General features: G+C 36.8%; 19 protein-coding genes and 1 non-coding gene across 23 annotated transcripts in view; 8 read left to right on the top strand and 12 right to left on the bottom strand.

The window, feature by feature from the left end:
• Positions 1 to 3,070: 3,070 nt before the first annotated feature.
• Positions 3,071 to 7,290, top strand: LOC137711618 (leucoanthocyanidin reductase-like). The gene is made up of 5 exons (XM_068450874.1): positions 3,071 to 3,419; positions 3,668 to 3,808; positions 5,516 to 5,753; positions 6,370 to 6,573; positions 6,830 to 7,290. The coding sequence occupies exons 1-5, from the start codon at positions 3,204 to 3,206 to the stop codon at positions 7,108 to 7,110; spliced, it is 1,080 nt and encodes a 359-aa protein (XP_068306975.1). The 5' UTR covers positions 3,071 to 3,203; the 3' UTR covers positions 7,111 to 7,290.
• A 2,704-nt stretch (positions 7,291 to 9,994) lies between these two features.
• Positions 9,995 to 16,040, bottom strand: LOC137710876 (uncharacterized). Its single transcript, XM_068450030.1, has 14 exons — positions 15,356 to 16,040; positions 14,482 to 14,572; positions 14,291 to 14,375; positions 13,267 to 13,351; positions 12,967 to 13,036; positions 12,399 to 12,468; positions 12,093 to 12,138; positions 11,715 to 11,964; positions 11,427 to 11,632; positions 11,205 to 11,279; positions 10,980 to 11,049; positions 10,740 to 10,820; positions 10,545 to 10,624; positions 9,995 to 10,465 (listed from the first exon to the last, which is right to left on the bottom strand). Exons 1-14 carry the CDS (start codon positions 15,475 to 15,477, stop codon positions 10,387 to 10,389), a joined length of 1,410 nt encoding a protein of 469 aa, XP_068306131.1. The 5' UTR covers positions 15,478 to 16,040; the 3' UTR covers positions 9,995 to 10,386.
• A 702-nt stretch (positions 16,041 to 16,742) lies between these two features.
• LOC137710812 (DNA mismatch repair protein MSH2-like) lies at positions 16,743 to 22,087 on the bottom strand. The gene is made up of 13 exons (XM_068449947.1): positions 21,908 to 22,087; positions 21,706 to 21,755; positions 21,459 to 21,491; positions 20,248 to 21,321; positions 19,538 to 20,092; positions 19,356 to 19,466; positions 19,148 to 19,237; positions 18,970 to 19,041; positions 18,677 to 18,787; positions 18,404 to 18,530; positions 18,053 to 18,255; positions 17,705 to 17,857; positions 16,743 to 17,369 (listed from the first exon to the last, which is right to left on the bottom strand). The coding sequence occupies exons 1-13, from the start codon at positions 21,954 to 21,956 to the stop codon at positions 17,169 to 17,171; spliced, it is 2,829 nt and encodes a 942-aa protein (XP_068306048.1). The 5' UTR covers positions 21,957 to 22,087; the 3' UTR covers positions 16,743 to 17,168.
• Positions 22,088 to 28,788: 6,701 nt separating this feature from the next.
• On the top strand, positions 28,789 to 31,375 carry LOC137711661 (transcription factor TCP12-like). The gene is made up of 2 exons (XM_068450916.1): positions 28,789 to 30,260; positions 30,983 to 31,375. The coding sequence occupies exons 1-2, from the start codon at positions 28,971 to 28,973 to the stop codon at positions 31,079 to 31,081; spliced, it is 1,389 nt and encodes a 462-aa protein (XP_068307017.1). The 5' UTR covers positions 28,789 to 28,970; the 3' UTR covers positions 31,082 to 31,375.
• A 15,210-nt stretch (positions 31,376 to 46,585) lies between these two features.
• On the bottom strand, positions 46,586 to 59,052 carry LOC137709872 (transcription initiation factor TFIID subunit 2). Of its 2 annotated transcripts, none has more exons than XM_068448849.1 (25): positions 58,854 to 59,052; positions 58,409 to 58,751; positions 57,612 to 57,757; positions 57,455 to 57,521; positions 55,567 to 55,766; positions 55,313 to 55,466; positions 54,536 to 54,620; positions 54,320 to 54,411; positions 53,796 to 53,927; positions 53,641 to 53,694; positions 52,865 to 52,933; positions 52,658 to 52,755; positions 52,210 to 52,557; positions 52,027 to 52,114; positions 51,792 to 51,917; positions 51,651 to 51,707; positions 50,807 to 50,886; positions 50,670 to 50,712; positions 50,142 to 50,228; positions 49,606 to 49,695; positions 49,238 to 49,296; positions 49,061 to 49,151; positions 48,803 to 48,968; positions 48,526 to 48,709; positions 46,586 to 48,367 (listed from the first exon to the last, which is right to left on the bottom strand). In XM_068448849.1, exons 1-25 carry the CDS (start codon positions 58,967 to 58,969, stop codon positions 46,984 to 46,986), a joined length of 4,359 nt encoding a protein of 1,452 aa, XP_068304950.1. In that variant the 5' UTR covers positions 58,970 to 59,052; the 3' UTR covers positions 46,586 to 46,983. The 2 variants fall into 2 exon arrangements, with proteins under 2 accessions (XP_068304950.1, XP_068304951.1); XM_068448850.1 differs by having other exon boundaries at positions 46,587 to 48,367; positions 53,796 to 53,921.
• Positions 57,027 to 57,098, bottom strand: TRNAF-GAA (transfer RNA phenylalanine (anticodon GAA)). Its single transcript has one exon. It is a non-coding gene; the product is annotated as a tRNA-Phe (tRNA).
• Positions 59,053 to 60,140: 1,088 nt separating the features above from the next.
• Positions 60,141 to 65,683, top strand: LOC137710569 (uncharacterized). The gene is made up of 10 exons (XM_068449635.1): positions 60,141 to 60,312; positions 60,438 to 60,560; positions 61,320 to 61,440; positions 62,995 to 63,120; positions 63,351 to 63,460; positions 63,550 to 63,736; positions 63,854 to 64,057; positions 64,200 to 64,436; positions 64,532 to 64,721; positions 64,996 to 65,683. Exons 1-10 carry the CDS (start codon positions 60,290 to 60,292, stop codon positions 65,085 to 65,087), a joined length of 1,413 nt encoding a protein of 470 aa, XP_068305736.1. The 5' UTR covers positions 60,141 to 60,289; the 3' UTR covers positions 65,088 to 65,683.
• A 9,986-nt stretch (positions 65,684 to 75,669) lies between these two features.
• LOC137709757 (uncharacterized) lies at positions 75,670 to 76,593 on the top strand. The gene has a single exon (XM_068448735.1). It carries the CDS (start codon positions 75,753 to 75,755, stop codon positions 76,248 to 76,250), a length of 498 nt encoding a protein of 165 aa, XP_068304836.1. The 5' UTR covers positions 75,670 to 75,752; the 3' UTR covers positions 76,251 to 76,593.
• A 2,577-nt stretch (positions 76,594 to 79,170) lies between these two features.
• Positions 79,171 to 79,683, bottom strand: LOC137709924 (oleosin G-like). The gene has a single exon (XM_068448906.1). The coding sequence runs from the start codon at positions 79,681 to 79,683 to the stop codon at positions 79,171 to 79,173; it is 513 nt and encodes a 170-aa protein (XP_068305007.1).
• Positions 79,684 to 81,274: 1,591 nt separating this feature from the next.
• Positions 81,275 to 84,268, bottom strand: LOC137709699 (protein CHUP1, chloroplastic-like). The gene is made up of 3 exons (XM_068448681.1): positions 83,981 to 84,268; positions 82,967 to 83,616; positions 81,275 to 82,373 (listed from the first exon to the last, which is right to left on the bottom strand). The coding sequence occupies exons 1-3, from the start codon at positions 84,090 to 84,092 to the stop codon at positions 81,459 to 81,461; spliced, it is 1,677 nt and encodes a 558-aa protein (XP_068304782.1). The 5' UTR covers positions 84,093 to 84,268; the 3' UTR covers positions 81,275 to 81,458.
• Positions 84,269 to 85,450: 1,182 nt separating this feature from the next.
• Positions 85,451 to 89,677, top strand: LOC137710607 (uncharacterized). Its single transcript, XM_068449676.1, has 7 exons — positions 85,451 to 86,018; positions 86,167 to 86,301; positions 86,712 to 87,070; positions 87,743 to 88,487; positions 88,600 to 88,696; positions 88,774 to 88,828; positions 88,988 to 89,677. Exons 1-7 carry the CDS (start codon positions 85,544 to 85,546, stop codon positions 89,045 to 89,047), a joined length of 1,926 nt encoding a protein of 641 aa, XP_068305777.1. The 5' UTR covers positions 85,451 to 85,543; the 3' UTR covers positions 89,048 to 89,677.
• A 440-nt stretch (positions 89,678 to 90,117) lies between these two features.
• On the bottom strand, positions 90,118 to 93,494 carry LOC137710606 (zinc finger BED domain-containing protein DAYSLEEPER-like). 2 transcript variants are annotated; one of them, XM_068449674.1, is made up of 5 exons: positions 93,064 to 93,494; positions 92,883 to 92,962; positions 92,401 to 92,622; positions 91,349 to 92,208; positions 90,118 to 91,239 (listed from the first exon to the last, which is right to left on the bottom strand). In XM_068449674.1, exons 2-5 carry the CDS (start codon positions 92,920 to 92,922, stop codon positions 90,322 to 90,324), a joined length of 2,040 nt encoding a protein of 679 aa, XP_068305775.1. In that variant the 5' UTR covers positions 92,923 to 92,962; positions 93,064 to 93,494; the 3' UTR covers positions 90,118 to 90,321. The 2 variants fall into 2 exon arrangements, with proteins under 2 accessions (XP_068305775.1, XP_068305776.1); XM_068449675.1 differs by having other exon boundaries at positions 92,883 to 93,494.
• Positions 93,495 to 94,600: 1,106 nt separating this feature from the next.
• On the bottom strand, positions 94,601 to 98,187 carry LOC137710605 (uncharacterized). Its single transcript, XM_068449673.1, has 4 exons — positions 97,889 to 98,187; positions 97,586 to 97,707; positions 95,430 to 95,633; positions 94,601 to 95,034 (listed from the first exon to the last, which is right to left on the bottom strand). The coding sequence occupies exons 1-4, from the start codon at positions 98,108 to 98,110 to the stop codon at positions 94,932 to 94,934; spliced, it is 651 nt and encodes a 216-aa protein (XP_068305774.1). The 5' UTR covers positions 98,111 to 98,187; the 3' UTR covers positions 94,601 to 94,931.
• A 5,049-nt stretch (positions 98,188 to 103,236) lies between these two features.
• On the top strand, positions 103,237 to 104,981 carry LOC137711475 (single-stranded DNA-binding protein, mitochondrial-like). The gene is made up of 4 exons (XM_068450722.1): positions 103,237 to 103,559; positions 103,658 to 103,884; positions 104,570 to 104,670; positions 104,768 to 104,981. The coding sequence occupies exons 1-4, from the start codon at positions 103,278 to 103,280 to the stop codon at positions 104,845 to 104,847; spliced, it is 690 nt and encodes a 229-aa protein (XP_068306823.1). The 5' UTR covers positions 103,237 to 103,277; the 3' UTR covers positions 104,848 to 104,981.
• A 642-nt stretch (positions 104,982 to 105,623) lies between these two features.
• On the bottom strand, positions 105,624 to 109,174 carry LOC137711314 (uncharacterized). The gene is made up of 7 exons (XM_068450543.1): positions 109,013 to 109,174; positions 108,482 to 108,704; positions 108,138 to 108,261; positions 107,675 to 108,012; positions 106,566 to 107,487; positions 106,141 to 106,319; positions 105,624 to 105,963 (listed from the first exon to the last, which is right to left on the bottom strand). The coding sequence occupies exons 1-7, from the start codon at positions 109,096 to 109,098 to the stop codon at positions 105,865 to 105,867; spliced, it is 1,971 nt and encodes a 656-aa protein (XP_068306644.1). The 5' UTR covers positions 109,099 to 109,174; the 3' UTR covers positions 105,624 to 105,864.
• Positions 109,175 to 110,461: 1,287 nt separating this feature from the next.
• Positions 110,462 to 111,248, top strand: LOC137709886 (early nodulin-like protein 5). Its single transcript, XM_068448866.1, has 2 exons — positions 110,462 to 110,642; positions 110,908 to 111,248. The coding sequence occupies exons 1-2, from the start codon at positions 110,462 to 110,464 to the stop codon at positions 111,246 to 111,248; spliced, it is 522 nt and encodes a 173-aa protein (XP_068304967.1).
• Positions 111,249 to 112,031: 783 nt separating this feature from the next.
• On the bottom strand, positions 112,032 to 116,167 carry LOC137710817 (DEAD-box ATP-dependent RNA helicase 51-like). The gene is made up of 12 exons (XM_068449953.1): positions 115,639 to 116,167; positions 115,193 to 115,378; positions 114,834 to 115,019; positions 114,402 to 114,485; positions 114,102 to 114,143; positions 113,837 to 113,914; positions 113,379 to 113,678; positions 113,090 to 113,128; positions 112,882 to 112,986; positions 112,681 to 112,749; positions 112,474 to 112,599; positions 112,032 to 112,340 (listed from the first exon to the last, which is right to left on the bottom strand). The coding sequence occupies exons 1-12, from the start codon at positions 116,035 to 116,037 to the stop codon at positions 112,164 to 112,166; spliced, it is 1,791 nt and encodes a 596-aa protein (XP_068306054.1). The 5' UTR covers positions 116,038 to 116,167; the 3' UTR covers positions 112,032 to 112,163.
• A 4,361-nt stretch (positions 116,168 to 120,528) lies between these two features.
• Positions 120,529 to 121,816, bottom strand: LOC137711424 (protein MIZU-KUSSEI 1-like). The gene has a single exon (XM_068450662.1). The coding sequence runs from the start codon at positions 121,720 to 121,722 to the stop codon at positions 120,859 to 120,861; it is 864 nt and encodes a 287-aa protein (XP_068306763.1). The 5' UTR covers positions 121,723 to 121,816; the 3' UTR covers positions 120,529 to 120,858.
• Positions 121,817 to 123,042: 1,226 nt separating this feature from the next.
• On the bottom strand, positions 123,043 to 126,610 carry LOC137710484 (protein Dr1 homolog). 2 transcript variants are annotated; one of them, XM_068449518.1, is made up of 6 exons: positions 126,421 to 126,610; positions 126,238 to 126,299; positions 124,689 to 124,778; positions 124,139 to 124,233; positions 123,671 to 123,739; positions 123,043 to 123,475 (listed from the first exon to the last, which is right to left on the bottom strand). In XM_068449518.1, exons 2-6 carry the CDS (start codon positions 126,290 to 126,292, stop codon positions 123,314 to 123,316), a joined length of 471 nt encoding a protein of 156 aa, XP_068305619.1. In that variant the 5' UTR covers positions 126,293 to 126,299; positions 126,421 to 126,610; the 3' UTR covers positions 123,043 to 123,313. The 2 variants fall into 2 exon arrangements, with proteins under 2 accessions (XP_068305619.1, XP_068305617.1); XM_068449516.1 differs by having other exon boundaries at positions 126,238 to 126,332; positions 126,421 to 126,556.
• Positions 126,611 to 129,175: 2,565 nt separating this feature from the next.
• The window catches only part of LOC137710609 (G patch domain-containing protein TGH-like), a 7,004-nt gene continuing 5,017 nt past the window's right edge, over positions 129,176 to 131,162 (top strand). The window contains exons 1-5 of the mRNA XM_068449678.1: positions 129,176 to 129,464; positions 129,959 to 130,049; positions 130,152 to 130,246; positions 130,717 to 130,820; positions 131,091 to 131,152. Of these exons, the coding sequence (XP_068305779.1) occupies positions 129,330 to 129,464; positions 129,959 to 130,049; positions 130,152 to 130,246; positions 130,717 to 130,820; positions 131,091 to 131,152 (487 nt within the window). The 5' untranslated portion in view covers positions 129,176 to 129,329. The remainder of the gene's footprint in view (positions 129,465 to 129,958; positions 130,050 to 130,151; positions 130,247 to 130,716; positions 130,821 to 131,090; positions 131,153 to 131,162) is intronic.

Raw genomic sequence — 131,162 nt, 5'->3', positions numbered from 1 at the left:
ACATTAATTGCACCTAATAATTTTTATTCAACCATACCTAACATTGCCTAACTTTCCTTGCCTAACTTTGACATTGATTTTCAACAAAAAACACATCAAAATCAAGGTATTGAGATGGCCAACAAACAAAATCCATCCAGCGACGCTGCGTTTTTTCGGTTACTCCACCGTGAGAACAGTCAAAGAATGAACTCATATGTGCGTTGATCTTCTTTGTTTTTTCTGCTTCTGCTAGCTTTATATGTGTCTCCATCTCCAAATGGTTATTCTATGTTTCTTATTTTTATAGGTAGAAAATCATTGAATACATGGAAAATTAAAAACGTTTTGGTCCTTGGAATGGTTTAAAATGTTTATTGTTGTTGGTTCTAATGCTATTGAATATTTGACGGGTAGTTTTATAGAAATAAATATTTGTTGTTGTTGGTTGTATTTAGTTTGTTCAACTTCTTAACGTAAATAATATCATTTGTTTCAAAAAAAAAGAAAAAAATCACTTGTATAAAAAATCCACGGTCATTTTAAAAACTTTAAAACACAACCTATAAAGTTAGTGATGCATAACACAGCGTAATCGGTGACATCATAGCTGGCACTAATCTCGTAATAGTAATCTTGGTCCATATCCTGCATCAGCTAGTTAGTCCCAAGTCCCATCCTATATAATATATATATATATATATATATATATATATATATATATGTATCCGGCATTGCGTGAAGAGCGAGTTGAAGAAAAAGGAGGTAGATGAGCATGTGTTTCCATCTGCAACTCTTTTCTCAAACGATTATTAGTATGATATAAGCTTCGCACTTTTTCAATTGCTTTGGGCTAATATTACTTTGTCTTGGTGACTTATGCATGGAGGTAATGAGGGAGAAGGATTTTCTCCCTTCAAATTTCTCTCTTTTTATTAATTTTTTTATATTTGAACGGTCAAAACTCATGATTAAACTACGTCAATATTTAGTGTTGTTTTTTATAAAGAGAGAAAAAGAGGAAAGTGAGAGAGAAAGGAATTAGAAGGGAGATGATTTGAAGGAGGGAGAATCCTACGGTAGTGAGATATGACGATTCACTATTACATGAAATTATTATGAATCTCAAAATTCTGAATCCCAACAAATCATAAGAAAATTCATCAATTTATTCATGTATGAATTTACTCAAGATCAGTTTGTTTTCGTAAGAATGTCTTATGTGACGATAATCTATGATTAAAGTCATACTAAATCTGTAAAATTAAGTATTGATGACGTGTCCTCCACACATGCAGTCTTGTTCTCTTAGATTTCATGAACCACCGTTTGATTAAAATCAAACCATGCATAGGTAAGCCGGAAATATTTGACTAGTGGCAGGGACTCAAGACAACCCCCCAACATTCTCCTCATTCTTCTCAGAAGTCGGAACCAAATCATCAAATTTAAACCACTGGTAAACAATTAATCATTACACAGTTACCAATGTTATAAATTCAGTCTCATCCAGATTAGGATTCCTTAATTGGTAAATTCCCAGAAAGTGTCGTTCTCCATCGATCAGAAAACGAAACTATAGTTTATAAACTAATAATATAACTTTACAAGTTGATCATCGATTATTGTTTCATATAATATATACAACAACAACTTACTTCAAAGTTGGAGGACCAGGGATTGTTTTGATTTAAAAGATAACCCTAACCGTCTAGATAGCAAAAACCAAAGAATTTTTTTGTCATCGGCTCCTTTAACTATGGGCTCGGCGGCAATCTTCTTGAAAAATATTTTTGGTCTCTTTCCTCTCCCTTTCTGTTTATTTTGTTTGATGGAGTCGCCGTGATAGTCGTCGTGTTTGGTCCACACACACAATAAATACTAAGGTTTGATCCAATTATCACTCTCGATATAGTGTTAAAGTTGTAAGTCATGGTAGATGTCGGATTATGTCGGAATTAGTTTAGCCAGAACGACAATACGAATTTAGCCCGTGCTGTTATATGGCTTTCAGATGTCTAGAAGATGTGGAGTGGTGACATGCTCTTATCCTTTTATTTTGTTTCTGTCTAATCATTTATAGTAATTATCTTGAAGTTTGGTTTTGATTTCTCTCTTTAGGAGAGTTTGCTAGTTTGATTGCTCTCTATAAAATAGTTGCTCGCTTTTTAATTATCGTTTTGATTTGTTACCGCTTTTGGATCTATGTGTGAAGCGTGGAGCTGTTTGATTTGCTGGATCGACTTCACTTGAGGTTCTGGGATCGTGGCAGTGATTATGTGATTTAATTGACCCATGGGCATTGTACTTCATGTCCCAATATATGATTTGAAATTTTATTCTCACATTATCTCTGTGTAACATGAGGTTTAACTTTTATTGATCTGTGTAATCTTGTGATTCCCAATAAGCTAGGAAGAGTGTTTGATGTCTACTCATTGCTTTATTATAATATTTTTAGATCTAATTTGCAAAGATCCTTTGGGGCCGATGATTCATGATATGTAATATATAAATGTTTGTAATATTTTTTTCTTCTTCAAATGAAATATCGTCCTTTTCTTTGAAAAAAAATAAAAAACTTTCCAAGAATCGTACTCTAGTGAGGCATATAGCTAGATTCACTCAAGGACAGTAATATTTGTTTCCTAAAATATATATATATATATTCAAATACTTTTCTGGTTTCTATATATGGTTAAATGAAACAAAAGAGGAAGATTTTTTGGACTAAGTTGTGGAAATACTCATGTAAATAATTTCACTGATTGACGTCCACATATGATACATCTAGCTACCAGTCGAAGGAAGTAATGATGTACCAAATTAGCATGCTCACTTTTCACATATCCACCTACCAATCATAGCTAAGATGAGTAAAATATCACGTTTCACACCGCACACATACCTATACACTTACATGTGTAAGTCAGAGAGATAGAGAGAGAGAGAGAGAGAGAGAGAGAGAGAGAGAGAGAGAGAGAGAGAAACCCACATGTATCTACCAAACCCCAAAATCAATAATCCATATCTGCAACTATATATCTGCATCTGCATGCATGGAAGAAAGCAAGAAGTCCAATTTGGTAACTCCCTCTTGTCTCTCTGTGTGTTTCCTGTGTGAATCCTTACCCCACTAACAAAGGAATTGTAGTCACAGTTGAAACTAGCTTAAATACTTCAACGTCTAAAGTTAAGGGAGGCAGGCAAATAAACAAACAAGCATGTGTGGAACAACTACTCCGAATGTTTCGGAGATTGCGAAACATAGGACCCTGATCATTGGATCAACAGGATTCATTGGCCGGTTCGTTGCTGAAGCCAGCCTTTACTCAGGTCACCCAACCTATCTCCTTGTCCGCCCTGGCTCAGTCGTGGGCTCTTCCAAGAGCACCACCACTATCGGGTACTTACAAGAGAGAGGAGCTATAGTCATAACGGTACCTTTCTCTCTCTCTCTATATGTACAAATCCTTATATATGTGAAAGTTTACGCTATTATTGATATCGACTGTATTAACAACATATGAACATGTCCACAAATGCGGTTAACCACAACCTAAAAGAACTCTATATAACATATTTAATAATATTGCATGTACTACTTATATGTGCATGCATGTGAATAATAATGGTGTTGAGCTGATTATTGTGATAAATTAATTGGTTATATACACACACACAAAAGGGCTCCATTGATGATCAAGATTCAATGGAGAAAGTGTTGAAGGAGCACAAGATTGAAGTTGTCGTATCAGTTGTGGGTGGTGCAAGAATTTTGGATCAGCTTATTTTACTGCAAGCCATCAAAGCTGTGGGCACTGTTAAGGTATTCTATATAGTTTAATGGTATATCAGTAATAGCATAATAGCTGTGGGCACTGTTAGTATTATATATAGTTTAATGGTATATCAGTAACAGAATAATATGAGTGATAACTTATTTTGTTTTTCCTACGTTGAAACGTCTGTATATACTTGTTTGGTGGTCAATAAAAGCTACATTGTTGTGCAGTTAATTTTTCTTTACCATCTTAGACTATTTTCAAAGAAGGTGTTAAATACGCTAATTAGGACTTAAAAAATAGGTGTTCTTCAAACAATATGTCATATATGACATGACAGCTGAGTCATTTAACTCCTTGCTTTCAAGCTGTGTTTTTTGGCGCAAACAAAGATCTTTAATTTGATTTTTTAATGCTTGAGTTCCATTGACAACCAATAAGATGAAAACTAAAATCAATTTTAATTATTTTGTAATGGTTAACGTAACTATGAGCCTAATATATTAATAAAATAAATATTTGACATATTTATGGGGAAAAAAAGATTTAACATCTATATTCAATTGGCCACATCACAATCAAATAAAATTTTGACATATAATATTTGATATCTATGTTGAAGATGCTATTAAACTTTACTATTATGAATTGAAAAAAAAAATCCTATTATGAAATGACATAATAGAGCCCATACAAAAATACTAATTAAATAAGGGCTTTTTAGTCAAAATGGTCTACGAGATTGTTCATCATCCATTATTTTGGTCATTCCATTAAAAAACTCCGTTAAGTAGTCCTTGAGCCTTTTAATAGAAGGACCAAATTAAGGACTGGTTTGGTATTGCTGTGCTTTGAAAACAAAAGATGTTTCTGCTGTGCTGTGAGAATAAGCAGCTGTGAAATAAAGCAACAGAGTGTTTGGTAAACTTTTTTGTAAAAGTGCTTTTGAAAAAAAAAAAAAAACAATATTATAGTGTTTGGTAAACTTTTATGTAAAACAAATGTGAAAAAAGCCGGTTTTTCAAAGCTGGGTTTTGCAGCTTCTTGTTTTGGGCTTTTTTTTCACCCAAAACTATGAAAAAAAGCTGAAGCTGAATGTTTACCAAACACAAAAATAGCTCCCAGCTTTTTTTTTTATACAAGCTTTTTTCAGAATCACCTCAGTACCAAACCAGGCTTAAATGATGGATGGTGGACAATCTCATAGACCAAAGTTATGTGTTATGCAAATTTCAGGAACCAAAATTATGTGTTATGCAAATCTCAGGGACCAAAGTTATGTGTTAAACCCTCAACTTAACAGAGTTTTTTAACGGAATGACCAAAATAATGGATGGTGGACAATCTCAGGGACCACTTCTATTGATTTTAAATCTCAGGGACCAAAGTTATGTCTTATGCAAATCTCCGGGACCATTTTGACTAAAAAGCCTTAAACAAGTGAAAACGGTCATGTCAAATAGCAAATAGACATGAGCAAGATGGAAAAGGATCCCCGCGGGATCCTTTTCCTAGAGATCTAGGGGATCTCGTGATCGTGACCGTTCATCGTATATCGTACGGTCAGTTTTCATTAGGTCCATACATACAATCATATTAAAACTTTTTTTAGATTAAAGTACTTTCTTGCAAATTAATAACGATTTAACTAGAAAATTTTGGTATATATCACGAACACATATACCTACGTTCTACATAGCAATATGGTATTGTTAAGTACATGAACATGATGAAACTAAAATTGTGGACAGAGATTTTTGCCATCTGAGTTTGGGCATGACATAGACAGAGCTGATCCAGTAGAGCCAGGACTAACTATGTACAATGAGAAGAGAAAAGTTAGAAGGGCCACTGAGGCTGCTGGAATTCCCTACACTTACATATGCTGCAACTCCATTGCTGGTTGGCCTTACCATGACAACATTCACCCCGCCGATGTCCTCCCGCCGTTGGATCGATTCCACATCTATGGTGATGGCACTGTCAAGGGTAATTATGCTATCTAAAGACTGCTTTGATTATATATTGTATAGTACATATGCATGCACCAATACTAAATGTAGAAGTCCCAGATTTCTTTAAAACTAATGGTTGGTAAGCATACTTATATAAGAAGAGAGAACAGATCAAATAAATGAATATTTACTTTCATCAATTTTTAATAATAACTATCGTCGATCAAATTTGAGCCATTACTTTTTTTAACAAAATGAAAACTAAGTGCATTAGTTAGATTCTAAATGCTACACATTGAATATTAAAATTCAGAGACCAAAATGACTAAAAGAGTCAATTTAAAGACCTTTTGTGATAAAAAAAAATCTTAAAAGAAATTACGAAGAAGAGATGTAGCCGGCCGCCCTAATTTTGTTTTGTTTTCATATTTTTTGGGTCATAGCCGCCCTTGATTGGAACATGTGAACAACTACAACAGAAAGGAAAATTCCAAAAGAGATATAGAGGGAATATGCAAATAATACACGAGACAAGACAGTATTCTTTTTCCCATTTTCTGAGGAAGGTTAATTAAAAAAATATTAACACGTAATTAGGACTTTAATTTGTCAAATTCAAAGCTTAATTAGTTGGCTAACTGTCGCTGCAGCTTACTTTGTGACTGGTTCTGACATCGGAAAATTCACCATGAAAACAATCGGTGACGTCCGAACAGTCAACAAATCTGTTCATTTTCGACCACAAAGCAACCTGTTGAACATCAACCAGCTTGCATCTTTGTGGGAGAAGAGCATTGGACGCACACTCCCTAGACTCACTGTTACAGAAGACGACCTTCTTTCTGCTGCCAAAGGTGCATATCTTTAATCCAAGCCCTACTTACTTTCCGATCGCCCAGTAACGTGTTGGCTTTGCGTAACATACAAAGTCCAGCAGATCTTGAGTTTAACCAGCAAGCCTATAGTAACTTGTTGGCTCTGTGTTACATTAATTCAAAATATAACATGTCTTAAATTCGACCGTCGGTGAAATGGAGGATATTAATAATAAGTTCCAGGAAGCCATTTTAATTAATTTAATTTAATGGCTAATAAATTGCAACTTTGCAGAAATGATCATCCCACAAAGCATTGTGGCATCCTTCACTCATGACATTTTCATCAAGGGCTGCCAAGTAAACTACGACATAGAAAACCCTAACGACATTGAAGTCTGTTCTCTCTATCCCGAGACACCATTTCAGACCGTGGAGGAGTGCTTCAAAGATTTTGCCACAAAGGTTGTCGTCGTTAATGTTCCCAAAGTAGCTGAAAAATCAAAGAGCAAAGATTTCATCGTCGTGCCGAATACGAAACCAGAAGCGTTAGTTGTTGCACCAGCATCAGCTTGATCAAAGCAAGGTTAATCTTATTTCTTCTTATCAATCTGCTCAAGTAAAGAAGAATAATGAATGTACCGTACGTATCCGGTCGATCTTTTCCCTTTTTCTGTTATTGTAGGAAATAAGTTTGTCTCGAGGAAATTATGCACTATTTTGTCGATCTTTAACTTGAAAAGAGATTTTTCAAAAACAATCCGGTATACCAAGTGTAATAATACAATTGGTTAGAAAATTGAAAAAAAAAAAAAATTCTAATCAATTGTATTAACACTTCAGAGTATCATGGTGTGTCCTGGCACATTGAAAAATGTCTCCAACTTGATAGTCAAATGATGCAGCTAGTTAACAGTCAAGATTGTGGGCAATAAGGTACCGTTTGGTACGTGGGACGGGACGGAATAGAATGGGATAAGGCGTTCCGTCCCACGTTTGGTGCATCTAAAACGGGTGGAACGAGCTGTTCCACGGGACGAGTTTTGGGTGAATTTTCGTTCCACCTCACCCCCCCTGAAACGACTCGTTCCACATCCGTGGAACACAAAATTATAACCTCTCCGTCTCCTTCTTCCTCCTTGTTTCCATCCGAGGGCATCTTTGCTCCCGCTCCGTTCCGTTCCGTCCTGTCCCGTCCCGTCCCGTCCCATTCCGTTCCGTCCCGTCCCGTCTGCATACCAAACGATACACTACATATCCATATAGAGTTTCAAATGAAACTTGTCTTCAAGCAATCGCTTGTAACTTGTTTGCTTTGTGATATAATTAAAGATGAGGGAATTATGGATTTGACTGACACCCAATTAGATCATTATAAATTTCTTGCCTTGAGTTTGTTTTCTTAACTTGGTATGTTAGGGTGAGTGTTAGGTACTAACTGTGATAAATAATGCACATTTTGAAAACTTTAGAAACTTCAGGTAACGATTTTTATTTCAGGGACCAAAACCCAGTGAAAACGAGCAAAAAAGCCCGCGCGATGTTGCGGGTTTACAACTCTAGTTCAACATAATTACAACAATGTTTACAATTCTGTGACTACTTTTATACAACCATACTTACAATCATATTTACACATATATACTAATCAGCATTTAAAACTATGTGAAACGGGGAGGGAGTTTTACCTCAATACAAAACACGAGAACCTAAAATTAAACATATCTCCATGTCATTCATTCTGCATTTTGACCCCTCCTCTTATAACGCAAAGAAGGAATTCTCCATCATCACCACCATTGGAGCTTTCTTCCTACTTTCGTTTACCCATAAATTGGGAGCCTGTGTACAACCAAAAGTGTGGATTTCTACGTCCCAGCTATATACAATTTACTTGAGTTTCTCAAAACCTAATGCAAACAACTAATTTGGCTAAAATTTGTCCCTCATGTATTTTCCTCATCCGAAAAACTAATATAAGGTTCTAACCATACAACCAAAACCTCTAAGCATCTACAATCAGCGCACCGGACAACATAACACCACTTTCAACAGCTAACAAACTCATCATCACGTAGCAACAACATCCCTGTTAGAGCAACTCCAGCAGGAATTAGAGCCTGATGGACCAACAACTTTGATGACCCAATAGCCCCAACTACGTTCTCCAGCCCATGTGGACGATTGGGTAGGGAGCTCCGAGTGAAAGGCTCGGCTCGAATTGGTGGCCCGAGAGCCCGAGGTTGTGTGATGCTTGGCTAACGTTAGCCACATTTTAAAATTAATATAAAATTAAAAAAATTAATAAAAATGTAAAAAAAAATAATAATAAAATTAATAATTTTTTTTTAAATGTAAAAAATCCTATCTGAAATTACAAATAAAATTATTTTTTATTTTTTATAAAATAAAAAATATTAATATTTTATTACCTATTGCCATGTCTATTCAAATTAAGGATGGAGATGTAAAAGGTAAGTACTGTTCATTAAAGGCAGTTACTGTTCATTAGAGGGATTGAATAGGAAGTTGCCCTAGGGGCCTTCCTCATGCTGGAGTTGCTCTTAAGCAGCGGCTGGGCTTAAAGAAACGGAAAATGAAATCGGATAAGTAAAACGTAAGATAAAGATGGCAACGAAATTGAATTATGGGTTCCTACCGTGCCCTTTGCAAAGGGTCCTTAGTTGAGCAACATATTCAGATATTTTCCTGATGGCCTCCACCTACAAAGGTAAAAGCAGAACATAAAATATAAGGACCGAGAAGCAGCTTTCATTTGCCAATTTCTCAAGCGATAATACAAGCTCCATTGCTGGACAAAAAAATAAGGACCGAGAAGACATCAAATCCAATGCAGAGAGCAGATAAAATTGCACCCAAAGGGCAAAAGCCTTCTCTAACAAATAGATACATATAAGGAGTCGTTTGGGATATAGATATGGGTGTACCTGGAAGAATAGAGACGCACTGAGTCGGAGAGAGCAACGAGAGATAGTGGAATTTTGGAGGAATACTGGACAACGACGAACTGCGCCGCCAGAGCTGTTGGTGGCAGTGATTCCGCTGCGAGAGACGGTTCGAAAAAAGGTATTCAATACGTCTTATGAACTGTAATAATTCAATCACGAGCTTCAAATCATTGGCATTTCAATTACAAGGATTCATAATTTCAATTTTAAGATAGTATTAACGGTTTACAAAATTAGAGGCAGCTGATGGCATAGCATACCGGCTTCAAGTATGCTAAAATTAAACAGTAAATTGGGGTATTTCCATTCTTTCACTGTGATTAGAAACAGTGAAGCTCCTTAACTTAGTTTTAGTATATATAGAATTTATCCTCGTAATACTCACTTATGATTGACGGTATATTTTTGTATTGAATGAAATCATGAGAAAAGATAGAATGCTGCAACTTCGTTTCTTTCAATTCAACTGTCGGAAACTAAAAAAAATGTGTATAAAGTAAAAATTTTAAACGAAATACTTTTTTCTCAAATCTCCTATGAAATGACCTCCATCTTTTGTATTAATTTCCCGGAATATTAACGTCATCCATGCTACCATATCGCATACGAAAACTTACTTGTTATGATAGTAATTTCACCTCTATATTTACAGTTGCACAAGGTAGAAAAACTGAGAGAAAAAAGCTACTCAGTTTTAGTAAAAGAGACTGCACATCCTGCATCTCCTATAATCCTTTGCTTTGCTTAACTAGCACCAGAAAAACTCCATGGAAGTTGCAGTATAATCTGTGTTCAGAACATGTGCTGAATCAAGGTTATCGTCCCGCTCTATGTACCCCAGTTCCATATTGTAAACAAAATTCGATGCAGGGAGGATTTAAACCTAAACATCATAGACAGGTAAGCGCTTCTCGATTGATTCACGGCATATCGGGCACTTTTTACACTTGTCAGAGCAGGAACTGCACGATATTGAAAAACAATGAGCACGAATACATCTATATCAAATTGACAAAAAAGCATAGCAAAATACGATTGTACCTGCAAAGGACACGATGTCGACATGGTAGCAGGACCACACTGATCTCTCCCTCGAAGCAAACGCGACATAACACTTTTTCCTGAGCAGTAGAGTATCATAGAAAATTTCAATCACAATCGAAGATCTCCAGATTCTGAAAATGAAATAACACATGCGCATGCGCTACAACTAGTTACGGATGGAGATTAGATTACATTTTGAAGTCTTTCGTACTCCTGCTGGCTGTACTTGGTGATTTCTGTCTGTTCACCAAGAGCTGCTTGAAGTCTCCATACCTGATAATTTTAGATGATCACAAACAATATTAACAACATAAAGGAGGGAGAGGAAAAAAATTGGCCAATACACATACAAATTGTAATTTAATTATTTTTTGGACTGATACAAATCATAATGCTAGCCAAAAGCAACAAAAACGAAGGCGCTATGATCACCTCCTCAGTGAGATCCTTCTTGGGCATTTTCTTCACTATCTCAGGTGGATAACCAGAAAAAGTGTTATATCTGCATTTTAGGAATCAAATATACAAATGTCAGAAACGCTACATCTAGAAGTTTTATGAATTTGTTAATTACCCGAAGATAGTTCAAACTGCAAACTGTAACACATTTGAATAAATTATTTCCCAGAGAACATAGAAGACAAGAACAATACTAACCCTGAAGCCCCCTCATGAAACAGTCTGGCATCTTCTTCTCGACTTCTTTCATCAATCGACCACCAGCCCAGTAGCCTGCAGTAAACAATTTTTATCATTCCATAGGATATTCACTGCTCTTACTGCTTATATAAATCCAATGGGTTGAAATCTTCTTATTAAAGATCCTTTCAGAACAGGGAAGAGTTGATTAACAAAAAACAAAAAACAAAAACTTCCTACCTAGAACCACGGTGCAAAAACCCGAAGCAGTCATGAGCTCTTGAAGAAACTCTAAAATATAATCCGGTGCCAGCCCCAGTACGCAACAAAAGTACAATTTTCTCCACCAACCTACATGCAGACAATAGTACACCGGCGCCTTGGAGTAAAAAAAGAGGAGAGAAGAGAACTAGAAGTGGGATATGTCTAGCATTTGCTGGAGTTCCCTGAAATTTGAAGTTACAGAAGGTTAGTTAATAAGATTCTCCAAAATGTAGCCATGAACCACAACCCAGAAACGTGACATACCTCAAGGCGCATACAAAGGAGAACTTGAAAACCAATCACTGGAATTTTCATAAGATGCCCACCAATATCTTGCAGACCACACATTCTATCTTGATTTTGATCCTCTTCTGCTGAAACTACTAAACCGCTATTCCAGTCAAGATATCTAATAGTTGTAGAAGATGAAGTAGCTTCTCTTGAATGAGCACTTCTATGAATCACTGGATTAGACCACTTTGTACAGACAAGAAAGGCAAAGCATTCTGCAATACTGTGAAATATATGCACTTCTTAGTCAACCAAAATAGGAGCAGATCTTTAATTTATATATAAAAGCAAGCACCAGAAAATGTACATGCGGAATAGGATATATAGGCACAAGAGGCACAGAAACTGTACCCAAAATTTATAAATAAGTCCCACCAACCAAGAGCACCTACATCACCTGCACATTTCATATGAGATAGATCTCAATTAGCGAACATTAAAACACTCCTTTGGACTCTCTCTCCCCTCCCCACCACATACATATATGCATGTATACAGTGAGAATTCTATATGTAAGTATACATATATAAGATGATAATTCTATGGATCAATTAGACTATCTAGAGAAAGGATATTACAGATGAGTAATGAGAGAAGACACCAATTTGAAGGCATTTTTCATTGTTACATTTGACAGCAAGGAGTTACAGAAATTACCGCATAACTTAAGCAGGGTGAACACTGTAGCAGCAACAAAGAAAACCATGGAGATTGCTACCCAGAAATGCTACAGGAAATACATTTGGAAAACATTAGTGGCACTTTCCAAAATTGACTTTCTAAAAATAGGTAAAACAGACGTTTAAGTTGAACAGAAAGTAAGACAGGAGGGAATTTCAAAAGGCACTTCATACGCTCACATCAAATATTAAATTAATACTTACTAAATAGTAAAAACCACCCTCAAGTGAAACTATTTTCCCACTATATCTGAAAGTTAAAGATAACATAAATAGACATGCCATGATGATGTCATTACAGAAATAGTAAGTTTGGACAAGAAAAATGGACCAGGCAGAAAAGGATAAAACAAAAATGCAAGAAATATCATAGGAAAACTATTCATTTCCACTTGAGAACTATGGCAAGAAACTTTTGGAAATCTTGTAGGAAAAGCTAACCATTGCTATCATCTCTACAACACTATCTACTACGCACATTAATGATGGTATGAAAAAGTTTGTTAATCCTTGGACAGTTCATCAACTAATGAAATAAAACTTACAGGAAGTGTCTCCCATATTGCCTCATCACTCATGCTTTCATCATCCCCTGGCATTAGAGCCCTGCACATCCTGTTAAAGAAATGAATATCGATTAAAATCGGCAGAATACACCCACTACACTAGAGCATTTCTAGGGGGGAAAAGGAAAGTGACAGGGGAGGGTATGATTAACAGAATACATATTTCCGTATTCTTAATTATATAATATGTTTTTGATATGTTCTCCCAATAAAAATAAGCAGTGATCTGTTATACTAAAAGATGAGATACAACGGAATAATGTATGTCAAAAGAGATACCTGAAATTGTCAATTAGAATAATTATTTCGAATGCCAGTAAGGGTAGAAAGACAACCTTCAAGTTGACAGCTGCAAAACCATGAACTGCACAAGAGATAACTAATCAGGGTCTTGCACTAGGACCTACCATGCATGAACACAGACACAAGGATACGACATGACACGACACGGGCATACGTCAAATTTCTGAAAATGAAGACACGATAATACGGCAACTTATATAATAAAACATATATTTAAATAACAATAAAACATATATTTAAATAACAATAAAAATAAAAAAAATCATCCAAATCTAAATTTATATAATACGAACTCTCAAAAGGAAAGGATGGTAGTGGTGTAGATCTGGTGGGCTATGTGGTTTTGTTAGTTTTGAGCTTTAGTCCCATTTAAACCCTAAAAAAATAATAAAAGAAATAATGTGGTGTCGATTTTCTCTACAGAAACAAACGAAATGGCATGTCGACCTCCCACCATATCACATCATCTTCTTCGCAAGGCCACCTTCCACCAGATCACGTCATCTCAGTGCTAGGCCTTCTTCCACCAGATCGCATCACCTTCTTCGCATGGTCTCCTTCCACCAGATTGCGTCATCTTCTTTGTGAGGCCTTCTTCCACCAGATTGTGTCAAAGGCCATGGCAGGGATAACCATATCCAAACTGTCGGATACCCGTATTCATCTGTCAAACGCTGTATCCGTCAATCCAGATACGTATCCAATGCGTATCCGACCGTATCGGAGGCATATTGTATCCATTCGCGTATCCAATACGTGATACGCGACAGAACTGCCATATCTGTGCATCGTAGACTAGGACTCATTCCATTATGGAGTTGACAGTTTGATGCATTAAAAGAAAAATAAATAAAGTTCATTCTGTTCAACATCTTCTGCATAGATTTCCCACACATGAAAGTAGGCATCAGTCCCAACATACATTTCCCACACATGAACGTAGGCATCAGTCCCAAAAACTATTTTTTCAAGGATAAAAAGAAAGAAGTTGGGTGCATACCGGAAACACTTTCAAGATATATACAAAGGAGCAACTCAAATGCAACTAGCAACGGTGTGGCGGCAATAGTATGACATGGTGCCCACTGTACAACAGAGAAGATCTTAGTGGTGCATATTCACAATTTTTTATGATAAATTTTAGTGTAGTGAAAATAATCTACTGAATTGTAACGAAATACAAAGACATACAAGACGACTGTGTGGAACTGAAGGAGCAGGTAGTGAGAATCTTCCTCGGGCAACAACTGCATGAAATATCCAAAGTGGAAAGAAAATTATCCTGCAACCAAAACACAACACATTCAGAAACGAATCAAAGTGATTGATACTAAGAAGACACATGCCCTCGGGTGGTGGTTCTAAACTTCTAATTAAATGAAAGTCACCTATTCTCCATCTCACTTTCACAACGAAATCTCTTCCAGGAGGTGCCAATACCGCTATCAGTTGGAAGACTGATTCCTAATGTACGTAGCACACAAAATGGGCAACGGGTGTTCTTACCATTGGCACGAAACAGTTCAATACAAGCTCTTATCTATTTTCTTCAGAGTTCTAACCAAATAATTCGTATGTTAATTAAAACGCAGAACGAATAGAACACGGACAATAACCCTTCATCTGTAACAACAAAAATTTCGAATCCCGTTCGTATTAAAGAACCCTCCTTGATCCTAAACCTGTGCTACCTATGCCACCAGTGAACTAATTTCCCAATCTCTAAGAAAACCAATTCCTTTCTCCACTGTAAATATCATCAAGTTAGTCTTTTTATCTCACTTTTTTCACACCAGCTGCCATCTCTCCACCAAATTACACACTTTCTAATTTCATTTTCTCACCAATTACAACAAAAATTCAAATTTGTTTCCTTTTCTTCTCAATAAAATTTACACCGTTCACATGCAAACCAATTTTCCATCAAGCCAAACAAACCCCATCACCTGCCTCATCAATCAAACAAAAATTTTCCCAAACTTTCCCACCCTAAAAATTAGACAATTCCATTCAAATTAAACAAAAATACAGCTGAAAACAGAGAAGAGAGAGAGAGTAAACGGACCACCAAGAGTAGGAAGCGGCGAAGCCGTCCAGCTTGAGAACGAGCAGTAGCGTGAAGGAGAAGAGGAGGCTGTGGGCCGCCAGGGCCTGCACGGACTTCAACACTCTCCACCAGTTCATCATCACCGTAAAATGACGTCGTTCGCTGCGAGCCGAGACTTCAGATTGTGAGAAATTTCAGAGAGACGTTGCTGTTCCAGTAGGCGCCATTGAAATGACAGGGCCAAGAAATATTCTCTCTCCTTCCTCTCTTTCGTGTCTCCTTTCTTTCATGAATAAAAAACAAATCGCATTTACTCTCTCTCCTCTGAAAATAAATAAATAAATAAAGTTACGGATATTGTTTGCTTCCCCTCCACGGCAAAGTGACGGTACTGCGGCGGAAACGGCCGGCGCCGCCTGCTCCGACCAAGCTCTTTCCGATTCCGGCACCCGGATTGTGCGGTCCATTTTACCCCTGAAAGTTTGGTAGGTATGCTAAAAGTTAAAGGTACAATATCCATATTATCTTATCCAATCCAGCCCATGAAGGAAAAAACAAATCTTAAAATTGGATCGCTTTCCTTCTATGATTTAGATTCACCACTGTTCGTATATCATCAATCTCGCGTTCGGATTTGGTAATTAATTTCTTTCTTTTAATGTTTTTAAAAGAGGATCTTGGTTTAATCTTCTTCGAATCTACGTATTATTTTTACCAATTTTGGTTTTAACTCCAGCATCGTACATCACTTAATAATGAGTCTTGGCAAGAGAGATACGGGTGAGTGTAAAAGAGAAAACGCGAGTGAAAATCACTACTGCGAATATTGTAGCCGATTATTTGGCTAATCGAGGTATTAACGATGGATTAAGATTCTCTTTCTTTCTTTTTTTATCCTCTTTTATTCTCTCCTCTCACATATTGTATTTTATCTCTCTTTTTATAAAAAAAAATTAATATAAAATATTAACGTGACTTATTCGTTGTTAAAAAAAAATAAAATAATAAAATAAAATAAAGAAGATAATCCTTCTCCACTAACGATACCCTCCGTTTTGGTGGTTAAATGTGGTGGTTCAAGGATGGTCCAAATGGAGAATGATATGACACCAAGCACGTACAATTATATTGGAGTGACAGCCCCAAGCACGTACAACTTCAATTGTCCAATTGTTTCAGCCCACGTGGTCAGGATACCTTATCTCCTCCCTCAACTTCCCGTGTTTAAAAAATGAATTTGTTGTCGTGCAGCTGTGAGATTATTAGCAATGGATAAGCATCAGATTCAAATGATAAGAATCAAACATAAAATTTTTAATTCATAAATTAAGAGAAATACCACTAGATCGTAGTACTAAATGGTTAAAAAAAAAAAAAAAAAAAAAAACCATGCATGATATTTATCTTAAACGTACCAATATACTCTGAATTGAACACCAAGGACCATGAAATTCAGACTAACCAAATTGAATCATGCAGTTCCTATTAATTCATTTCATCGTCTCACCTCACACAAAATAAAGATCCGGATTCCGAGAAGTGAAATCCAGAGAGGATTTCAAATTCCAGAACACGAATTACTACCCCACTCCTACTTTTAACTTTTTCAAGAACAGTTCCAAACAAAAGTATGAACTGACAAACACAGCCCGTCAAATGATCCAACTGTCGGGCTCTTGGATCTCCTCGCCAGAGGGCCCAGCCCATAATAACCAAAACAAGGCCGAAATATGTTTGGCGCCGTTGCATTTGCATACATCCCAAAACATACACACAAAACAAGCTTTACATGCATCTCACAACATAAATTACCGTCCCTCCATCTGAAGGACTAGAAAAACTGCTGGAGCCATTGGGAATTAGCTGCATCCTTCTGCAACTCATCCTTCATCTTGCTAACTTTTTGCAGAGCCTGCTGTAAATCCATTGTCTCCAATGGCAGATTAGAAAACTCCTCCAGAAACTTGTGCGCCCGAGCAGCTCCTTTAGACATATCACCAGAGTCGTGCTCTCTCTTGCGCTTCAAACCAACCTGTAAACCAAGATTTTTCAATCAGACACCTTTTATTGATAAAATCCAAAGATTACAAAATCCAGATCAATTCTCTTTGCTAAATACATCTTGACTTGTTTATTGTGATAATCAAGTGCGGAAAGAACGATGCTTAAAGTTTCTATACCAGTGTTGCGGTCCTGTGCCTGTGAGCAATGTATCGATCTAATAGTGCAATGCAATTCCTACTAGTACTCTATGCATCCGAGTTCAAAGAAGTCAATGTGCAACATATTTGTATCATCAAACACCAGTGTAAGGCAGCACAAGAAGTTATAGCGTTGTTGTTAATTATTCAAAGATATGGTCATCACCTCTTCTGTAGCATCATTTGGCGTGACTGTAGTAGCAGAGAAATCCTCCAGTTCAGCAGCTTTTTCTCGAGCAAGGGAAACAACACTTTCAGGAAAGTTCGCAAACTCTGCAACTTGAATACCGAAACTTTGATCACAAGCCCCTGGCTCAACCTGGAAAGTATGATCAAAACAAGAAAATGAGTGAGTTCAGTTTTGCACAACCAAGATCGCATGCACTAGCATAAACACGAAGAGAAGATAGAAGAAACATTATAGAGCTTAATCGCAAACATAAGTACATGACATCTCCCTCCAAATCAACTACATGAGATTCTGGAAAAGACAATAACTAGAAAATACATCTACCTTGTACAGCATAGTCAACTTGCGGCTTGATGAGTCAATATGTGCACTAACATGATAGTTTGCAACGCCAACAATTTGCTTCATATTAGTGTCCTCAACGACATTTTCATGTGCTAATGCAGTTAATTCATGAAAGTGGGTTGCGAATAAGGTAGGTGCTTTAATCACTTCAACAAGGTGGTCACAAATGGCCCAAGCTAAACCTGAGCACCAAAGCAAATATTGATAAGACAAAGCTGTGAACATTTCTATCGCGTGTAACTAAATGTATCATGCATTAACAAAACTGTAATATAAAACAATGGCAGTATCAAATACATTGGAAAAAAAGAAGGTTCAAGAGAAACTAACCGAATCCATCATAAGTTGAAGTCCCCCGGCCTAACTCGTCAATAATTATTAGTGACTTGTCTGTTGCTCCTTTCAGTATAGATGCAGTCTCAAGCATTTCTTGCATAAAGGTAGAAACTCCACGTAGCTAGAAAGAAGAAGAAACACAATTAAATTTCCAAAATGGAAAGAAAAATCTCCACCGGAAGATAAGAAGACTACAGAGAACTAAAAGATCATTTAAATATCATAAAAAGAAGTTCAAACTTCAAGAGAATATGCCAGGAAACTCACTTGGCAGTCACCAGCTCCCACCCGAGCAAAAATGCAATCACGAACAGAAATGCTAGCTGAGTCACAAGGAACGAAACAACCAACTTGTGCCATCAGAATATTCACACCAACCTACCAGTGTAAAGAAAATTCAGTCACTTGTTAATAGTGATTAAAGCATTTGGAATTGAGCATGGATGTGGGGTGTCCAATTCGGTGACACGAGCCACATATCAAGTGCAAGAATGTAATAGTTGCATGGAAAGTTATGGAAGCAGCAGAAGAAGCATTTGACGAAGTCATTAAAATCACACCTGTCGGATAAATGTTGATTTACCACCCATATTGGGACCTGTGATGATTTGGAACCAACTCTTTCCTCTCACCTAATCAGCAGAAATAGTAACAAGCACATAAGAACCCATCCAACTTATAAATTCACCAATATCTTGTTCTTTTTAATTTGTTTTTCCTGGGTTCACAAATACTCACAAGTTTACAATCGTTGGGTATAAAATTCACCCAGTCCTGAGCCTCCACACAGGGATGTCTACTGCCTTCTAATATAATATCCCCTTCATCCTATTATAGCCAATAGCACAATAATTATTATCAAAATATACAATGTAATAACAAGGACTAAAAAAACATTATTGTTATTCCGTAAGAAATAGAAAGAAAACAAAAGGTCTCTGATTACCGGTGGCGTGATGACTGGCCTAGTGTAAGAAGTAGGACAACTAGAAGCCAAATCAGCAAAACTAAGTAAGACATCCAATTCAGAGAGCAACCCAGCTACAGACCAGAACACCTGGTGATGAAAAATCCTTTAATCCAGAACAAGAAATAGGATCAAGCACAAAACACAGCAAAGTATACTACCTCAGAGAAAGTTGTTGTAGTTTGAACAACTCGGTTAACAAGCTCTTTCTGACAACTCTTATACTCTTCAACTATTCTTTGATACTGATCCCCTAACTTTTTAAGCTTTGTGTTGGTAAATTTCACTCCATCCTTTCGGGTTTCCAGGACAATGAATTGTGTTGTGAGCTTCTTCCGTATTTTTGGCTCTTCCTTCTTTGTGATTCTGAAAACATGCCCAAATTGTGTACCTTTATCTAATTTTAAAGCCTTATCTAAGGCGAGATCGAGATCATTGGCAGTTTGTTTGTGCAAATTCTGTATTTGGTGCTCCAACGACTCTTGCTCTTCCTTCAGTGCAGACAGTGCTGGGTCATAACTAGATGATATCATGTACTCTCCATTCTCAAGTTGATCAAGGTCAACAGCAGCTTCCACCAGAGCAATGAACTTATTTAAGTGGCGATCATCAGTCCATAACTCAAGGGGTTCCCAATACCTTTCCTTGGTCAGTGAAGAGAACTGTCCATCATAGCGTTCTAGGGCACTCTTAATGTAGGGAAGTCTTATACATGACTGCACTTGAAAAGGAAAAATGAGTCAGCTTAAATGCATAGGTACACCTATAAGATAAGTACATTATACTAACATTTTGTTTTACAAATATTCATATATGATCATACCAACAGAACCTCAACACGGTAGATAACCTTATAAGACATAGATTGTACCTGATAAAGTTTCACAATATGCTGCAAACCAGCTCTTTTCTTCTCAAGATTGTGCATCAGCCGCTCGATGTCTGAAATTCTTTTCAGATGCTGCCTCAAATCTTGGCGAAGTGCAGGATCCTCCACAAATGCTTGTACCAAATCTAGCCTCGAGTTGATTTCATTTACATCCAATAAAGGCTGTTTTAGCCACATGTGCAGTAATCTTTTACCCATTCCAGCAGTACAAGTCCTATTCATAAGACCAAACAAACTGAAATTTTTGTTTGCATCGGTTTTGCTTTCCAGGACATTAAGTGCCCTCATAGCAGCAGAATCTAACCTCATATAGCTATCAAGATTATATCTTTGAATGCTATAATTTCCATAATTGCTCTCATCAGCAAGTAATTCTGCATAAGAGAGCAATGCCCCTAATGCACCAGGTGCAAACTCAAACCCTGACACAAAATCTCGAACTGGTTCAATGGAGCCTTTGACAAGCCGACTAAGATCCTGAACCAAATCCCTCATCTTAAATTCAGTCTTCTTCCTCTCAGTTAACATCACACCACATCTACCCAGTGCATCATGCAATGTTCTACTTTCGCTAGTTTTGCCACTCTCTAGAGGCAGAAGGCATTCCTTGCAACCAAGTGCAACTAAAGCCGATTCCACATTTGTAAAGTGACTATCATCAATAAATTCAGCTAATCCAAGTACTCGTTTAGTTAGATCAACATATCCTAACCCAACTGTGCAACCATTTTCCCGAAAGTTAGGTAATAGCGCAACAACCACTGGGGTATCCTGCATCTCATTGTTGGCAAACAAAACATCTTCAAAACTGCCAAGGTTTCCAGGCGTTCCACTTTTCACCAGCCTCCAACTTGAGCCACTACCCTCGTAAATCTCAAGAGTGTGGTCTGTTCTTTCCAGTAGTATATCACGTGTAATTGTCTCAAACATATTTTTACTAACACTCACACTGGATAGGCCATTAGATCCGCTACCCAACTGCCGTAAAGCAGTGGTGGTACGGTAGTAGGTCTTTGCGATGAGAGTGGCATTTTCACCATGAGCAGTATAGTAGTCCTGAGATAACAAGTCACATGAACTGGTCAAAATGCAGTTACAATAAGAATAACGAGAATCCAATAGAGATAATAGAGGAGGAAAAGGGGATAATAAAATAAGGGAATGCACAAAAGAAAGCTAGAATACAAACTGACCCGACGATCAAACAATCGAATAGCTCTTGAATCCTGCAAAAATATAAACAGAACAAAACCCAAATAGTCAACCGGAAAGTAAATGCAATGAAACGAAATCAAATCTAAATTTTTAAGTCTATTTCAACCTCAAGCCAAACTCATTCAAATAAATAAATAAACAAATACAAAAATAGAAACAAAACATGATTTTTATCACTTTTAATTTCAAGAAATTAAACAGACAGCTAGGGTTTTGAATACTCACATTGGGGAGGGTTTTGAAGAATGAGAGAAACCCTTGAGATTGCTTTGCATCTAAACAAATTGCAAAAACTATATAAATACAGAAACATATACATACAAATGAATTGTAACGAATATATGTGTGTGTGTGTATATATATACAAAAAAAAATAACTGAAATAATTAGTGAAAAATGCAAAGCTAGGGTTTCTGCGAAGCTTTACCTAGCTTGAGCTCGGGAAGCTTGCTGTGGTCCTCAAAATTGGCATCCATGGCCGATTCGCTGTTAGGGCTTTCAACTCTCCGACCAGAAAAGGAAGCTCCTCGCGCCTCAAAGTTTCTGAAAGTGTGGGTTTTGCAAAAGAAAACGAAATGAACTTTAATGGAGTTTGGGGATTGGCGGGAAAGAGCCGAGGGGCCGCGGGCTTTTGGAGAGCCGCGCGTGTGTGCCACGCTCGTTGTGGTTCTTAGTACGGAGCTGAAATCTGGCGCGTGGGGTTTTCGAACGTTAGTTGGACCTGGGCCGGCCCAAGAAGGCCGACATTTCTCGATCCAATGCTTTTGAAAGCAATATGGCAATTTGGAATTTTATGGACATATTTGGAAATGCTAATGAGATTCTTTTAAAAGTGATTTTTTATGAATTTTCTGTCATCTCGTAGTTTAACATTATTTATGTGCAAATATTATAAAACATTGTACTAAAAAAAAAAAAAGGCAGAGAGTTCGTGAAGAGTTTCATTTTTCAGACTCTTCTTAGCATTTCTTTTACTTATAATAATTGATTGTAAAGAATATATCATTCGTGTTCATGTATTTACTAATAACTAAATGAATGAAAAAGCGGGTAACTCTTGTTAGTTTGAGTATGAAATATCTTAAAAGCGAAAGTACGCGACAAATAAACAAATTGTTTATCTCATATCCATTATTTCTTATTTAACTGAGTAAAGATGTCCAAAATGATTTGAGGTAATGCTAGGGAGATCATTTATTTCAATTATATTTTATAAAAGGTGATGATAGGGAAACCAAACGATATAGACACTGATGATGGATTATTACATAAGTGTTTATTAACATGTTTATTTCCTTTTGGTGCAAATTTAGTTTAAAAATTTGGTCTTCCTAGCCTTATTCTTTTGTAAACCATCTGACGTTATTGTTTATGACTGTATTATTACTTAAGTGTTGATTAACGTACTTATTTCCTATTTTGTGACACATTACATAATTTGTAAATTTAGTTTAAAAATTTAATTTACCTAACATTACTCAATGATTTGGCTAACGATATTGTGTTGTACCCGCCTTATAAGAACTTGTCCTATCCCCTAGGAATGTATTAGACCCACAAAGAAACAAAGGAAAAGAGAATCTTAATAAAAACACAGAGAAAAATGTCTTCGGTCTGTGATAGAAAACATGATATATGATCAAAAATTGTACTGAGCAGACAAGAACCTTTTCATAATTTTCTTATCCGGATGTTTTTCTGTTTTTTCTTTCCCAATCCTTTGCTAAAACGTGTCCAGATAGAAGTTTGCTTAGACCATTATTTCTTCCCACCATCTATTTTTAAATTTTTTGCGGGCATTAATTTCAATATTTATATATACTGATGAACAAAGGCATAATACATAATATTTCTGAAGTTTTCTGAAAACCCTAAATTTTTCCAACCCTAAACTGTGTGCATCTCCTTGGCACTATCTTCATAAGTTATTCCGTTGGTTTGAACATCTAATCACACAAGGGCCGGCCTACTGTAATATAAGATAATATTGGCATGAAATTATATGGAAATTTATATATGGGATTTTTGAACTTTAATTCTTCAAAAAGATTAAAATTTAATAAAAATTTGGTGTTAGATTGAATATTGATTTTAGTGTGTACTTAATTCAAATTCCTATTATATTTTTGTTTTTATATTTAATAAATAACTTATTTAATGTTATTACATTAAATTTTAAATTTATTATTATTTTAATTCATTAATTTTATTTAACTTTCTCTAAGTTCATTAATTTTTAATTAGTGTTCCTAAATGTCCGTATCATAATATATTTTACTATATTAGTGTACCGAAATGTCCGTAACTAAATCTATTGTAGTGAATTAGTGACACATAAGTGTACCTAACTATATGATACTAAACTAGTGTACTGAAATGTTGGTACCTAAATATATTATACTAAACTAGTGTATCAAAATGTCTGTACCTAAACATATTATACTTAGTGTATCAAAATGTTTGTACCTAAATATATTGTAATGAATTAGTGGCAGATAAGAAAATATGCAAAAACATAAGTGTACCAAAAAATCTCTACAAAAATATTTTCTTATATAAGATGCTTACCATAATGAAAATTAAAATTTATAATATTTTCATAAAATTAAAATCGATAAAATTTAAAAAAAAAAAAAAAAAAAAAAGGAGACATTGAATACATATGTTGGCATTGAATAGAGTCTATGGACTAAAATCAATTTTTAATCTTATATAAAACATTTTTCTAAAATTTCATTTTATTTAGGAATTAAAATCTAATTTTCTATTTATATATCTAATAAAACCCTAAAAAGAAGCTGATATATATGTGTGTGTGTGAGACATGCAAAAACCCTAGCTAGCTACTTGATAAACAACAACACAAAGTGCTTACGGAAGAAGAAAATCAAGGGCTTTGCGCACAGGAAGCATGAAGGTACAGCATCGGCCATAGAATATTAGGTAGCACGCATGCCTATACAAAGTCGTCATGTCACCAATCAGAAACTTGGGGTCAGATACATAACTCCATGCTTGGCTCATGGATTTAAATATATAGTATATTGTTAATGTGGTACAATCCACCGGTCCACCTTAGCTAGCTAGAAAGTAGTTTTAGTTTGAATCGTAATGATAAAATTTCCTTTCTTTTAGTTATTCCTTTTCTATGTTGAAAAAGTTGGATTTACGTCTAAATCATCACTTGTCAAAACTACTCTAAGTTAGAAAGAGATGTTGCATGTATATGAATCACTCAAATATGATTCGGAAGTATTTAATCGGAAATACAAAATGTAGGGATTAATGTATTATAATTGGTTAGCACTAGAGTGCTTCTGCATGATTTATGTACACATTTATTGATGCTATAAAAGGCTAGAAAGATATCATCACTAGCAAGCATAATAAGGATAAAAAGAAGCGTGTGGACTTTCTTTCCCCATGACAACTTAATCAAATTAATCAAATTAGACATATATATATATATATGAGTACCTTCGAAATGCTTTAGCTGTAACAACTTAATCAAATTAGACATGTAAAATTACTTTAGGGACAAGAAAACTCCAGGAAATCGACCTAACAGGGACTTAAATGAGGTGGAGTTTTTAAATTTTAATCAATGTATAATTACCACAAATAGTCACTGCACAATAAATTGTCCCGCACAATGCCCCAAATTCCTTTGCTATCTGTGGTAAATGGTACATCCCCTACAAAAACTCACATTATGGATCACATCCAGATAATATTCCAAATGAATCTCATGACAAAGCAGGCTCATGTGATGAAAGCTAAGGTTGTAAGTTTTGAACCACAGATTTGAACATGGTGGTACAGACAGGGCAGAGACCATCGTCCGCAAGGAAATGAAAGCACTTAGACAAGCAACCAATATAACCATGGACTTTTTAGGGTTTTATTGTACACATTCACATTATATATCACCCACTCTAAGAAGTGGTACACTCGTCACCCCCTTTTCTTTCATAGTTATCTCCTCCTTGAAAGCAACCTTAGAACAACCATGGCACTGGTATACATCATCATGTGGTCCTTGTTATTATGCCAGCCTAAAGAGGTCAGGCTTTAGCTAAAGCTACTCTAGAGAGAGAGAGAGAGAGAGAGAGAGGGACAGATAGAGGTGGTTTATATAAGTGGGGAGAAGGACGGCATGTAAAAATGGAAATAAAATTTGAGAAAGAAAGGGAATTAGTAGGTACATAAATATATACATAATGCAAAGAGGGCTTTCAATTGTCGATAGGATTATTGCCATATTCATATAAGATGGATGGGATTGGTTGTGTGGCTATTTCTCATTGGCTAGGGCTCTTAGAAGGTCTTGGTACAGGGCAGTGGCAAGTACAAGCATAAGCAACTTTTTCTTGACAGTGAGGGAGGGAGGGAGGGAGGGAGAGAGAGAGAGAGAGAGAGAGAGATAGAGAGAGAGAGCTAGCTTTTCAGCTTTCATTTCGTAAAAAAGCTTAACCGATAAGAACGCATGGGATGGGAGGGAACCCAGGAACATTCGTACATGGACATACTCAGTGAGAGAGAGAGAGAGAAAGAGAGGGATAGATGAGGCTTCTCTTCCTTTTGGTGACAGCGACATGAACGGAGATGCCCTAGTCAAAGGAGTACTTGCCCTATGAGAGTGCAGGCCTCACAGTTGGTAATGCCCCTTTGAGTTAAATAATTGTCCTCCCTTTCTAGGGTTAGACAGACGTGGAGGTTCATACTTCATGCATTAGTATCATTGATTCATTATGTATAGAAAAACACAAAAGAAGAAAAGAGAAAAGCTAACTATACTTGGAGCAACACACATAGATTTGTTCTTTTATTTTGCTTAGCTTTTGATGGTGTTTGGCCTTTCATGTGAGTTGTATATAATTACAAAGTAATACAAGGACTATTCTAACTATTGAAAATTAATGGTGCATGCCATGTCACTTAAATGATGATTGAGACATATAGAGGAGTAACTTAACTTTTTCTAAGAATAAGGTTGCTTAATTTTTCATGTGAGACAGCACATAACATTTTCTCATAACCTCTTACGTGTTGCAACATCCAAATCAAACATGTAAGCAACATATATTGGGTTGCATAGATCACGTGTGACCTTTGTATTTCATATGAGCTAACTGATTGTGATAATTATCAAGGAATTAGTTGAAGATTTACTATAAAATTAATTAGCAATAAAAAAAGTAACTCTACTTCTGAGATGTGTGAGGACTTGAAGGTTAAAAGATTCTCATATTGGTGAAAGGAGAAACATTGCAAGAAGTTATAAGAGGTTGTGTTGCTCCACATACTGCCAATTAATTTTATGATGAAACCTCATAAGAGGTTGTGTTGCTCTCCATATTGCCAATTAATTTTATGATGGAACCTCAGCTTTCTTCATAATATCAAAGTAGGTTGGGTCACGTGCGAAACCCAACTAGCACACATGATCCACGTCACCCAATTCATGTTGTCCACTTGTTTGGCTTGAAAACCCACAACATGTGAGGGGACATGTGAGGATATGAAGATAAAAGAATACCACATCTTTAAAAAGAAAAACCTTATAAAGATTTATTAGAGATTGAATTACTCCTCATACTACCAATGAGTTTTATAATGAACCTTAACTTTTCGATACAGACATGTAGATCACTAAACTTTTTGAGTGGGAAATCACTCCATATCCTCACAATATTCATATAAATTATAATTGAAATAAATAAGTTAATTATAGTTGAATCTTACCAAAACAAACCACAAAATCCACTCTCCATCTTTATGTGTGTGTGTGACGCTATCTAGCGACTGTGGTGTATATGTCTCTGTCTTTATTTTTTTATTTTCTTTGATAGAGAATCTAGGTTATTGAATTAAGGGGTACTTTGATCCTGTTGTTGTTGAATTTAGACCCTTTTTTTACTTTTCAATTTTAATTTCATTTCTTAATTTATGACTATTTACTTAAAATTTTAATTTGTTTATTTAAATATGAAAATTAGACCACTTTGAAAATAGTTAAAAGAAAATTCATTTATCATCATATATGATACATGCACCATAGGTTGATAAAATACATTTAACATATGATAGAGGCATCAATGAAAATAACTAAAATTAATCTACCTATGATCCATGAAAATAATTCAAAGAAATTTCATCTTCCAAAGGTTTATAAATTCATACTAGTATACATGTTGATATAATATAATACCTATAACATAAATTAGTTAACACAGTTAACTTGGGATGGAGCTAAAATAAAAAATTAAGATACGAATTAGCAGAAGGAAAAAGAAGAAACAATAATTAATTCTTATATTTAATCCTTAAATGAAGTAAAAGATAAACCTATAAATAAAAGATGGCATTTATCATAATTTAATAAAAATATAATAAAAAACCTAAGTCAACAAAGTGGACTTAATCCAGTAATACCTAAGAACTTGGATTTATATCAAGTTTTCTTTTGAATGAATCTATACCAGGCAACGTGCAAACCACGTGAAGAGGTGGGGCAAACAGAAAGATTTTTATGTGTGCTCGGAATTCAAGATGAAAAATCATATATTATTATACAATAGAATGAACATTTAAAAAATACTTTCATATGATTATATAATAATATATGATGTTTTAATACGTGTTTCTGACACATTGAAAAATCTTTTGTGAAAGTAGTACCAGGTGTTTTCCTATCCACTCAGTTGCTTCCACACATTATATTCTAAAGTGTAGAACCAACTTTTTGATGAAAAGACTAAGAAAAAGATAGCTCCTTGTCTCTGCAATAAATTGCCCCCTACTCTCCTTTGCTTCTTTACCTTGCTACTTCCTTAATAGCTTCTCTCTCTCTCTCTCTCTCGCTCGCTCGCTCTGTGATTATATTCAACCCCTATGGACATATGGTGTTCTTGCTGTGCTGTCTTTCTCAACATCTCTATCTCCTAACCATGACGATCGATGGTAAATGTACGATCTCTCTCTCTGTCTATGTCTTTTTCTAGCTAGCCATAACCTTTTCTCTCTCGGGCAAACACAAAAGGAAACCAAATAAATACAGTACATATAGTTAAAGGTGTACATATTCATATTACTAATACGTACAATATACATACACATATGAATTATAAGCATATATAGCTATCTGAGTAGCACTGCAGGCAGCAGCTGTCTTTCTCAAGCGCTCAGCTGGCCGTAAATACAGTAACACACGACTGTCTTTCTCAAAGCTGTCCTCCTATAATTTCTCTTACTACTTTTGCAGGAAAGGTGAAAAACAAGTGCACTGAAATCTCATTCAATGGCAATGGCTTCATCATCAAGTCGTTCTCAAAGCGCAAGCCAGGCCCAACGCCTAATTTCAGTCCAAACAATCAGTAAGCCGATATCCCCAAGAGTACAAATTGTACACTATAGATGGTAGCTAGCTAGGGTTAATTTGGAAATTGAAAGCAACCAAACAAGCTAAGAGTCTAAGAGGGAGATATAACATGTTTCCCTCACACAACAACAATCTTAACGAATTAGTACCCGTGTCTTATCCTCATGTCGATCAATCAATTTTCCATAGCTGGCCATTTCACCATGACAATTCTACATTAACTCCCAATTCCCTTACTATTCTCAACCCCAATCCCAACTCCAGGCAACAAGGAGGAGGAGAAGAAAACCTTCATCAACAACATCAACACCTTCCTTTTTCTTTGCTCTACTTCCCCTCTCCGTTTGAAGACGACGACGTTTTACTCTTTGATCAGCAACACCATCACCAAGAACCTGACCATATTGAGCTTTCACTTCACGAGTCTCAAGAACCACCTTATTTTATGAAGGAAGCTGCTGCTGCTGCCGCTGATGACAACACCGTAGTAGGCAATGATCATCAGAAGACCACTACTACTAGTGTTAATAGAAAAATGGTGGACTGGGATTCCAACAAAAAGGGCCATCGCATGAACATGGATGATCAGCCGCAGATCCCGAGAAGGAGGACTTGCAAGAGAGATCGCCACAGCAAGATCAACACTGCCCGAGGCCCCAGGGACCGTAGGATGAGATTGTCCCTCGAAGTTGCCCTTAAGTTCTTTGGCTTGCAAGACGCGTTGGGGTTTGACAAGCCCAGCAAAACCGTGGAGTGGTTGCTCATTCAGTCGGAACCTGCAATCAAGAAACTATCAAGAGATCATCATCGACAATTCAACTACAAACACATGGTGAGATGTGCAAAAACCACATCTCCAGCTACTTCGGAGTCGTGCGAAGTGCTATCCGGCGTCGATGAGGCTCCAACAAACGTTAACATTAGTAGTAATGTTAAAGTAAGAAGCCGCGGGATCAAACCCTCAGCCAAAGAGAGAAAGATTGTCCACAGGCAATCAAGGAAGAGCGCATTTCACCCTCTTGCAAAGGCTTCCAGGGAAAACGCAAGGGCAAGGGCGAGGGAAAGAACAAGAGAAAAGATGCAGAGGTCAAAGAAGCCTAGTAATGATCAGACAAATTCAAGCCGTTTGAGTTCTTGGAACCCATTTGAAACTGAGGAAGAATCACCAACTCACAACAACAATATGACCAGTACTACTAATGATCAGCCCAATTCAAGGGCGGTGCTGCGAGATTACCCTGATGAGGTTGAAGAACCATTGAGCAGCTCCCAAGCCGGAGATATTCAAGACATGGTTGTTGATCATGGTACTACTCATGATGCTATGGTGGTACTGGGAAAGTGGAGTTCTCCTCCAGTTTTCACTCGTCTCCAGCAAAACACTGGAATTTCCCAAGAGGTAACTTCCACCACCAAGTTTCAACTTCTCTAATGTATATATTTTCACAACAAATTATAAAATGTCTGAAAATTATGAGAGAAAAAAGCCGTACTCAATCGCCATATTGTGGATGCTATAACAAATGTGCATCAAGTATTGTCGATTGAGGTACGATCACTAATCTAAAAATCGATCATAGACGGTTGGTTACTGTTCCGATTAATACCTAAACGTTTGAAACTTAAGAAAGACGTCCGCCTAGACCAGCTGAGGCGTCCCCCTAGACCGTCTAGGCGCCCACTTAGCCCATCCAGACCCGTCTACCTAGATCATCTAGGCGCCCACCTAGACCAGCTAAGGCATCCTCCTAGGTAGCTAACTAGATTGCAACTCACTTAAACAGAAAATAAATAACTTTCAATTTTTATTAATTTATTCTAATAAATTGTAAGAGACTTATTGATTACTTACATGACCACACTATATTTGTTCCTTATATTTTCATTATATTCCAATACTTCTTTATACGGATGTTATTCTATTTTATAGTTTATGATGAAATTATATATATTAAGTATAAACAGACTTATTTGCACGAAATATAATGGATTTATTTAAATCCGCCTAAGCGCTAGGCCCTAATTCGTTGCCCGATTAGCGCTTAGTGTCTTTTAGAACCTACGATAATAAGTATTTGCTATGGCTTCTTCTGACAACACCACATAACTCTTAATTTGCAGCACCAACAGTTTGCAGACTTTCAATTCTTTGGCAAACCATGGGAGGTCGACAACAATACTCATAATCCATCTATTCTAAGTGGAAATTTTCTCTCTTGAATCATTAAATCTCAATTACAAGTGCCTGAAAAACATTCTGATCAGTAATTCGTGTACATGTTTATTCTGTTTGGAATAATGTAATATAGCAAATTAAGTGTCTTAATTTTCAATCGTTGTGTACTTTCCCTCTAAACTAGTATATGTAAATTAATGATTTATATCTACATCCTTTGCACTAAGGAAATTTTTCGGTTTGAACTCTAAAATAGCTTTCCTTGCTTATGATTTTATGCTGATGTAACATATTTGTATCCAGCACAATTTTTTTTTGTTTGGGGTACAAGCCTTAGTATTCAGGGCATATATTTAAAAAATAATTAAATAAAAGTCCATAACAACATATGATTTTCCACTTGATGAATGTCTTTTTTTTTTTTTTTTTCCTCCAAGCCCTAAATTTTTTTTAGTAAGGTTTAAGGTCACTTCTCATGCATATAATATGCAATATCCATATGTAGTTGAACTAAGTGCATACCAGTCAATAAATTCTGGCTATTAATCAGCTTATCTTTTTAGAAGTGATTGAATAGACCCTTGAGTGATCCACTAATTCCCAAATTCAAGTCATATGCATGCATGCTTCCAAAAGTCCATTGAGGCCTGATGAGGAGAGAAATATCAACAGACAAATGATCCTTCACTTCATCACTTTTATGTAATGTCTAAAATATCTACGAAATTGTCAAATATCTGAAAAATCAATGATCGATGTAGAAGATGAGTTGAATTGAAAACTTCACCTTATATCAGCGAGATAGAGAAAAATCAATAAATATGAATGATATTTATTGATTCATTACAGAAAATTTGTCGGAAACCAATGCAGATTTCGAACTTTTGAAAAATTTTCCCTAATTTCGATTAAATTTAAATGAGTTGATATACCGATCCAATTGTAAATTTTTATAATTTATGTCGAAGACAACCGATATAAATATCGATATATCCATCAATATTTACATAAATATGGATATCAATCTTTCCATATAGTTCGATATTATAAAGAGTGCTTTCATCATGTCATAAATTCTGAATGGAAGACGATGCAGGTATCATGTACATATGGAATTTTGTGTAGGGGAAAACGCAAAAGGAATAATAACATTAAATTCTAGTAACCTATAATCATGATAGAAGTTGATTTGTTTAAACATGTGTAATGAAAATAGATGAATTAATAGCTATGAGATCATATATTTAATTTCATAACAGTTATAGTGCAGATTCTTATAGCACCTAGCAGGCAAAGACCACAGAATAACCCATATTACATTTTTCAGAATTTAAATAAGCTATCAAGACTGAAAAAAGCAATAAGCTATTACATAATTCCATACTATAATATTGGTGTCGAGTAAAATGTGTAATGTATGCATTTTTCTCGTTTGTAAAGCTACTGTTAAATGTCATCTTTCTTTTTTCTGTGTAAGTGAGCATGCATGAAAGAATTACGCGTCTCATCTAACCATTGACATCAAATAACCTTCCAATTTAATTAGCGAGTCAGGTACATATATACATTGGTGAATTGTTCCATACATCGATCGACCATTAAGAGTAAAAATACTGTTTATTAGTTGAGTTGTGTAAACTCAAACTTGAAAACCACACTTCGGGTCTTAGCCTCGCTCTTATGTAAATTGCACTCTCTCCTTTAATTCTTTAAGCTGACTGCAGGTGATAGTTGGGGGAAGATAAATAAGAAAATAGGAAAGTAAATAGAAATCCTTGAAAGTCAATTTAATCGGATGGAAGGTTAATAATGTTTATTTGGCTTTAGGAATATTATCTGGCATGTATATATGTATGTAAATATATATATTTACACAATCACAATCACATATAGGAATTTGAGGGTTTGCAACTTTATTTGGATAAACAGTTCAAATTTTTTAGTGAATTATTATCCCTTGGATTTGAGGTAACTACATTTACGTATCTCTTGCTGAAGGGTAAAGTTCATAATGTTTAACTTAGATATGTTTTCAAAGTTTTAATTAGTAAATTCCTTATCATATACACACACATGTATATATATTATTACAAGCGAATCTATACATTAATCTACACTAAAGAGGAGTAAGATGGTTTAAACCTGGGAGCAGTGGGTTGAAGAGAAATTACCCTAATCAGTAGGACAATTCACCATTTCTCTTAACTATCAGAGCAATATCTACCGGAAGCTATCATATATGGTTTATAAAACAAATTACTCTTTTGGTGGTAGGAAACATGTATCAGTACGTACTTGCTTCCACAGGATTACGTTTTTTTTTCCTCCATAATTTATTGTATAATAGCACTGAAAACAACAAGAAAACTCTCTTTCCAAATAGTATGGATATTATGTGGAAGATTGCGGCTTCAAATTTATGTAAAATGACATGATGCAACACATCATACTATCCAATACTTCCGAGTCTTTTTCGATCAGAATGTGCGGTGTGGAAGGTGGTGATTGTGATATGATGTTGGACTTGCTGTTTGCTAATTACCTTTATATTTACATTTAAGTTTATCCGTGAAGTTTAGCATCATATTTGATCAATGACTCTAATTAAATTTTGGATATAAGGCACGACATTTTTTTTTATTTTTTAGAGAACCTCAACGGTATGATTGGTAAATCGAAGATTTTTGATGTACTTCTTTCTCTTCACAATAACAAGTGCAATACAAATTTATCCATATTAATCTAATTTAAATATACACACACACACACACGCACACATCGAAAAAGTTTCCTCTTCTCCTCTCCTAAGTTCCCAATTTCATTTTTAACTTTTACAGGTTATGGTGGGATGGTTGTGTAACTTCACTAAGTTTAATTTAAAACGAATTACAAAAAATTGGAAACGGTGAGCAAAACAGAACTAATGGTTCAATGACAAAATTCTGAAAAGAGCGAATAAGAAAAATTCAATAACCGTACGTTCCATTTGGATTTTACGATTTGTCCTATCTTGAAAATTCTATTAAAAAATTGAAAGTGCCAAAATAGTGGATGGCAGATTTGTCATGGAAATATTTCAGATGTCGTCTTGCAAGTCAAAAGTAAACACAGAAAAAAAGGGTAACATGCTAATGCATAAGCGGTCTATAGGCGATAGAGCGATAAGGTAAACCCGGCTAAGACCGGCTAAAGTACGCGAGCTAGAATGGATTGGATGTGTGGTTTAGCCACAATTTTAGGAAAACTAGTGAAACTAAATTGTAAATTTTAAATTTTAATCAAAGGATAAAAATATGTTGTATATGAATAGTATTATTAGTGATTTTTTAGAGTAAAAATATCATTTTTGTTAAAAGAATAAACAGTACCAAAAGTGTTTTGTTAAAACTTCCTTTTGTTTTTCCCATTTCCATCTTTTAGTTAATGTTTTCTTACTTTTCCTGACTAAATGTTTAAGAGTGTATACACGACTCGCGAGTTTCATCGAGTTTGTGCATTCTTAAGTTCACAAAAAATTGAATTATTTCTTCAATTGGCCTATTTAACGAAACCCTATTACTCCATACCGGCCGATATATTGCACAATGCCGGATTTTGGTTTTCTTTTTTTCGTCTTAAGTTCAGATGATTCCATTCCATGCATGACAATGGCTATCAATTCATACTTCTCCTAAAGAAAAAGGAAACATAAGGCTAACAAGAAATGGAATCATAATACAGCTGCAGTAACAATGGTACAAAGAAGAAACTGCAAGAACCTAGAAAGCAGGATTTTCAGGTAAGTTTATTATAATTTTTTTAAAAGTTCAGTTCCCCATTAGCAAAAGATTGAGCCTTGTAATGTTTTAGTCGGACTAAAGGGAAAGATGGCAGATGGAAAACTGCTAAGTTCCGGATTTAACTGGCGATTGCACCTTTTGCCTAACCCAGAAATCTTCCACGCTATTTAGATTATTTTTAAATTTTGTTTGGAACAGACCGATGCTTTTTTTTTTTTTTAACAAATTAAAAAAAATATGAAGAATGGTAAAAAGCACCCTAAGACCGTTGGATCATCTTCAATCTTTGAATTAAAATCTAAAAATTTTAACCTAAAAAGTTTAGATTTTCAACTCTTCGAGGTTAAGATTTTAGTATGAGATTAATATAGTAACTAATAAAAAATTATGTAAATTATTCTAATTTAATTTTATGAACATTTAGATTTTGATAAATATTAGAAAATTACTAAACCGATCTCATAAAACTTGTGAAATACTAAAAAAAAATGAAACTCATAAAAAATCATTTTTAATTATTTAGTCGTTGAATTTAAACTTAGATTTGTTCATATTATATCTTAATCGTTAGATTCAATAAATTTAAAAATTTAAAAATATAAATAAATAAATATATAATGAGTCAGCCAACTGAGTTCAGGAAATACTGTGCTGAATTTGTCCCAAAAACGATCTTTGAGTTAAAATTCATATTTGACATAAAGAGTGCAGTGAGTTGAGTAAGTTTAGAATTTAAAATTTGAATTTCCTCCAATAGTTGAAGTAAATTTTACTAGATTCCACAGGTTAATTTCAAGTGAAAAAATAGATACTACACGTACATATACATATACATATATACATATTATATAGATATATAGAGTATTTATTTCACATAAAAGAAAAAGGTTAATATGATATAAGAAAATAAGAACACTTACAAATCTGATTAATTATATCAAACCCTGTAAACTTCGATCTGATCTGATATCGACAACTATAAAGGATTATCAAAACAAAACATTATTGGTAAGGGATAACAAAGCCACACACATCCTAGATCTTGTAATTTACACGGTTAACGCCCGACACCCCAACAGAGATATTCTTGAAGAAATTAGACAAAAGCCAAAACAGAAAAAGATGTGTGGAGGAACCCAGGAATACCGGATACCAGAAGTTGTTCATAGCATTGATCCGGCCGCAAAATCTATTCCCTCAACATCTCCTTATTTTATGTTATTTTTCAAAGTGGAAAAAGGCAAATCAACAAACCCTAAAAGGAAGTATGTCATGTTTCTATTTTTGAGCATGTAAACTCTCACCTTCTGTGCTCTCCCTTGAAGTTGATGCAGAGCCACACAAAAACAAAATAAACAAAAAAATGCAAAAGAAAAACTAAGATCTACAAAATTAGGATGAGATTCCCAAAAACCAGGGGGGAAAAGCATAATATTAATCAAGAATTTCCTCTTCCAACATCGATCTGAGAGAGAGAGAGAGAGAGAGATGGAGGGAGGGGGAGGAGAAAAGAAAATTAAACTTCGTCCAACCTAAACGCTGAGAAACCCTAACAGAAGCGCCTGAGACGCATGAGAAACCCTAGTTGGGAGAAAGAAAAAGCAAAATTAAACCTGAAAGCCCCAACTGGGGAAAGGCAGAAGGAGCTTGTCTTTGAGTGGTTGGACCAACTGTAGAAGTGGGAGACACCCAATCAGGTCCATTTTCGGACTGATGAGAACTGACGCTTCATTTGGGATTTGCGGTCTAACCCATTATTCTCGCTAGTGCAACAAATAATGGCACTACCACTGCTGGCCTTTTTTTTTTTTTTTTTTTTTTCTGCTATGAGGAATGCTAGTAATTTTACTGCTGGACCTTTGTGCTCACCTTTCAAATTTTCATCTTTAAATGTTGTGGGTAATCAGAATTTTCTATATTTTTGGCGCACCTTTAAAAACCAACTTGATAGAGTCAACCAAATCCAAAATCTTTAGTCATCTATCAATTATTCAATAAAACAGACGAACAATGTTATTAAATTAAACACTAGATTTTTTACAACGTTATTAATCAAACAAGGTTAAATGATTTCTAATTGAATGGATTTTTACGACATTATTATTTAAATGATGTACCAGAAAAATTGATGGTTCATAATCAACCAGAAAAAAATATGAAAGAAAAAGATAATGTACAAATACTGTTATCCACAAATACTATGATTACAGATATTTGAATTAAACTAAAACAAACTTAAGTTGGAATCGTTGTGGACACTTGTTTAACAGGAACTATTTTAGAGAGTTGCCTACCATGAAAACGAAAAAGTTGACAAGGAACACCAAAGCTAGTGAAGTACGATAAAACATTATTAGATAAGCTTTCACATTTGGCCATGTATCCATGTACAAGATCATGTTGGAAGGGACTAATGAACAATAGTGCAGCTAATCTCAGGCGCAAGCCCAAGCTATCTTAATCTCATATGTCATCAAAAGCAAAATTTTGGGTCAACAAATGCCATCAAATTCAGTTTGAACTAAATCAAGCAAATATTGGATATTTCAGCACTTGATTATTTCTGTTAAGTACATATATGCACTATTATATGTCAAACAATCAAACTTTATGGTTGTGAAATTAAATTTATGACAAGGAAAAATTGCTCAAAGATGGCTAATTAAGCAGAAATTTAAAGGTGCTAAGGACTACTCACATTGAGCTGTGCATGCATACAGGTGGCAAACACATTTAAGTCCTCAATAACATTTTCTTCTACTCTTCATAAATCCTTAATTTGAAAAGATATAAGAAATGCGGATCATCAACAGCAAAAGTCAACTGCGAGATTAACAACTGTAGGTGATGGAGATTAAGTGAAACAACATTTTTAATAAGCCAGCAAACCTCCCACCAGAAACAATCAAACCCTAGCTTAACCAAAACCAAAAAAGATAAAAGAACTCTTGAAATAAATAAAGAAGCAAACTAACCTAAAAATAAACTTAAAAAACAGACTAGCTCATACGTACATGCGTATATATATATATATATATATATATATATTACTACTTGTGCAAGATGGTAATGGCCGTTCAAATTACTTCTGGAATCGGAAACTTACATAACAATTTTCTGTAATTTTTTTAGTGGTATATCATCAGCACATTACTATGCTAAAATAATTAACTAGAAGTGTGCAGACTGTTAGGAATATTGCATATATTCCTAACACAGACTTATGTAGTTAAATGTTACATATACATATGAAACATATATTCAAAATAAAAGGTTGAAAAATATATTAATAGGAACTACCAATTTAATCATTAAATTTCAGTTTATGCTAATTCGATCTGTACATTTAGTATTTCCCAAAGTCGAAACGAGTCTAATTAAATCAAACATTTTAAATTCACAATACTGAAATATATATATATATATATATATATATATGTCCCCTGTTTCAAGATTTTAAGGAGTTATCTAATACTTCGATTTATACAAGGGAGCAAAGTAAGACACGAGACCACGATAAATTAGAAACGGAAGTATGCTTCATGTGTTAATTAAGCACTAAGAATGAACTAGAGACCATATAATCGATCCTAACCATGCTGAATTTCAACATAAGGTCCAGTTTTCTTACCAGCAGACAAAACTAATGAACTGCTACTAACACTAAAGATAATGAATAAGATACGAACGGAAGGAATTAAGGTGACCTACCTTGAAGTAAGCATAAGGATTAAGGGTTACCTGACGATGAAGCGATTTCTCGCACCGATAAAAAAATCCCCCCACTCTCTACAATTAACCCTAATGGCACAAGCTTATGCAATAGACCAAAGCGCACTCAACTTAATCTCACCTATTAAGGGACTGACTTTGGCTTATCAAACCACATTCTTACCTTACCTACATCTTCTTTGACTAAATAAAAGCATAAAAAAACAGTGACCAGCCCAATAATATTGCATGGTGTCCAAACAATTGATTTCTTACATAGCATCATGTCCTCTTATGTTGGCTACAATATTTAAAGAAACAAGAATAAAAGCTTAACTAACTCGAGGGAGTACCACAGTTTTCTTTCAGAAGACAAATTTCAGTCTAAACAAAGAGAAATCGGATTGGATATGTTTTGGGGCTGAGAAAACAGACACTGGAGATTTATGATACTTAGTTGAAGATGAGGGCTTGAGAGAAGCCATTCAATAAAGTGCATATTCAATTAACTCTGACTTGAACATGTAAAAATGTGCAGAAGTCACAAAGATAGCAGAGTAAGTTATGAAAAGAACACATTGGATTAGCTTCGAATCCAAGAGCGATAATTCGATCTGTTTAAAGAATCAAATCGAGAATCGTCTTGTGAACAGATTCTAAGAATGCATATGGACCAAAGTCAGTGGAATCTGACCATGAAAAGTTACAAAAATACCAAAGATCTACAGACTATCTTAGCTAGCTTTAGAACCCTTAACCCTTTAGGAAGAAAATTTTGAATTGAATGCTCTATTCAATATTTTGCAGTTATAAGAGAAATTGCTCTTTGAATTCTACAGTATTCATCTATCACTGTGACAACTTACAGAAAATCTGTTAACAGTTACAACTAATCGATCTAATTGACTGACACTCTCAACGGAGGCTATATATGGATTCTTCATGTAGATCTCTTCCAAAAGTTTAGCCTACAGGCTCTATCTCTGCGCATGAATCAATTGTATTTCTCCTCTTATATAAATTCAAATTTCATTTTTCATTTTTTGTATACCAGTACATCCTTAATATTTATTATATCACAATAATATATTAAAAAGGAAAATATATATAGTTATAGCAATCTATTCTATTAAGAGAAAAATGCTTGTCAACTTTTTGCCCTCTTTTTTCCATTTTGCCCTCTTTTTTATAAAGAATGTTGACAAAAAGGAGGGTAAAATAGTAATTTTGTATCTTTTGACAAAATAACAATCATATCCCTATTTTAACCACGTTTTTTTTTTTTTTTTTTTTTTTTTGAGAAAATGACAATCATATATTATTTTTCTAATTTTATCCTCACTTTTGATACACAATATTTACATAAGGAGGATAAAATAAGAAAAAATTTGACAATGAGGCTTCTCTTAATAACACTTTTGATACATAAAGAGAACAAAATAGGGACAAAAAGGAGAAATTGTTGTTAAGGAGGCTTCCATTTATATAATAGTATAGAAAAAAATATACACTTATTAAGAAAAATTGTTAATACACACAAAATGTGTGCTTTCTACTAATAATCAATTAAAACAAGAAAAAGTAAATAAAAAAGATTAATTGACACAGATAGTATAGTAATCATTTGAAGCAGGTAAAGATAGAGAATGATTCATTCTCCTTCTAATCTCTCTTTCCTTTTCTTTTCTTCTGCTTGAATGGTTACAACTAAACTACGTTAATATTTTATATTAATTTTTTTATACAGATAATAAGATAAAAATTAAAAATATGAGAGAAGGAAAGGAAAGAAAATAAGAATAGTATAAGAGCAACTTTCCAGTTTCCACACATAGGACAAGATCGATATCAAGATTTGAAGGGAAACCGAAGCCTACAAATCTGGAAAAGGAAGATTCAGCAATAAATGCTACAAAAGCATGTGCCAGAATTAGTAGTCGTTGGATTTCCAAACCAAAACTACAGGCTATTTCCTATTTGTACAGAGATAGCTAGCTACGATTGTCAATACTATGCTATTTAGAGCAACAGTGTTACAAACCTACATATTCGTGTCAAAGTTTCAGCCAGTACCCACTGCTATTTAACATTTTAATTATTTATTTAGTTTAACATAGGTGCATTTAAAAAAAAAAAATGATATCCATGTTATTAGTAGTGAAATCATTCAATAAAACGAAACATATTTCGGCGCACTTACATGGAACCATTCTTTAGACTAATACATGGAACCATTCTTTAGACTAACTCCAATGGTGGGCTAAAAGCCAAATTACCCTTCAAAATTTCCTCCCAAACCCACTCTAACCCAAGGGGAAAATTTGGGCTAAATGCTAAATGTTAAACCAAGGCCAAATTCCCTCCAAAATTTAGCCCAGAAATCGGAGTGGACTCCACCCAATATTTATCGGAATTTAAATTTTTTTAGATTAAAATGTTCATAAAATTAATTTACGATAGTCTACATATTTATTTTTTTTTTTAAATTTAATTTAACAAAAAAAATAGCCTAAGTTCATTCTTTAATAATCCGGGCTAAAATTTTAGGCTATAACGGTTAGAGCAGAAAAGCTGTTTCTGGGCTAAAAGCTAAATTTTTCGGGCTAAAATATTTGACTTTTAGCCCAACCATTGGAGATGGTCTTAGTGGGCTATATGTGAAGAAAACTCAACGATGGTAACCCTTTTTTATTTGGGGTTCAACTATTTTGTTTGGGAACTTCAAAGTTTTTTGAGTGCCCCATCGAGCCCAAGTGATTGGACCGCTTTGATTATGTCAAAGTTTCAAAGATGGTCCATTGGCTCGCTACTAATTAACATTGATATTGTTATTTTTATGTATTTGGCCATAAATCAGAAGAGGCCTGCTGAACATGGTCAATCTTTTATTTATTTCATTAAGTATAGTTAGTCTTACCAAAAGAAAAATTGATGTAGTCCATAAATTAAGTTGTCTGAGATGTATAAGATTAAAAGAAGGAAGCGACGTCCAATGAAAAAAAGTGATTGGAGAATTAGAAATTCCATTGTTAGAAGATTATTTGTCATTATCATATCTCGAGAGTTAGTGTTCATGGACTTTTAGAGTAAGTGGACAAGCAAAAAACAAAGAAGAATCAATTTTGACAAATCTCTGGATTTTTAGTCTCGAGACTTGTTTTCCATAAATTAGGAATCTATTGTAGGTATTAGTCTCGAGACCGTTTTGGCAAAAAATATTTATTCCGTGTTTTTGGTATTTTAGGAAATTTTCGGGATTTAATTAATTAACTATTTTATTTTCTTTCGGAGCTAGGGTTTGCTTAGATTATATAAACAACTTTTAGGGTTGTATTCCGACATTCATTCATATTATTATTTATTAAACTTTAGGATTTTCTCTATTTTATGTAGGATTTTGAATTGTTGATAGACTTCAGCTTATGCTCTAGGATTTGACGATTATCAATCCTACTTTTCTTGTTTCTTGCTGCGTCAAAAACTTGGTTTGAGATTTACTCTAATTAGTTGACTGTAGGGTAATTCTATGGTACCTTAAACAAAATTGAGGTTGTAATAGTTTATAACACTATTAATGTTGATTATTAAATCAGGAACTAAGGTCTTGTTACGACATAGACGTAATTTATTATTAGTAAAAGTCATGGAATTACCCATTATTGTTATACATTTTTGTGCTCTCTACCTTCATATTTAGTCAGTTAATTGTATTATAATGTGACTTACATTCAACGTTTGAACTATAAGAAAGATATGTTTACTTTATAATCGTCAAAGTGTCCAAAATGTTACTATGTAATGATAAAATTGTTTCAATGTAGCTCACTAGACATTTATTGGATTTGTTTCAATTTGAACTAAAATAACTTTACCATTGTTCTTACAATTAGGTTATAGCTAATAACACTAACTTACATTGTTCTTACTGTAATCATGTTGATTTTATGTTGTAGCGTCACATTAAATGTTATGAATGAACGTGAGATTAAATTTGTAGACAAAATTTACAAACTAAATGATACATCACCAATTAATAGGAATGAGCATGTTTATCAACGGTTAAGTAATAATCCAATTATTAATTTTCATATCATTTAGTTTACAAAATATTATCTATAAATTTAGTTTTCCTTAACATTACCCTTTACAAAAATATTGTTCCACCAATGCATTTCCGTCATATTGGAGGGATTTGGATCATCTCCTGAGCTAATGGAAAGGATCCTCCTTATCAATTATCATTGGCCGTTGAATTTTTATCCAACGGTTACAATCATTATAACTTTAAAGAGACCCTTTTATTTGTAACCGTTGAATAAAAATCCAACGATTCACGGTGATTGGTCATGATGATCCTCTATTAGCGAGAGGATCCAAATCCATATTGGAGCAGTGCAATTTTACTTTTGGAGTACAAAATTTGGACTGTTGCATCATGACAAATATCATTTAGTTATAATTAAAGTCGCTGATCAGAAGAAGGCTGAACACAAAGCCACACTTTTAAACGGACTGTCTGTTCTTTCATTTTCAGTACCCTCTTGTATCTTATTATTTATATGGTTACGGTTAAGTCACGTTAAAATATTATATTATTATTTATTTCTATCTTATTATCTTTTAAAAAAGATAATATAAAATATTGACGTGCTTTAACCGTAACCATACAAAACAAGACGGCACGAGAGGGCAGACAATCCTTGTCCCTGTTAAATAACGTGAAGAACAGTATATGGACTAGCTATATATCGCTACTGCGTATATCAACAATCGTCAAGTACATATAAACTGAGCATGCATGCAGGACTTTTTCCACCGTCTGATTTGATCATACGGCTGGGATTGAGTGACTTGGGGACTTGTTGCAGACTATTATACTGCCCAAATAATGAAAACCACAAAGTTAGGCAGTTTTGTGCTAAAACATGGCCGCCAGTCCGGTGTTTTCGAATAATTAACCGAATTTGGATCAGTAACACAACCACCCGAACCGCCGTGTTGTTGTTCCACCCAGATACCAATTCATTTCCTCCGCCGCCGTCTAATATGCTGTCACAGGAAGCGATGTGGGTCGTTGCTTGAGCTCCTCTTTCTACCTACGGATGATATTTTCACCGAAGAAAAATTGTTTCTCTGGTTTTCCAGCCGCAAAATCCAATCGATTTACAAGAAAATCATAGCCTGACACGGAAAATTTCCATCAGATCTTTTTGCTCCTTTTTCCATAGAGCCATCATTTTTTCGTGTAACTTTTTCCAACCCAGAGGCACTGTGACTAACAATTTCTTACGTCCCTCTTGTCTTAAGTCGCACTGCAATTCTCATAAAGTCACATTCTTGGGGCGTGGCAGTTCCTACGTACCTAGCCGCCTTCACGTTTCTCCAGGCCTTTGCATTGATGTAAATATTTTTCTATTTAGTTTCTCATCTTCTTTTATTTTTCATCCACAACCTTGCAAATTACAGTTATGATGAAAATTGACATATTTGGATCTATAAAATCACATATGCATGTGGTGTGTGGTTGGAAGAATTCTTAGGTGCAAACGTTCAGCATACATAGTCGTCTGACTGGTCATATAAAACATTTTATTTTTGTATTTTGGTCTCAGTCTAAGTGTTTAGTGCGAATGCAATCTACTATTAGAGAAGGGTTTACACTCTTGAATGTTGTCATGGTATTCTGAACTAATAATATGATGTCGTGAAATTTACATAAACATGTGTAATAATTTGGATGATTTATTGATGGGGTAAACCCTCAATTTATCACTATATGCCCTAGAATTGTAAGGAAAAGACTTGTGGATATCTAAGAAAGCTTAGCAATCATATACTAGCATATGAACACACACTTTGTGTGTGTGAACAATTTTATTTTATTTATTTATTTTATTAAGGAGTGTGATTAGTTTTTAAAATTTTAAGAAAAGTATGAAATAATGATGATGTGACAATTTCTCTTAATAAATGCATATTTTTTCTTAATAATACATAATTAATGTTTTGTCTTCCTTATGTAAATATTATGTATTAAAAGTGAGGATAAAATATGAATATGATTGTCATTTTTTTTTAAAATAAGGGTAAAATAGGGATATGATTGTTATTTTCTCAATACAAAATTACTATTTTTTCCTCATGTCAATATTATGTATCAAAAATGAAGTAAAAATAACAAAAAAGAGAGCAAAAAGTTAACAAGAAAGATTCTCTTAATAAAATAGAATAGATAAGCAAATTCAAGTCATATGAAACATGGAATTCTATTTGGCTGAGTTATCTAATTTATTACTTATTCTATTATTTCACTTTCTCATACGATATTGTATTATTAATCTAAGATATTACAGTAGTATTTTTAGAAATCTCTCTCCACATATATTACAGATATCCGAACACGAGAATCTCTTGTTTCCGACAGTTAAGAAACTTCGAGGAGCCACCAAGCATGGCCATAGCCATTCTGCGAGGCGAAGGCAACCCCACGGTTTTCGCCTGGCATGTGGGACCCCTCCGGCTGTGGCCTATGGGTGTGAGTGACCGAGAGAGTCTCGGTAACTTTAGCTCTTCATTTCTTTCTGCCCTTCTGCCTCCCTAATAAGATCTGCGAGAGATCCACCAACACCAAATAATAAATATAGCTTTCACCGAGTTGTGCCATTCATATATTTAGCTGCACACCCCTACTTCCCCGCTGAATGGAGGCAGATTGTCTACCCTTTTCTTTGGATGCTTTTTCCATTTCTTTTTATTTTTTACAATTACGGTTAAGTCATTATAATATTTTATATTAATTTTTTTATAGAAATAATAAGACAAAAAATAATAGGAATATAAAATATTGACGTGGCTTAACCGTGACCACACAAATAGAAGAGGATGAGAAGAGAACCCAGACTGCCTCCAAAACTAAACCCTTAGGCAATAGGAACGCACCCCACGAGAGGGTCTTGGGCGCGTATGGACTGGAAAATGGTATGAGAAGGAGGTGGGAACAAAACATGGGGTAGTGGTGAGCTTCAAATCAGAAGTGGTGGACCATAGGTGTTTCTATGAATGTGTCGCGTAGGAAACTGGTGGTCCGGTTTCCCTACACTAGAATTTCTCCAACCCCACCTCCAAAGGAAAAACAAAAAGAATACCTTCGAAATCGAAAACTAGGGTAACCATGCGAGGCGCGAGAGCATTATCATTGTACTTATGAGTCACGACATCTTTGCGATTGGTTCTACAATGACTAAAAGTGCTCTATAACAATCTTACAACGTTCATGACTACGTTTGATGAGAAAACTTAATAAACATTTTTAAGTTGTAAAAGCAGTTTCTAGAAAAATAATCTCAAACGAGCTCTTAAAGCAAATAACTTGCCCACACCCCACAAAAAAGCATTGTTGTACACACTGAAAGAGCATATTCCATGAGCCCAATAAGCCTTCCCCAAAGCGTTGTTGTACAGGTAGTATTTTAATCTAGATGCTTGGTTTTTGAATTTTTTAAACCAAACGTCCAGGGCTATTGAGCCCAGGCATTAAAGCGAGGTGAAGGAGCACCTTTCCCACTAGGCCATTACGTTCAATGGTTCGAACTTCGTAAGCCAATTCCATGCCTTTGAAAAATTTATACAAAATAACTGAAAAGAAAGAAAACCATTTTGATTGTCTTCCCCAATTGACATTGTGGTGTTATTCAATCGGAATTTTAATTCTTTTAAGTTCTTGACTAAAAAAATTAAAATATTAATTGTACACTATTGTTTCCATTCAAAACCCGAGCAATTATTTGGGCATAGGTGAGATTTTCACTGCTAAGCTGGGGTCTTTACTTAAACTTACAATTGACATGGAGATTATGGATTTGATAACTTACTCAACAGTCACAGCTCAATTGGTGTTGCAAGGTACTAGCAATAATCATCCCTTAGGTCCCCTTATTTTAGCTTGTCGAGAATTTCTTTCAGGACAAACAATTTAGCAGTAGCAACCTATAGTCATGATTTAGATTTAGGTAATTTTTTTTTTATACTTCTTGTTCAGCCAGTTTTATTCACAAAGATCGATTAAAAATGTCCTAGTTTAGATTAATTATCGAGTAGATTTATTTGGACTTTTGCTTTTAGCCCCGTTTTTCAAACAAAAGAAACCCGAGCAAACTGATTTGGGGGGAATGCAAATTGCAAACCAAGATAGAAAATAAATAGTTACAATCACATTATTACAAAAAAATAAAAAATAAATAACTTCACAAAAATTAAATTAAAGGCAGTAAAAAATAAAACAAAATTGTAAAGAATACAAGCAGAAGGGCATTTATAAGTAATTCTACAGTGAGCTAGAGTCTCTCCCATTTCCCACTATGCACACCTAAATCACTGCCTGCCGGATACACCACAGATTACCAATACAAAAATTTAAACCAGCCACCATAGCTCGTTACAAGGGAAAACTACATTCATCATGGATTGTTCAGTGTTCGGATCTTTGTCTTAATACGAAACTTCGGAGTAGCGGAAGTTGTACCGGAAGGAGTAGCGGAAGTAGCACCTTCGGATGGCGCAGGCCTGGCGGTTTCAACCCCTGTGATTGCCAATTTGTTGGAACCGCTAGGCTCGACCGGCCTGAGTTGCACAGTGGCCGACTTCACTCCATGCACCTCTGTCTTACTTGGTAGCTCCGTGGATGGTACTTTGGCGCTCTCGTTCAACAACTTCGCTATTTCTTTCTCCTTCTGCTTTTTCTCCTTCTTTAGGCGCTTCCGCTCCAAATACTCGGGATTATCTCGGTGGCCCTTATGGCCATCCCGCTTTCGTTTCTTTTCCTTGTCTTTCTTTTTCTCCTTTTCTTTCCCGCGAGGAAGAGAATCCGCCATTCCAGATGAACCGCCATTAATATCGTTCCTAGGAACCGAAAGTTCTTGGAGACTTGCATACTTCTGTACTTCTGCATCTCGGTTATCTTGGATAAAGCTAGGTGATGGATCTTCGGGCTGAGGCAGTGCAGAAACTTTGCTAGAATCGGCAGTGCACTGCAATTCCTTTCCTATATCATCGACATCGCTAGCAAGTTTTGCGCTACCAATGCTGGCAGTCATCCGGGATCCAAGATCATGCCAAGAGTTAACTTCCTCAAGATTTTGATTGCTAAGGCTCACCTCTGCAAAGTTTTTGTGCGGAGCATCCACAGATACTGAACTGCTGGCGCCACGATCAGTTTCAAGATGCCCACCTTGCGACCTCTCAACAGTTTGATTATCACCTTCTGCTCTACTAGTAGTAGCAGAACTTTTGACCCTGATCTTAACCGTCAGCTTCCGTTTATGGCTGTTAGAAACGGTATCTGCATCCTTGAAAGGTTCCAGAACAGCCAAGCTATCCTTGATTGGTTCTGAAACCGTTAAGCCATCAAAACTACCAATCGGGGGTTCTGGAGCACCAACACCACCAATGGAAGGTTCTTTAGCGACCAAACTGCCACCAGAAGGTTCTGGATCACCCAAACCACCACCAGGAGGTTCTGGAGCACCAAAACCATCAGTTGTAGGTTCTGGAGCACCCAAATCATCCTTGGAAGCAGCTGGAAGGGCAAACCCGTCCCTGGAAGTTTCTGGATCTGGAATAGAAAACCCATCTGTAAACATTTCTGGAGCAGCGAAAACATCTCTGGAAGTTTCAGGAGCAGTTAAATCATCATGTGAAAGGTTTGGAGCTTCGGAAGGTGGTTCCACATATTTACTTTCTGGAATGAAAGCAGCAAAGATGTTTTTCTGCTCTTGGAAGCTTTCCGCATCACCTAAATGAAATGGTTTATGATCTCTTGGCACTCCATATAGTGTTGGCGGCCTGAAAATGAGTCTCGGTTCAGTTACAATTAATAGAAAATATTGAAAAACGTCAAGCTTTAACGAAGAACAAATGAACTCCATACTCAGCAAAAGAGAAAAACCCGGGTAATGTTTTTTCATCTTGAAAAGGAATCATAATCAAGTGAAAATAAATACCTTCCGGCAAGGATTTGTAGGATGCAGAATAAGTGATGACGAAGAAAGATATTATTAAAAGCCATCTGGCCTTCAAGTAGACGAAGCAAAGCCACAAGAGTTTCGCTCCTGATGTTGTCAGTAAGATCAGATCCACCTCTAATCTGGCATAACCTCATAGCATGCACGGCCAGCTTCACCTGCCCTGCAATCAAGGAATATATACAATAACGAAAATGCACACTTTTAATGAAACAATGAGATTTCCAACATTCACGAGGAAAGTAGTGACAAGAACCTCGGAAGGACGTCTCTTCATCTAAATATTTGATAAACAGTTGCAAAGCTGCATCAATGCCTTTACAATGGAATTCAAGATCAAGGAGTGCTCTGCTTGCTTCAACCCGAACTTGCCATACTGCCTTGATATCCCGAAAAGGTTTCACAAGTTCAAACACGCGATCCTGTAGCAAGTGAAAGAGCTGGATAAAGTCGCCAACACTACATGAAAATACAATAAGTTTAAAAAGAAAAGCATAGGTGAGAAATTACTCACCATAGGAACAAATCCCAACAGTTTTAGGGCAATCTGTGTCAAGGCCCTAATACAACTGACCGACAAGATACCATTGTAGCTAGGCATCAACCTGGAACATGCCAGTTCCAGACACAATCAATTATATGTATTACTGGATATAAACCATTGAATTCAGTATGATATGAGTTAACACACCTGTCAAATTGCAAGAGGCGATCAATGCGCTTCAGAAGAGACGATAAAAGGAGAATACTCTGAAACGGAGTAAAAGGAACACATGATTATAAACTTCATATTTGTCAATTTTGGGATTATCCAATGTGATAACCCACGTGAATCATTGGATGACATGTATTTTTTCAGAGGTTAGGCCCTTAAGAGTCCGGGGTAACAACAGTATCATGTAAAAGCAATTCCAAAATGGACTACACCTAAGACAGAAGTGCACATTACATTATCTAATCCTATGTACTTCTAAAGTAAACCAACAGAGTGTTCATCATAGCCAAAGACAGACATGTAAGCCTCAACAGAACCGCCGAGCATTATCATGTAAGACAAACCTGTTGCCCAAATTCAAGTTCTCCAACAGACTCGATTAATGCAGCAAGCCAGAAGACATCAGAGTAAGGGTTCCCATTGTTGTCATTGTACTGTCAGACAATTAAAGACAAAACATTAAGAACTGATTTTCAGAGTGAGGCACTTGGGGGGAAGTTCAAAATTCAAATAATACTAATATGCAAAATCCAGATTGTTTACTGTATTTTACCGTAAGACAACAGCCATACATAGCAAGACATAAAAGTATTGCTGAATTATTTCTCGTGTTCTCAAGTTTAGAACATCTAATCGAGGCCAACTGAAAAATATTGTTCTTATTGTAACATTGTCACCTTAATTTTTTGGGAGTTTTAACAAAACACTCCCAGTACTGTTCACTTTTAACGAAAAACCACATTTTTACCTTTTTCTGGTACTATTCACTACACCTTTATTTGTCCTTTTTCATTAAAACTAGAGTTTTTTTGGACTTTTCGTCAGTTTTCCTTAATTTTTTCAATTGATGCTATATGAGAAATGTCCACGACAATACTACCTTCAAAAGTTGTAAAACAAACTCTACAGCCTCTCTTGGACTTTTCTTGTCAGCAGCTCTGACCATAGCAATAGCATGAGGAATGGCCTGCAAGTTAGAGAAACAACAATATAATATACAGATGGCCCTTGACCAATGAAATACATTACCATCAATAAAGATGATGATGATAATGATATAAATAGCATGATACAATCATAGATTTAACTACGAAACACATAAAAGACACTAGTCGAATGTGTTCATGATAGCTAATCCAGAACTCAGATGCATATGTTATCACTATGCCAATGTCAGGAGACTGAGATCCAAAACACCAAAACAAGACTGTACCGTCTACAGGTGGGAGTGAAGGTTGAAGTTATGCATCATAAAGGCACATAAAATGAAATTGCTCCACAGGTTTGTGTTAAGTAAAGGAAAGCTACCAACAGAAGCATTTTATTGCAACTTCTTTGAAACGTTGATACGTAAGTGTGAATTACGCATCACAAACAACTTATTACTTATCCTACCTCATTTCATTACCTCAAGAACAAAGTACTCAGAAATGTCATGGAAGTCATTTGGCCTGGCAATATTAACAAGAAAAATCTTTGTTAACTGGTACTGTTAAAGTAAGCTCTCGACCACTTGGAGTTCAAACACACATGTACAGAACGTACTTGGGGAGTCCGATGTTTGCATCAAACCTTCGGCTTTTATAAAATTTCACTAAATGGAGTAGACCAGCCCAATCAGTATCCTGCAAGACAATCACATCATTCTGAACATGCCAATGTAAAAGTTGAAGTCTCAAGACACAGATATATACACTAAATAAGAATTGCAATGCAAATGTAAAAGCTACTGTTGGAGCTAAGACTAACAAAACGACCAATTCAATGAATCAATTCCAATAGTAGAAATTGTCACTTCAGTTGGGTAAGATACTAAAGAACCACCCCAATACCCTCACATATGTTATATATACATTTTTTTTTTTTATGAGCTAATGCCCTTGCATATGTTAAATTGTTAAGGGAAGCTGATTATTATAACCAAATTTGCAATAAACTAGAAGTTCGAGTAGAAGCAATGGCTAATACAAAAAACATTAAAAAAATTCTAGATTACTAAGATCTGAAATTGTTATATCACATCACTAAAAAGAATCAAATAATGTTTCTGTTAGGAACTAGAATAAAATAAAGTGGGCGGTGCTATCCACACAGCCCTTTTTACCTTTCAGACACTGTTAATTTCTGTCCTTTGATCCTCTTCAATCCATTCGATCCGACGGTTGAAAATTGAGAGAGGTGTGGAAGGTAAAAATGGGTGCGTGGATAGCACCACGCAATAAAGTAACTCAAATCAATCATAAATATTTGTAAATATGTTTAGAACACCAGATACAAATATCCAAAGGTAAAGAATTAGATAATTTGCATGAACCAATTTCAATCTTTTAACAATGAAAAACACAACTCAAGTGAACCATGGATTCCAAGGCAAATAACAATAATTTACCTCAGATGCTGTATTAGCCAAAGCAAACGCGGCCTCAATTCGAACTCTCCAGAAGGCCTTGAAATCATAGAAAAATACTTCAGAAACTTACTCCTTGAGATACATAATTCCATACAATATAACTCTGAAAGTGGCTAAAACCTTGGAGTCAATGAGGAAATTATTCAGAGCGTTAACAACAGAAAAGGAAAGCTGTGGTAGAGACTCCAGTGTTGCAATTGCTTGTGCCTGTGCAACGACATCTTTGTCCTTCTCCAACTGATTAATCTGATATGGCACACCAATGCTAAAAATAGTCAAGGACCAATAGACTTTTCTAACCCACATATTACAAACTCCAAGAAAGCATATAGAATAACCATAATCCCATTCTTACCCACATCTGTACAGGTTGATTGAAATGAATTTCAGCAAGATATTCAATTTCCGGGTCTGCCCTCATCCACAACAATGGCGACTCCATACTGCCAAAATAAGAATTTCAACAAGCTGAAAATACAAAATAAATATTCATACAATAAGAAAACACAAAATAAATATTCATCTAATAATATTATACCTAGAACGCATGTCTAGAGCTGGCGTAGCATCCCCATTATCATCAGCCCCATCTAGTTTTGAACTCTTTTTAGGCTTCTGAAAGCGTCTAGCAGCAAGCTTTGAATGGCACTGTATTTCCAGCAGCTGCCATGTTTCTCCAGCCATTGGCAGAACTGGATGATCAAACGTACCATCAAGTTCGTGAGCCCTGATGCTCATCATTCCAGGCCATCCATTGTCAATGTCTCGCTTTTCAGGTTCTGGATTCGCATTAACTGCTGAAGCAATTGAATCTGATCCGCCTGTGCATCCACGTAACACTGCCAATTCAACCATATTCTTCCTCTTGTTATAGGAGAAGCCCATCCTTTCAATTTAAGTGTCAATAAATGAAGAGCATATTAGTTACTGAACCGTTAAAAAGATCCAGCATGAAACAAGAAGAGTAGTGTGCAGCTCATGCATACCTCAGCAGTGGACAACCACACAATTCCACCCAGCGAGGAAAAAATTCTTTAAGAAATGGACGCTCAAGATTGCCAACCTTATTAGCAAAATGCCTAAACTGCACCACAATTTATGGTATAACTACTAGAGAAAAATTAATAAATAATAAACTGAAATTACAGCAGTCTATACTTCTTATCCAGCAATATGTCAAAAGATGTTCATACCTCCTTCGTACTAAGGGATCTTAAAGAACGGATCTTATCTGGAGCCCTATTAACTATTGCCTGCAAAATCTGTAATAAAACATATCGTATCAGCTGGCAAGAAATAACTACGATCTATAATTCACATACTCAAAATTCTATCAAAGCAATTCCCTTCCTCCATTTCCCATCATTCCTTCAAATCACATCATGTACAAGGCTCATTGAGATTTTGTTTTTTTTTTTTTTTTTTTTTTTTCATATTTCCTAAACAGAAATTACTTGGAGTCAGGCATGTAGGCCAGTTATACTCATATGCATACATGTTTGATACCTCACACTATATTCATGTTTTGGGATTACAGGAAGAAACCAAAAAGGGCATGGTTCTGCGGTCATGCCTTGACCAAAGTAGTAAAAAAAACTTCAACATCCCCACAGAAGATCTTAAGGGCCTGTTTGATAACCATTTTGGTTGTTAATTTTTAATTTTCATTCATTCATTCTTTGTTTCATCCCCACCCTCCCACAACTCTTTTTCATCCCTCCTTTCCCCCATATACTTTCCCTATTTCTCAAGCACAACAAGTGATAAGTAAAAACTAAATGGCTACAAATCGGGTTCCTATACAGACCCATATAATGTAACATCCAAAAAGCACAAATGCTTGCAGCCCAAATGATCAAGGCCGTGACTAGCCTTTAATTGATAATACTTGGCAATGTTAGGTTCAATGTACAGGGTGAGTGAAAGCATGGTGAAACAGAAGAAACCAGTGAGTTCCTAGAATACTTACTTTACGAAAAGACTCTGGTCCCATCTGCTTTTCCAGCATTTGAAGGATTGCCACCTTTTAAGATGTTCATGCAGTCAATAGGTGAAGATGGAGAAAAAAAAAATGAACATACTGATACTCCATGCTAATGAACAAAAAATTTCAACATTACTCACAGATTTCCATGACCTAATTTTGCTGTATATTCCAATGCATTGAGTTCCATACAAATCCTTACAAGAAGCAGCAGAACTTAAAGCGGTTGCACCACTATCATCTGCTTTGCAAACAGCACAATTTGCCTGCAACTCCATAAAGAGAAAAATATGTCAACATGAATTTTAGAAAGAAGAAACTGTAACTCATGTAGCTTTACTTTCTTTTGTCCAAGGAAAGACCAAGACAGAACAAACCAGAAGTAGGGGAGTGAAAGATTAATATGAAATAGGACAGATACTTCTTGGGAGACCAGAAATCATTGAAAAATGAAAAACTCGATACAAGCCAAAAGGACAAGGGTTGCAATAATTGGCTAAGGTATCAACTTCCCTACATCAATCATGACTTCATCTATTAAATTCACTTTACTAGTGAAATGGTTCATCATTACCCATCCTACTATGTATATGACTTATTCGCATAGCAGATAGCACCATATCTTAAGTATGGAGTACATGCATGTCCCCATAAGAAAGCGAACCTTGTATCTCCGGTAGCGGGCTTCATTATTTCCCAAATGTTTTTTGATAAAAAAATCTGTCAAAAACCCAGCAAGACCGTCCAGCAGCCACTCTGACAATATGAGTAAGCAATCATATTAGAGCCAATGGATTTTCTCAAAACTTAACAAAACAATTCGGTACCAATGATCTAAATACCAAATAGTAGTACAAACCATAACACTCTACTAGCTTACCATCATTAGGTGCCTCGGGAGTGATATAGACACCAAACCATTGTCTTGCAAGAGCAAACGCAAGTTTAATCCTCGTGTCAATGGTCTGTTGTGAAAAGTTATACACACATCAGCTTAATAGAAAACATGAGATGAAAAAGAGAAATGTACAAGACATGCACTAGTTTGCAGCTCATGCCAAAACTGAAATGGAAAATGCTTGTTCATCATATCATGAATATTACAATTACTCTAGAAGCATAATAGAGGACAAATGAAGTCCTAAAGAGGACTAGCTTTTTTCAATTAGTGGCAAACACAAAATAAATGCTCAAATTTGTTTTCATGTCAAAACTACGATGAAGAAGCTTATGAACTAAAATCATTAATATGCTATACCTTCAATAAAAAAACTAATTATTGAATGTGAGACGGCTTTATTTTTTGGGTTACATTGAAATCGAACCCTGGAACTATCATAATCCTATTCCATTACCCCATCCTCCCTCACCACCTGGGCCAACCACAAAGATAAGATTTTAAATATGCAGTGGTCAGGGTATCTGACCGTAGTGGTAAACAGCAAAACTTTCCATTTTTCAGGTTTCTATTTAAGTATTAAATCATTAATACACCTTGCTTAAGCTAGCTTTATGTTGTTTATTCACTGCCTACTAAATTTATCAAACCCCCACAATGGATTTTACACCTACATGCAGATCTTGCTTAACTTTCGTAAATGTGAAATAAAATCATCATATGAATGTGACTCGTAGAAAATATGTGGAATAACCAAACCTGATCAATGATCTTTTCATCAAATAAAACTTGAGAACTAAAAACGCTCATGGATGCCCCCGAACTTAATGATGATACTGCCATCTCGGGCTCAATAAAAACTTGCTTGTATGACCCAAAAGGAAATTCTATCGCAAGGTAATCCTTATAACAGCTGTGGAGTTAAAACATAATGGTAAGAAAATGATGTATGATGTAAAACATGAAGACACACATTACGAAACCAAACAAGGCCATATGACTAGAAGACAAACCTAAATGCACTATGGAAAAACTCTACAGTATTCCGAAGCTTCGACAGATTAATAGGCAAGCACATGTGAGATATTAGACCAAACTGCTGATCGGGAAGGATTTCAAAAGGCGCAACCACCAAAGATATCCACCGGGCGCTAACTGGAACATCTAATCTATAAACATATGTTTTGCGAGGAGGATCATCCTTGCTCAAAACCTGCAATGAAGTCGTTATGCATAGTTGCAACATCAACACTGAAAACACAGTATGATACAATTATACTAGATGTGAACAACGACTGGCCAAATGCCCCCATGTAGAATGTTAGCGAGTTATTTGCACATATAGATGGCAACGACAACTTAAGTGACAAACTTTGAAGGAATATCCTAGATATGATTATCCAATTACATTTACAATTGCTGCAAGCCATATCTCGATTATGACTTTATCTCACACTACTACTGTCTATAGATACTCAAGATGATGCCACAACGTTTGGCTCCATAACAATAGTTCTATTCCACCATATATACATAGAAAACCTTGATTCTGAAATTGGAAACTTAAGTCAAATGGTAATACGAAAATAAACTTCTACAGGCATTCAACAAGGCTGCAGAAATTGAATTTCATCTCAATATCTAGGCCCCTGCATGAGGGTGCACATGGCAACTGGTCTTCAGTAGACTAAGGGTTAGCTCTCTATAAAGATCCACGTCACATACCGGCATAAGAAGAAAAGAACATTGTCGTGTAAAGACGATACTAGTAAACAGATGGAATATGATTGTCTCATAGACACAACCCCCCACCCCCAAAAAGAAGGATTCTGTGAATATTGAACTTAAAATTTGCAAAATTCTGTCTCAATACAGAAGCATGGTGACACCCCCACTAGTTTATTTATTTTTTCTTGTTTATATGACTTCCATTAGCTAATTGTCATTCTATTATATGCATAATAAGATGAATGCTGGCGAAGAGACAAAAACTACATATTGGTTTACAATTTGTCAAGTCATTAGAAAGGTACCTATGACCATGTAATAACAACTGTAACGTTTCCACAAATATTTTAAATGCTGACTAGATAAGAAAACTAGCAAGATTGTTGAGGTGAAGGAACAGAAAACAGTTTCAATCGCCTATGTAATGCCTTTTTTTTCCCAAGGGAAGCATAGTTTCAGGTATCCAGGATGTACACACACCTTATTGGCTTTCAACAAATTACTATTGGTGTCTCTAGCATACCTGGACTTCATCAGCCTAGAAACCTGGCCAGTTGCATGGTTGCATTTAAATGGGGATTTACAGAATTAAAGAAATTACTTCCACAATAAGTAATTAAATGTATTTTTTTTTTGTCTCCACTTGAAAGCTTGACTTTCATCTGTATATTGCCCTTAACAATAGAGATTGTCCCATCAGCCAAGTTAAAGGTCCACTCAACAGAGCATCGATCCAGTAGATGCCAGCGGTGAGCGTGGATCGAACACGCAACCTCAGATCTTCAGTCTGACGCTCTCCCAACTGAGCTATCCCCGCAAATAGTGCACCAACCAGGAATCGAACCCCAGTTTATATTATGGCAAGGCATTAATCATACGAAGTGATAAAAACTTACTGAAAAACTATTTCTTTTTGTGACAAATTTCCTTACTTTTCTAAGAGAAGTATTTACATCAAACAATATTTTTCTATTGTCTGCTAACTACTGTTTTACGGAATAAAAACCACAGAATATGCCTATTAATTTCAGATTTTATTCTGCTATAAGTTGCACAATTACATTTTACACACTGGTTAATGGACTCATCACAGGCATGTGCACTTCTGTCATGAAAAATACACAATATGTTGGCACTTAAACATGAATAGACGTGTTCTATCATTGATCTCACCTGGTATAGTAAGTTTCCAGTGCTAACAGCCACAAGATTTTGTGCAACAGTGAACTCCAGATCATAGCTGAACATGTAATAGTCATTATGAATATGCCGAGTGTTATCAATAATATGCAAAACTACCAAAAGAATAGCACAGTTAGACAATTAGTACCAGCAACTTTGTGAATTGTCATCTATACAAGGGAACCAGCACCGTGCACGCCGTATCTGGTTATCAGTATGTAGAATGGCATCATGAAAATAAATTCCTGCCTCTGCTTTTTCTACCCAATAATCAACACGAACCAACCTCACATTCTGCACCAACACCAAACAACATGAGAAGCCATAGACAAGAGAAACGCAGTCACAACACATTATGCCAACTGAGCCCTCCACAAAATGATCAGTTCTGATACTGGTCATTTCCTAATAACTTCTGGTATAAAATCAACATTCATCTTCTATTAAGCTATGAACACATGCCACAAAAATTCTAGATGGGCGCAGGGAAACAAAAATCTGAAACATACACAAGTAATTCTTTTTACTTCTTTTTGAGTCAATATGTACAAGTATAAATGCTTAAACGTGTAAGCCGATACGGGCATACATAATGACCCTGGCAGCTAAATTTCGATACAAAACACGAAATGTAATGCTATTTTGTAACCCTTTACATCTATCAACCAGAACTCTAAAAACCCACCACCAAAGTTCTAGAAAAGCGCAGGGCAACAAAAATTTGAACCATGCGCAAGTAATTCTTTTTCTTCTTTTTCAGTCAAAATGTACAAGTATAAATACTTAAACGTGTAATTCCATATGCGCAGGCCCTACCAGCTAAATTTCATACAAAACGCGAAAATTAATGCCATCCTAGAAATTTACGTTGATCAATCCTGGAGTTCGAAAACCCAACACAAAATTTCAACTCACAAAACCACAACTCCAAAAATTAACCATAACCTGCTTGGCTTCTCCAGAAGACTGCTGCACTTCATTATCCCCAAGCAGTTGCTCCTGCGGATCGCTTCCGGCCTTGAAAGCCTTACAGCAATTGATCAGTAAATTCGGGACCAGCTCTCTCTCAAGAGCCGATATATATGTTGACCCTGCCGCATCGGCAGCAGAGCTCGGCGATGTCACCCAGCTCCATCTCCTCTCGCTCTCCGCATCTTTATGATTACTCTGCGGGTAGTATTCGAACTCGGTCTGCTCACCGTCGACTGAAACACTCTCAATCCCCAAATTCTCTGCGTGTAACCCTACAATCCCAATTTCTGGGACCACAATCTTCAACTCAGAGTACCTACAATCCCATCAAAATTAAACAAAATCAAGCAACATAAACACTAACCATGCAACAGTGTATTCTTCCTTTTGTGTGTGTTAATGCAGGACAGAGACGAACCCATAAATGCGACGCTTATCGACGTCGATGGAGAGGCAGAGCTTCTGGTGGCGGACGACGGGCCCGGAGTTGTCAGGCTTTGCGTCTTCGTTCTTGGGCTTTCGGGGCTTCGCCATGGATGTATGGAATCCCAGAGAGAGAAAGCTAGAGAGAGAAGGATCGAACAAGCTCAGTAGCTGTCTATCTTTTTATCCCAGAAAAAATAAAATGAGGGTTTTATTTTATAGACGCACTCACGGGGTTCCCTCTGGCTAAGGAGGACGACAACTGCGTTTTGATTCTCTTCTGGACCGTACACTTGTTGATGATGCTGATCTAACGGCTGATAAAAGATCTTTGCTGAAATCAAAGTGCGGTGCAGATTGTATGTGTGGGACCCTTGGGGGTGACAAACCTATTTTTTTGTTTTTGATCTCCCTGCCTCTCTTAACAAAACAAAAGAAACTATAACGAAAAATTCTTGCTATGGTTTACTTTAATGAAAAATTATTTTTTTATATTAAAAAATCAATCATGGTACTATTCATAATGAAAAACTTTCGCTACTATTTACTTTAACGAAAAACCATATTTTTACATTAAAAAATTAATCTTAGGTACATTCATTTTTTCTTTTATTTTATTCTTATCGTTAAAATTAAAAAAAATTAAACTATTTTTATTAATTTTACTTTTAACAAACTGCATTGCGTCACATCAACAATCACAAGAAAGTCAAATTTGTAATGGAGGGCTACAAAGTTTGGAAATTATGAAATGCCCCATGTATTTCATCTTATATGCTTAAGTTACCACTTAAGGCTTGAACTACTTTGAAATCTTTCTTCTAAATCTAACAAGATTTTGGTCGTGTAAGAGGCTGGTAAAGTTCATAATCCAAAGGTAGGGTGCTCATTAAAAGAAGGCATCGCCCAACAAGTAGTAGATTTTGATGAAATTTTATTTTGACGCTGAAAAATCATAAATCTGAATAAAATTTCGTTGATAAATACATAAAGAGTTCATGCTAACACAATACAACATACATATTGTAAAAAAGAATATAATTTATTGGCCAACAAAACAAACATTTTACTACAATCAACGTGGAAAGATGTTTTAAATTCGATTTCTCTTAATACATAATTTACAAAGTAATTAAACAAAATCCGTGGCTTGGATGTGGGTTTTATTATAATAGTTCAGAAACCTTCCAACCCCATTCGTGAATCGCATATTCTCAACGGCCTTTTAGGCAAATTACTCAACTGCATAAGGCATACGGCATTACCATAGGTCCCTCCATAACCTACCGGAGAGCCACGGATCTCTCTCTCTCTCTCTCTCTCTCTCTCTCTCTCTCTAGCAGTAGCCCTACTGAACCCGCGCACGCAGCAGTGAGAGAGAGAAATTATTCAAAAATCGGAAGAAATTCGCCGGAAATTGATTCGTAGACGATGAGCATCGAGCCGTTCAACAAGTAGTCGTTCTTGAACTCCCCTAGGGTTTCTGTATTAAATCGATCAATTTGCGCTCTCATTTAAAACTGCAGAAATTTTAATGTCGTATTTGATTATCTTCTTGGTGATTTCAATCGGAATTCAGGCTGGTGAAGCTTACTGCGAGGGCGTTTTACGATGACATACCGACGAAAGGGGAGAATCAGCCCAAGACCGGACGGAGCGATAATCGGGGGATTGCGGTGGTCGTGCTGGATGCTCTATCGAGGTTTGTGAAGTTAATTGTATTTTTTTTTTTTGGATTAAGGCAGCGTTTTTAGGTTGAAAGATGAAATTTTTAAGTTGGTTGAAACCCGAAATCGTAGAAATGTGGAGTGACAGAGTATTGGTAACTACGATTACTGACTGAGTAATTGGAGAGGGAAAATGTGAATTAGGGTTGGTGAAGTGAGCTATGAGCAACTAATTTGGTTGAATTTCGTGTGTGAGTTTGATTACCCAAGTGCTTCCTTGAAAAGCACTCGCACATGTTTGGTGTTTCCTGCTTTCCAGAAAGTGCTTCTATGACCCATAAGCATTTTAAGTTTTCCTGTCAAACCTAGGCATATTTGGGATTGCTTCTGGAAGCACTAACAATACATGTTTACAACCAAAAGCACTTCTCACTACGTTTGGCAGAAAAATTTGAAAGCCCCTTTGGATCGTAGAAGTGATTTTCTAGGAAGCTCTTGAATTTTTGGACTTATGAGCAAAAGCACTTATAAGCATAAGTGCTTCCTACAAAAGCAGTCCCAAATGAATTCGTAGTGAGAAGCGCTTTTGGTTATCTGAAAACACGTTAATTATTCCAGTCCACAAGCAATCCCAAATGGGCCCTACAAAACCTAGCATAGACATTGCTATGAGGGTTTTTATTGTGCATTACATGGGTGATTCCGTGTGTGTGTGTTTGAGGGTGAAGGTGCACAAGCTTTTATAATTTGTCATTTGTTTGCTTGTGAGTAATATTTAGATGTTTTGATGCCAGACGACAATGGGTAAGGGAAGAAGATTTGGCAAAGGACTTGAAACTGCACTCGAAGCAACTTCGTCGTACTTTGCGATTTTTTGAGGAGGAAAAACTGGTCACCAGAGATCATAGGAGAGAGGTCATTCGTTTGATCTTAGTTATTGTGTATTATTCAATGCTTTTTGGTTACCAGTTGGTTTGGTCCATCTGATGAGTTTTACGTATTATTCTGATTCATTTTGTGAATATTAATATACAAAAACGGAGAGAAGTTTCTACATGCTTGAAGGGTTAAACCAAGAAGAATATTAACAATGTCGGTATCTGTGTTTTCAGGTATCTTTCGCTTGTAAGTGATCCTAGTGCTCAATCTAGTTTGTACCATTAGTCATTTCAAATAGAAATTGAGTAAACCAAGATTTCCTAAAGCAATGCTGGAGCTTTGAGGCCCCTCGGTCCAAATTGTCTAATGGCTTTACGGGTTTGCCAATTATAAGAGAATGGTCTTAGGCTCTTAGCTGTTACTTCACTTTATCCCCAACCCTAAGATAAAAGCACAAAGGGGGATCCAAGTCCAACCTTTGTGTAAACCAAGATTTTTATCAATGTCGGTATCTGTATTTTTAGGTATCTTTCACTTGTAAGTGATCCTAGTGCTCAATCTAGTTTGTACCATTAGTCATTTCAAATAGAAATTGAGTAAACCAAGATTTCCTACAGCAATGCTGGAGCTTTGAGGCCCCTCGGTCCAAATTGTCTAATGGCTTTACGGGTTTGCCAGTTATAAGAGAATGGTCTTAGGCACTTAGCTGTTACTTCACTTTATCCCCAACCCTAAGATAAAAGCACAAAGGGGGATCCAAGTCCAACCCATGTGACTTGGACAGTAACCAGATAAACTCTGATATGACACCTCTTAAAAGATGAGGTACAATAGAAAGAGATAAACACCAGTATGTGTGCATATGTGTTCAAGAGAATTTATTTTCTCAAATCCCAGAAGCTAACAAGAAAGGCCCTGGTATAAAAGTGTCAAAAGAGAAATAGTTGTATAGTTTTCCTGAAAGAACTAGATTGCATTTGATTAACCTGAGGCAGGTCAAGCTGACATACCAGGTTATTGTAGTCTTCATATATGAGGGTTTAATCAGGTTTATAGGATCCAATTATAGCCTGCGTTACCAGGTTTAAAAAGGTAATTAGATATTGTTGTGAAGGCAGGGAATCAATTTTTTTGCTTACAACTTGCTTAAACCTGCAAGAACACCTTGTTATTAACACTTGTTCCTTATAAATAAAATTTACTCTGTATATATGTTCTGTTATTGTTTAACACTATTTTTTGATCTATTGGACACTCAAGCCCTCAAGGTCGTTTGCACCTTTAATCTTATGATGGAAGATGTAATGAGGGATTGCTTTTTGTGAAATTTCATTTTAGGTTATGCTAGATGATTCTGCCATTCCAATTAATATTCGTAGTTTGTGCATTGTGGTTGTCCTAGTAGTCCATCGATCTCTATTTGATGAATTATAGTAATCTTTCCCTTATATATAAAGGTTGACGTCTAGTAATTTATACGGAACAAATCTTGCTTCTTGTTGCTGTTGATTGATATGGATTAACAAGCTGCCCTATTTGGCGAGTAACCCTTTATGTGGGTTTTATTCCTTATATCATTAATTTTTGCAGACAGCTAAGGGTGCAAAGGTGCACAATGCAGCTATTGCTGCCTCAGGAGATGGTCCACCTGTAAAAGAAGGGGAAGAGAAAGTTAAGATGCACACTCACTCTTACTGCTGTCTGGATTATGCACAGGTTGGTTTTATAGATTTTGTATACAGATGTATCTAGATTCTTTTCTTATTTTTAGTTATGTAATTGACTAATTGTAAACAAAACAAAAAACATTTAGATCGATAACTAGATGGCGAATGAATCAATGTTGTAAGTTTTGCTGGCTTGACTTGATTATTCAATTTATCAATTGCTGATAAAATACTGGCTTCTATTTTTTTGGTTAAGGCCTAAACTAGAGTATATTTCAGATATATGATGTGGTAAGGTACAGACTGCACCGTTTGCGGAAAAAACTGAAAGATGAGTTGGAGGACAAGAACACAGTTCAGGAATATGTATGCCCCAACTGTGGGAAAAGGTCTCAACTGTTTCTTCTTTTTCCTGTGTGTTTCTCTGTGTGTTCCTCATTTTGATACTTGAATTATGCATGCAAGCGCAAATCTTTAGATACAACGCTTTAGATGCGCTGCAACTGGTGTCTATGGAGGATGAGTACTTCCATTGTGAAAGTTGCAATGGAGAACTTGTGGCTGAGAGTGACAAGCTAGCTTCGCAAGAAGTAGTAGGAGATGGAGACGACAATGCAAGGAAGCGGCGACGTGAAAAATTAAAAGACTTGCTTCAAAAGATGGAGGTTTTTGCTCTGTCTTTTTCTTGATTTTGATATGTAATGATGCGCTTTACTGTACTCGTGTATTCTGTATTCTACTGCTCTAATGGTTCTCTGAGTTGATAAATGAAATGAATGCAGGTACAGCTGAAGCCTCTAATGGACCAAATTAATAGAGTTAAAGACTTATCTCCTCCTGAATTTGGAAGTCTCCAAGCTTGGGAAGCGCGAGCAAGTGCTGCTAGACGTGCGGAGAATGGTGAGTCTAGTGCCATGGATCCCTCCAAATCTTCTCATGGGATGGGATACGGTGGAACGCCAATGCCCTTTCTTGGAGATACAAAGGTAAGTCTTGTCCCCTCCCTCCAAAAATCGAATCATGTCTCTTAGCCTTGAGGTGTGTTTGCGATAACTGTTTTTTATTTGACAGTAATGACTATATGGTAATTGCATCAGCTGTGAGGATTTGAAATATCTCCGTTTGCAGGTTGAAGTTGATTTCTCTGGGGTTGAAGGAAAAGGAAAGGATATTAAATCTGAAGCTGATGGTACAAGCCTGAAAGTTTTGCCACCTTGGATGATCAAGCAAGGCATGAACCTTACAAAAGAACAACGTGGAGAGGTCAAGCAGGAGCAAAAGATGGATGCCATTGGAAGTGTAGCAGCTCCAGAGTTCTCAGAAGACAAAAAATTCAGTACCGAGAATAATGAGAAAAATATACAGGTTTGTGCAATAATTTCTTGCTTTGAGACCCCCTTCAAAATAAATTAATTAATTAATTAAACTTTTGAGTTAATTGTATCTTCATTGTTTTACAGGATGAGTATTTAAAAGCATATTATGCTGCTCTAATAAAAAGACAGCAAGAAGAAGAAGCTAAGAAAGCACAGGAAACACAGATCTCTGATAGTCCCTCCGCAATGTCTCCTAATCGTCGGGTTGGCATGAAGTCAAAGCGCGAGGATGAAGGAGAAGGTAATGTAGACTGGGAAGAGGCTCCAGTAACAGGTAAATGTTATTATTTGGCAATCAGTGTTCAATTTCAGATTGTTCTCTAATTTGAATCGCCCTCCTCTAATTCAGTTAATTTTGACAAACAATGAGAATGGCACGTGGTCATTAAGCCAATACATGTGTTGATTTATGTTGTATGCATATTCAAGTTTTAGATTCGTAGTTCATTTCTGTATAGAAGTACAAATTTTGACAATGCATTGTGACAGATTCTTCATTGATGTGCTTGAATATTGTTGTTTGACATCTTTTCTCATACACACCACAGGTAATGCAGAAAATTATAAGGTCCATGACTTGAACGTCGAAGCTGATGCTATAGCGGACGATGAGGATGATATAGACTGGGAGGAAGGCTAAAGAACATGATCTGAACGCCGAAGCTGGTGCTATTGACGAGGTTGATTTAGTGAACGGTATGGATTTCGAGGATCTGAAAGGTCCAAAGTAATCAAAAGCAGTGCTTAGGTCGGCACCGTAGGTGCAGTTTTCCTTTTCTTGTGTATTAGGTGGAGTACTGCTGATTTTTACTTGGTCTTGGCTTCGTTTGTTACTCCTCGAGTCTTTGCTGGCAGATTTAGTGTGACAAATGCAACAGTTCACGTAATTTTCATCGACTCAGTATCCTTTGAAGGATTTGTACACTGAATTCCGATGGTTTTGCTAGGATTTAGGCCGTGGATCAGCTGTTGACGGAGAAAGGGGAATTTGAAACCTTGTTCTCATGAGGCAGGCGTATTGGAACTTACCTCCCGGTACGGACCAACTATTGTAAAGTTGCTAAAAATATCATGAGAGTTGGTATAATTTAGGTAAATCAGTGGAAATTCTTGTGTTCTTAAAATTACAGAATTTGCCATCAACACCCTTATTTTCTCAATTTTTGAGATGGCCAACAACTTGTTTGAACTTTGTGCTTTCAAAGTAAAAAAGGAATGGGCCAGAAACAGTGTTAAGAGTTGAGATCCAAGAGGTCAATGTCATCCAAGAAAAGTAGATGAAAAATGTTGGGCCACGTCGGCAACCCCACGTGGCTGATTGTGGTCAGAGAAGATAATAGAAGGACAAGAACCTTCTAAGCACGGCCGTTGTCTCGTGTCATATAAGTATTTCTCGTGAAAATGATTTGACCGGTTGCCATGTAGGGCATACTGTCCTACTGAGGCAAAGTGGTTGAGACCAAGAAGGGCACTCCACGCTAGTATCTCCTTTGTACGAGGGTAACCTAACCAGACAAATACCAAATTTCCCCTTGAAAAAGGAAGGTAAAACGGCATGTTAATTGCTTGCCAGCCATATGGCGATCTGAATCCATGGTCTCCATGGATTTAGTCCACCCGACAAGAGGCTTTTATCTTGGAAAAAAGGCAATTCAATGTCCATGCCCATTCCCGGAAGAGAGAGAGAGAGAGAGAGAGTAAAGAGGGGATATAATGCCTTTGGAGATCGTGCTTGCACACACAACCATATTGGATCTTTGTGTAACTTGCTAAATTCTATATTCGTATTGGTATTTGCTTATTCCACTCCATTTTATGCACCAAAAAAGTGCATTGACATTCAAATGTCTCGTCATAACAACAGCGCTCAAGTACTAACCAATTTGTAAATTAATAGAACTCTAATCAATCTATAAAGCAATACAATGCTAATCATATATTCCATCTTTTACCTCCGTGCAAATATTTATTCAGATTGAAAAAATTGTCTGACCGTTTGATGATTCTTTAGGTGTTTTATAATGATAAACGCGAGTAAAATTGAATTCTATTATATTAATCAGCTAGGTGTTTAAAGAAAAGTTGAGTTGTCAAATATATTTTTTGTTGCGACTTTTGTTTAGTTCAAAAGAGGATCAAATTTACAAAAACCAATGAAACAAATGAAAGCAAAGAAAATATATAAAAAGAAAGAGTATATGGAAAGCAAAGGAATTGTTTCCTCCCATGCAATTACTTAGCGTGCATTAACATATTTATGGCATATATGTAGCTAAGCGTGTGAATATGAATTGAAAACTCGAACATGAATTGAATTCGATCCCTCGTGACAATAAGGTCAAACAAGCAAGCTACCACATGTCATGAAAATTATATATAAAATCTAAAAAATGAAAGAGTCAATCTTCCAATTTTGTTTATTTAGCATGAAACAAACATATGTGATCAATTGTGATGGTCAAATTGTTCATAGCTAGCTAGCCTAGAGTATGCTCAAAGCTAAGACCAGACTGGCTGAGTCCACAAACCTCGGCATCCCACAATGTTGTCTTTTCATAAAAAGGGGATCAGTTGGTGGTTTCGTCATCATAGTCCACGTTTATGGAGGTCGAGAAGACTCACAGATGCATTTCAGCCTCCCATTGGACACCGTTATGTAATTCACTAGCACCATCATCGAACTCAGGATGTGTCGTGTGTAATACGGGCCTCAAATTCGTCTTTTACCACTGGGCATTTTGACTATCTGTATACATGTACTATTGTAATTCAAAAAACTCAATATTTTATATTTTACAAGATGAAGGCAATATCCTATACTAATATACGCAGAGGGAGATATTATCTCGAGTACTAGAGGAGGGTCACACTTGACCAACTAACCTAACTCAAATTTGCATAGATCAAAAAACTTGTAATTCAAAACCTGCAAGTAAACTCCATTGGAATCAATATGAAAACGGAATCATGAGTCGATCTCATCATGGAGTTTGTAGGTTAACTACAAAAGAAATCCTCAAATTAAGCAGATATGTTGGCTGTTGCTCTAGAGTGTTGCAACAGTAATGGGACCTAATCTCATCCCATGTATTTTTTCATCATCTTCTCGGGTCACCGCAATATATAAACCAAAGGTTTGACAATTTTCACTTTTGATGGCCCTAATTAATTGGTTCCTTGAACGCAAAGGTAGTCTCATTGGTAGAAGAATGCTCGACAATCCTGCCCCCCCCTCCCCGCATCTACTGGCCCTTTGCCTTACAAACCTCTCTCTCTCTCTCTCTCTCTCTCTCTCTCTCTCTCTCTCTCTCTCTCTCCACCTCTTACCAGATTATCAAGCATTTCTTATGCTAGATAGCTTTGTTGGTCTCCAAGTTATAGCACATTTAAGCTGTCAAGCTTCCAAAACCCTCAACCCTCTCTCTAAAACACAGAAACCCTAACAACTTTTATTCCCACAATTTTCAGATCAAATTCTCTCTCTGTCTCTTTGTTCTCCATGCACTACTCTCTATTTTTCATCCCCTCCCTCCCCTTCCATGGCTTCCAAGCTTCTTATTCCTCACCTCTTTAGTCTCATGCTTTGGCTCTCATTGATCTTGTTATCCGTCCACGGTTGGTTTCATCTCGTTTCCAAAAATAGCAGTAACCACATAAACCCTACGCAAGCAGCAGCATATTCTCTCAGCAGCTCCGATCGTCGTTACACTTTGAGCAACCGGAAAGTACTATTGGCTTCTAAATTTGACTTTGCCCCATTTGTCCACCGGAACGGGCAACGTCAAAAGGATCATCCTTACAAATATGTGCCTATGCGGCCGGAGCTGGGCGGAACGGAGATCGACCCTCGTTATGGTTCTGAAATGCGCCTTGTTCCCACCGGTCCAAACCCATTGCACCATTGATGACAAGGTTTTTTCATTTTTAGTTTTTATTTTTTTTCTTAAGCTTTTGTGTATTATTCATGTCATTGTAATCAAATATTAATTCAAAAAGGAAATAAATCCCATAATGTCTAGTGAAATATTTATAAAAAATTTCACATGTATTATTCGTGAAAATTCCTTCAAATTAATCATAAATTTTCACGTGCACTCCATTCATATGATCATCATGTGCATGTATGACTACAGAGATTTCACCATACAACAACATGCTGAACGATGGATCACTAAATATTCTGGCCAGAAATAAAGGAAAGGTCGATCGATCTCACTGAATTACATGATTTCTTGGCTGTCTTACTCTGATTAATAGTTAATTGTTCGTATGAAAATGAAAGCAACTAGAGTGGTTGTGACGGCACGGCATGCCAATTGTCACGGATATCGAAATATGTGCAATATATATCATACGCATAAATGAATTAATATTTTATATCCAAAATTGAAGAGATTAAAATTTTAAATCAAATTTGGCATCAGATGATATGAATGTTGATGATTAAATTATTACTTAATATTTATTAATATGCTTATTTTTTATTGATGATATATTATTTAATTTATAAATTTGATTTAAAAGTTTAATTTCTCAGACATTATCCTTGTTTTATTATTAAGCTATGTTATGAGTGACGATGAGAATTGAGAAAGCAGCAATTAGAAATTAAATATATAAATCCGATATTAAATTTTCTACTACCTGATGCATGGCTGATGCATGGCTTATGCAAGGCTTACTAGAAAGGGTTGACTATGAGACACAAATTAATTTATAGATTATAAAATTTGAACAGATGAGCTGATGAAAGATCATGTATCCAACGTCAATAGCGACATGAGTAAAAGAATAATTTGCATAAAACGGGGAGGTTAAGATTTTTCAACATGCCCCGATTGATCTAGAAAAACAAGTTAGTTAAAGAGGTATCTTCCGAATTATGACATCAAATCAAACATATGTTGGTATCTTTGCCTTGGTAATGATATTTTCAGTTCATAAAAAAAAAATATATCAAATACATGCTATGTTAAACTATTTCGTATCAATCGTATCTCTGATAAAATAAGAGTTTAAACAACTCCACTCCAACTAATACTGTGACATTTTGTGATAAAATTCCACATCTAACGGATTGTGCATGTGGTAATAAACAAGTTGGGGACAATATCAATGTTGTTGGAAGTGGGTACTTGGCCCGTCTCTCTGATAATTTGACATGGTATCAGAGTCAGGGAGCAGACCCGTACTGCTACGTGATGGGTGGATCCCTTTGGCCCTGCGCAATGACGGTGGGTCCCTAGGCCCTGCATATAGTGTGAGTCCCCTTGGCTTCACATGGTTGCCGTTCTGTATATCTCACACATGTGAAATTGGGTCCCATGTGAAGGTGCATGTTGAAAATATCTCACATCGATTGTATCTCTAAGAAAAGAAGAATTTAAATATCCTAACTCCACTTCAACTAATACAGAGTAATAAAACCTCATACTTAACGAATTGTGCATGTGGTAATTAATAAGTTAGGAACAATATCAATGTTGGTGAAATTGAGCACCTTGCTTGTCCCTCTGATAATTTGACATGCTCAATATTGATTGGATCTACAAACTTTCAATTTCTGCTTACGACCATTTTTTTTTCCTGAGCTTTATGATCTTCATTCCAATTTTTTCAACATGGGGTTTGGTATTTGAGAAGAAGGTCAAAATATGTAAATCACATGCCTTCTCTCATTAGACTTTGGCTTATTTGCGGTTGGAGTTCACACGTGATTAACTCATTTGGCGTTAGGGCATCCAATGACCCATCCTTTGATCATGTTTGATATAAAGTTCTAGAACAATGATGATTCATACTGTTGTGTGAAAAGAAGAATACTTGGTCATTCAAAGATAAGTATGAATTGTTACTCAAAATTCTTTATATTTTAAACACAGAGTTTTGTACTTATGATCAGAACTGTTCACACTATGAATCACACTGTAAATATCATCTTTGCAAAAAATAAATTAAAACTAAGGTCGTTTAAACAATCTATTGTAGCAAATACATAGACAGTTTGTAATGTTTTTACCAATACCGTTCATTTGCTTTTAAACAATTTGATGACTAAATGACCTTAATTTTATTTGATTTTTTGTAGAGGTGATATTTATAGGGTGATTTATAATATGAACGGTCTTGATTATAAACATGAAGTTCTATAAATTGACAACGAACACAATTTTGAGGAATTTTGAGTAGGAGTTCCTACTCATCTTTGAGTAATCAAGTATTGTTGGTGTGAAAATAGAAAAAGTAGCAATTGTTCTTTTGGGTTGTGAATTGGTTCATGGTTGGCTTCCCATACGGTTAGTGACCATACAATCAAAGATGAGAAAATAGAGATCGAGAAATGATTTCTGTAAATTTTATTTTATTGTTTTAGTATTCTCATATTTTAAATTGTTTCTTACTTTATTAGATTCAATAATTAAAAATAAAGTGGGACGCCTATAGAGAGGAAAAGAATATATGTGCGAAAATTATTTCTCACAAATACACTTTTTAAGCAAAAGATCATAAAAGCTAATCAAAGAGACGAGAGGTTTCTCTTTTTCATGACAAGAAGCGATAGATATATTTCACTGATACATTAGAATGGTTACAAGGATTGCCACACGTGGGTATATTTTTTTCGTGATCAATACATTAATTTAGAGATAATTTACATAAACAAGTATAAACGATAATCTTCTAAATAGCTACCACAAGCACTAGTACTATTAGTAAAAGCAAAGGTACCACTGATACAAATTTGCCACAAAGATGACCGACGTAATAAACCTGCACTTGAGGCATATGTAATGTCATCACCTTCAAACGAGATCACAACAAACCATTGTTAGCAGACGAGGCGACATCAAAAGAGCTTAGGTTTCCCTAGGTGGAATGTATTCTCATCATTTGGAATTGTGTGATTAATTGGTTTTACATGGGATTTTCTTGTATAACATTGGGCTTGAAAAACTAATAATTGGGCGGGAGCTGTTAAATATAGGCCCAGTTTGTGGCCATTAGGCTTGAAGTACCTAAACTAGTATTTCTTATGACATAAGCCAGGGTAGACGGCAGAAGAGCCCAACAATCAATCTGACATAATTAAGGTAGGTCATTGCTCATTATGTTGTTTACAACCAATGAAGTGCCTCTGTGAATCACACAATGGGACATAGGAAGACTGAAATGTCTCTGTGAGCCTTCTTGGTCTCGAAAATGTGGACTATTGTGGCAAAACCAGCAGTTGATCCCTTTTTTTAAAAGAAAAAACTACTCGTTAAGTTGTTTACAACCTATGAAACATGTTGGTCATACATGTATAAATTTTGAGAAAGAACTTTCTTGCAATCTTATTCCGAGCTAAATGAGTAAGCTAAATATGCATTGTCATGTACGTAATGCATGATTCGTTTGAGAAACCGCCACAATAAAATTCTGAATGTAGGTATATTGGTGAGGAACTTTGCTCAACCGGTATCTACAACCTTTGTGACATAAATTTTAAGTTATATTAAAAACTAAATATCGTGATCACCGAAAAGCTTATAATTTAATGACTAGATATTCACCAATCCAAATGTTTAAACTAATCTGATTTAATTCTTCTCCTTTCATGTCAACTTTGCCGCCATCGCCAAGTGATTACGCCACTTAATTATCTTAGTGGCCATTATAATGACTTGTGTATGACAGGTACATATCCAGTAAACCCTTATGAGAAAGAGGGATGATATATGTCGTATTCGTTCTGTATGTTTAAAAAAGATTATCACAAATTTGGAAGTTGCCTTTTGGACTAATCTGACTCGAAAGGGTGGCTTAATTTGTTCTTTGTATATCTCAGATACTAAGTTGGCTAATATGTTGGCATGAAATATGTATGGTATTTTCATATGTGAAACTGAATATACCTTTTGATTACTATTTTGTTTTTAGTTATTAGATTTCAACCCCTTGTTTACAGGAGAAAACAACTTAAAATAGTTTTTAGGTTTTAATTTCATTTTGTATATCATTTTCTGTACGTTTCTTTTACATCCCTTCCAAGGTATTTCTCCTCTATTTATAACAAAAAAACTGAAAATTAAAATTTGAAGCAGAATGATTATCAAATAAACCTTAATATATATGGAGACGGAACCGTGTCATCATTTTTTTTACACACATTTTTAGGGGCCATTTTATAATGTATTTCAACGATCCAAACCTATATCTTTTAGATCTTCTCTCAAAGATCATGTCTACCAAAAAATCACCAAAATCTAAAACCACATGACCGTTAGATTAATTAGAGTTTAGGGTTTTTTTTGTATAACTGTATTCGTTCATTTTCTTTACTACAAATGAATATCTAATGGTTTTGGATTTATCTAATTGTTTTGCAAGAATGATCTATGAATGATGTTCTAAAAGATAGACGGTTCAATCGTTAAAATACATTATGGAGTGGTCCCTACAAAAACGTGTGTCAAAAGTTGTGTGAAAAAAGTGATACTACGGATCCGCGCCCATGTATGTGTATGTGTGTGTGTTGCCACCCGATGGACCTAATATATATTACGGCTTATAAGTCTTAACTGACCTGATAAACCATTCTATAAGTTGCTAATTAGTCATCACTTAAATGTTAGAGATGGAAGGTAGCCTACCACTACGTGCCCCTTCAAAGTATTCATGCTTGATTTCATATTAGGGTTTCCAAAAGGAAAACTGTGGGTACGCAGAAATGGGCAATGATTAGTTTCAGACTTGAGGAATTGGATGGTAGAAATATAGGGAGATAACTTTTGTGGTGGCCAAACCAGAACAACGATTAATGCATGCTTCATGCCTAACTATATATATAGTGATCTACTGCAGGTTGAGAGATAATGGTTTCAAATCAGACGATTATACCAGAAACCAAAAAGTCTATAAAAGCATGGAAAGACCAAGTCGCAATCTGGGGCGAGCCCTAATTCCTAAATTCCTAAGTGAATAAGATTACGCAAACACATTTCCAAGTTGCAATACTCGGTCCAACCTAGGACCGGCTTTGGCACTAATGTAATGTAATATTATGTGCCCCAAAACCACAATCAAGAGACGGACTTACCTACATCCTCAGAAACGTTATTCTAGTATTGTAAATCAAATAATACGATATTACATATTTTATTTTATTTTTTACATAACTTCACATGATTAATGTGAAACACCGCTACTTTAAAACTACATGTTTCATGTCCGTTCTTTTCTGCCATCAGTTACAAGGTAAGACTTGGCAGGATATATGTATGTATGTATCTTCAAATGATATCTTTAAGGAAAATCCTTGAGAAATATCTTTTTAATTATACCATATGTGGCGGTTGAAAGTTGAATTTTTTTTTTAATCATTAAAGAAGAAATCTAACTCAACTGTCATATCATTTAGTCTATTAAATATAGTTTATATAGATGATCTCTCAAACGAGAAAACTTTTAATATATCGAGAACACAACATCGTACACCAAATGTCATAATACAATTGATTAGAAACTTCACTAATTGTATTATTATGCTTAATGTATCGAGTGGTGTTCTTGACACTCTCTAACATCACTCTAGTTTTAATTGCAAACTTCACTAAAACGGAAAGGGATCCTCTCTGGATCCCTTCCACCAAATACACCCTATTAATCAATTCGGGCCCTTATAATTTGATCTAACAACTAAAAACAGGGGGCTCCTTTAAAATTTATAATAATTTTAGCTGTTGAATCAAATTTCAAGGATTCAGATTGATTGATAGGTTAAATTTGGTGGAAGAGATCCGGAGAGGATCCCTTTCCCACTAAAACTAAAACTACTTGCAATGCGAGTTGACTCAACCGCCACTTGGCTCACTTTCTCTTTCTCGGCTTAAGCTCTTTGCATCCCAAGAACTAAAAGGTCTTTCGATCTAGCTACTCAGACCAAAACCAAAAAGTCCTCAATCTACGCTGACCATCACGACCCTTAAAGTGGAACCCCATCTGCAAGTTACAGTTAGTAATTAGACATCCAATCCTGACCGTCACTTTTTATTATATTACATAAGCAAAATGCACAATTTTGATAATTTGATTTTAATTACCCTGACTCAGTACGATTACATAGCATATTTACTGTGGCTCTCAGGTGCCTAAAACATATTTCACACGCGTATATATCAATTTTATATACCAAACACATGCTTTATAAATAAACAAAAACTTTAAGCACTAAACTAATGCACAATTGTGTAATGAGATAAAAGGAAAGAAAAACAAGTAGGTTATGAGAATAAAAAAAAAAAAGAAAAAAAAAGAAGAAGATCATATTATGGTTATAAATTGGCTTACAATTGTGATCTCTCTAGCATTGTTCGATCAAAAAGTAATTCATTAAATAAGAATGCCCGACAAATATTATTAAAGAAATTCTGTAATTTTCTTTGGCTATTTAGGATTCATTATTCTTACGGTACATTTACAAAAGAAAAGTCGTTAATTTTCCTTCATTATTTAGAAAACAAATTGGAATATGATTCTCTTCCTTCCGCATTTCTTGTTCTCGTGACCGTTCAAATAAGAGATGAGGCAAGGGAAAATAATTTATTTTTTATTTTTTGTTTAACAAACAATATTATCTACATTAAACGGAACGGGGAATCGGGTTAAGCCTCCCACATATAGCAATAATGTGGTTTAAATTCACATTTTCGCGAGAATCAAACCTAAGATCTCTCACTTACAAGTGGAGAATAATATCATTAGACCGTAGTACTAAGTAATGAGGAAAAAGAAATTTGAAGGGAAAAAAATCCTACTCCAATCAAATTTCAAACCGATCAAAGATTGAAATTCTATTTCCTTCATTTCAATCCAAATTAAGGAAGGAACAAAAGGAAAAAGGGGAAATAACAGAGGGATTCATGCAACAAATATGAAAAGAATCATAAGTCCAAATACAATGGACTATTTTATGCGAATATGGAAATTTTTGTGCTTATCCAAGAAGTACATCAAAATATCAATGTGTCACACAACACCCTATCATGGCTCTCATTGTTTTACATACCAACTTCTAACCCTAGTTCAAGTCAACCCGAAAGCCACCGGTTCACCCCCAACTCTTCCACCCAAAAAAAATGAAAAAAATAACATCTACCGGCAATAACCGGTCACCTAAACTCATTCTTCACCCTATTTATACCCACCACCACACATAACACCTCTCTCATTGCACCCACCACCAAAACTCCCCGTACCCCCAAACACCTCCTCCCCGCCAACTTTTCCTTCCGGCAGTATTTCGGATACGCTAAAAGTCTCTAACATGGCTCGTCATCTGCATACAAGCGAATATTCTGACTCGGACTCCTCGATGCGCTTGAAGTCCAAAGCCCGTATGGTGGCCTCCGTCTCGGCATTCCTCGCCATCGCCCGCCGCCTCTCGGGAAAACTGAAGGCCGCCAACTCCAACATGATAAAAAACAACCACCAGTCAAAAGTCGCGCCGAATAAGTCACCGATGATGAGGAAGCCGAAGCAGCTAATGTCGACCATAAGCAACAAGGCCATCACGTTCCTGCACCGGAAAAAGATCGGCGAGGAATCGGACAGTAGGGGCCGCCTCCACGCGGAGGAGGAGGAGGAGTGGGGGGACGGTGGGGTATGGCAGAGGTCGATCCTGATGGGGGATAAGTGCGAGCCGTTGGCTTTCTCGGGCGTAATTTATTACGATATTGACGGGAAGAAACTTAACGGAGCTCCCATAAGGTCCCCACGTGCAAGTCCGATGCCGGGGTACCTCGAGAGGGGTAAGAGAAACTGACGGCGCCGTTAAATTTCAAGTGTTTCGTCGGAGAAGACATGTTTTCCAGCGTTAATTTGTCTCTGTTTTTTTTTTTGCTTCGTTTTGGTATTGCAACTGTAGTGTCGTGACGTATCACGCATGTGAGTTCTTATTGGTATGGTGGGCGCATGTATGGGTTTTAGGGGCCACAGTTGACGTCCTCGTCGTTGGCGTCGGAAGTAGGTAGTTGAACTTCTCCAGTGTAATAGGGCGGGGACGTGTGTACATATGGAGCACATTTGGATTTTGCAACCCCCTTAATTTGTGGATGATTTTTAAATTTAGTGGAAAAAAATGGACTCGTGCGTTTTAGATTTTATCTATGATGAACATCTATATCTTTCACACCCTTGAGTAGTTGGCTGGCTCACTCATTCAGTGTTACAAATATATCAACATGTTATTGATTGCCCATATATTGGCTATATTATCGATATCAATATGCATCAACGACCTTGTTTTCAAAACTATCGATATGTTTCTCACTAAAAGTTTATATGACAAATAATAATGATGCGACATCATTAATTTGATTGAAACTAAGACTAATTAGTTGGTCGGGTAGTGTAACTTAAATTTTTTCCCTGAACATATGATCGAGATTGCCATCTTTTCAAATTATTATTTCGATGTATTTTATTTTTCATTCGTTTATTATCTATTTGAAACTAATTTGTAAGTAGAGAAATTCGAATTCGGATGCACAGCGCAGTCAACTATAGACCACTAGCCAACCTGCCTGCTTTATTCGCTTTATTACCAAATGAATGTGTGGTCTAAACTCTAAGCCAACAAATTACTAACACTGTAACACATTATCGTCAAAAACTGCACTTGGAATAAATTGTGATCCACTATGAAGCACTAACATTCGAGCTAGGCCTCGATTTGATCCACTAGTAGTGTACGGGTGGCATCTCAATCTATCTCAGAATATATTATCTTTTGAGAGATGATGGGAAGTAGGAATTACTGATGTCACATTTTCTTTATTTATTTTTTCAATTAATTGCGCACACTAATTCTACACTATTTTATTCAACAAATAATCATTCATTAGAAGAGTTCAAAAGGTCATCTGTAATGTGATGTCAAGGGGAACATATTTGGAATATTTTTGCTCATCGTCCTTAAGTAATGGTGATGTTCATCATCTTATTTATTAACATTATATGAGTTTAAATTTCGAGATATGTATAATAGATATACACAAATTTCATAATTTAAACTCATTTAATAATAATAAATCGGGTAGTGAGCGTTACAACCATTCAAAAATCCTTTACCAAAACCTAAACACAAACAACATATGCAAATCCTACCCTTTGAAAGAACAAATAAATCCATAGATACCAAAGTTACCTACAGATTGAGAGCCTATACCCTTAACCTTTTTTGTGCATACTCCTCTCTCATTGAGAGCCTATATCCTTAACCTTTTTGTGCATACTCCTCTCTCCTTTTTCGCGTGCATGCAAAGTTACATGACCAATTCTCTCCTATTTCTCTTCACAATTCGCATGTGGCACATTACATTCCTATTTCTTCCCCGCGTGATATCTCTTTTCACGTTAAATGTCAGACGAAGAGAGAGACGTGCACAAATGACCTATTACCTAAGTCTTAGCCTAACAAAGTACTCGGAAACACACACACACACGCACAAAAGACTGGCTCCACCAGTTTCCCAAAGGTTGTATATAAATCAGAGTCACATACATGATTCTTACAATCTTATAATTTGAAGTGAACCTCGATAATTTGATGAAAACTTTCAAAAATGATGAATATTCTTCAATTATTTATGTAAAATATGCCTTTAGTCTACCGCCATCTGCAAAGAAAACAATGTTTTCGTTGAATGTTGAATTACACGCACATTATTTGTAGTAGAGAATAAAAAAATCAAGTTCTAAGGTTGTTCAAATAGAATGCTTCGTACAACCCGCGACATGCTGCTAATTGGTTTTCTCTTTGACTTTCATTTTTGGTATTTGATGAGAAAAGATAGGAAGCAAGGAAGTATCCATCAATGAATGACCAAATCCTTGGGTTTCACTCGTAGGTCAGGTCAACTCAGAGTAAGTTTTGGGTCCAATAAGAAATTAACTTAGAACTAATCTATAGCTTAGTTGAAGAAAAAATAAGTCCTCAATAATAATTATGAAAAATTTCTTTGATGACTTTTCCAAGTATGACTTCAATGCCAATGCTACGTTTGAAAAATAATTAAAAACGCTTTTGAAGTTTTTAAATCAAATTTTAATAAAAATGCTTAAAAAAGTACTTGAAGTGCTTTTTGAGAAAAAAACATAACTGGGTAGTTCTTCCACTTTAAGTGTTTTGCACCAAAAACATTTCCTCTATTTTTAGTCATTTTAAAAATATTTTCAAACATGCACGTTGTTGTTTTATTTTACAATCAAATAATGTTTAGGGCATGTCTAGTAACTACCAACCATCGATGGATTGTAGTCGTATTAGCAAAACTATATTATTGCTCCATTTTTCCAATTCAAGTAGAATAATTCATGAATTCCATTTAACCAAAGGAAAAAAAAAAGGTAAGAAAGGTCAAACATTTTTTGGGTCCATGCACAAAAGTAGATTCCTTCCACTTACCAAAACCATAACAACATGAAGAGCAAAAGCCCAAACCATGCACTAAATAAAGCCTTTAAATCTCACCCCAAAAAGAAAACAAAAATTAAACTAAAAATAAAAAAGAAACAAATCAAATATCAGAGACATGAAACGTAATAAAAGATAGACCAAAAAAAAAAAAAAAACGTAATAAAGGAGAGAAAAAAAGGGTCCATCATATCTGCAGGTTCAACATTCAACAATAAACCGGACCGGTGAAGAAAGAAAACAAATCCTATAGCTATCGATCGTAGGTTTAAGCACCGGGAGCTGCATCCTTGACCTTACTGTGTAAATATCCGCCATACTCTCTAGCATAATCCTTGACGTGGCTCGCAGTATCGTAAATCCGGCTCCTTGCGTAGTCGACCCGGTCCGAACCGGGCGGGTGCATCCCCTTGAAGTACCTGTACATCCAAGACAAACCGGCCACGGCCGCGGCTCCGAACCCGCACATGGACACGAAGAAGCCAGCAGTGAGGACGAGGACGATGCCGAGGGGGACCCATATGGGACTGGAGACGATGATGAGAGGGGTGAAGAAGATTACGCCGAGGACGGTGGCGGTGACGGTGAGGCCGGTGAGGAGGAGGAGAATGGCGCCGGAGACGAGGAGGGTGAGGAAGCCGACGAGCTGGGCAGAGTTTGGTGCACTGCCTTGGAGTTTACGTAGGAATGTGGAGGCATTTGTCGGGGTGTTATGGTTGCTGTGTCTCGGAGCTCTTTGCTGCTGCTGGGTTTGTGCTGGGTTTTGGTGACGGTCGGCCATGGATGCGTTGAGAGAGAGAGAGAGAGAGAGAGAGAGAGAGAGAGAGAGAGAGAGGGGAGGGGGAGGGGGACGTGGAGTGAGAGAGAGGTGCGGGAGATGTTAAGAGGGGGTGGAGAGGGACAGGTGTGGGGAAGATTTGAGCATGGAGACATGCATGGGAACACGTGGAGGGTGGAACAAGTTTTTGTGAGCAGTAGATGATTGTGGTGTGGGAGATTACTTGACCTTTTCTATGGTTATAAAACTCATAGCAATCCGTGGAGGATTCTGTGGGGTGAAGGTAAACTGTAATTTTAATCATACTAATTTCACTCTCTCTCTCTCCCGTCTGTATAATCATATAGATTTGCGACAGTTGGATGGCTGATGAAATCTAGTTGATCCAAATCTTTTTGGTGAATATTAGAAGGCCAGATGGCATCTGGTGAACTGAATTATTACTGTAAATCTCTACTCAATTGCATGCCAACAATAAAGCTTAATTGTCAAAACGTCCTTTGTTAGGACATGCGTGTTCACATGAAAAAGATAATGTCAGAGGGATTAACTTTTTAGATTAAATTTTGTAAATCATATGATGTTGATGGTTAAATCATTATATAAATATTAATTAATGTGTTTATTTCATGTTAGTGACACATTATATGATTTATAAATTTGATTTAGAAAGTTGTTCGAGATGCTTAACCCTTTTAGTAGTAGTTCTCATCTTCCTATCATGAAATTTCACAAATTTTCAATTTTTCATATTAATTTTTTATTTATTTTACATATCCATATATATATATATATATATATATATATATATATCCACACACTTTTTTTTTACTTTTCACATACTTTTCTCAAATTTTGGTCGTGAGATCTAATGAATTAAAAAAAAAAAATGACATAAATTAAGATGGGGTGAGTGGGAGGTCAAAAAACACAAATGCTAAGGAGACTTTTTCAAAAGTGAGACTCTCTGCCACCTCATATTTTTGTTCAATGTTTTATAGTGTTGGCACGAGAATTAACGTTAAACTGTGAGGTAAGATAGATCCCACACTTTGAAGATTCTCTTAGTAAAAAATGGTGTGTGAATAACACCATCCTTTTATATATATATATATATATATATATGTCCATAGTCTATCTGTTAAGTCTTTTATTAATAGATGATGTAGCCTGTCCTCGAAATTGAGACAGAATAAACTTTGGGCAATACAACAAACTTTTTGATGGGCCGAAACCATAGCACGTTATCAGTTAACAAATAACCTAACTGATAGACTAAACGATGTATGAAAGGAGTAAAACAATCAATGTTTAGGTACAAAAGTGAGAAAAAAAAAAGTAGGTACAAAAAGTTGAAAATTGAGAAGTTCTAGGGTAGGAAAAATGGAGAATCAACGTCGCATAAACAAAAGAACTAGCCAAGGTAAGCTAACATGACACATGAAATGAAAGTTTAGACAGAAAATTGATTCAATTACAAAACAAAAGGGAAAGTGATATTTTAGGGTGGTGATGAATCATTACCGTAACTCTGCTGCAAAAAATATAAACAACAATAGTGGCAAATGGCAATCTTGTTAATATACTTTCCTCGTTGGAGCGCTCTTCATTCTTGGCAGAAATCGAATATTGGAGTTTAAATCTATCTTAATCCTCACTCAGTATCCCACTACAAAGTCCTCATTTATCGAATCCATTACCGCAACATACGCGTTCTATCCAAATCCTCACATGTTACCCTACCCTCAGCTAACCCTAGGCTTCCCCAGCTGACTAAATTATAACATGCGAGTCACAACTAATATAAAGAGGAAGAAAAATAATGCAGCAACAAAACCTACAATACTGCTGTCCACCTCGTTCTCCTCAGCAACAACCACACAACGCAAAGCATCGGTGTCTGAAATTTCAGTACTGTTGTTTACTTGATAAGCAATATTGCTGTCACTTTTCATGAATTCAGGACTTGCAGAAATTGTCACTTCTGGTGATGCTTCGAGTTCATGCATTTCTCCCTCCAATTCATGAACATTGTTGTAATTTTGGGTTGTATCCATCGCAATTGTTCCAGACGTCCGATCAGCTGACTTTGGAGTTGAATAATCACGAGACGTTGATTTGACTGAATCGCTGAACGACACCCTTCTAACCCTAGATAAACTTGGAGCCCTGGAGGATGGAGAAGAAGAGCTGGTTGTGCTGCTCTCACCTCCGTTTCTTAACATGGAAGCCTTCACCGGAACCATCGATGTCGAAAACCTCCGAACAAGGTCTCTCTTGCTTGGAAGGGCATTTGAATAATCCATGTCCTCCTCCTCCTCCTCCTTGCTTCTTCTTCTTCTTCTTCTTCTTCCTCCCCACGTCTTAATATTCTGCATGAAACCAGACTTCTTAATCTTATTACTTTGGCTGCTTGAAGAGCTGCCAATGGTGGTTGTCTCGGTTATTTCATCGCTCAAACTAGCAGATGAAGTGTGAGATGAAGGGCTGAGATCATGTTTTGAAGTGTCCGGTGATGGGCTGCTGTGGATTAGGGTTTCGAATCGCAAGCAAGCGTAGAGCCACCGCTGGTACACAAGTTGTTCCACCATGTCAAATCTGTTTTTCTGCAGTTTTTCGACTTGTCTCGGGAGGTCCTCATTGGTGTGTTTCAACTTGCTTACTTCTTCTTCAGCCTTGGCAATGGTTTCACTCTGCAACAAAAACAGAGCAACTCTTTGTCTCATTGATAATTGGATTAATTTTTGAAATTACATGAAACACTAGATGGAAAAGTTAAAACGTCTTTTTTAAGAACTAAATGCGCTTTTAACAACATTGACGGAAAAACTTAAAAGTAATTATGAATGGTAAAAGCTCTATTTTCGAAGAAGCACTTAGAGAGAAGCACTCTAGTAAAATGCTCATGAGCTTAAATTATTCCTACATAAGTAGTCCCAAACTGAACCTAAAGGTGGACCATCATTCAGAAGAAAAAAAAAATCCACGTGCAACTGTTATGGTTTTGACAATTATTTATTTTGAAATTCAATCAGAAGTTTCAACATTTTTCCAATGAAAATACTAGCAAAAACGCTTATAAGCATTAATGCTTTCTACAAAAGTAGTCACCTACAAAATCTTAAAAATACATTATCATTTTGAAGAAAGAAGGAAAACCGTTAACGCAATAGTTATGGTGGTCGGGTTTTTTTCTTCTTTTGTAATTTGATTACTTTAGTGTTCTCACTAACGTTAACAACTGTCAGACGAACAGTAAACTAAATAAGTAAAGAATTATATGTACCTCATTCATGCTAGACAAAGTAGTGATTCTGGTTTGTGCACAAACCAATTTGACTGCCAATTCCCTCTTTTCTAGCTCAAGCTCTTTGTTCCTCCTCTTCATCTTCAATACTTCCAACTCAACATTTTTCACACCTTTCAGCTTCTTCTCAACTAGTTCATCTCTAATACACATTTCATCCTTGGGAAACCTAGAAACTTGTTCTCCCACCACCAACAACCTCCCCTTCACGTCATTCTTGCCAGAATATTCCATCCTCCTTTGCATTTCAGCTATCATTTTCTTCGCCGCGTCTAGCTGCTTCTTCACCAAACCACACTGCTTCACATCTTCCATAAGAACCTTCCTCTCAGCCTGCAAAGAAGCAATGGTGGCGTTGAGCATGTCAAGCTCCACCGCCTTTTCATCTAGATTCCTTTGCAACTGAGTCATGTATGATTGCTCTTCTTTTAGAACACATAATTCCATCAATTTTCTATCAATTCTCAGATTCCTCTGCTGCAATTCTCTCACTAGATTATGCAACAGCTCTATTTCTTTCACACTCTTGTGACTCTTCAATTGTTCACGTCTGGTAATAATTTCAGCCGCCTCCTCATCTTCCATCTCTCCTTCTCTCTCCTGCTGGTGGAAGTTTGAATCATCTTTCTCTGCAGTACAAGAAACCAACACCAATCACTAAAAATTTACGTGACTATGACTTCGCTTCTTGAGAAATCCATGCGGCGGAATGTCCTAATTTTGAGACTTCCTACATCAAAAACATTAGCTGTAGCCAGTCGTGACCAAGTAATTACCCACTACTTCCGCTTGGTGGGCCAAAAATGACCATTTACTTGGTCACGACTGGCTAGTGTTCAATGTCTAATCCAGAAGTCCAAGCTAAAGGTCGCTTTTAGACTCACAGACTCTTGCGTAAGTACCGTCGTTCTTTTCAGTGTATTTCCGATAAACTACTAGAACAGTATAGAAGTTCAAACAATGTGAAACTGCAAATTTCTCTTTTTATAGTACCTGGAGGATCGATGGCAGTGCACAATTGCTTCCTGGTGGAGTTGCAGTTTTTGTGAGAAACTGCAAATGCTGCAACTACAGCTGCAGCCAGAAAGCTCACCTGGATCATCATGTAGGCAAAATCTCATAACCTAACTTGGGCATGTCCTCAGAAACTCAGCAATTCTTTGTGTAATTTCACCGTCAAAATATGTGAAGATTATAGCATGAAGTGGTTCATCTTATCCCAGACAATGGGTTTGAATGCACTTTGGAAGAATAAATTGTCATTACTTGAGATTTTTTCTTCCTTTTTTCTTGGTCGAGATGGGGACAAATAGAAAGAATGTGAAGAAGACTGGTATTCGTACATCTTAACGAGAGAATCTTGTCTACACTGAGACGTTACTCTAGCATTTGTAGTCGATCATGAATTGTGTTATTGTCATGCATTTTAACTTTTTTTATTCATTAAAAAGTTTAGGAGGGGAGGTATCCCATCTCGGGCCAGGGCAAGGGGAGACTATCCCATCTAAGGGTCGTGACATACTATAAGATTCTTTGAGGACTTATATAGGGGGTTTTCGCCCATTTTTTGGTTTTTACAGATTGCCCACCAAAAGGAATTGCCGGCAGCGGAACTCGAATCTAGGCTTTGATCTAGTCAAGATAACCATCCTTACCAACTCAAGTAACCATTGTTGACTCATGCATTTTAACTCTGTTATCGAGTTAGAATACCATCACAACCCGTCGAGTTTCAACACAAGTTCTTCCCTTATGTCAACACCAATCAACTCTCCATCTTTACACCAATTAATTTGTTGGTCCCATGGTGTTTAGCAGGTAGCAGAAGATTAGATCAGATCGGATCAAAAATAGTAGAAGACAAGTAGGATATTTTGCTACTCTCGATGGATTGGGAAGTGATGACTGATGAGGGACTAAAAAGGGATCATTAGCTTTGGTGGTCCACAAATAAATAATTAAAGGGCACCACATAGTAGATATACCTAAAAATGCATTTATCCTATTGGGTCAAAATTTTTGCATATAATCATAAAGTTGGATGTTAACTATTAAATAATTTTATCTCGTTTTAAAAGTAAAATCTCACCGCATAAATCACGAAAAAGATTTAACGTTTCATTTTCAACTCAATTTTACAGTTTAAGGTTTTAACTTTTCACTTTCCACCCACCACTAATATAAATTAGAATAATGTATTAGTTGTATTAAAAAAAAATGTTAAAAGACAAAAAAAAAAATATTCTCAGGGAAATTGGGAATAACATTTTCTTTCATTTTAGGATGAGCAGTTGATTTAGTCCATTGATCATCACCACAATAAAAATTAGGGTTGAAAAATAATTTACTGACCTAATTTTCACTCGGTAATAATTCAAAGACTCGATCGGCAGAAAGCCCAAGGCTTTAAAACTTGACCAATACGACACCGTATCACCCGTTTGAAAAACCCTCCACGGCATCCAATCCCCCTTCGCCTTCACCGGTACCAAGTTAACAGACAACTCCTCCCTCCACCGCCAAAATCCGTACCCTAGTGACTGACTCTCACGCTCAATGGACGCGCGTCGTGTCTCCCGCACCGTGATCGACCCCAAAGTCCGCCAAGTCGGGTTCTTCACCCCCAACGCCGAAGCCTCACCCGGTCGGACCCAGTCCGGCCCAGCAATCCCAGCCCCTTCTCTATCCGAATCTCCGGCCAGCAACTCCCTCCATCCCGTCATGATCCCCCCGTCGCGTCACCTTTCTGACACCGTCGCGATCCGTACGGCTGCCGTGCCGGTGCCGGATTCGGCGTTGCGGCGCAAGGAATCCGTCGACGTGCCAGTGGGCAGCTATAATCCGTCGGAGTCGTTGTTAGGGACCTCGCCGGTGTCAGCCTCGCCTTCGAGTCGCGTTGGGGATGGACTCGAATTCTCCGATGAGTCCTCGGCCCTTTGGTATTGGCGGAGTGGCTCCGGAAAGATGGCTTCGAGCTTGCCGAGCGGAGGATTCGAATCCGCCGCATCGAAGACGACTGTTGAAGTTCCTGGTAATTTAATTGCATTGACAAATTGAATTTCAAGTTATTGAATTGGGGCCAAATTGAAATTTTGGATATTTGTATGAGTGCTTTGTGTAATTATTTGGTGATGTTTTGGTTTGTTTGCTAATTAGTTAAGGCTTGCAATTCCTTGCAGAAAAGAGTGGAGAGGCGGTTGCGGAATCGCAGAAAGAACTTCCGGCAAATGCAGAACCCTTGAAACCCAAGACCACAAAAGCCGAAAGACGTGCCTTGCAAGAGGCTCAACGCGCTGCAAAAGCCGCTGCTAAAGGTTTGAAAGTTATCCTTTTTAACCCCGCAGTATTTTGCAGTGTAGCTGCTATTGCATGATTTATGTGTGTCGAAAAATCGAGTCACTTACAAAGCATTTTTGTGAATTTAGATATGCCATAATTTGTATTGTCGCTCGAACTCAGTTTGACGTGTTAATGATTGCTCAATTTCAATTGCGATCTCCCAAAGGAGCGGCTGAATTTATTGTTAATTGCATACAGACATGTAAACATCATTTATAAGTTTTACAGTGTAACGAAAATTAAGTTAAATCGATTCTAATCATGTATTTAGTACGAAATGCTCATCTTTTTCTTTTGCTTTGGATTCTTTGTGTATTTGGAGCTCCCCTTACTACTATCGATATATTAACTGTTCTTATGGTTCCCCGACCTTGTAAATATATAGGTGAGGGGAAAAAACCTGCTGCTGTAACCGGGGGTGGCACTTCTGGTAAGACTGCTAAGTCTACAAAGCAAAAGAAGGATACTCCTCAAGTTGCAGCTTCGGTGGCTGCTTCTGATAAAAAAGGGGGTGATCGACCGCCAGATAAGGAAAGGAAGAAAGATGTTCCTCCTCCACGTATGCAGTTTGATGATAAAAGCCGAGTGGAGAAGGCAAAAAGGCGTGCAGTGGTCAATCAAATCGAAGCTAAAAACAGAGTTGAATTGTTCCGGCATTTGCCTCAGTATGAGCGTGGAACTCAGCTTCCTGATCTTGAATCAAAATTTTTCCAACTTGATCCAATGCATCCTGCCATTTATAAGGTATTTGTTTTAGGTAACTAGTTATGTTGGTTCATCGTTTGTGGTTATGTGGTCAGGCTTTTATTGCAAAAAAGCAAATTAGTAATTCAAACCATGAATATTCAATTTGTGATTAGATGAAACTGTTCTGAAATAAGGTCGACATAAGAAAGCTCACACACGCTCTTTGAATAAATTTGGTGTTGAATTTTTGTTAAGAAATAACGTGTCTCAAAAGCTTTCATTATATGTTTTTTTCATCTGCATGTTGCCTTTGCGCACACACTTTTTTTAAAGGAGTTCCAGTATTTCTCTCATATCGAGGGTTAAGATCTTTTCTTTCTAGTGGTGAACATTTGATTGGTAATTTAGTAGTAACAAGATGTACTTGTTCTGGAACTTTTTCTCCTGTGTAAGCAAGCAAAATGTATGTATACAGTTCACCCTTAGCACACAAGCTGGGGTTTATGCATATCTTGTTTCAAATTGCTAATTTCATCAGTACGTTGTTCTTTTGCCAACCTTTTGCCCATTTGTGTCTAGGGATATCTATATTTTGTTCATTTTTCGTCTTCTCTTGTAGATTGATAAAATTTATCTGAGTGTGAAAAATAAAAGGAGTGGATGAACGTATCGTTATAAATTATCACCTGCGTGGCTAATAACATAGATGTAATAATGGACATTTGTCAGGTTGGACTGAAGTATTTAGCTGGAGAAATATCGGGTGGTAATGCTCGTTGTATTGCAATGCTTCAAGCATTTCAAGAAGCCATTAGAGACTACTCCACACCACCAGAGAAAGTTCTTGTCAGAGATTTAACTGCAAAAGTCAGTAGTTATGTCTCATTTTTCACTCAATGCAGACCACTTTCAATTAGCATGGGAAATGCAGTTAGGTTTCTTAAGAGTCGTATTGCTAAATTGCCCTTGAGTCTTTCTGAGTCTGAAGCAAAATCTACACTTTGTTCAGAAATTGACCGCTTTATAAATGAGAAGATAATACTTGCTGATAAGGTGATAGTTAGGCACGCTTCTACAAAGGTTAGGGATGGAGATGTTCTTCTCACTTATGGATCATCATGTGTTGTTGAGATGATTCTGCTATATGCCCATGATCTTGGGAAAAAGTTTCGTGTTGTAGTAGTAGACTCACGTCCAAAGCTTGAAGGCCAAGCATTACTTCATAGGCTGGTCGCGAAGGGCCTGAGTTGTACATATACCCATCTAAATGCTGTGTCTTATATCATGCATGAAGTAACACGAGTATTTTTGGGTGCTGCCTCGGTATTAGCCAATGGAACTGTATATTCGAGAGTAGGAACTGCATGTGTTGCCATGGTTGCTCATGCGTTTTGTGTTCCAGTTTTGATCTGCTGTGAAGCTTATAAATTTCATGAAAGGGTACAGCTTGATTCAATTTGTTCTAACGAACTAGGTATGTTTTATGTGGCTCTGAGCTTGTGTGATGATCTTGTTTCTTTTATTTGCATAACCCCCTTTTTTTTCCCACCGAAAGTGATTAAGTACCGTTTTTGTAATCCTTGCAGGTGATCCACATGCTATTGCGAAGGTTCCTGGAAGAACGGATGTAAACTATCTAGATAATTGGGCGAATAAGGAAAATCTACAGCTTCTGAATTTAATGTAAGTTTTCATATGGTTTGCTATACAAAACAACATTAGTTGGAATGATTCTTAATATTCTTCTGGATGTGTAACAGGTACGATGCTACTCCATCAGATTATATATCTATGATCGTCACAGATTACGGCATGGTAAGTCCTTTTTATGCTCCTACTTGAAACCGTGAAACAAGAAACTCAGCCGTTGTTCCTTTGTAATCTCTCCTTTCTTTTCTTGTTACGAATGCGTAAAGAGTTTTCTTCATAATTAGTCTTCATCATGTTGTTTTTTTTTTTTTTAATTTACTGTAGATTCCACCCACAAGCGTGCCGGTCATTGTCCGCGAATATGGGAGAGAGCACTTGTGGTGATAGGGAACTCTGAAGTAGACTGACGATGGTGGATGAACAAAGTATTCACATGTTCTGCGGCAGGATTGTCTTGCAGGTATGAGCGAATAAACTCGATTTTTTGAACATTTGATTGGGAGAACCTGCGAAGCAATACGTTAATGGTAAGCAAATGTTAAAGAGATGATGGTAGCCAGGAGGGTATAAAATTTTGTTGGTAAATACAACTCAGTGAAGAGTGCATTTTGTAGCCTCTCCTGACAGTTGTGGAGGTTTTGGTTTCTCGTATCATGTAGTTCTTCATTTGTCTCCAAATTTTCGGAATAAATGTTTTTGGAATATGTTTTTTATTAACCTGAATTTCTTGGGATAATTTAATTATTGGAAATTTCCTTGTGTATTGTTAATTGTATGTATTATTTACTTCCCAAGGCGCTTTTTTTCCCAAGGTGCCCATATTGCAAATGTAATATGAAACAAAACTAGCCTTTAAACCGTCACGAAATACTTTTCTAGGAAGCACTTTTGCCTATGTTTTTCTAACCTAAAAGCACTTTACACTTCCTCAAAGAGTTGTCGGATATGCTATTGATTTACGAATTTGGATACTCTTTGGACCTTATTGTCTGGAGAATAACCCACTTCTTGGTCTTCAACACCCTCAGTCACTACAAACGCCTCCAGTCAGTGCAATGGGATGTGTCTATTTATCTCTCTCTTGACTCACAACTTTGCTGCCCACTGCCACTAAATCACCACCCCCCCTCCCCCCTCTCAAACCAAGTCAAACTGGTACCTGTTGTTGCACCAGGGGTCGTTGCGTTGGGTGCTAAAGCATGACCAAGAAATCTGGACCTGTGATTTCTGTGAAAGAGAAATTGGAGTTCTTGATTTGTGCAAGATGGGCCAGCTGAATGAGTTTATCAGAACGGTCGGATTCAATCTGAGTGGTTTAAATTTCGTGATCCTTGGGCTCCGGATAATGAGTTCTGGAGTGGATATGTATCCTTTGGTTTACAAGCCGAATCATTTTGATTGCAGTTTGTATCAGTAATGGGGGAAAAAATAGAAGGTAAAATTGTTCATATAAGTAGGATTAAAACAAATTTTTACTCTTTCAAATCATCAGATTACATTAAGTATTTACAATAGTTCTAAACTGTACACGAAATTTTAGCCTAACATACAACAAAGCATTTCAAATGCCTAAAGATGCCAATTTTCCCCTTTTTAAGTGGTTTGGCATGCCAAGTTGATGGCATTTCAAGTCAATCACACGTTGCCATGTGTTCCCGTCAATGTTTCGGTTTCTTCTCAGAGCCATGAGCACTATTATCAGCAGCAGCAGCACTTGTTGCCAATTCCATCAACCGCTCAAAATCTATTTCAGTTGATTTGTACTTCATTTTCATCCCACTCAGAAGCCACGACCTTATGCAAAGGAGAGTTTGTGTGCTGCCGTGCGGCATACAGAATCGTTGCTTGTAAATTTCGTCACCTTTGCCGCAAAACAGTTCTTCCGGCGCCACTGCAACTGCCTGCACAGCTAAGAAATCCCGAGCCATCAGAGAAAGCCGTGGATAACGCATACTATTGACTTTCCACCACTCCAGAACATCTGTTGCTAGTGGAGCTGGAGGCTCTGACAGGTATTGAGTGAGCTCATCCGTTGCGCTGCTCATGTTTGCCCTTCGTTTCTTTCGTGCGATTTCCTCTGCAAACGAGACATTGCATCCCTCGTCCATTTCTTGAGCACTGTATCCACCAGCTATGGATGGGAAATGCGTGGTCGAGTAGTTTCTGATGAAATGAGTTCTTGCTTCGTCAAGAAAATTATCCGAGTTGAGGCTTTCGGGAAATAGCTCTCCTTTGATTCGAGGATCAAGAATCGCTGTCATGTATATGATTATGTTGCAGACCTGGCTATTGTAACCTCTCACCTTTTCAGCCATTTCTTTAGCGGCATTCTTTAACGATTCTGGGTAAAGGTGAGAGTCTCTGCAAGCAGCGATTGTCTCGGAAATGTGATCCATAAAGAAGAGAACCAGCCCGACAGTGGGAAGCTTGTCTGTGCACATGTTGTTTGTGGTTTTGTAGAATGGTTCGAGATATCGGTGCACATGACTGACTGCATTCTTCTCTACAGAGCTCAGCAGCATCCTACTGCCTAGTGTCTCATACTTCCTGATAACAGCATCCATGGACTTCGAAGCCTGCATAAAAAATACACATCGCGGTCACTTAAATCCGCAATCAAAGTGAAGAGAGAGAGAGAGAGAGCAAAGACTTTGTCCAAGATCAGGTAATTTCCTCGTATCATACCTTGCATACAATATCTAGCATCTGATAATTTCCACTCCACCGCATTGATGTATCAAGCGGCATTTTCCAACAAAGTTCCTGGTAAGCTGCTGTGAATTCAGCAAAATCATCTGACATCTCCTTGGACGCGTTTAGCCCCATTGCAAACTCTCGGATCTTTGCGATCACAGGCTTTGTAGTTCTCAATCCATCGTTTATGATCAAGTTCAAAATATGAGCAGAACAGGGGATATAACAGAAGGGCCCGACTTTCTGAGCATCCAGGTAGGCATGCATTGCACTCTGACTGTTATCATAGGTGCATGATAGGACTCTGTTCTCAATATTGTACGACCTAAGAACCTTCACCAGGGAGTGATAAATCTCGGCACCACCACACGGGTAAGGTATGTGACAGATATCGAGCATCATCTTCTGGAAAGACCAACCCTCATCGATCCAATGGCATGTGACACTCATGTAACTAATTTCCTCATAGGAAGTCCAGAATTCAAGTGTGATAGAGACCTTCGAAGAAACATGTTCGAGTGAAAGTCTTACTACTTCCTGCATACTCTGGAAAACTTCGTAAAATGTACTTTTGTACTCCTCGCTTGACCATAGTTGTACGGATGGATTTAAAAACTTGTACGAGTTTGCCACCCACTTCTCTTCCAATGTTGCCGGAGGCAAAGAAGCTAAGACGAGCCATTTAACAAGCAACCAGTTTACATGGTTGTAATCCAATTGGGATGCTTTTGATTGAGATTGCGGTTGATGTTTCCGGGCTACAATGGCGGATTGTGGTGCAGGACTGGTGACAACATCGCCAGACTTATCATAACCGGGATGGCGATTACTTAGGTGCCTTCCCAGATTACCTTCAACAACAAGGAAAAACGAATTAAAACAACCAAAACCTCAACCAAAGCAAAAGCCATTCACAAACGATAATTCCGAAGACCTTGAGCTTCTTACAAATCAGATAACCATAAAACAGCAGATCGATATGAATAATGATAAGAACAATAACAAGAACAGAAGTAACTACAATGTGGGCACAAAGAAATTACCAGTGGCAGTTGCAATGGAATAGCTTTGTCCACAAAACTTGCACCGGCGACTTTTTCCGTCAGAAGCTGTCTCGAAAAACTTGAGATAAACCGACGTCATAGTCTTCTTTCTGGGTTTGGTTGAAGGAGTAGAATTCCCCTGTTCCGAGGAGCCCAAACCGATATCCACCGGATCAACGATTGGAATCATCGCCATGTCCATCATTGATTTGGGTTCCACGTCTAATCCACCAAGAAACCAAGAAGCAAATCAAAACCCCTTTTAATCTCGAATCGAAAGCGGAAAGAAAACGTAAACTTCCATCATCCAGCAAGTAAAAACTTTCAGCAATCAGCTCATGAGCCCATCACATTGCAATCCGACAACAAAATATATGAATTTTATTTTTACTTTTTGAAATTCAGCTCGGAAACTCAATCCAACATACAGAAAGAGAGAATTTTAGCAACAAAAATGGAAAATTGGCGATTTGGGAAATTACCTTTGAAGGTTTTGAAACCGGTGTTTGCAGCCCAATCCATTTGATATGCTGCTTTTGTAGTTTGCAGCTGCCCAGCAAACCTGAAATTCAAAAAATCGACAAACTTTAGGGCTTTTGGATTTAGGGCAGCTGCCCAAACAGTCCTTCACTCAGTGACTCTGTCACTCACTCACTCACTCACCTAGCTCTGAGTCAGGAGAGCGAGTCAGTCAGCAGTTTGAATCAAAGAGATGATGACAGTGAAAGAACTGAGGAGAGAGGGGAAAAAATGGAGGGAGACGGAAGTTGGAAGCGGATGGGCGCCAAGAGTGAGCCGGATCGCAGCCGAGCGAGGAGAGAGAGACAGCGAAGATTGTGGAGTTGGAGTTGCAGAGCCGCGAGCGACGCCTGAGTCGTAGATCCAAAATCTCAAAATCTTCGACGGCTTACAAAAGTAAACGCTCACTCGCTCAGAGACTCAGGAGTGAGAGAGAGAGAGAGAGAGAGAGAGAGAGAGAGAGAGAGGGTGTTGAGGGCTCGGCTGCTTGGTTGCGGTGGGCTGCTGGCGGCTAAGTTGTGAGTGAATTGTTGAGCCCCAGGCGGCCAGGCCCAAGCTTTTATGTATGGCTTCCGTTTCTGGCTCCACCAGCCCATTTTCAAATTTAACGTTCACTTTTCTCTTCTTTTTTTTTCTTTTTCTTTTTTTAATTTCTTTGTAAAGGAATTTAAATGTTTTTTCATTATATTTATTTGAACGATGTTCTAGTCTAATTTAAAAGAGTTTTAACGAAAAGCTTATAGTATTATTCATTTTAACGAAGAATCACATTTTTACACTAAAAAGTCAATCTTGGTACTATTCATTTTACCCTTTATTTTGTACTTATCATTAAAACTCAAAGTTTTTAAATCATTTTCATTAGTTTTTGTCTAATTTAATAGGAGGGAGGTTGAAGTTAGACTTATATAAGTGCACTATTTTAGTCAATTTGGTTACTCTTAAGTTTGTCATTAAACATTCAATTTATATAGGGTAATTTGCAGATTCTTAAAAGTTTGTTTAGAACTACTTTATAAATGACTAAAAAAGCTTTAAAAAAAATTAATGTTAGAGAGACAAATTTTTTAAACCAAATGATATGGTTGTTGATAATTTGATTATTACTTAAGCGTATTTTGACGTGTTTATTTCCTATTAGTGACACATCATTTGGTTTGCAAATTTGGATTAAAATTTTAGCCTTCCCAGCATTATCCTTAAAGAATGTTTTTGGGCTCCAAAAGCACTTGAAGTGCTTCATGCAAGAAGTACTTACAAAAAGCACTTCAAGTGTTTTTTTAAAGGATTTTTTTTTTTACTAAAGATTGGTTCTAAAAACATTTTCACCAAAAATATCTTTTTGTTATTTTAGAAGCACTTTCAACGAGCTTTAAGATTCCATATTTTAACTTACTACGACAGTCTCTCGTTGAAGTTAATCCAAGCAAGAGACTTGTAGCTTCTTCTTTTTCTTTTCTTTTTTTGAATAAAAACTTGTAGTTTAATTAGTTAAAAGTATACACATTTCTATTTGAGATCGTGAGTTTAATTTCCTCTGTCTATTATCGCTTGTTTAAAAATAAAAGTTTAACTCCCTTGTTAAAATATATGCTTTCACATAGATTTAATTAGTGGCTAGCTTTAAGTACTACTGCAGGTTGCTCATGCAACGCAAATGAAAAGGGTAAAACAATCATTGAAATTACAAGAAAAATGACGTTAATTAGATTTTATTGAAAACCAGAAAAAATTACTTCATCATGATCATGTCAGCTCCACTTAAGCCTAATTCGTTTATAAATTTGTGTGTGGGTCGGTCTGTGGGGAAGAATTTACATCCACTTCTCAGCATATCACAATAGCATCACGAACGGTCCATGTAAGTCTCTCTCATATTTCCAAAGTCAAGAGAAAAAAAAACAATGCCATGCCATGCCCAATCGTGTCGTGCCCAAAATGGCTCAATCAGCTGAACCTGCTGCTGTGCATTTGAAAAGAAATGTGTACATATTTGAGCTCTCTTTGATGAACTATGTATTTCTCCTTCTCCTTGACTTCCTTGATTTCCAGATGATCGCATAAGGGTTTGGGCAGATTCTGTATGGAACTTTTGGTGGAGGAACATCGGGGACACTGCAATATATCCATGTACAAAATAAATATCCATTAATTGTTACCTCAGTCGTTCTACAATGCCGTAAACTACACTTCGAAACGACAACTGTAAAGTTGATGTATCAACAATATAATAATCTTGACCCCACACCAACAACATATAATGTCTGCATTTTAAAAAGATGCAGTAAACCACATTGTATGTATTTGCATGTGCGAACATTGATGCAACGGAAAGGTTGCTCTCTTGTGACCAAAATGTCACGGATTTGAGTCATAAAAATAATCTCTTTGCCAAGTGAGAATTAGGTTGTGTACAATAGATGTTCCCCCCAATCCTTGCAAAACAGGGAGCCTTGTTGGCTCTGTGTGTGTCTGAAGCACGCAAAAATTTAGATTTGAAATATTCTTACCGTAGTCCACCAATGTCAATCTGTGAAAAGTCCATGTTGATTGAACTGTCGAGGAGGGCTTGTGTGGCAGCTCCATTGATGTTAGTACTGCTGGTCCTCCTCTTGCTACTTAATGGTGATGAGGAAGGCGGTGGTTGCTTGATGGCCAGGACTTTGCAGTTCAAGTTGTTTGCAATACTAGTGCTGCTGTGGGACATTGCCAACCTATACACACACACACAAATAATACCTAATTAAAAATTAATCACTACCACACCATATTTATTATTCAAGTCAACATGTTTATTATATATATTGTGCATGAAAATTGACAGCCTTAATATGAAAAAAAATCTTTTGTGAAGAACAAATAAAACAAGACAAACATCCAAAAATTCTGATGGGGAAATTAAGGACCACATCTGTAATTGTAATTATAAAATGATTGAAAACTATCTAATTAACGAAAAATCACATTTTTTCTTTCTCTAATACTATTCACTGCATATTTATTTGTTATTTTTTATTAAAACTAAAGTTTTTTTGGATTTTTCGTTAGTTTTCCTAAAATAAAATTATTCACATACCTCAGGGAGTTGTTGAATTCAATTACAAAGGATCACCACCAACACACATGAAGTTATAAAATAATTAGTATTCTCTCATTAATTAACATTTAAAGCTTGGCATTATGTAAACAACATCATGTTAAGAGGAAGATTGAGAGGTAATTGGCTAAAATTAAGTTAAAAATGGGGTAAATGGTCAATTACAAAAATTTAGTGAGTAATCGATTAAAATTAAAGTTAAGAAAAAAAATTTGCAGCTCCTTACAAGTTTGAAGAGAAAACTAACGAATACCTTTTGGCTAATATATGCTATCTGCCAAAAGATGGACAAGTGGGTATGGTCTTCCTAAACTAAAAATCCAATGATTCTTCATAAGCCACATATTATGTCCAAAAGCCAAAAAGGCAATCTACGAACAAAAATTAATTTATTTTGTGTATATCTCTCTTTTTATATCACTCTTCACGGATTACATGAGAAGAAAAATATGCAAAAAGGAATATACAACTTATTGCACCAAAAATCTTTTTCCGATCTACTCCTATAGTAGAAGAAATTCTTTAGGAAAAACACGTTACTCGTTCGACTACGCACAAAAAGAGCGACAACCTCCTGTATATAGGGTCTAACACGAGTGTCTACAGGCTAGCTATTTTATTTCGGACTTGGCTACTCTACCCTCCTAGTTCCTATACACTCTCATCTCCTCCTATTTGTATGATCACGGTTAAGTCACGTCAACATTTATATCACTATTGCTTTTTGTCTTATTATCCTATAAAAAAAAATCAATATAAAATATTAATATGACTTAACCGTAACCATATAAAATAGGAAGTGATGTAAATGTATGAAAACTGGGAGGGCAGAGAAGCCGGGTCCTTTTATTCCACCAGCATGCCACATGCATAGCAACATAGATTGGTCAAACATGACTCAAATATTGAACCATATATGGCCCCATTCCCATCCCACTCCGACCCTGCTAGCTCTATGACGCGCTACATATTAAATAAGGCGTACAAGAAAAGAGTTGATGAGGCAATGAATAATTGGTGAAAGGGATACTCTCCAGATTACCTTCACCAAATTCTTCCCATCAACTAATATGGATTCTTAAAATTTGATTAAACAGTTAAAAATAAAGATTCATTTTAAAAATTATAATAGTTTTAACCATTAGATCAAATTTCAATGACCGAATTGGTTGATAAAAAGAATTTGGTGGAATGGATCCCTTTCGAAACAACCCATCGGACATTGACAGTTGACTCTTCTCTTATGCAGGACCTTCCTCTCCTATGGAGAAAATTTTGTGTACGGCAATTGGAGGTAAGATAATTCTCACAAATGCATGAGACGTTTTTATATTTTGATCACTTCCACGTTAGTCTCAACAATCGTAAGAGCTACCCTTCTGAAGTCTCTTACCTTCCTTTGAAGCTCACCTTATCTAATCTCATCTCAATTCCAAAATTGAATGCTTTGAATTATATCCATCAAAAACTTAATCCCATCGTGATCATCACAATGATTAAAATCAAACACATAATTACACAGATTAAAAACAAATGTTCTAATTAAACCAATAATCTCAACAAACTTACCTGTAGAGAAAGCTGTGATCATGGAGTCCAAGAACAAGAGCGGAAGCCCCAATCTCTCTGACCAAAGCTGCAATCTTCTTCCCATCTTGATCACCTTCTGTGACAATCATTTCAACCTTGGTCTGTAAATCATCATCATATACACTGGTAATTTGAACATACATATATATAATCAGCAACATTTAACTCACACACATATATACACAAATTGGTCAAAACGATCGTATTTCAAATCCGAATTCCTGAAATGATCAGTTTTCAGTACGTTGATCACTCATATTATAACCCACATAAAATACGTACGTTGGGGAAGGTGCTGCAGATTTCTTTGAAGGAGAGGGTCAACTGGAAGCCTTTCAAACGGAGAAGCCTGGATTTGTTCCTGTTTCTGGATCTTGGGGTTGGGAACACATGGACCAGAGTTATCCAGTCTCCAAACCTAACCACGTTGTGGAGTGCCCATCTCAGAGCAGTTCTTGCTGCTTCCACGTCTTCAACTACTACTACTATTCTCCTCACATCCATTACCGCCACCCACCTGCTCCTCTCTCTCTCTCTCTCTCTCTCTCTCTCTGTAGAAATGGATGCCAAAACTCTCGAAACACACGGATTATTCATGACTTGTCTCTTTCCCGGTTTCTTTTAAGTGAGTTTGATAGACGCGTCAATCATCTTTCTTCCTTAACCACAATATTTGATTTGATGGATAATATTACTATATCAGGGTATTGACAACTTTTACTCAGTTAATTTTTTGTGCATGAACTATAAGATGACAAGGCAAGCGATAATTGTTCGTGCATGAATTATAAGATGACAACATAAACGATAATGTTTATGCACTGTGACGTTGATTTGATCTCTACTGATTTTCTTTTATTTTTTAACATTTAATAATTTAATCCGTTAATATTGTCGTTTATTAAATTCAAATATTATGTGCATCAATATGATGACATTTCATGCTATTTAGATAAAATTTAACATAATCAACTATTTATATTTAAAAATATGATAGTTTAATGAGTTAAATGGTACAAATGTGGTCCAATGTAATGCTTACAAATTATCGGTGTAAGTTTCGTGCAGTCAAATTTGTAACATTGCGTAATAGTGTGACTTTCAATTCTAATCTTTTTTTTGCAATATACGGGAAGTTTATACTTCCATGAGTAAAAGAAATATTAATCTCTATAGAAATAGATGGCAAATTAAATATTCTATATCCCAGTTTTTTAAGGAAAACTAACAAAAAAGTTCAAAAAAACTTTAGTTTTAATGTAAAATGACAAATAAATGTGTAGTGAATAATACCAGTGAAAGGTAAAAATATTATTTTTCGTTAGAAGTGAACAGTACCGGTAGTGTTTCGTTAAAATTTCCTTTTTTTTATTGGCTTTTCCCAGTTTAAAAATAGTATTTTACTTCAAGTCACCTTACATATTCCCCTTAACTATTTTACTGATTATTTTTTCATGATTTGATGAGATCTTGGGTACTAACCTAGATTTGTTTAGAACTTTGAAACTAGATCGTGCCAGTTAGTGCTTTTTGGATCTGAAACCCAGAAAATTGGCATCTTATTTTCAAAACTTAAAAATTAAAACAATTTATCAATTTAAATTTAAACTTTCTTCCCCACCTTAACCATGTCAAAACTACGATCCACTTTTCCAGCAGTATTTCAAAATTTGAATTAATGATTAAAAAACAGAAACTCGGATACGAGCAAACCACCAAATATGTCGAGGGATCAAACAGAATTGACATATTCTTTCGGATATAATATTTGCCACCTAATTCACCTATTATTTTATATATAATTATATGACTATTAGGAACCCTAATCCCACATAATATGAATTAATTTTATGGAAAAAATAATAAAAAGTGTTTTTCTAGTTAACCCACTTGATGGATGCTTAGCTACACAAAATTACAAATTAGCATAGCCCTCTGGCCGATATATATTTTATTCATGCATGCACCATTTTGTAGGGTTTATACGGCACTCACGTTAAAAATTAAAAATTAAATTGGAAATGAAGTCATGACTCATGGGGGCTTCGTCACATTGCTTTTTTAATCACAAAACGACGGAGAAAAACGGGTCGTGCCATCGGTTGATTCTGCTCTTCTGTCGTTGTGTCTTTGCATCTGTCTCTTTGTTCTGCTTCTTCTGTTTTGCGTGGTTCCGAGTGCGCCAAGAACAAGGTAGGGCAGCGACACTTGCTTTCCTAAAATATGCATGATATTCATAACCCTAAGTGCAACTCAGCAGACAGAAATGTAAGAATATTGTTCTCATCATCCTTAAGTAAGTGATGTTGATGTTTATCACTTTATATATCATCGTTATATAAGTTTAAATTTTAAGATAATAGACACAAATTTTAAAATTTAAACCTATTTAACGATAATAAATAGATTGGTGCGCAGTACCACCACTTGAGATGGGGAAAATGCACCCCAGAAATGTGTTTAAAAAATAAATAAATAATCAATATCAGCAAACTGCCAAATCAGTTCAGTGTTTTGCATCTATTTATATTCAACTCTTTAATATGAAAGATTCATTTTTATATTAGCCTCACACACATCATTATTATTAGGATCAATACTGTCCTTATTCCATATGGTAGCATCAACGCCTTTAGATTTCCACCAAAAAAAAGAAGATTTTTTTTATTTTTCTTATTTTTTTATAACCACAATTTACTCATGAGTTAACAATGGTGGAGTTAAGACTTTAGAATAGAAGAAGTACAAAAGTCTCAATCCAAAACACTTCTAAGGAAAATCAATATGTGTTGTCTTGAGTCATTGATGTTGGAAATGTGCCCTAAAACCAATCATATGATGATACTTTATGGACATTTCACATGTTAAACTAATCTAGTTTAATATTAAGGGCAAACATTATTGTTTGAGCCGTCTCATATAAATGTTATATGCTTAAACGATAAGTCCAAGGAATATGTGATTGGAAGAATGCGATCTAAAAGAAGTTAGATTCATGAGACCATTCTTTCGTTGACACATCCTAAACGTTCCTGATCATAGGATTGTCAATTGGGCATTGACAGTCCGTTAAGATCAGTACGTGCTATGTCCTCTCTCAGGGAGAGTGACTAGTCTCGAGTCATTGGTGTGTGTGACATCAAGACAAGTACGTAGGTGCTCAATAGAGAATGAGTTCACTGAACACGATCAACGAAGAGTTCTCATATTCATGTCACATGAGAACTCATGGTTGGGATAATGCAAATTAGTCTTTTGACCTGAGGCATCACAGTTGTCTTGTGGTTAGGTCCTTAATCTTTGATTATGTCAAAGTCACTCCATCAGGAGGGTGTCCATGGCATCGTTGGGGTTAAGCCACTTAGCCATGGAGGCAAGTGAATGCGCAACAAGGGATCTCTAACCTTCAAACTGTTTGAGGGAGAATACTCTATGATATGATTAAGAATCTTTGGCCAAAGTATGAATGAGATTTAGGAATGTGTTCCAAATCACATTCAAGGTAATCATATAAGCACAAGACTCACATTGGATAGTAGACATGAATAAACTATCAAACCAAACAATGTGGTCAAGAGTATTGTATTAGATAAAGACCGTATTGCATTTGTAATCCTAAAACTGAATAGGTTCTCCACCTCTTCTGATTAGCTTGGGTAACCATGACATGCTGCTAGGCGTCAACCATGGTTTGTGGAAGCCCTAAAAGTGTATTATCACTAACGGGAGAATTGAAAGTAAGTTCCAATTCACAATCGATTTGAAAGAGTTTGAATCGCCCACTGCCTCGCTAAAAGGAACCTAATGGATCGTACACTGTGTAAGGTAGAGATTGAAGATTCAACGGAGATGAGTAAGAATAATTAAATGGTTTAATTATTTATGGCAAGGATGAATTAATATGATTATTAATCAAACGAATAAGTTCGTTAAAAGACCTCGGGATAGTTTTGGACCTTAAGGCCCAATGGGCTTCGAACGTCAAGTCCATTGACTTAAGTTGTGTGACAACTTAATGAATAATGATTCACAAATGCCCAAATAGCCCAATAAATCCCATGTTAAAGAAGGAGTGGTTTTGGACTTATTTACAAGTTTGCCACTCAAATGAATTAAGGAATAAGTATGACTTTATAGCCAAAATTCATTAAGGGTAATTTTTGGGGAAAGGATGAGAACACAAGCTCTCCTTTCTCTCTAAAATTTCAGCCACCTTGGAGGGATCATCTAGCAATCAAACTCCTCCAAGGTCACTCATTTCTTCTACAATATGCCTTGGTGTGGAGACTTAGAGGTTTTCAATTTTGGGAACTTGGAGAAACCTTTTCATCCATCCAAATCCATGGATCTAAGATGCAAGGAATGAAGGCCCTCTCTTTGGGTGATTAGCCTTTGCTTATGCAAAGAGGAATCTACAAAGGTATTGATTTCTCAACTCACTTTGTTTTGAGTTGAGTCTTGGTTCACCTATCTACTAGGCTTTGAAGTTCATGGGTAAATGTTTTGTTTTAAGTGCATACAAGCATGATTCCGCCTTTAATTGTTAATTGCATGCTATTGATGTTGCTTAAATGAACATGTTTTTCACAAATCTTCCTTCAATTGAACACAGTCATTTGGGTTAGTATGGCGTCATCCTTATCATCATCTTTTTTAAACTCAAACCCCAAGCCAACATCAACCAGTATCACGACTCTAATTGAATAAAAAACTCACCCCTCTTTCCTTCTTTCTCTCCCTCCACTGATCTCCACCCTTCTCAAAATTCACAAGCAACGAATTGCCTACTTCATAAGAGCCACCAACCTCAAATCAAACTCAATGAAATAAATAAAAGGAAAATATCAGATTAAAGCCCTAAGGAAAAACCTTGAAACTCATAGGCATAACATTGACATTTTAGCATTAAAAAAATATCAGAATAGGCCTATATCCATCTTAGTCCCTTTATGACTTTGCCTCTCTGAGTTAATGTGTATCTTAAGCCGAATTAGCCACCAAAAGTGATATGATTTTAGATACCATAGCTCATACACAATACTAATTTAGGCTAGTTATATGAGCAAGGATGATTAGCTACCGAAATATTTACGCTTTTAGTTTCACATATTTCTCTAAACAATTTAAAAGCCTCGTTTGGTGTCTAGAATTGACTTGAATTGAATAAAGCATTAGATTCAATGAGTGTTGAACGGTAAATAGATTTGCTTATTTTGTATGGAAAGGTAAAAAATGGATTAGTCATGAAGAAAACTTATATTTTTTAATATCCACAAGGCTGGTAGGATTCCAAGTGATTAGTTTTCTTCACGACTAATACATTTTTAACTCCAGCTTGGACAAAATATGCAAGTGGCATCCATCTTGTCGAGAACTTTCGACTTGTTGAGTGTCATGTGATGAGTGATATGCTTATATATACTCAACGACATATGTGAAATAACCCGTGTCCACGCTAATTAGGCCTAGCCCATTTATCTTCTTCCTTTTACTTGGGTAAATAAAGATAGGCCCAATTCAAAAATTGGCTTGGGCTTAAGTCTAAAACCCAAAAAAATCTTTCTGCCTCCAAAGCCCGAAAGGGTTTAAGCTTGCCCCAACCAAAACCCCTCAAAAATCAAGAGAGGGAATTGAAATTTGCACCGCCGAAACCATTTTCCTCTCAACAAAAATGGCTTCCTCCTCCATGGCCACGCTCTCGAGGACGCTTTCTCGCTCTCTGCAAGCAAAGTCCCGGACTTTACTCTCCATGCGCTTCACCACCACCACCACTGGCGCCTCCTCCTCCAGCAGCGACAGCTCCGACTCGGACGAGTCCAACCCTCTCAACTCGGAGGCAGAGTCAGCCCCGGGCGACGCCCCCCCACAGCCGCCTCCGTCCGAGGAACCCAATCGGAGAAACTTCATGTATGATAACCCGCTCGAGAACGGCCTCGACGCCGGCATTTATAAGGTACATTTCGATTCAATCGCACGTTTCGATAGTTCAGAGTCTCAGAATTTACGGATTTAGGGTTTTGATCCTGTGCATCTAATGGTGTATATGTGCAGGCGATTCTGGTCGGGCAGGTGGGGCAGAGTCCACTGCAGAAGAAGCTGAGGAGCGGGACCACCGTCACCATGTTTTCGGTTGGAACCGGCGGGATTCGAAACAACCGGCGGCCGTTGGATAATGAGGACCCGGTGGAGTATGCGAACCGCTGCAACGTCCAGTGGCACCGGGTTTGTGTTTATCCGGACCGGCTTAGCATGATTGCCATGAAGAATGTTGTGCCTGGGTGAGAGGATTTTTCTTCACCTTGTTATCATGTTCCAATTTGTGTTACTTTTTCTGATTGTGTATGATATATGACCATGTTTACAAAGCAGATCGTGTTTTCCGAAAAAAGGATGAATCGTTTTTGTACAATTGTGTGTAAAATGGATTATTGGACTAGCTTTTATGTGATCAGGGAGATTTGCTAGTGCCTTATGAGCAATTTTTGGTATTTGATTCGAAATCGAACGTTAGGGAGAAAGTACGGTTTGCTGGAATCAGTCGAATTTGTAACGTAGTGACCAGGTAGAGACGTATAGAGGGAGTGGGAATTAGTGTCTTTTGGGATGCATCAAGTTGATGGAAGAAGAGTTGTTTGAGTTGCCCTAATTCTGGACGTGATGAAAACTGAAAGTTGCTTGGTTGGTTCGGGGTCTCGTTGGTTGAAGGAAAGATGGCAACAGGGGAGAGGAAAGTACATAACAGATTCGTTGGCTTCGGTTTTAAAGTTGCAGTTTAATAGCATTCTGGTTTGTCATTGCAAAGTATCTTTCTGTTTTGCGTAATTTGTCATAACTTAACTCCGCTGCTTCTTTCTTATCACGATCATGGCCTCCTTCCTCGAGTTCAGAACTTTGGTTTTGTTATTTGGAGTTATAATCATTTCTGCAACTGGCAATAACATATTGAAATTTGATATGTTGCAGTTCGATTCTATATTTGGAAGGTAATCTGGAGACCAAAATCTTCACTGATCCGGTTAGTGGTCTTGTTCGACGAGTTAGAGAGATTGCTGTTCGCAGAAACGGTATGTACTTGCCTATTTAAAATTATACACCGAACCTAAACATCTATATTTTTTGCTTCTCATCATGTTGATGTATTCTATTGCCCGTAATTCGCAGGTCGGCTTGTGTTTTTGGGTAAAGGTGATGGTGCCGAGCAATCACCAAAATGGGGGCTCAAACGTGTTGGCTACTACTAAAAAGCTTTGTTTCAACTTTTAAGCTGTAAGATTTGTTCGACGAAAGTCCAATTTTTTTCCCTTGTAAGTAACGTTCTGTTGCATATCGAGTGGTTGAGATTGAGACTCAGGAGAAGGAAAGATCAATGCTGATTGAGTTTTCTTGTTCCAAACAAAGCCGTTACGCTTCTAACTCCGTGTCAACAGTCGTCTCTCTTTTTAATTCGGTTTTTTGACGTGCTCAGAACTACCGAAAGTTAATTTGTTCATCGTTTTGTAGTGTTGCTTGTGTGTTTACATTGCATTCTTTTTACAAGGCGGTATTCTGAGCTACTATAATTTACGGATAAGAAAATTGAACATAGATGCAATGAACAAGCAGCAGAAACTTCGCGCTGCTGCTACTTGCATTGATAGAATCCCGACGGAGTGTGCATTTCTTGATATATCCATCGGCGGAGAACCTGTTGGACGGATAGTAATCGGGCTACTTGAAGACGATGCCCCGGTTGGAGCTGCTAGATTTGGTAGTCTTGCCAGTGGTGCTTCTGGCACTAGCTATAGAAGGAAAGAGTTCGTTAATGTTATGCCCAGCTACGTTCAGCACAGCTGAGTAGGATCTTTCGTTACGTTCAGCACGGCGGAGTAGGATCTTTCGTTGCGCGTTGCGCCTGCTGAGCTCGCAAAGAAGACAGGAAGCAATTTGGAAGTCGATAGTCTCAATGAAGAGTGGGAGAGAGTGAATGACTAGTGCCCGGACATCAGTACATCAAAATCTTGTAGCAGTCTTAAATCAATTTCTATCCCCCAAAACTTCAATTGCTATGTTTATCAAAATCATAAGAACGTTATGGTTTATCGCTCAAGCGCAGCTTGAGCGATACAGGAATTTTACACTCTGATCTCGTAAATACAACATTTTTAAGCTCTCGAGTGGGACTAATGCCACGAGAGGGACTTTCGAATGGAGACGTTACAGTCTAACCTCTCTAACATCGGCCAATCCTGGACCTGCTTGGCAACAAAAAAGTCACTCATTTATTGTTCAGAAGTTCGAGTTGTTAAAACAGTTGGCTTCATTCTTTTCGGAGATGGAGACATGAAAAAATTTCTAATTGAAGTGATAGGGTCATCAACCTGCATGATTGATCAAATATCAAATGATGATTCTCTTCAGAAACCAAACCCGAATATACGTGTAAGAACACAGACAGGCCACAACATAGGCTGAGAAGGGCGCTGCCCAACTCAATCAACATATAGAATAGAACCCTAGCATATCACTAGGACAGTTGAAGTGGGCTTCAGAAATACCTTAATTATGGATGCAGATGAAGGAGAGCCGCCTTCCTGACGTTGTAAAGCAGATAGTGTTTGTTTCCATCCAGGTGCCCCATTACCTGTTGATGCAATCCAAGGGCAGAAATATCTGTGCTGCCTGATAGGATCAAACTCCATCAGGCTACCTGGCACTACATGCTTTAGGTCCTTCCCTGGAAGAATAGACAAAGCAAATTATTAAAACCTAGTTTGATATCATAGGGGAATTCTATCACTGACAATAGAGTAAGAGAGGGCGCGTTTGCATAGAAATACAGGCTGCTAACGTCATTTTTTACTATAAAATTTAAACCAATTATCAGCTTGAGGTTAGAGTTGGACCGAATATAACAGATGCAAAAGCTATGTAGTTTACTTTAATGGTTGCATTCAACAAGAAAGCAATAAATATTGCTTACCACTACTGCCGGCCACAAGTTCACTGTTTGCAGGAATCTGCACTGTGTCTTCACTAGCCTCCTGGTTTGAGGTGGGTTCGGGATCAGTTCTGGAGCTGTTAAGATCTGCATTGGCTTCAAAGCTAGATGGAACACCAGGAGACTCGTGTTCTTCGCTGTGCTCTACAATGGTTCCTGAATGTAACAAATCTCCCTTGCTAGAAACCATCACAGGTGAATCACTTTTGTCCATTTCACCATTTAAATGTGTGGCGTTCGCATCAGGGGTTCCAGGGCCACTCACTTCTGAATTCTCCAGTCCACCATTTTCTGCATTTTCTCGGTAGTGACTTTCCTCTTTCTCCATCTGGGAATCAGATTGCATACCTTCCTGGCGAACAGACAAACAATCTCTCAATTCAGAATCATATGAAATCCGAGCCCTTAAATTTTGACCAATAACAGGTAACGAAATTGTTGCTTTGAAGTTCTGATTTGTAGGTGGAGGACCCCCTGCAATTGTCAATTTTAAATTTGAGAATCTGTCCTTTGACAATGTTGCACCATCTACGCCAGTATTTAAAACATCTATCCTACTGTCACAGCGACTTTCAGCATTTGAATCATGGGTTCCAGAATGACTTTCAGAGTTTACTTCTGCATATCCAACTAATCTGAAACATTCCACAGGCCGTGGAACGGTAGAGAATGCCCATAATCCAACACTGGCTCCACAAAGCTTGCAGTCTAAAACAACAGAATTGTGTTCAGCCTGTATATTGGTACAAGCACTAGCGTTTTTGTGTTCATCATTACTAGCAGAGTGCACACTGATGCTCGGATTTTGTCTGTTGGTAGCTGAATGATTCAGTCTGTTCCCAGAATCAACAACGTAAGGTAGTAAACGAGGTTCCCAGCCACATAAGCTTATGAGCTTTTGTGCCTGCCAAAAAAAAAAAAAAAAAAAGCTTTAAAACGTCATTGGGCTACATGAAGAAAGCAAGAATGCTAGAAACTGATAAGACAGACTTAGTGTGAAGAATTAGAGTCAGAAGATATGAAACAGTGATGCACAAATAAATTCAAATGAAGATGTACATGAAAAGGCATGCAACTAAACAGGTGCATACCTGATAATATAACTTGGCAGAATCTGCATTGCCTTCGTTGTCCGAATGTTCTGTTCTAGAAATTTCTCCAGACCCATTGCCATAAAACATCGAAGACTGTCCAAGAAATTGCTCGAGCTGAGGGCTCTTCATGTACTCAATGGCTGAAGACGAAATCACCGGGAGAACTGAGAGTTCTAAAAGGGCATAGCAGCGTTCTCTAAACTTATCAACTAAAACTGGAGGTGGCGTAGGTGGAAACTCTGCCAGTGTTTCATCACATGCGTTGTCAATCCATGGACAGAGTATCTTATGCCCATTGTCCAGCTTTAAACTAAACACCAAAGCTGCCTTCTCAACTGGAAAACACAGGAAATAGGTTAACTTTACTTTGAATATAAGATAATTACAATGTATGGCTACTTAATTTTACAGCACGGGTTCAATTGGCGGGAGATTTAACATAAAGAGAAACATAACATGCCTTGCTGCTGATTCCAAGACGACGGAGTAGAAAAGAAGAGGCGTGCCCCGCACGATTCACATGCTAATATATCTGCATCCACATTGATCCAGCCTCTTCTTGCACAATTTAAAGCACTCACCACCTGTTCAAAATTGGCGAAATTGTTGTTTGTGCGTCCAAAAAAATTAAAGCTTTGTATTATACAACGGCTCCACTGCAAACGAAACATAACAAAACAACAAAGACAGAACCAGGAGCTCATTTCCAGACCGCATTATTCACCTATTTGGAGCTACTTTCGTAAGCTAACAAGTAAACACTAACATTACAAAACATGTTATATTGGAAGACATAATTCTAACCTTAGGCTTGGCAAACCAAGTCATGGACTTGAATGTAGCTACCCTCCTCATAAGATCCCCACGGTCCCACGGCCTACACAGCGGAGCATGAGCCGCCACAGCCGGAGCTGAAAAATGCCGGGAGACCTCCATTCTATCGCCTCTCGATTTCGGTTCCACCAGTGCCAATGCGGATGAGGGATTTGCTCGCTTTTTGCCTCTCGAGGTTTGTACGCCAGACGAACTTCAGCAAAAAAAAAAAGTGATTGACATCAAAGAAATTCCATGATTTGGCACACTAATTACATCAAAATTTCCATAAAATCCGAATAAAAAGAAAATCGATTTATCGTAATTTTATTCAAGCACTTGATAATCATGTTTGTATATAAGCAGAATCGAACTCTAACAAGTATAAAAATCCTATTTGCAGCATTTTCTCTGGAAACAAACGGAAAACGAGCGAGAAAATTAAGGCCGCAATTGAAAATAAATATAATAATAGATATACATACATACATACATATATATATATATATATATATAACGAACCTGGAAGCGGAGCTGGGCGTAGATTTGGGAGCTAAAAATAGCTTGTCCATGATCAAGTGGAACTTTTTCTCTGAATCTTTCGACATCTTTTATTTCTTCTCTCTTTCTTTTTTCCAGAAGAAACTATGAAATGCGTTCAGAGCTCAGAACCTAGCAAGCGCAAAGCGCAGTGACGTACGACGTCGTTTGACGCTGGGGTGAATTAGAGGCACTTGACTCCTGGTGTCTCGACGAGAGTTTGGGTTGGGCCGGTAGAACTTGGTCCAATCCAATAAGATTTGGACCGTGATGGCTAGGCAAAGCTGACGAACCGAAGAAGTGAAAAAGGCGTAATTGGAGAAGCACTCCTTCAATTATTTTTCCGTGCAATCAATCACTTTAATTTCCTACTCGGTAACAAGCCTACGTTGTTAGGCTCGACTACAACTATGCAGCATCAGGGATATGAGAAGGTGATCCAGACTCACTCGATGCCTCGAACCCTACTACTTCTAGGGTTCAACCCTTGTTGCCCTCTCTCTTTTTTTTCCCCCTTCTTTCTAGTGCAAATTATGTCTTCTCTTCTCAGTATTTTCGTTTTACATGACTAATATCACCCACCTTATCTTGTAAGAAAATGTTAGAATCTCTATATATTATAAGAAGACCAGGTGTGACACGAAAATCAGATAATAATTGAAAGTAAAGACTTCTCATCTCTATAACTATTTTTTTGTTGTTATTCCTTTTTAACTTTTCAAAGCTTTTTCCCCCCCCCCCCTTCTTTCTAGTGCAAATTATGTCTTCTCTTCTCAGTATTCTCGTTTTACATGTCTAATATCACCCACCTTATCTTGTAAGAAAATATTAGAGTCTCTATATATTATAAGAAGATCGGGATTGACATGAAAACCAGATAATAATTGAAAGTAAAGACTTCTCATCTCTATAACTATTTTTTTTTTTTTGTTGTTCCTTTTCAACTTTTTAAAGTAACATTACCGGTTTAAACAGTAAGAGATACATTCACGTGTCATCCAACACGACTCTTTGTCATCACTAAACTACGTATTTTACATCACTTCCATATTTCTTTTTTCCGAACAATATTCTAAGATACTCTATATTCCATATATCCGGAAATTTGAACTGAGGTAAGAAAGCTAGTTTGACTCAACAACCTCATCACCTCAGCTGCCATTTGAAAAACATTTGTACCAAGTCAAAGATTGAGAGATAAGGGTTTTGTTTTCCTCTCAAACGGCTACATCCACCTCCACTCTTTACTCCCAAAGAATCCTCACTTTTTACCCACCCTCAGTAAAAAAAAACTAATTATCCATTTACCGCAGCCTCACCTCTTTTTACCGCCCGCACAATATAAATTGCAGTGCTCCCTCCCACTTCCATCAAATTATACTGCTCGTTTTGTTCTTGATAGGCAAAGAGTGAGCTCCCTGCACAATCCAAATGGAAACCTCCAAAGTATTTCTCTTCTTTCTTCTTCTTTCTACCTTCCACGTCCCTTTTGTATCTTGTACCAAATTTGAAGTTGGAGGCAAGAGTGGATGGGAGGTCCCGAAATCGAAGAGCCAACAAATGTACAACGAATGGGCGTCGAAAAACCGGTTCAAGGTCGACGACACTCTATGTAAGTCACTCTTTAGTCACGTCAAGAAAAAATAATGATAATCACTGTTATTAGTTGCATAGAATAAGACGACTAAAATGCATGTCGTATCAGAGGCTAATGGGACGGATAAAGACAGATCAGTCACTGATGTGTCTTTTATCCACTCCATTTTGGGCAACTGATGTCAGTAGCTATTGTCGGGTTTTCTTCTATCGAAATCAAAAACTTCTTGCCTATGTGTAGTGTAAGTAACATTTTGCTATGTTTTGTTTCATGGACTAAGCGTTCAATTACACGAAGGACTCGGTGGTGGTGGTGACCAAGGACGAGTACGAAAAATGCCACTCTGCTCATCCCATCTTCTTCTCCAACAATGGTGCAACTACGTTCACACTGGACCGGCCCGGTTTGTTCTACTTCATCAGCGGAGTTGCCGGGCACTGCGAGAGAGGGCAGAAGATGATCATCAAGGTCTTGGAACCGGCGAGCCCGCCTCAGTCTGCTGATCAGAACGCAACGGACCCGTCGCAGCCGAAGCATGGTTCAGCTGCAACTGCCGCCATCTCCTCCGCAGCAACTCTTGTGTTCTGCGTTGTGTCATTTGTTGTGGTCTTTTTCTTCTAGTTGCAGTGATATGTGATGGTTTTTAATGTTCTGTGTTTTTACGTACCCCTAGTCTGATTTGGGTCTTTTGAGATTTAAAGAGTGTAGACTGGAACTAATTTATGGATTTCAATTTTTTTTTTAAGTGTGATAATTTTTATATAGATTGGTATAAATGGGGATGGATGCCTGAATCGTTCTCACCTTTTTATCTTTTTAAGGGATGATTTCGTCATGATAGTCCATCCTTTTGGGGGCCGTAAAGATTCACAAATATATTTTTAACTTCTCAAGCCACCATCGTATGATTCACTAGCACTATAAAAAAGAAGAGAATTTAGACCTGAAACGCAATGAGTTGGAGAGAAAAGCCATAATCGAAGACTTGGAACTGAACTTCAAAACTTAAAAGGGTATTAAGTCCACACCATCTAAACTAAGAAATCTATTATTCGGAAATTTTCAACTCAAGACCAAGGTTAAACGTTTTCACGAGTCACGACTCGTTTGTTAGTATTTCTAAAATGACTGAACCAATCTTTGATAAAAGTGCAGGTCAATTCTAAAAAAACACTTGAAGTGTTTTCAGGGAGAAGTAGCACCGGTTATGTACTTCCTAGAAGCACTTTTACGTACCTTTGAAAGCCAAAAGCTTTTTCCCTAAAAGCACTTGCTGTTATTTTAAAAGCACTTCCAAACGATTTCGGGATTGCAATTTTAATTGATATTATCATAACATGTCAAAGACAAATCCAAGTCTAAAAACATCAATGTTAATTTACACAGTAATAACTAGGGAAGACGAAGCACAATGAAGCCATCGATCAAAATTGCGTTTTACAGTCTCAGTTTCGGCTTCAACGCCTCAGTAGAATATAAACAAAACTGTCGCACGAGAGAAGAAAGAAGCAGAATTGCTGCACACACAAGGCTCCTCTAGTGCCTTACAAATTGTCTATCATCTCCGCCTTTTCGATTGCCGTAAGGATTGCTCTCACTGAATCCATTTCGACCTGCTTCTTTACGGATCTTCTTCTTGAACTTTGATTTGTTGCTGTCTAGGTTCAAATGCACCTTGGGTGGATTAGAAAAGCAAAACGAAGCTGCAACCGCCTGTCCAATTGCAACAAACAATGAGATATCAGTGCGGATAATCTGTTTCTCCTTACGAAAATCTCTTATCTTTACACAGTAAAAGGTTTGGATGAAAAGATAAATGACTTCATATCAAGAAAAAGACGGGTACCTGCAGATCAAGCCGGTGTACGTTAAAGATGTCCTTCATAGAGTGTGAATTATATGCTAATAGATAAGATGTATACGCCTCTTTTGCTGATTTATTCAGGTAGTAATTGTTTTGAACCATCTCCTCCTGCATCAGTCGAAACAATACATAAATTTCCTTGGACCTCGTTATTGCATGACAAAGAAAAACAATTGAACAAGAAATTACCAGTTTAGACTGCACATTCTTCAGCTTCTTTTCATTAAAATCGTATGGTTTAACGGGGACATTTGCAGCCTGGAAACAAGAACGAAGATGGATTGAAATGGAGAAAAAGCCCCACACCGCAGATTGAAAACCTAACCGAAATCTATATATTGTTTACTTTAGATTCAACCTTCTGTAAAACATTTTAGCTGTAAATCATACCTTCAAATAGCGAATGAATTGCAACTCTTCAGGAATGAGGAAAAGTAGTGCCTTTCCTTTTGCACCTTCCCCTCGAGCTGTTCGACCAACCCTATGGATATATTCCTGCAAGCATATACCCCATGATACACTGTTATTCATCATCAACGAAGAATCACCAGATACTAAAACTACTAGAAATCTGTTAGCAAGAAGGAATAATAGATACCGTCGGTTCATCTGGAGGATCAAACTGCAAAATCCAGTCCTACAAGCAAAGGAAAGAAAGCAGCATAAGATTATCGTGAGCATAATGTAGATATTGCTAATAGGATAAAGAGGAGGGGACGAGGGAGATGTCTGGGAAGAGGCTGATAGATCAAGATGAATGTTGCCTTTGTGGTGAAATGAATAAACGTACTCATTGCGGTACGTAACATAATTGAATGATGGAAAAATAAAAGTAAACATAATTTTCGTGAGTTTTGGCCTGCTACAGAAAGGAGAAGGAAATTTACCACAGCAGGAATATCTAGTCCACGAGCAGCAACATCAGTACAAAGTAAGATTCCTTTCTCTGCTTTGCAAAAGTCAAAGAAAGTAGTTGTCCTCTTCTGCTGCTTTTGCTTTCCATGGATATCAAAGCAATCCACATTAACGTATCTAAGAAGTTCGGAGTGAAATTTCACTGAGTTACAAGATGAGAAGAAGACCATAACTTTCTTAGACGTATTCTTTATCAGGAAAGAATATAAGAGTAGAAATCTCTTAGCACTTGGCACAACACAATAGCCTTGTTCCAGCCCTTCATTGGTGACCTACAGTGCACACAATCTAGTCAGATTCTACTGATTAGGGCTAAATCACAAGAAATAAAAAATATGGGTAGAAAGTCAACTTAAATGCATAACAGATATGCACATTCAACGAATATGAAATGAGGAAAAGGGAAAACATAATCAAACAGGATTCCTACCTTTGACCTCCCCTCGTCCACATCAACGTAGATAGGTTTCTGATCTTTTCGAAACGACAACTTAACAAGATCTTCAACCTATAGGTTTAACAGGAAAAGTGTTATCAGAACAAAGCACTCATGTAACAAATGGGGCGCACAAAGATGTGTTAGACTCAAAGAAACAAAAGTTAGAGGACTATTGAACTGTGTTTAAGCCAAGACATTTTAAAACAATGCAGAAAGCAATATATTGGCTACTGTGCAATAAGGATACGATACTAACCTTCTTGGTTTGGGTTGCTGAAAATAAAGCTGTTTGCCTATCCTGCACATCCATTAGCAATTCAATAAGCCAATGCACTTTACCAAGTAAAATTCAAGTTGAAATGGCACCTAAACCCTAAAATTAAAGTATCCAGGCCGATTTCTGATAAAATCAGACTCAACAAACCAAACTTCAAGCTTCTCTTATTAAAAATAAATAAATAAATAAAAAAAAACAGAAGCTTATGTTGCTAGATACATCTAAGGATTGCAGCCTTGAGTCTTTGTCACACGAAGGTAGAAAACTAAATAAGTTTACCTTTGGCAGAATCTTGACAATCTGTTTCATTTCCTCCTCAAAGTTTGCTTCCAATAACCTGTCAGCTTCATCAATCACGAGGCACTGCAAGTCCAGGACAACAATGAAATTAAAGATTGTGAAATTTCTGTGATGTCATGATGCGCTACATCTCAATCAAAGATATTCAGCTTAACCACACCAAGAAGCTAATTCTTTTCTCTAACTTAACAACAAACTGCAATAGGATCCAAAAATACGATTCAATATTTCAGTAAAAGGACTAACAACCACAGCAGAATATTCTGAAGTCACGGAAACAGTAGGTAGAATTTTCTTCGAATCAGAATGTCAACTGTAGAATCAGAATCATTTCACAAAAGAACCACTAGAAAATCTTTAGGAAGAACTAAAACAATATTCCCGAAGAATAGATGTGAGCATGTGAGGTACCTTCAAGTTCTTATATATGAATCCTTTGGTATTCTGAAGATGGTCAAGAAGTCGACCAGGGGTTGCAACCAATAAATTTACTCCTTTTACAATACGCTCTGCTTCCCCTCTCCTAGCTGAACCTCCAATTACCAAGCCAAGAGTCTGAGAGTGATACTTTAGAAGGTCCTTTGCCACAGCATGGGTCTGAATTAATTGGAAAGGAGAAATTGTCAGGGACGAATGAAGGGTTCAAATGTAAATCTCAGGATGTGATGTCATAAAAATTCTCTTGAACAGGAGCAAGCTCCATCATGCTATTGGAAAAAAAAAAATTCAACATGCTAATACAAAAAACAACAATTTGCTGGGGTTTTCACCTGTATCGCAAGTTCCCGTGTTGGGCAAATCACAACAACACCCATTCCGTTACGAGGAGCAAAATGTGTGTTATATAGCAGCTCCACAGCTGGTATTAGAAAAGCAAGAGTTTTACCAGACCCTGTCCTTGCAGCTCCGAGGACATCTTTCCCGATCAAGAGCGGTGGGATTGCTCTAGCTTGAATCTGCATTCGTAATACATTGTAAACTCAACTATCCCAAATCAACTTTTCCAACTAGATATCTCAACGAATACAGACATTTCTCATCAAGTACAAATCCCAAAATTCTCTGAAGTTACTAAGTTCTCGCTTGGAATCTAAACAGACTTTTCGACCAAGTAACTCATAGTATAAAATCCCAAATCCTTAAATCATTAGAGACTAGAAATCCCATAAAAATTAAGCTAGAAGTTACCGAAATCGAAATCGAAACGGTAAATTACCTGAGTCATATACTGAAACTTCATTTCTTCAATGGCCTTGTAAGTGTTCTCAGACAAATTCAACGAAGCAAACGACTCCGTGCTCATAATCCCAGTCCCTCCGCCGCCACTTCTCACTTTCCTCTCCTCATCCTCCTCCTCCTCCATTGCTTCTTCCCCCTCCTCTTCTTCTTCCTCATTGTCCTCCACAGGGCTCTGAGCCTCCGGTTCCTCTCCCTTCAATTTCTTCACCTTCTTCCTTTTCTTCTCGCTCTCGCCCTTAGCCTGTTCCCCCTTAGTATTTTCGGGCTCCGGTTGCTCCGTACCCGCCGATTCCGCCGGCTTCTTCGCTCTGTTTCTCTTGCGCTTCTTCTTCTTCGTCTCGTCCTCCGGCGGCGCGTGAAGGTTTTGGTCTGTCATGGCAACTGGTTCTCTAACGAATTAGGGTTTTACAGTTTCAGGAGGCGCAGAGGAAGAAGACGAGCTTTCTCTCTCGCGGTGGTGAGGTGGATGGTAGCTGTGAAGATTTTTCGGTAGGGTTTGGGCGTCAGTTGTTAAACCCTAGCTGCAACTGTACTCGCTCGACTCGGACGAGTCCACCCAAATTATGAATGCTTGGTTCAAACAGGCTCAAACCCAAAACTCCTATGCCTCAGGCCTGTTACTATTACTAGTAATTTGGGCCTCACTTGTGTTAAACTTTCCAAGTTTTGAAGCAAAGCGGCCCAACAAAAGCACTAACCAAAACGCTAAGAGGATATTTCCGATTTTCTCTCTGAATCTAAACTACATATCGATAAGACCCTAAATATCAATTAAAAGAGGTGAAAAAACTATTTATCCTTTTATCAAAAAAAAGTTATGGGCGGTAATGTATTTTTGCAAAACCAAATTTTGCTGTTTTTTATTTCAAACCTCACCTATAATGTACAAACATCAAATTTTTACTTTGAAAACTACCTAGAGGCTAGAGTGGAAAAATATACCATCAACACATGTTTTTGCAAGTGAGCTAGGAGACGCTTTCATGAAAGAATAAGTCACGTCATATGTTTCAACTTTCTCGCATGGCGCTACTTCAATGTTTTAAAATATCAGCACAATGGTGTCCCACTATATGTTTGATCCGAGATAAAAATAAAAAAATAACAAAATAAAAATTGTGTATGAAGGAAAGGGATCCGCTCCGGATCCCTTCCTCCTTGTCCACCAAATCAGCCGTGTCATTGAAATTTGATCTAATGGCTACAAACTGGGGCATACTTTAAAAGTTATAATAACTTTAACCGTTGGATCAAATTTTAATAGCATTGATCCACTGATTTGATGGATTAGGAAGAAGGGATGAAAATACCAAAGAAGGCCACTCGACACATAAAGCCAATCCACTTCTATTGATCCGGCCCTTAATTCTGCTTAATTATATTAATTAACCCCCATTAATTTCAACTTTCAAGCATAATTAGTCAATCCACTTGTCTAATTAAGGAAAAAGATACATGGGTGCGCAAGGAAAAGTTGTTTTCTGCATTTCAGCAGCTCTTCAAGCACGGGGCTCAGAGCCTTTTCCCTGGTTGGCTGGTTCCCCACCATAAACTGCATTTCACCTTAAATATTATGCTTTTGCTGCTTCAAGGCCTTCAACTTACTAATTAGGTCAATAATCACTTCATCATTTTAATTAAGAAAGCTTGAGTAGCGCATGACGACTTTCTTAGAGTGCTAATAAGAGCTTTCGAAAAGAAATACATGGTTTGAAATTCATATCATATTATGCATCTAACCAGTGGTTCTTATTTACCTTCTACATAACCATCTCTTATCAATATACATCTCCTACTTAACGAGAAAAAACTTTTCTATGATGGTGATGCTTTGTGGAAAGTATCGCAAACCAATTTTGCACTACTATTCGTTTTAAATTTTTAACAAGACAATACGTGATTTGCTTGAAATACAGTCACAATCACAGTGACCTTGTATCTCATTACTGCTCTCGTTCAAGACAGCCTCCATGTGTGAATTTGTAAGTTTCTTTTTGTGGGTTTTATTTATTATTTTATTGCAGCAGCTGAGTGCTAAAGAGCTGAGGTTGTATTTCTTGGGACAATAATTGTGTAAAGCAGTGACCTACCCTAGCCAACTTTAGGTACAGCCACCAACTTTTGCATCCTTTGAAGAATGATGACTGGATGATCAAACGACTCTCGATTTATACGATAAAATAATCTTTCGAAGGAATAGATTTTGATCTGAAAAATAATTTATGCACACTTTATTTATGGTTTGCATTGCATTACTTAATTTCGGCCCTTAATCTCTCTTTTGATTTTTATTTTCAATCCAAAAGCTAAACAAATGAGAAGGGTGTGCATGAATCATTTTCCACTTTGATCCCATTTGTGAACACATTCCATTTTAAAAGCTTAAAGCCAAAAAGGGCTCTCCCCCCACTCTTTTCACTGCAGTTGCAGAGAGAAGAAAGAAAAAGGACATGTTTGAAAGCCTTGAAACTAGGGCATGGTGGCATACTTGCCCCCGTTCTTTCCACCATAAATTTTTAAATCCGCGTACGTCATATACGTCAACACACTCATGTAAGTTCTTTTTGAGTTTTGCTTTTTTCTGAGTATCTGTCGGTTACAGGCACCGCAAATTATCATTTGTCTTCTTTTCATTACGTTGTAACTCATTTAAATCTACAGTTGATGTGTCCAATATTAAAAATACTCACAAAATTATTGACATTTCCGTCAAAATATCTGAAAAATCAAGATCAATGTGGAAAATAGGGTGAAATGCAATCTTCACCCTATATCGGTGAGATATGGAAAAATCAATGAACATTGACAATATTTACAGGTTCACTACATAATTTTTGTCGAGACCCATTGCCGATTTCGAACTTATGAAATATTTTGAGAATTTTTTCTCAAATTCCGACTAAAGTTTGAATGAATTGATATACTCATCCCATTGCAAATTTTCATAATTACTGTCGGAGGTAACCAATATTAATATTATTTTATTATTATTATTAAGGACAAGAGAGAGGTTTGAAGCTATTAAAATAATTAGGGGAGGAAGAGTTTCAAACTCGAGAAGCATAGGTGAAACCCCAACATTCTATCCACTAAAATATTGATGGTTATATTCATATAGATATTTTTATAAATTTGTATATTGATATTTTTATCTATATCAATTTTTAAACACTGAATATGTCATACCATAAAAAGCCACATTACTGAGGAGAATGACAAAGGGTGATTTAATTTCAGCAGGAAATCAAATGCCAAAATGGAAAAGCAGTCAACAACATTTATTCAGGAAAAAAAGAAATTAAACAAGGAAAAAAAAAAAAAAAAAAGCAGTCAATCATCAGAAAAGCCAAAATTCTGCTGTCAGGAATTGGATTTTTCCTTTTAATATATATTTTTGCTTTTGATGACTTCTATGATTACTTTAGTAAAAAAAAATTGATCTTGGGATCATTTGTCACACAAAATTATATATCAAAAGCAATGATTGGAAATTGGAATTAGCCTATACTTTTAGACCAAATGCCTAAATCTTATTGGAAGAATGTGTATGGAAAAGAACATTACTGCTTAAGGATCCAAGCTAAACGGGGAAAAGAAATTAAACAGGAAAGTAAATAAGAGTAGTTTTAGGAAGACAATCAATTTAAATTTTAAATTACATTTAGTAAATTAAATTATATGGTTGTTGAAGATTAGATTATTACTTAAGTGTTGATTAATATGTTTATTTACTATTTGTGATACATCACATGATTTGTAAATATGGTCTACAAAAATTGGTCTATCTAGCATTACTTAAGCAAGACTTGTTTGAATGTGGGTTTAAAATAACTGAAAGCGCTTTTAGAAAAAATGTTTTTGGATTCCAAAAGCACTTAAAGCGCTTACTGCAAGAAACATCAATTATGTGCTCTTCCAATAACTTCCAAGAAGCACTTCAAAGTGTTTTTTTTTCAGGATTTATTTGCATTTTTACTAAGGATCTTGTTTGAAAATGCTTTAAAATGAATGAAAGCGCTTTTGGTGAAAATATTTTTGGAACCGATCATTAGTAAAAACACAAGTGAATCCTGAAAAACATTTGAAGTGCTTCCTAGAATAAGTACCTAATAAGCACTTCTATTTTTGGAACCGATCATTAGTAAAAACACAAGTGAATCCTGAAAAACATTTGAAGTGCTTCCTAGAATAAGTACCTAATAAGCACTTCAAGTGCTATTTGAACCCTAAACCATTTTCTTTAAAAGAACTTTCAGTTATTTTAAAAGCATTTCTAAAACAAATGTTTTTCTAGTGCTTCTTCCATGAAGCACTTCAGGTGGTTGTTACGCATTATTTGCAGCCTTCTTATGATATGAGTACTAAAGTTTAAGCAGTATGTGATCTCATATAAGCTTTTCTTAATTACCAAAAACATTTATAGTTCCTTTTATTTAGGTTTGGCCTCCTTTTGTTCTTGTCACTCTTGAAGAGAATTTCAATTTAGACATTTTTTTTAGTAGTGATATAAAGCTTAGGATTAACTTGAGGTTGATTTGGTAAATATAAGTTAAGGTAGTGCGCTCGTTTCTCTTGTAATCTACGTACAAATCTTACCCTCATAGATTAAAAGAGGTAAACATTATTACAAGGAAAAGCTCCTCGAGCACCCCAAACAGCCAAAGCATCCCAGTGTATGGTATGACTTTTAGAAGCCAACACATTTGCTACAAAATTAGCTTCTTTAAACACGTGATTAAAGAAGATAGTATAAAAAAAGATATCAATCGCTAAATCTTTTTAATGATAGTATGTAGTAATTTCAAGGGATTTTCTGATCTTATGATAACGTTATTAATAGATTAAAACAGTTTAGGATGAAAAAAAAAAAAAAAAAAAATCAGTACTAGAAAAGAGAAGAAATTAACAAAAAATTACAAATTAACATATACCCCCACAGCTACCATCATGTTCTAATGTATTTCCCTCCACCAACTAAGCCTAAACAAAACAAAATATGAAAAATACAATAAACCCCACTTCTCCAAATATACCAAAGCACAAAATAAAACAGAAATTTAATACCAAAAAGAAAAGAAAAAACTACTTGGAGAACCAGCTACACCTCCAATTTCCAGTTTGATCAGAGCTAAACTGAAGCACACATACTGGAAATTCGAGCGGCGGCGACGCGAATTCGTGACGCTTTTCGGGTTTATTAGACTCGGAGCAAGTAGATACTGAGCTCAGGAGCTCCATTGCTATCAGGGTTCATCATGTAGAAGGCCTCAGAGTCTCTAGACCCAACAATTCTCTCAAACTTAGCCCTCATGTACATTAGTTCCCCGTCGGATTCGGACCCGGCTTCAGCTTCATTCCCTTCCAGCACCGCAGACGGCGGCAGCACTCCAGCCCCCATTGAAATGGGCTCCACAGCTTTCAACACCTTCCACTCCTTGGCCCCACATTCTCTTCTGCTAGCAAAACCATATTTCTTACCGTTGCAAAAAGTTCTCCACACTGGCTCTTCCAGCAACCTCGGAGCTTTCTCATCTTTCTTTTTCTGATGATCGTCTTTGTGATCCTTGTCACACTCCAACGCAATTCTGACGAGCCCGGATGCCATTTCTTTAACCAACCCGCTGATCGGAGTGGCGAGCTCGATCAAGAAGGCCGGGTGTGAGCTTGGGTCTCTCTGGAGTGCAAAGTGTACGTGGCCACGCCTGGAGCCGAAAAGTGTGCCTACCACTCGAGGTCCAAGCCCGAGTGGTAGGCTGGATCGGTTCTTACTAAAAGCGTTAAGGACTGACCTCATCCTGGAAACCGCAGCTGCCTGCAGTTTCCTCCTCGGAAGTTGATGAGCCACATGACCATGCTGTTGTTTTTGATGATGATCATGCTCTTGTTTCTTCTCCTCCTCATCGGATTTTGTTTTTGACGAGGAGGAGGAGGAGGAGGAGGAGTTGAGGCTCGGCAGAACAACATGATCAACATCTTCATCTTCTTCTTCGTTGCCAACTTTGTTTGTCCAGTGGAAGTGTCTCTTGGAGGAGGAGTCCTGCAAGCTCCTTGCCATGCTCATATCATATGAGAAAGCAATCAGTGGGACGAAGGGCAGTCCTTAAAGATGGATTGGTGGGTAGAGAGAGAAAGTGAGGGGAGAGAGAGAGAGAGAGAGATAGTGGTGATTCTGGTCTCTTCTGTCACTTTTATTGACATGTGGAGGGATTTAATTTCATTAATTCTTTGTTTCTATCCCTTTGTTGTAGCCAAAGAGAATCCTGCCAAAAGAAACACAGCCTGACCCACCATCTGAATGAGGAACTCTGAGAGAGAGAGAGAGAGAGAGAGGGGGGGGGGGGGGGGGGAGGGAGATTTGAAAAATAGAAAAGAAAGGAATCTGAGGAGACAATGTGTATGTTATTTCACTTTCTGGTGGGGTAAAGAGGAGGGGGGGAGAGGGAGAGGGATGTTTGCTTGACTGTCTCTTTTGACTTGAAATCCCCAAAACTGCAAAGAGATGGCAACCAAAGCCCACACAAACCCAAACCATCACCATTCACACCGGACATGCTCGCCACAAGTCACTAGCTTCCATAACTCATATCATAATTATGATATGGACTTTCATGTAACGGGTATTTTATCATGCTGATATTCTAAATCAATCATTATTATGTGAGATAGTAAAAGCTCACCGTGCTGTTTCATTCACCTGCGACAGTACCAAAAACTTTCATATACTTAAATGCTTGATTAGTTTATGTACCCATACCAATACAATGAGAGAGACTAATCTACTATCGGGACATTACTGTGATAGTATTTCAAACTAGTTACGCAGATTATCTTGCAAAAAAGTCAAAATGCATTACAGCGTATCATTAACTTGCAATATAGTCACAAACTATTCTAGATGACATTGCATGATTGGTTTCAAATACTGTCATAGTGCGTGGTTTGTAAGATTCTCACCATGGACCATACCATGCCCATGCCCACGTGCTCTTCTAGTCGAGAGGTGCACCAGGTGAGTGGTGGTGTTGCTTGTTGGGGCTCTCATGAGAACACTGAAATTTCTTGGGCTATGTTGGGTGCAGAGTCTACACTTCACCTACCTACGAACTGACACCTCAATGTTTGTGGGGACCCAAAAACCAAACCCTAACTCTTTTCCTTATCGAGTAGAACCTATTTGTAAGCCTCTCAATGTGGCCTTACCACACCACACCACATCTGTTGGTGCTGCCGGTTTGAGTTTTATGAGGAACGATTTTTTCACCGAAAGGTTCGGTTGTAGCCATTCGTAACACCCCACTGGACAACCCGAAAGACTAAGAAAACACTCTTGTTGCATCGCGTTAGATGTTTTGTGACAGCAAAAAGAAAGCACAGACGCGAGTAACCATGCAAACGAGCTCTGTCGTCCAAACTATTAACTAAACAGCGCCAAATAATTACATACAGTGGCGGCACCAGGAGTCGGACAAACTCTACTAATTACATTAACTTATAGACATGGATCCATAAAGAAAATACAACTTAAGCGTGCATAAGGACATAGACCAGCACACTCGCTACTCAATGGTTTTTTTTTGTACATATACGAGAAGCACAAATCGATAAGTCAAGGATACTTGCCTACGGTTCACAAAAAAGTAAAGGTCCTAAAGTTAGCTCTCTAAACTTTGTTCGGGATCTGGTTGCTTGGGTGCAGTGGCACCACCATTCATTCTGGCACGTGCCTCGGCAAACATCCTCTGCTGCTCAGCCAAGGCTTCTTCCTCTGTCATCTCTGCTCCGTTCCCCCATTTGACACTTTTTGATAAGTCATGCTGCAAGAAGGAATCCCGCTTGCATCAGTATATACTTCTATGTTGGAAGATCACGACTGCTTAACAAATTAAAGATAGATATGTGAACCAGTTAACTAGTTGTAAGTGCGGGAGTGTGCAAGCATGTGTACATAGATAGAGGCAACTGCAGGTTTAAACCAGCTGCACAGAAGGCACAACATCGTGAACACTTACCATAGTCTCAAGCTTGTGTTGTTCATATGCTGAGTAAACTTCCTCAATGTACTCGCTAAACCCAAGAACCTGATAACACAGAAGAGAACGAATGTGATAATGCAGTCGTCGTAAACATGTCACACGGTATAGGACATTTTTGCTCCTCGCCACTAATTACAATACTAACAAACTACCTTCCATTCTTGGTATACGCACAAATCAGTGGTAACAATTTAGGCTTATCGTACAGATATGTATCTCATCGAGGATCCATGTAGACCAATGTCATGATAGCTATCATGATAGAAGTATGAAATTCATGCAGGTAATGCCTACAAGTATAAAGATACATCCATATGCACAGACTCATAGACATACTGACTGATACTGCAATATGAAAGTACAGAAGCACCATGGACAACAACAATTTACGAGAACCATATTTATAAAACTTAAAAAACATGTCCAAATGGGTTGTTTACAAACCTGTAAAGCCTTGAGGACATGCTCAGGAGCTATTGTTCTTTTCTCCTCTCTGCTACAAACTTCATTTGACTCTGACGAGATGAGATTTATAAACTCTGCAAAAGCAATAACGTAACTCATGAAGGCTTTTCTTCAGTAATAAAGAAAATAAAGCATCCATCCAATTAAAGCACCAAGACAGTAGACAACAATTCAAAACCCAAAGTTATGGGGCAAACAAAGAGGTTGGGAGAAAATCCAACTGCTATAACTGATAATAAAAATCTCAGAAAAACTGAAATAGTAACTTTATTTTAACGTTGCTTCGAGCTTATTCAAATAATACATGTCACATTTGTATTGGAATCCAAAAAAGCATCTTGTGTATTAACTGAAACTACTACGTATGACACGCAGAACATGCTATTGGCCTAAACGGATAAGGGTTTAATCTATACAGACACCCAGAGACAAAGATATATGCATCAGCAATAGCAAAACTAAAGCAAGTTTGAATCAAAGTACAAATGTAAAAACGTAAACTAAAGATAACAAATTCATATATTCTCACCTACGCAACACTCAATCAAAAGATCTTGAGCATCTCTTGCAACGCGTACATCTGGTGGTAACATCTCTTTAATGATTTTCGTCATGGTTGCTGAAAAAATGAATATTAATCATAAGCTAGACGCACATATGGCGGCAATATAGTGTATAATAAACAGTAGGTTTAAAAACCTGTGTTTATACCCAAAATCTATTTTAGTCACTGTGTTTTCAATTCATCCGATTTGGTCACTGTGTTTAGCAAAGTTTGCAATCTCAGTCACTTCCGTTAACTTTCTGTTAAAAGTAATATTAAAATATTTTTAACCAATTTTAAAATTATAAAAAGTACTTCAAGTCTATTTTAAACACATTTTCTAAAATTAAAATACTTCAAAAAAAAAAAAAACTAAAAAAAGAAAATCACCGCCGCCCTCCCCCCCCCCCCCAAAAACCTTCCACCAACCCAGATCAGTATCTCTCATTTAACAGTATCTCCTCTCTTTCATCCCCTCCACAAATCCCACCCCACCTCCCAGTGCTCCCGCAAACATCTCCCTCCACCAACCTAAAATGCCCAAAGCCCCTTACCGATACCAAAACTCAATACCAGATACTATGCTCCCAAAAGATCATCAGAAAGATAGAGGTGGTTGATTGGTGTAGGGGTGGTGGTAGTCCTAACCCGCTTCTCCAGATTCTACCCCTTGATCTCCCTATGCCTTTAGTCCAAAAATGTATTTTAAATCTTTTATTTTTTTTCAATCAATTAATGAATATTTAATGTTTCTAATAGAAAGTCAACGCAAGCGACTGAGATTGCAAACTTTGAGAAACACAGTGAACAAATGGACGAATTGAAAACACAGTGACCAAAATAGATCTTAGGTATAAACACAGTGACCAAAAAAGTTTTTAACCCTAAACAGTATAAGATGCCATATGGGGAATTCAAGAACAGAAAGAAACCATGAGGAGTAACCACTAGAGATGATTAAAGTAAAGACTAATATCATTAAGTGATAGAGATAAATGATTACAGGGACATATGACTAGACAAGTAAACGCAAAAATAATTTGTCGCGCCCGCTTAAAGGGGTTGCCTCAACATGAGGAAACATGAACTAGCACACAACCTAATGACAGTTCTAATCACATGCTGAAAGCAGTCCTTAAAGCAAATTCGGGGCCCCTGACCAGAAAGCAAACCATGCATACCTACTCCATCCAAATCAAAATTGTATTCCCTTTGTTTATACCGTTCTACCCGCTATTTCGTATCCGATAAATCAATTTCTTGAAGCCCTTAATTCAATATACTAGATTTTGTCTATCATTATTTTCAATCGAGCTTTAATTAATCAATTTACATAAGCAATTAGCAAAAAATGAAGAACAGCAGCAAATCCCCAAACCCTAGGGCACTAATGTTGCAAAAACCGTTCTATCACAAAATCCAAAGATAATTACACCAAATTAACAAAATAATAATAATAATCATGAAATCGATAAACCTAACAACAATAATCTCAAAAATCAAACAATTAAAAACACAAAAATTACGAATCTACCTTTCGGAAGCGAAGCATCTTCCTTTGACTTCCCGATGATGTCCATCGGATCCATCCTGAACCTGCGCACACCGTAAAGCCCTCGAAATCAACACCTACATATTCAAGAGTTCAACGGAAATATACAAAACGGAAAAAAGCTATCACAGATCTGAAGATTCCCGCAGAACCGAGACGACTCACCTGATAACCGAGTTGAATCGGACAGCGAGAGAACACGAATCGGACGGCGTAGACGACGAATCAATCAACCGATCGACGACGATCCGAGTTGCAGGAAGATCACGAATCGGAAGGAGGCCATGGTATTGAATATATGGATTTATCAGGGGAAGGGCGTTGGGTTCTTCAGGATAAGAGAGCCAGATCTCGCTCGCAGGCGATTAGGGCAAACGAAACAACTCACCCCCAAAAGCGCGTTGATTTACGAGTCCACCACGCGCGTCGTGGAGGAATTTTCGACGTCCGTGTTTTCGGGGTGCGAGTGGTTAGCGGGTGTTGCGCACGCGGAGTGGGGACGCGTGGAGGTTTTTAGGGATTGTTTGGTTTTGTAAGCGAGAGGGTTCTACTCCTTTCTTCTTCCAGAGAAAGAACCAATGGCGATTTGGCGCGTTTGAGAAAATCACCCGAAATTACCTTTGGGATGTTTTTGGTTTACCAAGAGGATCATTGTTGGATTCTCTTTTGAAACTGTTTATAAAATAACTGAAAAATACTTTTAGATAAAAAAAATTGGAGCTTTTGATATTAGTGCCTCATTCCCCCAACTTGTTTAATTAAACATCTGTAGATTTTACGTTTTTGATTGTACCGCCTCCTCTAAATGAGGAGCCAAGTAGACTACAAAAAATAATTTCGTTTTTCTAAAATTTACGGACACTACGATTCTTTCAAGCATTGAGAACTTATTTATTTTTACTAGCAAATTTTTTCCTTCTGAATTTAGTATTTCAATTCCATTAAAAACTGTCATTATCCTTTTTATTTTGTTGTTATCCCTGGAATTATCTGGAAGTATTATTTTAATGGCTTTTGAATTTGAATTGTTAATGGTTGCTTACTCAATATATGACAACAATTGTACCCAAGTTGAATATGATATACAAACCCGCTCGGTACACTAAAAATGTATACCACTGTTAACGTACCTATTTGGAAAACTATCAATAAAAAATTTAAAACATATCTAATAACTTTAAACAGACGTACTCAATTATTGACAACCGTACTAAATACCTTCCAACAAACGTACTAAATTATAACTTCTAACGTACCTTTTTCTTATTAATTTGATTCTTGGGTGCATTTTATATCAAATGCTTTGGTACATTTGAAGGCATAACTAAACGTACCAATCTTGTCATTATTATTTTTTTCTAAACAAAACCGATCCTGTCAATTGAAGTTTGGTTGAGATGTATAAAATACATTTATTAATTTATTCGTACCAGTTATTTGGTACATTAAATAATAATATTGTAAGACGTATCATTCATTTGGTACGTTATAAATTGCCCAAATGCGTTCTTCGTCCTTCGTAGAAACATGCCTCGTGTGCGAGGTGGTTCCTATTTGGTATGTTTGAAGATATTGCCTCCTACAAACTTCTGTTTGATTGGCTAATGCGGCCGGCGACACTCTCATTTGTAGTGCTATCATTTTTGCCATACCAAACTAAGGGTTGCTCACCAAGCATCATGCCCCAAATTAGAAGCATCGGTTAGACAACAAGGAAAGAAATTTGAAGAAGAAGAAGAGTAGAAAAATAAATAAATAAACAGCAACTTACCAGCCGCACCCACAAGTAGCAGAAAACATCGAAAACATCAAGCAGTAATAAACCTAAAATACCTCAAAAGTGGATTACTGTTCAAATGTCAATAAATAAATTTATGAAAGCAACCACTAATTCAAATGGAAGAGCCCATCCAAATGTTAGAAGTAAGAACGAATCTGGATAAACACAACTAATAATTATATATATATATATATATATATATATATAAAGAATCCCTGAATAAAAGGCCCTCCCAGAAAAAAAAAAGAAAAAAAAAAACCTCCGAAGAGGAGGATAAATTCGGAATTTAATATGTAGCATTTTTAATTTGGAGAAATATATTAATGACATAAAAATTGATAAAAAAAAAAAAAAATTGATGTGGCAACCAGTCAAAGCCCCTTAATCATAATTTGAAATGACTGAAAGCGCTTTTAATGAAAATGTTTTTGGAACCAATTCTTAGTAAAAATGCAAGTAAATTTTGGAAAAGCACTTAAAATGCTTTTGGAACCAAAAAACATTTTTTCTAAAAGAGTTTTTAGTAATTTTAAAAGCACATTCAAACGAGCCCAAAGTATATTTCCGGGATTCACTCAACATTTTACTAAAGATGATTCAAAAGCATTTTCACCAAAATCCTTTTTAGCCATTTAAAAAAAACACTTTCAAACAATCCATATAACCACTTGAAATGCAAGTTCTTTTTGTTCAAATTTTACATATAATGTTTTTTGTTTTGTGTGTAAGGTCTAAGGTTTGAATATAAAGGTAATTATTAGTAATGACCAAGTAAGAAATTAGATAATTTTGGTTCCAATTTGCAATTAAACAAAATAATTGATTTTTTTAACAAACAATATTATCAGTCTGTGGTTATTTGATTTCATTCCTTCTTATTATATAATTTATTTTTTTTTGTCTGCAATTGGTTGGAAAAAAAAAATCCAACAAAGAAAAAAGTTGGAAAAAATGAATAATTATATTTTGTAGTGTAAGTCCAGACCAAATTAATCAGGCCAATCAGCCCAAAGATTGCATAAAAAGGGCGGCCTCATACTCAGTGAGTCGACAGCCAATCCCATCCGGCCCAATCAGTCTAGCCCAAAATACATTTTTTTTTCCGGTCCAAAAATACTTCGACGTTTTCTCTCGCTTCCTTCGACCTCGCTCAGCTCCATCCCTCGTTCTCTCAGGGCTTTGCCGCGCCTGCTCGCCCTGCAACGATTACTCCGGACGAAACCCTAATCCTTAATTAATTTTGATTGCGCATAATTTTTCTTAATTATCAATATATTAAGAAATTAATCAAACAATGGCTTCGGACGAAGACGATTTCGTGTTCTACGGAACACCGATAGAGCGCGAGGAAGATTTCACCAGTCGCAAGAAGAAGTCCGTAGCCGAGGCCTCCGGTAACTTGCGCACTGTCGTTCCTTGGAAGCAAGAGGTATGTTTTTGCTCTTATCTTTTGTTTGGTTCCTGAGAAAGCTCGAGAAAGTTGAAAGAATGGAGAAATTTGAATGTTATGTATTGGAGTATGACAGTTGAGTTTTAATGTCAGTTGTGTTGAGCTTAGAAGTTGTGCAATTGGTTTTAATGTGAAGAAAGAGAGTTTGCAATTGGTAGTTTTAGTAATGTGTTTGGTTGATGAGAAAAATTGAAAAGGAATATGAAATTGTGGACTTATTTTGGGTGAACTAGCTGCAGGTTGAAATGGGTTGTTTTCCCTTTCGAATTTTGACATCGAAGATGATAATTGGCTAAGCTCGTATAGCGGAATTATGATGAGTGATGCATGTGAGATGCCAATTTATGCTATCTTTATTGAACGAAGTTTATTACGCATGAAGTTAAGCTTTAATAAGTTTTCCATGGTTCTGCTGACTGTTGATGTTTAAATGAACAGTCTTGTTCACTTCTCTAAATTTTCTATGTCTCCAGGTTAGAGATGAAGAAGGGAGAAGGAGATTTCATGGTGCATTTAGCGGAGGGTTTTCTGCTGGCTATTACAATACAGTTGGCTCAAAAGAGGGTATTGTTACATCACTCTTTCATTTGAACTAGAAATATGATTCCTTTTCTTAAGATGTTCAAGGGTAGCTAATGGTTTAAGCCGTCTGATACAAATGTGCAGGGTGGACACCACAGACTTTTGTGTCATCGCGGAAGAACAGAGCTGAAGTCAAAACGCAGGACATTATAAACTTTTTAGATGAAGATGAAAGAGCTGTATGTTTGATCTTGGCTTTGACCTATTACACCTATTTCATTTATATCCTTCAACTCTGTGAATATATGACAAACACCGTTAATGTTGGAATCATCGCCTTTTAAATGGGTAAATTACATGTATATGCATGTTTATTTCATGTTTATTTATTCTATTTACCTAATATAAACTTTAGAACGAAGGGAATGAAAACCTATTCGTTGGAAAATCACAACCTGAATTTGGTTTCAATTATATAAGAATTCTCATTTAGCAAAAAAATGGATTAAAAGTAGGAAATAGGGTAATTTTCTTTCTCATGTAATGTTTACTGTTGTCTAGCTCTTAAAAAAATGAGTAGTATACTTATGTTTTGAGTTCTTTAGGTATCATATCGGATGACCATGGAGTTCCTGCAGATACTAGATAATGAGGACTACCCCACTTTAGATTTTAAATCAGTTTTCTGACTCTTCTTCTTAACATTTAGGAGCTTGAAGGCCAATCTTTGGGGACATCCATGCAGTTTGATACATTTGGATCTACAGCTGCTGAACTTGCTCGTAAACAAGCTGAGAAGGAACAACAGAAAAGGTTGGGGTGTAGGTCAATTGCAATATAACCAAGTTGATCATAATAATACAAGTTAGTCATTTGGATAAAAATGTTAAGGTTCTGCATGCTACTTTTCGGTGTACCCTAACCTTTAGGTTCTAGGGAGTTGTAATACTTTCACACCATTGCTGAACACAATTAAGTTGTTCGGGTATTAAGTATACAGATTTTTTTTTAAATGTACTCCTTGAAAATAGTGTCATGCATTGTTTGCTAACTTGTTGATATCTTGTTTGTCATGTATTTTAGGCCGTCAGCTATTCCTGGACCTGTTCCTGATGAATTAGTTCTTCCAGCCACAGATTCTATAGGTTTGTTTCT

This window comes from Pyrus communis, chromosome 12 (assembly GCF_963583255.1).
Source record: "Pyrus communis chromosome 12, drPyrComm1.1, whole genome shotgun sequence".
NCBI lineage: Eukaryota > Viridiplantae > Streptophyta > Magnoliopsida > Rosales > Rosaceae > Pyrus > Pyrus communis.
The sequence above is the reverse complement of the archived record's forward strand: the minus strand, read 5'-3'. Positions and strand labels throughout refer to the sequence as shown.

Coding starts and splice junctions, on each gene's coding strand:
- LOC137710607 (XM_068449676.1), top strand. CDS start 85,544: ATGGACGCGCGTCGTGTCTCCCGCACCGTGATCGACCCCAAAGTCCGC. Junction 86,019..86,166: donor GACGACTGTTGAAGTTCCTG/GTAATTTAATTG, acceptor AATTCCTTGCAG/AAAAGAGTGGAGAGGCGGTT. Junction 88,829..88,987: donor TCGTCACAGATTACGGCATG/GTAAGTCCTTTT, acceptor AATTTACTGTAG/ATTCCACCCACAAGCGTGCC.
- LOC137711618 (XM_068450874.1), top strand. CDS start 3,204: ATGTGTGGAACAACTACTCCGAATGTTTCGGAGATTGCGAAACATAGG. Junction 3,420..3,667: donor GAGGAGCTATAGTCATAACG/GTACCTTTCTCT, acceptor CACACACAAAAG/GGCTCCATTGATGATCAAGA. Junction 6,574..6,829: donor CCTTCTTTCTGCTGCCAAAG/GTGCATATCTTT, acceptor GCAACTTTGCAG/AAATGATCATCCCACAAAGC.
- LOC137711661 (XM_068450916.1), top strand. CDS start 28,971: ATGTTTCCCTCACACAACAACAATCTTAACGAATTAGTACCCGTGTCT. Junction 30,261..30,982: donor ACACTGGAATTTCCCAAGAG/GTAACTTCCACC, acceptor CTTAATTTGCAG/CACCAACAGTTTGCAGACTT.
- LOC137709699 (XM_068448681.1), bottom strand. CDS start 84,092: ATGATGATCCAGGTGAGCTTTCTGGCTGCAGCTGTAGTTGCAGCATTT. Junction 83,617..83,980: donor CACTGCCATCGATCCTCCAG/GTACTATAAAAA, acceptor CTTGTACTGCAG/AGAAAGATGATTCAAACTTC. Junction 82,374..82,966: donor CTTTGTCTAGCATGAATGAG/GTACATATAATT, acceptor TTTTTGTTGCAG/AGTGAAACCATTGCCAAGGC.
- LOC137709872 (XM_068448849.1), bottom strand. CDS start 58,969: ATGGCGAAGCCCCGAAAGCCCAAGAACGAAGACGCAAAGCCTGACAAC. Junction 50,887..51,650: donor TGGCTAATACAGCATCTGAG/GTAAATTATTGT, acceptor ATTGTCTTGCAG/GATACTGATTGGGCTGGTCT. Junction 48,710..48,802: donor TGAAGAGACGTCCTTCCGAG/GTTCTTGTCACT, acceptor CCTTGATTGCAG/GGCAGGTGAAGCTGGCCGTG.
- LOC137709886 (XM_068448866.1), top strand. CDS start 110,462: ATGGAAACCTCCAAAGTATTTCTCTTCTTTCTTCTTCTTTCTACCTTC. Junction 110,643..110,907: donor CAAGGTCGACGACACTCTAT/GTAAGTCACTCT, acceptor TCATGGACTAAG/CGTTCAATTACACGAAGGAC.
- LOC137711424 (XM_068450662.1), bottom strand. CDS start 121,722: ATGAGCATGGCAAGGAGCTTGCAGGACTCCTCCTCCAAGAGACACTTC.
- LOC137710817 (XM_068449953.1), bottom strand. CDS start 116,037: ATGACAGACCAAAACCTTCACGCGCCGCCGGAGGACGAGACGAAGAAG. Junction 114,144..114,401: donor TTGTCAAGATTCTGCCAAAG/GTAAACTTATTT, acceptor ATGGATGTGCAG/GATAGGCAAACAGCTTTATT. Junction 112,987..113,089: donor ATCCTCCAGATGAACCGACG/GTATCTATTATT, acceptor ATATGCTTGCAG/GAATATATCCATAGGGTTGG.
- LOC137710605 (XM_068449673.1), bottom strand. CDS start 98,110: ATGGATGTGAGGAGAATAGTAGTAGTAGTTGAAGACGTGGAAGCAGCA. Junction 97,708..97,888: donor TCTGCAGCACCTTCCCCAAC/GTACGTATTTTA, acceptor GATGATTTACAG/ACCAAGGTTGAAATGATTGT. Junction 95,634..97,585: donor GATCACAGCTTTCTCTACAG/GTAAGTTTGTTG, acceptor GTGTGTGTATAG/GTTGGCAATGTCCCACAGCA.
- LOC137710876 (XM_068450030.1), bottom strand. CDS start 15,477: ATGATGAACTGGTGGAGAGTGTTGAAGTCCGTGCAGGCCCTGGCGGCC. Junction 11,965..12,092: donor GACTTATTTATAAATTTTGG/GTACAGTTTCTG, acceptor TATATTTCACAG/TATTGCAGAATGCTTTGCCT. Junction 11,050..11,204: donor TTTCATGAGGGGGCTTCAGG/GTTAGTATTGTT, acceptor CCTAAAATGCAG/ATATAACACTTTTTCTGGTT.
- LOC137709924 (XM_068448906.1), bottom strand. CDS start 79,683: ATGGCCGACCGTCACCAAAACCCAGCACAAACCCAGCAGCAGCAAAGA.
- LOC137710569 (XM_068449635.1), top strand. CDS start 60,290: ATGAGCATCGAGCCGTTCAACAA. Junction 63,461..63,549: donor TGCCCCAACTGTGGGAAAAG/GTCTCAACTGTT, acceptor GCAAATCTTTAG/ATACAACGCTTTAGATGCGC. Junction 64,437..64,531: donor ATAATGAGAAAAATATACAG/GTTTGTGCAATA, acceptor ATTGTTTTACAG/GATGAGTATTTAAAAGCATA.
- LOC137710484 (XM_068449518.1), bottom strand. CDS start 126,292: ATGGATCCGATGGACATCATCGGGAAGTCAAAGGAAGATGCTTCGCTT. Junction 124,779..126,237: donor AGATGCTTCGCTTCCGAAAG/GTAGATTCGTAA, acceptor TCATTTTTTCAG/CAACCATGACGAAAATCATT. Junction 123,740..124,138: donor ATGTCCTCAAGGCTTTACAG/GTTTGTAAACAA, acceptor CTGTGTTATCAG/GTTCTTGGGTTTAGCGAGTA.
- LOC137710606 (XM_068449675.1), bottom strand. CDS start 92,922: ATGGATTGGGCTGCAAACACCGGTTTCAAAACCTTCAAAG. Junction 92,623..92,882: donor CGGTTTCAAAACCTTCAAAG/GTAATTTCCCAA, acceptor TTGGTGGATTAG/ACGTGGAACCCAAATCAATG. Junction 91,240..91,348: donor TGCTAGATATTGTATGCAAG/GTATGATACGAG, acceptor TTTTTTATGCAG/GCTTCGAAGTCCATGGATGC.
- LOC137711314 (XM_068450543.1), bottom strand. CDS start 109,098: ATGTCGAAAGATTCAGAGAAAAAGTTCCACTTGATCATGGACAAGCTA. Junction 108,705..109,012: donor ACGCCCAGCTCCGCTTCCAG/GTTCGTTATATA, acceptor TTTTTGCTGAAG/TTCGTCTGGCGTACAAACCT. Junction 105,964..106,140: donor CATCTGCATCCATAATTAAG/GTATTTCTGAAG, acceptor TCAATCATGCAG/GTTGATGACCCTATCACTTC.
- LOC137709757 (XM_068448735.1), top strand. CDS start 75,753: ATGGCTCGTCATCTGCATACAAGCGAATATTCTGACTCGGACTCCTCG.
- LOC137711475 (XM_068450722.1), top strand. CDS start 103,278: ATGGCTTCCTCCTCCATGGCCACGCTCTCGAGGACGCTTTCTCGCTCT. Junction 103,560..103,657: donor TCGACGCCGGCATTTATAAG/GTACATTTCGAT, acceptor GTATATGTGCAG/GCGATTCTGGTCGGGCAGGT. Junction 103,885..104,569: donor ATGAAGAATGTTGTGCCTGG/GTGAGAGGATTT, acceptor GATATGTTGCAG/TTCGATTCTATATTTGGAAG.
- LOC137710812 (XM_068449947.1), bottom strand. CDS start 21,956: ATGGATGCCAATTTTGAGGACCACAGCAAGCTTCCCGAGCTCAAGCTA. Junction 20,093..20,247: donor ATATTGTGAAACTTTATCAG/GTACAATCTATG, acceptor TTTCAAGTGCAG/TCATGTATAAGACTTCCCTA. Junction 18,531..18,676: donor TGGGAGCTGGTGACTGCCAA/GTGAGTTTCCTG, acceptor TCTTCTTTCTAG/CTACGTGGAGTTTCTACCTT.